This window comes from Schistocerca nitens, chromosome 3 (genome assembly GCF_023898315.1).
Source record: "Schistocerca nitens isolate TAMUIC-IGC-003100 chromosome 3, iqSchNite1.1, whole genome shotgun sequence".
NCBI lineage: Eukaryota > Metazoa > Arthropoda > Insecta > Orthoptera > Acrididae > Schistocerca > Schistocerca nitens.
This window is the reverse complement of record NC_064616.1, coordinates 119,785,340-119,929,518: the sequence shown is the minus strand read 5'-3', so window position 1 is coordinate 119,929,518 and position 144,179 is coordinate 119,785,340.

Genomic DNA, 144,179 nt, shown 5'->3' with positions numbered 1-144,179 from the left:
GTGGGGTGTCACTTGAGGCAGACTGGCCGAAGTATCGAAAAATGTGTATTTGGGTGAGCAACTAGCAGGAATCACTATGACACTCATAGGGTAGCCAATGCCTCGTCACCAGCATAATCACATCAGCAACTTCAAGAAACCCCTGGCAAAAGTTACAATGACTCTTAAGATACACAACTAGTGGCGTAGCTATCAGGCAGACTGGAAAGAGTATCTAAAAAATGTGTATTTGGGTGAAGAACTGGCAGGAATCTCTATGACTCTCTTGAGGTAGCCAATGCCTCGTCAACAGCAGAATCAAATCAGCAACTTCTAGAAACCCCTGGCAAAAGTAACGATGTTTCTCTTAAGATACACAACTAGTGGCGTATCGCTTCAGGCACACGAAACAGTATCTAAAAAATGTGTATTTGGGTGAGCAACTGGCACGAAACACTGTGACTCTCTTAGGGTAGCCAATATCTCGTCACCAGTATAATCACAGCTTCAAAGTCAAGAAACCGCTGGCAAGAGTAACGATGTTTCTCTTAAGATACACAACTAGTGGCGTATCGCTTCAGGCAGACTGGCCACAGTATCTCAAAATGTGTATTTGGGTGAGCAACTGGCAGGAAGCACTATGACTCTCTTAAGGTAGCCAATGCCACGTCACCAACATAATCCCATCACCAACTTCAAGAAACCGCTTGCAAAGGTAACGAAGCTTCTCATAAGATACACAGCTAGTGGGGTGTCACTTGAGGCAGACTGGCCAAAGTATCAAAAAAATGTGTATTTGGGTGAGCAACTAGCAGGAATCACTATGACACTCATAGGGTAGCCAATGCCTCGTCACCAGCATAATCACATCAGCAACTTCAAGAAACCCCTGGCAAAAGTTACAATGACTCTTAAGATACACAACTGGTGGCGTAGCTATCAGGCAGACTGGAAAGAGTATCTAAAAAATGTGTATTTGGGTGAAGAACTGGCAGGAATCTCTATGACTCTCTTGAGGTAGCCAATGCCTCGTCACCAGCTGAATCAAATCAGCAACTTCTAGAAAACCCTGGCAAAAGTAACGATGTTTCTCTTAAGATACACAACTAGTGGCGTATCGCTTCAGGCACACTGGAAACAGTATCTAAAAAATGTGTATTTGGGTGAGCAACTGGCACGAAACACTGTGACTCTCTTAGGGTAACCAATATCTCGTCACCAGTATAATCACAGCTTCAAAGTCAAGAAACCGCTGGCAAGAGTAACGATGTTTCTCTTATGATACACAACTAGTGGCGTATCGCTTCAGGCAGACTGGCCACAGTATCTCAAAATGTGTATTTGGGTGAGCAACTGGCAGGAAGCACTATGACTCTCTTAAGATAGCCAATGCCTCGTCACCAACATAATCCCATCACCAACTTCAAGAAACCGCTTGCAAAGGTAACGAAGCTTCTCATAAGATACACAGCTAATGGGGTGTCACTTGAGGCAGACTGGCCGAATTATCAAAAAATGTGTATTTGGGTGAGCAACTAGCAGGAATCACTATGACACTCATAGGGTAGCCAAAGCCTCGTCACCAGCATAATCACATCAGCAACTTCAAGAAACCCCTGGCAAAAGTTACAATGACTCTTAAGATACACAACTAGTGGCGTAGCTATCAGGCAGACTGGAAAGAGTATCTAAGAAATGTGTATTTGGGTGAAGAACTGGCAGGAATCTCTATGACTCTCTTGAGGTAGCCAATGCCTCGTCAACAGCAGAATCAAATCAGCAACTTCTAGAAACCCCTGGCAAAAGTAACGATGTTTCTATTAAGATACACAACTAGTGGCGTATAGCTTCAGGCACACGAAACAGTATCTAAAAAATGTGTATTTGTGTGAGCAACTGGCACGAAACACTGTGAATCTCTTAGGGTAGCCAATATCTCGTCACCAGTATAATCTCAGCTTCAAAGTCAAGAAACCGCTGGCAAGAGTAACGATGTTTCTCTTAAGATACACAACTAGTGGCGTATCGCTTCAGGCAGACTGGCCACAGTATCTAAAAATGTGTATTTGGGTGAGCAACTGGCAGGAAGCACTATGACTCTCTTAAGGTAGCCAATGCCTCGTCACCAACATAATCCCATCACCAACTTCAAGAAACCGCTTGCAAAGGTAACGAAGCTTCTCATAAGATACACAGCTAGTGGGGTGTCACTTGAGGCAGACTGGCCAAAGTATCAAAAAAATGTGTATTTGGGTGAGCAACTAGCAGGAATCACTATGACACTCATAGGGTAGCCAATGCCTCGTCACCAGCATAATCACATCAGCAACTTCAAGAAACCCCTGGCAAAAGTTACAATGACTCTTAAGATACACAACTAGTGGCGTAGCTATCAGGCAGACTGGAAAGAGTATCTAAAAAATGTGTATTTGGGTGAAGAACTGGCAGGAATCTCTATGACTCTCTTGAGGTAGCCAATGCCTCGTCACCAGCAGAATCAAATAAGCAACTTCTAGAAACCCCTGGCAAAAGTAACGATGTATCTCTTAAGATACACAACTAGTGGCGTATCGCTTCAGGCACACTGGAAACCGTATCTAAAAAATGTGTATTTGGGTGAGCAACTGGCACGAAACACTGTGACTCTCTTAGGGTAACCAATATCTCGTCACCAGTATAATCACAGCTTCAAAGTCAAGAAACCGCTGGCAAGAGTAACGATGTTTCTCTTAAGATACACAACTAGTGGCGTATCGCTTCAGGCAGACTGGCCACAGTATCTCAAAATGTGTATTTGGGTGACCAACTGGCAGAAAGCACTATGACTCTCTTAAGGTAGCCAATGCCTCGTCACCAACATAATCCCATCACCAACTTCAAGAAACCGCTTGCAAAGGTAACGAAGCTTCTCATAAGATACACAGCTAGTGGGGTGTCACTTGAGGCAGACTGGCCAAAGTATCAAAAAAATGTGTATTTGGGTGAGCAACTAGCAGGAATCACTATGACACTCATAGGGTAGCCAATGCCTCGTCACCAGCATAATCACATCAGCAACTTCAAGAAACCCCTGGCAAAAGTTACAATGACTCTTAAGATACACAACTAGTGGCGTAGCTATCAGGCAGACTGGAAAGAGTATCTAAAAAATGTGTATTTGGGTGAAGAACTGGCAGGAATCTCTATGACTCTCTTGAGGTAGCCAATGCCTCGTCACCAGCAGAATCAAATCAGCAACGTCTAGAAACCCCTGGCAAAAGTAACGATGTTTCACTTAAGATACACAACTAGTGGCGTATCGCTTCAGGCACACTGGAAACAGTATCTAAAAAATGTGTATTTGGGTGAGCAACTGGCACGTAACACTGTCTCTCCTTTAGGGTAGCCAATATCTCGTCACCAGTATAATCACAGCTTCAAAGTCAAGAAACCGCTGGCAAGAGTAACGATGTTTCTCTTAATATACACAACAAGTGGCGTATCGCTTCAGGCAGACTGGCCACAGTATCTCAAAATGTGTATTTGGGTGAGCAACTGGCAGGAAGCACTATGACTCTCTTAAGATAGCCAATGCCTCGTCACCAACATAATCCCATCACCAACTTCAAGAAACCGCTTGCAAAGGTAACGAAGCTTCTCATAAGATACACAGCTAGTGGGGTGTCACTTGAGGCAGACTGGCCAAAGTATCAAAAAAATGTGTATTTGGGTGAGCAACTAGCAGGAATCACTATGACACTCATAGGGTAGCCAATGCCTCGTCACCAGCATAATCACATCAGCAACTTCAAGAAACCCCTGGCAAAAGTTACAATGACTCTTAAGATACACAACTAGTGGCGTAGCTATCAGGCAGACTGGAAAGAGTATCTAAAAAATGTGTATTTGGGTGAAGAACTGGCAGGAATCTCTATGACTCTCTTGAGGTAGCCAATGCCTCGTCACCAGCAGAATCAAATCAGCAACGTCTAGAAACCCCTGGCAAAAGTAACGATGTTTCACTTAAGATACACAACTAGTGGCGTATCGCTTCAGGCACACTGGAAACAGTATCTAAAAAATGTGTATTTGGGTGAGCAACTGGCACGTAACACTGTCTCTCCTTTAGGGTAGCCAATATCTCGTCACCAGTATAATCACAGCTTCAAAGTCAAGAAACCGCTGGCAAGAGTAACGATGTTTCTCTTAAGATACACAAATAGTGGCGTATCGCTTCAGGCAGACTGGCCACAGTATCTCAAAATGTGTATTTGGGTGAGCAACTGGCAGGAAGCACTATGACTCTCTTAAGGTGGCCAATGCCTCGTCACCAACATAATCCCATCACCAACTTCAAGAAACCGCTTGCAAAGGTAACGAAGCTTCTCATAAGATACACAGCTAGTGGGGTGTCACTTGAGGCAGACTGGCCGAAGTATCAAAAAATGTGTATTTGGGTGAGCAACTAGCAGGAATCACTATGACACTCATAGGGTAGCCAATGCCTCGTCACCAGCATAATCACATCAGCAACTTCAAGAAACCCCTGGCAAAAGTTACAATGACTCTTAAGATACACAACTAGTGGCGTAGCTATCAGGCAGACTGGAAAGAGTATCTAAAAAATGTGTATTTGGGTGAAGAACTGGCAGGAATCTCTATGACTCTCTTGAGGTAGCCAATGCCTCGTCAACAGCAGAATCAAATCAGCAACTTCTAGAAACCCCTGGTAAAAGTAACGATGTTTCTCTTAAGATACACAACTAGTGGCGTATCGCTTCAGGCACACGAAACAGTATCTAAAAAATGTGTATTTGGGTGAGCAACTGGCACGAAACACTGTGACTCTCTTAGGGTAGCCAATATCTCGTCACCAGTATAATCACAGCTTCAAAGTCAAGAAACCGCTGGCAAGAGTAACGATGTTTCTCTTAAGATACACAACTAGTGGCGTATCGCTTCAGGCAGACTGGCCACAGTATCTCAAAATGTGTATTTGGGTGAGCAACTGGCAGGAAGCACTATGACTCTCTTAAGGTAGCCAATGCCACGTCACCAACATAATCCCATCACCAACTTCAAGAAACCGCTTGCAAAGGTAACGAAGCTTCTCATAAGATACACAGCTAGTGGGGTGTCACTTGAGGCAGACTGGCCAAAGTATCAAAAAAATGTGTATTTGGGTGAGCAACTAGCAGGAATCACTATGACACTCATAGGGTAGCCAATGCCTCGTCACCAGCATAATCACATCAGCAACTTCAAGAAACCCCTGGCAAAAGTTACAATGACTCTTAAGATACACAACTAGTGGCGTAGCTATCAGGCAGACTGGAAAGAGTATCTAAAAAATGTGTATTTGGGTGAAGAACTGGCAGGAATCTCTATGACTCTCTTGAGGTAGCCAATGCCTCGTCACCAGCTGAATCAAATCAGCAACTTCTAGAAACCCCTGGCAAAAGTAACGATGTTTCTCTTAAGATACACAACTAGTGGCGTATCGCTTCAGGCACACTGGAAACAGTATCTAAAAAATGTGTATTTGTGTGAGCAACTGGCACGAAACACTGTGAATCTCTTAGGGTAGCCAATATCTCGTCACCAGTATAATCTCAGCCTCAAAGTCAAGAAACCGCTGGCAAGAGTAACGATGTTTCTCTTAAGATACACAACTAGTGGCGTATCGCTTCAGGCAGACTGGCCACAGTATCTCAAAATGTGTATTTGGGTGAGCAACTGGCAGGAAGCACTATGACTCTCTTAAGGTAGCCAATGCCTCGTCACCAACATAATCCCATCACCAACTTCAAGAAACCGCTTGCAAAGGTAACGAAGCTTCTCATAAGATACACAGCTAGTGGGGTGTCACTTGAGGCAGACCGGCCAAAGTATCAAAAAAATGTGTATTTGGGTGAGCAACTAGCAGGAATCACTATGACACTCATAGGGTAGCCAATGCCTCGTCACCAGCATAATCACATCAGCAACTTCAAGAAACCCCTGGCAAAAGTTACAATGACTCTTAAGATACACAACTAGTGGCGTAGCTATCAGGCAGACTGGAAAGAGTATCTAAAAAATGTGTATTTGGGTGAAGAACTGGCAGGAATCTCTATGACTCTCTTGAGGTAGCCAATGCCTCGTCACCAGCAGAATCAAATCAGCAACTTCTAGAAACCCCTGGCAAAAGTAACGATGTTTCTCTTAAGATACACAAATAGTGGCGTATCGCTTCAGGCACACTGGAAACAGTATCTAAAAAATGTGTATTTGGGTGAGCAACTGGCACGAAACACTGTGACTCTCTTAGGGTAGCCAATATCTCGTCACCAGTATAATCACAGCTTCAAAGTCAAGAAACCGCTGGCAAGAGTAACGATGTTTCTCTTAAGATACACAACTAGTGGCGTATCGCTTCAGGCAGACTGGCCACAGTATCTCAAAATGTGTATTTGGGTGAGCAACTGGCAGGAAGCACTATGACTCTCTTAAGGTAGCCAATGCCTCTTCACCAACATTATCCCATCACCAACTTCAAGAAACCGCTTGCAAAGGTAACGAAGCTTCTCATAAGATACACAGCTAGTGGGGTGTCACTTGAGGCAGACTGGCCAAAGTATCAAAAAAATGTGTATTTGGGTGAGCAGCTAGCAGGAATCACTATGACACTCATAGGGTAGCCAATGCCTCGTCACCAGCATAATCACATCAGCAACTTCAAGAAACCCCTGGCAAAAGTTACAATGACTCTTAAGATACACAACTAGTGGCGTAGCTATCAGGCAGACTGGAAAGAGTATCTAAAAAATGTGTATTTGGGTGAAGAACTGGCAGGAATCTCTATGACTCTCTTGAGGTAGCCAATGCCTCGTCACCAGCAGAATCAAATAAGCAACTTCTAGAAACCCCTGGCAAAAGTAACGATGTATCTCTTAAGATACACAACTAGTGGCGTATCGCTTCAGGCACACACGAAACAGTATCTAAAAAATGTGTATTTGGGTGAGCAACTGGCACGTAACACTGTGACTCTCTTAGGGTAGCCAATATCTCGTCACCAGTATAATCACAGCTTCAAAGTCAAGAAACCGCTGGCAAGAGTAACGATGTTTCTCTTAAGATACACAACTAGTGGCGTATCGCTTCAGGCAGACTGGCCACAGTATCTCAAAATGTGTATTTGGGTGACCAACTGGCAGAAAGCACTATGACTCTCTTAAGGTAGCCAATGCCTCGTCACCAACATAATCCCATCACCAACTTCAAGAAACCGCTTGCAAAGGTAACGAAGCTTCTCATAAGATACACAGCTAGTGGGGTGTCACTTGAGGCAGACTGGCCAAAGTATCAAAAAAATGTGTATTTGGGTGAGCAACTAGCAGGAATCACTATGACACTCATAGGGTAGCCAATGCCTCGTCACCAGCATAATCACATCAGCAACTTCAAGAAACCCCTGGCAAAAGTTACAATGACTCCTAAGACACACAACTAGTGGCGTAGCTATCAGGCAGACTGGAAAGAGTATCTAAAAAATGTGTATTTGGGTGAAGAACTGGCAGGAATCTCTATGACTCTCTTGAGGTAGCCAATGCCTCGTCACCAGCAGAATCAAATCAGCAACGTCTAGAAACCCCTGGCAAAAGTAACGATGTTTCTCTTAAGATACACAACTAGTGGCGTATCGCTTCAGGCACACTGGAAACAGTATCTAAAAAATGTGTATTTGGGTGAGCAACTGGCACGTAACACTGTGACTCTCTTAGGGTAGCCAATATCTCGTCACCAGTATAATCACAGCTTCAAAGTCAAGAAACCGCTGGCAAGAGTAACGATGTTTCTCTTAATATACACAACTAGTGGCGTATCGCTTCAGGCAGACTGGCCACAGTATCTCAAAATGTGTATTTGGGTGAGCAACTGGCAGGAAGCACTATGACTCTCTTAAGATAGCCAATGCCTCGTCACCAACATAATCCCATCACCAACTTCAAGAAACCGCTTGCAAAGGTAACGAAGCTTCTCATAAGATACACAGCTAGTGGGGTGTCACTTGAGGCAGACTGGGCGAAGTATCAAAATATGTGTATTTGGGTGAGCAACTAGCAGGAATCACTATGACACTCATAGGGTAGCCAATGCCTCGTCACCAGCATAATCACATCAGCAACTTCAAGAAACCCCTGGCAAAAGTTACAATGACTCTTAAGATACACAACTAGTGGCGTAGCCATCAGGCAGACTGGAAAGAGTATCTAAAAAATGTGTATTTGGGTGAAGAACTGGCAGGAATCTCTATGACTCTCTTGAGGTAGCCAATGCCTCGTCACCAGCACAATCAAATCAGCAACTTCTAGAAACCCCTGGCAAAAGTAACGATGTTTCTCTTAAGATACACAACTAGTGGCGTATCGCTTCAGGCACACTGGAAACAGTATCTAAAAAATGTGTATTTGGGTGAGCAACTGGCACGAAACACTGTCTCTCCTTTAGGGTAGCCAATATCTCGTCACCAGTATAATCACAGCTTCAAAGTCAAGAAACCGCTGGCAAGAGTAACGATGTTTCTCTTAAGATACACAAATAGTGGCGTATCGCTTCAAGCAGACTGGCCACAGTATCTCAAAATGTGTATTTGGGTGAGCAACTGGCAGGAAGCACTATGACTCTCTTAAGATAGCCAATGCCTCGTCACCAACATAATCCCATCACCAACTTCAAGAAACCGCTTGCAAAGGTAACGAAGCTTCTCATAAGATACACAGCTAGTGGGGTGTCACTTGAGGCAGACTGGCCGAAGTATCGAAAAATGTGTATTTGGGTGAGCAACTAGCAGGAATCACTATGACACTCATAGGGTAGCCAATGCCTCGTCACCAGCATAATCACATCAGCAACTTCAAGAAACCCCTGGCAAAAGTTACAATGACTCTTAAGATACACAACTAGTGGCGTAGCTATCAGGCAGACTGGAAAGAGTATCTAAAAAATGTGTATTTGGGTGAAGAACTGGCAGGAATCTCTATGACTCTCTTGAGGTAGCCAATGCCTCGTCAACAGCAGAATCAAATCAGCAACTTCTAGAAACCCCTGGCAAAAGTAACGATGTTTCTCTTAAGATACACAACTAGTGGCGTATCGCTTCAGGCACACGAAACAGTATCTAAAAAATGTGTATTTGGGTGAGCAACTGGCACGAAACACTGTGACTCTCTTAGGGTAGCCAATATCTCGTCACCAGTATAATCACAGCTTCAAAGTCAAGAAACCGCTGGCAAGAGTAACGATGTTTCTCTTAAGATACACAACTAGTGGCGTATCGCTTCAGGCAGACTGGCCACAGTATCTCAAAATGTGTATTTGGGTGAGCAACTGGCAGGAAGCACTATGACTCTCTTAAGGTAGCCAATGCCACGTCACCAACATAATCCCATCACCAACTTCAAGAAACCGCTTGCAAAGGTAACGAAGCTTCTCATAAGATACACAGCTAGTGGGGTGTCACTTGAGGCAGACTGGCCAAAGTATCAAAAAAATGTGTATTTGGGTGAGCAACTAGCAGGAATCACTATGACACTCATAGGGTAGCCAATGCCTCGTCACCAGCATAATCACATCAGCAACTTCAAGAAACCCCTGGCAAAAGTTACAATGACTCTTAAGATACACAACTAGTGGCGTAGCTATCAGGCAGACTGGAAAGAGTATCTAAAAAATGTGTATTTGGGTGAAGAACTGGCAGGAATCTCTATGACTCTCTTGAGGTAGCCAATGCCTCGTCACCAGCTGAATCAAATCAGCAACTTCTAGAAACCCCTGGCAAAAGTAACGATGTTTCTCTTAAGATACACAACTAGTGGCGTATCGCTTCAGGCACACTGGAAACAGTATCTAAAAAATGTGTATTTGGGTGAGCAACTGGCACGAAACACTGTGACTCTCTTAGGGTAACCAATATCTCGTCACCAGTATAATCACAGCTTCAAAGTCAAGAAACCGCTGGCAAGAGTAACGATGTTTCTCTTATGATACACAACTAGTGGCGTATCGCTTCAGGCAGACTGGCCACAGTATCTCAAAATGTGTATTTGGGTGAGCAACTGGCAGGAAGCACTATGACTCTCTTAAGATAGCCAATGCCTCGTCACCAACATAATCCCATCACCAACTTCAAGAAACCGCTTGCAAAGGTAACGAAGCTTCTCATAAGATACACAGCTAGTGGGGTGTCACTTGAGGCAGACTGGCCGAATTATCAAAAAATGTGTATTTGGGTGAGCAACTAGCAGGAATCACTATGACACTCATAGGGTAGCCAAAGCCTCGTCACCAGCATAATCACATCAGCAACTTCAAGAAACCCCTGGCAAAAGTTACAATGACTCTTAAGATACACAACTAGTGGCGTAGCTATCAGGCAGACTGGAAAGAGTATCTAAGAAATGTGTATTTGGGTGAAGAACTGGCAGGAATCTCTATGACTCTCTTGAGGTAGCCAATGCCTCGTCAACAGCAGAATCAAATCAGCAACTTCTAGAAACCCCTGGCAAAAGTAACGATGTTTCTATTAAGATACACAACTAGTGGCGTATAGCTTCAGGCACACGAAACAGTATCTAAAAAATGTGTATTTGTGTGAGCAACTGGCACGAAACACTGTGAATCTCTTAGGGTAGCCAATATCTCGTCACCAGAATAATCTCAGCTTCAAAGTCAAGAAACCGCTGGCAAGAGTAACGATGTTTCTCTTAAGATACACAACTAGTGGCGTATCGCTTCAGGCAGACTGGCCACAGTATCTAAAAATGTGTATTTGGGTGAGCAACTGGCAGGAAGCACTATGACTCTCTTAAGGTAGCCAATGCCTCGTCACCAACATAATCCCATCACCAACTTCAAGAAACCGCTTGCAAAGGTAACGAAGCTTCTCATAAGATACACAGCTAGTGGGGTGTCACTTGAGGCAGACTGGCCAAAGTATCAAAAAAATGTGTATTTGGGTGAGCAACTAGCAGGAATCACTATGACACTCATAGGGTAGCCAATGCCTCGTCACCAGCATAATCACATCAGCAACTTCAAGAAACCCCTGGCAAAAGTTACAATGACTCTTAAGATACACAACTAGTGGCGTAGCTATCAGGCAGACTGGAAAGAGTATCTAAAAAATGTGTATTTGGGTGAAGAACTGGCAGGAATCTCTATGACTCTCTTGAGGTAGCCAATGCCTCGTCACCAGCAGAATCAAATCAGCAACGTCTAGAAACCCCTGGCAAAAGTAACGATGTTTCACTTAAGATACACAACTAGTGGCGTATCGCTTCAGGCACACTGGAAACAGTATCTAAAAAATGTGTATTTGGGTGAGCAACTGGCACGTAACACTGTCTCTCCTTTAGGGTAGCCAATATCTCGTCACCAGTATAATCACAGCTTCAAAGTCAAGAAACCGCTGGCAAGAGTAACGATGTTTCTCTTAATATACACAACAAGTGGCGTATCGCTTCAGGCAGACTGGCCACAGTATCTCAAAATGTGTATTTGGGTGAGCAACTGGCAGGAAGCACTATGACTCTCTTAAGGTAGCCAATGCCTCGTCACCAACATAATCCCATCACCAACTTCAAGAAACCGCTTGCAAAGGTAACGAAGCTTCTCATAAGATACACAGCTAGTGGGGTGTCACTTGAGGCAGACTGGCCAAAGTATCAAAAAAATGTGTATTTGGGTGAGCAACTAGCAGGAATCACTATGACACTCATAGGGTAGCCAATGCCTCGTCACCAGCATAATCACATCAGCAACTTCAAGAAACCCCTGGCAAAAGTTACAATGACTCTTAAGATACACAACTAGTGGCGTAGCTATCAGGCAGACTGGAAAGAGTATCTAAGAAATGTGTATTTGGGTGAAGAACTGGCAGGAATCTCTATGACTCTCTTGAGGTAGCCAATGCCTCGTCAACAGCAGAATCAAATCAGCAACTTCTAGAAACCCCTGGCAAAAGTAACGATGTTTCTATTAAGATACACAACTAGTGGCGTATAGCTTCAGGCACACGAAACAGTATCTAAAAAATGTGTATTTGTGTGAGCAACTGGCACGAAACACTGTGAATCTCTTAGGGTAGCCAATATCTCGTCACCAGTATAATCTCAGCTTCAAAGTCAAGAAACCGCTGGCAAGAGTAACGATGTTTCTCTTAAGATACACAACTAGTGGCGTATCGCTTCAGGCAGACTGGCCACAGTATCTAAAAATGTGTATTTGGGTGAGCAACTGGCAGGAAGCACTATGACTCTCTTAAGGTAGCCAATGCCTCGTCACCAACATAATCCCATCACCAACTTCAAGAAACCGCTTGCAAAGGTAACGAAGCTTCTCATAAGATACACAGCTAGTGGGGTGTCACTTGAGGCAGACTGGCCAAAGTATCAAAAAAATGTGTATTTGGGTGAGCAACTAGCAGGAATCACTATGACACTCATAGGGTAGCCAATGCCTCGTCACCAGCATAATCACATCAGCAACTTCAAGAAACCCCTGGCAAAAGTTACAATGACTCTTAAGATACACAACTAGTGGCGTAGCTATCAGGCAGACTGGAAAGAGTATCTAAAAAATGTGTATTTGGGTGAAGAACTGGCAGGAATCTCTATGACTCTCTTGAGGTAGCCAATGCCTCGTCACCAGCAGAATCAAATAAGCAACTTCTAGAAACCCCTGGCAAAAGTAACGATGTATCTCTTAAGATACACAACTAGTGGCGTATCGCTTCAGGCACACTGGAAACAGTATCTAAAAAATGTGTATTTGGGTGAGCAACTGGCACGAAACACTGTGACTCTCTTAGGGTAACCAATATCTCGTCACCAGTATAATCACAGCTTCAAAGTCAAGAAACCGCTGGCAAGAGTAACGATGTTTCTCTTAAGATACACAACTAGTGGCGTATCGCTTCAGGCAGACTGGCCACAGTATCTCAAAATGTGTATTTGGGTGACCAACTGGCAGAAAGCACTATGACTCTCTTAAGGTAGCCAATGCCTCGTCACCAACATAATCCCATCACCAACTTCAAGAAACCGCTTGCAAAGGTAACGAAGCCTCTCATAAGATACACAGCTAGTGGGGTGTCACTTGAGGCAGACTGGCCAAAGTATCAAAAAAATGTGTATTTGGGTGAGCAACTAGCAGGAATCACTATGACACTCATAGGGTAGCCAATGCCTCGTCACCAGCATAATCACATCAGCAACTTCAAGAAACCCCTGGCAAAAGTTACAATGACTCTTAAGATACACAACTAGTGGCGTAGCTATCAGGCAGACTGGAAAGAGTATCTAAAAAATGTGTATTTGGGTGAAGAACTGGCAGGAATCTCTATGACTCTCTTGAGGTAGCCAATGCCTCGTCACCAGCAGAATCAAATCAGCAACGTCTAGAAACCCCTGGCAAAAGTAACGATGTTTCACTTAAGATACACAACTAGTGGCGTATCGCTTCAGGCACACTGGAAACAGTATCTAAAAAATGTGTATTTGGGTGAGCAACTGGCACGTAACACTGTCTCTCCTTTAGGGTAGCCAATATCTCGTCACCAGTATAATCACAGCTTCAAAGTCAAGAAACCGCTGGCAAGAGTAACGATGTTTCTCTTAATATACACAACAAGTGGCGTATCGCTTCAGGCAGACTGGCCACAGTATCTCAAAATGTGTATTTGGGTGAGCAACTGGCAGGAAGCACTATGACTCTCTTAAGGTAGCCAATGCCTCGTCACCAACATAATCCCATCACCAACTTCAAGAAACCGCTTGCAAAGGTAACGAAGCTTCTCATAAGATACACAGCTAGTGGGGTGTCACTTGAGGCAGACTGGCCAAAGTATCAAAAAAATGTGTATTTGGGTGAGCAACTAGCAGGAATCACTATGACACTCATAGGGTAGCCAATGCCTCGTCACCAGCATAATCACATCAGCAACTTCAAGAAACCCCTGGCAAAAGTTACAATGACTCTTAAGATACACAACTAGTGGCGTAGCTATCAGGCAGACTGGAAAGAGTATCTAAAAAATGTGTATTTGGGTGAAGAACTGGCAGGAATCTCTATGACTCTCTTGAGGTAGGCAATGCCTCGTCACCAGCATAATCAAATCAGCAACTTCTAGAAACCCCTGGCAAAAGTAACGATGTTTCTCTTAAGATACACAACTAGTGGCGTATCGCTTCAGGCACACTGGAAACAGTATCTAAAAAATGTGTATTTGGGTGAGCAACTGGCACGTAACACTGTGACTCTCTTAGGGTAGCCAATATCTCGTCACCAGTATAATCACAGCTTCAAAGTCAAGAAACCGCTGGCAAGAGTAACGATGTTTCTCTTAAGATACACAACTAGTGGCGTATCGCTTCAGGCAGACTGGCCACAGTATCTCAAAATGTGTATTTGGGTGAGCAACTGGCAGGAAGCACTATGACTCTCTTAAGGTAGCCAATGCCTCTTCACCAACATAATCCCATCACCAACTTCAAGAAACCGCTTGCAAAGGTAACGAAGCTTCTCATAAGATACACAGCTAGTGGGGTGTCACTTGAGGCAGACTGGCCAAAGTATCAAAAAAATGTGTATTTGGGTGAGCAACTAGCAGGAATCACTATGACACTCATAGGGTAGCCAATGCCTCGTCACCAGCATAATGACATCAGCAACTTCAAGAAACCCCTGGCAAAAGTTACAATGACTCTTAAGATACACAACTAGTGGCGTAGCTATCAGGCAGACTGGAAAGAGTATCTAAAAAATGTGTATTTGGGTGAAGAACTGGCAGGAATCTCTATGACTCTCTTGAGGTAGCCAATGCCTCGTCACCAGCAGAATCAAATCAGCAACGTCTAGAAACCCCTGGCAAAAGTAACGATGTTTCTCTTAAGATACACAACTAGTGGCGTATCGCTTCAGGCACACTGGAAACAGTATCTAAAAAATGTGTATTTGGGTGAGCAACTGGCACGTAACACTGTGACTCTCTTAGGGTAGCCAATATCTCGTCACCAGTATAATCACAGCTTCAAAGTCAAGAAACCGCTGGCAAGAGTAACGATGTTTCTCTTAATATACACAACTAGTGGCGTATCGCTTCAGGCAGACTGGCCACAGTATCTCAAAATGTGTATTTGGGTGAGCAACTGGCAGGAAGCACTATGACTCTCTTAAGATAGCCAATGCCTCGTCACCAACATAATCCCATCACCAACTTCAAGAAACCGCTTGCAAAGGTAACGAAGCTTCTCATAAGATACACAGCTAGTGGGGTGTCACTTGAGGCAGACTGGCCGAAGTATCAAAATATGTGTATTTGGGTGAGCAACTAGCAGGAATCACTATGACACTCATAGGGTAGCCAATGCCTCGTCACCAGCATAATCACATCAGCAACTTCAAGAAACCCCTGGCAAAAGTTACAATGACTCTTAAGATACACAACTAGTGGCGTAGCTATCAGGCAGACTGGAAAGAGTATCTAAAAAACGTGTATTTGGGTGAAGAACTGGCAGGAATCTCTATGACTCTCTTGAGGTAGCCAATGCCTCGTCACCAGCACAATCAAATCAGCAACTTCTAGAAACCCCTGGCAAAAGTAACGATGTTTCTCTTAAGATACACAACTAGTGGCGTATCGCTTCAGGCACACTGGAAACAGTATCTAAAAAATGTGTATTTGGGTGAGCAACTGGCACGAAACACTGTCTCTCCTTTAGGGTAGCCAATATCTCGTCACCAGTATAATCACAGCTTCAAAGTCAAGAAACCGCTGGCAAGAGTAACGATGTTTCTCTTAAGATACACAAATAGTGGCGTATCGCTTCAAGCAGACTGGCCACAGTATCTCAAAATGTGTATTTGGGTGAGCAACTGGCAGGAAGCACTATGACTCTCTTAAGATAGCCAATGCCTCGTCACCAACATAATCCCATCACCAACTTCAAGAAACCGCTTGCAAAGGTAACGAAGCTTCACATAAGATACACAGCTAGTGGGGTGTCACTTGAGGCAGACTGGCCGAAGTATCAAAAAATGTGTATTTGGGTGAGCAACTAGCAGGAATCACTATGACACTCATAGGGTAGCCAATGCCTCGTCACCAGCATAATCACATCAGCAACTTCAAGAAACCCCTGGCAAAAGTTACAATGACTCTTAAGATACACAACTAGTGGCGTAGCTATCAGGCAGACTGGAAAGAGTATCTAAAAAATGTGTATTTGGGTGAAGAACTGGCAGGAATCTCTATGACTCTCTTGAGGTAGCCAATGCCTCGTCAACAGCAGAATCAAATCAGCAACTTCTAGAAACCCCTGGCAAAAGTAACGATGTTTCTCTTAAGATACACAACTAGTGGCGTATCGCTTCAGGCACACGAAACAGTATCTAAAAAATGTGTATTTGGGTGAGCAACTGGCACGAAACACTGTGAATCTCTTAGGGTAGCCAATATCTCGTCACCAGTATAATCTCAGCTTCAAAGTCAAGAAACCGCTGGCAAGAGTAACGATGTTTCTCTTAAGATACACAACTAGTGGCGTATCGCCTCAGGCAGACTGGCCACAGTATCTAAAAATGTGTATTTGGGTGAGCAACTGGCAGGAAGCACTATGACTCTCTTAAGGTAGCCAATGCCTCGTCACCAACATAATCCCATCACCAACTTCAAGAAACCGCTTGCAAAGGTAACGAAGCTTCTCATAAGATACACAGCTAGTGGGGTGTCACTTGAGGCAGACTGGCCAAAGTATCAAAAAAATGTGTATTTGGGTGAGCAACTAGCAGGAATCACTATGACACTCATAGGGTAGCCAATGCCTCGTCACCAGCATAATCACATCAGCAACTTCAAGAAACCCCTGGCAAAAGTTACAATGACTCTTAAGATACACAACTAGTGGCGTAGCTATCAGGCAGACTGGAAAGAGTATCTAAAAAATGTGTATTTGGGTGAAGAACTGGCAGGAATCTCTATGACTCTCTTGAGGTAGGCAATGCCTCGTCACCAGCAGAATCAAATCAGCAACTTCTAGAAACCCCTGGCAAAAGTAACGATGTATCTCTTAAGATACACAACTAGTGGCGTATCGCTTCAGGCACACGAAACAGTATCTAAAAAATGTGTATTTGGGTGAGCAACTGGCACGAAACACTGTGACTCTCTTAGGGTAACCAATATCTCGTCACCAGTATAATCACAGCTTCAAAGTCAAGAAACCGCTGGCAAGAGTAACGATGTTTCTCTTAAGATACACAACTAGTGGCGTATCGCTTCAGGCAGACTGGCCACAGTATCTCAAAATGTGTATTTGGGTGAGCAACTGGCAGGAAGCACTATGACTCTCTTAAGGTAGCCAATGCCTCGTCACCAACATAATCCCATCACCAACTTCAAGAAACCGCTTGCAAAGGTAACGAAGCTTCTCATAAGATACACAGCTAGTGGGGTGTCACTTGAGGCAGACTGGCCAAAGTATCAAAAAAATGTGTATTTGGGTGAGCAACTAGCAGGAATCACTATGACACTCATAGGGTAGCCAATGCCTCGTCACCAGCATAATCACATCAGCAACTTCAAGAAACCCCTGGCAAAAGTTACAATGACTCTTAAGATACACAACTAGTGGCGTAGCTATCAGGCAGACTGGAAAGAGTATCTAAAAAATGTGTATTTGGGTGAAGAACTGGCAGGAATCTCTATGACTCTCTTGAGGTAGCCAATGCCTCGTCACCAGCAGAATCAAATCAGCAACGTCTAGAAACCCCTGGCAAAAGTAACGATGTTTCACTTAAGATACACAACTAGTGGCGTATCGCTTCAGGCACACTGGAAACAGTATCTAAAAAATGTGTATTTGGGTGAGCAACTGGCACGTAACACTGTCTCTCCTTTAGGGTAGCCAATATCTCGTCACCAGTATAATCACAGCTTCAAAGTCAAGAAACCGCTGGCAAGAGTAACGATGTTTCTCTTAATATACACAACAAGTGGCGTATCGCTTCAGGCAGACTGGCCACAGTATCTCAAAATGTGTATTTGGGTGAGCAACTGGCAGGAAGCACTATGACTCTCTTAAGGTAGCCAATGCATCGTCACCAACATAATCCCATCACCAACTTCAAGAAACCGCTTGCAAAGGTAACGAAGCTTCTCATAAGATACACAGCTAGTGGGGTGTCACTTGAGGCAGACTGGCCAAAGTATCAAAAAAATGTGTATTTGGGTGAGCAACTAGCAGGAATCACTATGACACTCATAGGGTAGCCAATGCCTCGTCACCAGCATAATCACATCAGCAACTTCAAGAAACCCCTGGCAAAAGTTACAATGACTCTTAAGATACACAACTAGTGGCGTAGCTATCAGGCAGACTGGAAAGAGTATCTAAAAAATGTGTATTTGGGTGAAGAACTGGCAGGAATCTCTATGACTCTCTTGAGGTAGCCAATGCCTCGTCACCAGCAGAATCAAATAAGCAACTTCTAGAAACCCCTGGCAAAAGTAACGATGTATCTCTTAAGATACACAACTAGTGGCGTATCGCTTCAGGCACACTGGAAACAGTATCTAAAAAATGTGTATTTGGGTGAGCAACTGGCACGAAACACTGTGACTCTCTTAGGGTAACCAATATCTCGTCACCAGTATAATCACAGCTTCAAAGTCAAGAAACCGCTGGCAAGAGTAACGATGTTTCTCTTAAGATACACAACTAGTGGCGTATCGCTTCAGGCAGACTGGCCACAGTATCTCAAAATGTGTATTTGGGTGACCAACTGGCAGAAAGCACTATGACTCTCTTAAGGTAGCCAATGCCTCGTCACCAACATAATCCCATCACCAACTTCAAGAAACCGCTTGCAAAGGTAACGAAGCCTCTCATAAGATACACAGCTAGTGGGGTGTCACTTGAGGCAGACTGGCCAAAGTATCAAAAAAATGTGTATTTGGGTGAGCAACTAGCAGGAATCACTATGACACTCATAGGGTAGCCAATGCCTCGTCACCAGCATAATCACATCAGCAACTTCAAGAAACCCCTGGCAAAAGTTACAATGACTCTTAAGATACACAACTAGTGGCGTAGCTATCAGGCAGACTGGAAAGAGTATCTAAAAAATGTGTATTTGGGTGAAGAACTGGCAGGAATCTCTATGACTCTCTTGAGGTAGCCAATGCCTCGTCACCAGCAGAATCAAATCAGCAACGTCTAGAAACCCCTGGCAAAAGTAACGATGTTTCACTTAAGATACACAACTAGTGGCGTATCGCTTCAGGCACACTGGAAACAGTATCTAAAAAATGTGTATTTGGGTGAGCAACTGGCACGTAACACTGTCTCTCCTTTAGGGTAGCCAATATCTCGTCACCAGTATAATCACAGCTTCAAAGTCAAGAAACCGCTGGCAAGAGTAACGATGTTTCTCTTAATATACACAACAAGTGGCGTATCGCTTCAGGCAGACTGGCCACAGTATCTCAAAATGTGTATTTGGGTGAGCAACTGGCAGGAAGCACTATGACTCTCTTAAGGTAGCCAATGCCTCGTCACCAACATAATCCCATCACCAACTTCAAGAAACCGCTTGCAAAGGTAACGAAGCTTCTCATAAGATACACAGCTAGTGGGGTGTCACTTGAGGCAGACTGGCCAAAGTATCAAAAAAATGTGTATTTGGGTGAGCAACTAGCAGGAATCACTATGACACTCATAGGGTAGCCAATGCCTCGTCACCAGCATAATCACATCAGCAACTTCAAGAAACCCCTGGCAAAAGTTACAATGACTCTTAAGATACACAACTAGTGGCGTAGCTATCAGGCAGACTGGAAAGAGTATCTAAAAAATGTGTATTTGGGTGAAGAACTGGCAGGAATCTCTATGACTCTCTTGAGGTAGGCAATGCCTCGTCACCAGCATAATCAAATCAGCAACTTCTAGAAACCCCTGGCAAAAGTAACGATGTTTCTCTTAAGATACACAACTAGTGGCGTATCGCTTCAGGCACACTGGAAACAGTATCTAAAAAATGTGTATTTGGGTGAGCAACTGGCACGTAACACTGTGACTCTCTTAGGGTAGCCAATATCTCGTCACCAGTATAATCACAGCTTCAAAGTCAAGAAACCGCTGGCAAGAGTAACGATGTTTCTCTTAAGATACACAACTAGTGGCGTATCGCTTCAGGCAGACTGGCCACAGTATCTCAAAATGTGTATTTGGGTGAGCAACTGGCAGGAAGCACTATGACTCTCTTAAGGTAGCCAATGCCTCTTCACCAACATAATCCCATCACCAACTTCAAGAAACCGCTTGCAAAGGTAACGAAGCTTCTCATAAGATACACAGCTAGTGGGGTGTCACTTGAGGCAGACTGGCCAAAGTATCAAAAAAATGTGTATTTGGGTGAGCAACTAGCAGGAATCACTATGACACTCATAGGGTAGCCAATGCCTCGTCACCAGCATAATGACATCAGCAACTTCAAGAAACCCCTGGCAAAAGTTACAATGACTCTTAAGATACACAACTAGTGGCGTAGCTATCAGGCAGACTGGAAAGAGTATCTAAAAAATGTGTATTTGGGTGAAGAACTGGCAGGAATCTCTATGACTCTCTTGAGGTAGCCAATGCCTCGTCACCAGCAGAATCAAATCAGCAACGTCTAGAAACCCCTGGCAAAAGTAACGATGTTTCTCTTAAGATACACAACTAGTGGCGTATCGCTTCAGGCACACTGGAAACAGTATCTAAAAAATGTGTATTTGGGTGAGCAACTGGCACGTAACACTGTGACTCTCTTAGGGTAGCCAATATCTCGTCACCAGTATAATCACAGCTTCAAAGTCAAGAAACCGCTGGCAAGAGTAACGATGTTTCTCTTAATATACACAACTAGTGGCGTATCGCTTCAGGCAGACTGGCCACAGTATCTCAAAATGTGTATTTGGGTGAGCAACTGGCAGGAAGCACTATGACTCTCTTAAGATAGCCAATGCCTCGTCACCAACATAATCCCATCACCAACTTCAAGAAACCGCTTGCAAAGGTAACGAAGCTTCTCATAAGATACACAGCTAGTGGGGTGTCACTTGAGGCAGACTGGCCGAAGTATCAAAATATGTGTATTTGGGTGAGCAACTAGCAGGAATCACTATGACACTCATAGGGTAGCCAATGCCTCGTCACCAGCATAATCACATCAGCAACTTCAAGAAACCCCTGGCAAAAGTTACAATGACTCTTAAGATACACAACTAGTGGCGTAGCTATCAGGCAGACTGGAAAGAGTATCTAAAAAACGTGTATTTGGGTGAAGAACTGGCAGGAATCTCTATGACTCTCTTGAGGTAGCCAATGCCTCGTCACCAGCACAATCAAATCAGCAACTTCTAGAAACCCCTGGCAAAAGTAACGATGTTTCTCTTAAGATACACAACTAGTGGCGTATCGCTTCAGGCACACTGGAAACAGTATCTAAAAAATGTGTATTTGGGTGAGCAACTGGCACGAAACACTGTCTCTCCTTTAGGGTAGCCAATATCTCGTCACCAGTATAATCACAGCTTCAAAGTCAAGAAACCGCTGGCAAGAGTAACGATGTTTCTCTTAAGATACACAAATAGTGGCGTATCGCTTCAAGCAGACTGGCCACAGTATCTCAAAATGTGTATTTGGGTGAGCAACTGGCAGGAAGCACTATGACTCTCTTAAGATAGCCAATGCCTCGTCACCAACATAATCCCATCACCAACTTCAAGAAACCGCTTGCAAAGGTAACGAAGCTTCTCATAAGATACACAGCTAGTGGGGTGTCACTTGAGGCAGACTGGCCGAAGTATCAAAAAATGTGTATTTGGGTGAGCAACTAGCAGGAATCACTATGACACTCATAGGGTAGCCAATGCCTCGTCACCAGCATAATCACATCAGCAACTTCAAGAAACCCCTGGCAAAAGTTACAATGACTCTTAAGATACACAACTAGTGGCGTAGCTATCAGGCAGACTGGAAAGAGTATCTAAAAAATGTGTATTTGGGTGAAGAACTGGCAGGAATCTCTATGACTCTCTTGAGGTAGCCAATGCCTCGTCAACAGCAGAATCAAATCAGCAACTTCTAGAAACCCCTGGCAAAAGTAACGATGTTTCTCTTAAGATACACAACTAGTGGCGTATCGCTTCAGGCACACGAAACAGTATCTAAAAAATGTGTATTTGGGTGAGCAACTGGCACGAAACACTGTGAATCTCTTAGGGTAGCCAATATCTCGTCACCAGTATAATCTCAGCTTCAAAGTCAAGAAACCGCTGGCAAGAGTAACGATGTTTCTCTTAAGATACACAACTAGTGGCGTATCGCCTCAGGCAGACTGGCCACAGTATCTAAAAATGTGTATTTGGGTGAGCAACTGGCAGGAAGCACTATGACTCTCTTAAGGTAGCCAATGCCTCGTCACCAACATAATCCCATCACCAACTTCAAGAAACCGCTTGCAAAGGTAACGAAGCTTCTCATAAGATACACAGCTAGTGGGGTGTCACTTGAGGCAGACTGGCCAAAGTATCAAAAAAATGTGTATTTGGGTGAGCAACTAGCAGGAATCACTATGACACTCATAGGGTAGCCAATGCCTCGTCACCAGCATAATCACATCAGCAACTTCAAGAAACCCCTGGCAAAAGTTACAATGACTCTTAAGATACACAACTAGTGGCGTAGCTATCAGGCAGACTGGAAAGAGTATCTAAAAAATGTGTATTTGGGTGAAGAACTGGCAGGAATCTCTATGACTCTCTTGAGGTAGGCAATGCCTCGTCACCAGCAGAATCAAATCAGCAACTTCTAGAAACCCCTGGCAAAAGTAACGATGTATCTCTTAAGATACACAACTAGTGGCGTATCGCTTCAGGCACACGAAACAGTATCTAAAAAATGTGTATTTGGGTGAGCAACTGGCACGAAACACTGTGACTCTCTTAGGGTAACCAATATCTCGTCACCAGTATAATCACAGCTTCAAAGTCAAGAAACCGCTGGCAAGAGTAACGATGTTTCTCTTAAGATACACAACTAGTGGCGTATCGCTTCAGGCAGACTGGCCACAGTATCTCAAAATGTGTATTTGGGTGACCAACTGGCAGAAAGCACTATGACTCTCTTAAGGTAGCCAATGCCTCGTCACCAACATAATCCCATCACCAACTTCAAGAAACCGCTTGCAAAGGTAACGAAGCTTCTCATAAGATACACAGCTAGTGGGGTGTCACTTGAGGCAGACTGGCCAAAGTATCAAAAAAATGTGTATTTGGGTGAGCAACTAGCAGGAATCACTATGACACTCATAGGGTAGCCAATGCCTCGTCACCAGCATAATGACATCAGCAACTTCAAGAAACCCCTGGCAAAAGTTACAATGACTCTTAAGATACACAACTAGTGGCGTAGCTATCAGGCAGACTGGAAAGAGTATCTAAAAAATGTGTATTTGGGTGAAGAACTGGCAGGAATCTCTATGACTCTCTTGAGGTAGCCAATGCCTCGTCAACAGCAGAATCAAATCAGCAACTTCTAGAAACCCCTGGCAAAAGTAACGATGTTTCTCTTAAGATACACAACTAGTGGCGTATCGCTTCAGGCACACGAAACAGTATCTAAAAAATGTGTATTTGGGTGAGCAACTGGCACGAAACACTGTGAATCTCTTAGGGTAGCCAATATCTCGTCACCAGTATAATCTCAGCTTCAAAGTCAAGAAACCGCTGGCAAGAGTAACGATGTTTCTCTTAAGATACACAACTAGTGGCGTATCGCCTCAGGCAGACTGGCCACAGTATCTAAAAATGTGTATTTGGGTGAGCAACTGGCAGGAAGCACTATGACTCTCTTAAGGTAGCCAATGCCTCGTCACCAACATAATCCCATCACCAACTTCAAGAAACCGCTTGCAAAGGTAACGAAGCTTCTCATAAGATACACAGCTAGTGGGGTGTCACTTGAGGCAGACTGGCCGAAGTATCAAAAAAATGTGTATTTGGGTGAGCAACTAGCAGGAATCACTATGACACTCATAGGGTAGCCAATGCCTCGTCACCAGCATAATCACATCAGCAACTTCAAGAAACCCCTGGCAAAAGTTACAATGACTCTTAAGATACACAACTAGTGGCGTAGCTATCAGGCAGACTGGAAAGAGTATCTAAAAAATGTGTATTTGGGTGAAGAACTGGCAGGAATCTCTATGACTCTCTTGAGGTAGGCAATGCCTCGTCACCAGCAGAATCAAATCAGCAACTTCTAGAAACCCCTGGCAAAAGTAACGATGTATCTCTTAAGATACACAACTAGTGGCGTATCGCTTCAGGCACACGAAACAGTATCTAAAAAATGTGTATTTGGGTGAGCAACTGGCACGAAACACTGTGACTCTCTTAGGGTAACCAATATCTCGTCACCAGTATAATCACAGCTTCAAAGTCAAGAAACCGCTGGCAAGAGTAACGATGTTTCTCTTAAGATACACAACTAGTGGCGTATCGCTTCAGGCAGACTGGCCACAGTATCTCAAAATGTGTATTTGGGTGACCAACTGGCAGAAAGCACTATGACTCTCTTAAGGTAGTCAATGCCTCGTCACCAACATAATCCCATCACCAACTTCAAGAAACCGCTTGCAAAGGTAACGAAGCTTCTCATAAGATACACAGCTAGTGGGGTGTCACTTGAGGCAGACTGGCCAAAGTATCAAAAAAATGTGTATTTGGGTGAGCAACTAGCAGGAATCACTATGACACTCATAGGGTAGCCAATGCCTCGTCACCAGCATAATGACATCAGCAACTTCAAGAAACCCCTGGCAAAAGTTACAATGACTCTTAAGATACACAACTAGTGGCGTAGCTATCAGGCAGACTGGAAAGAGTATCTAAAAAATGTGTATTTGGGTGAAGAACTGGCAGGAATCTCTATGACTCTCTTGAGGTAGCCAATGCCTCGTCACCAGCAGAATCAAATCAGCAACGTCTAGAAACCCCTGGCAAATGTAACGATGTTTCTCTTAAGATACACAACTAGTGGCGTATCGCTTCAGGCACACTGGAAACAGCATCTAAAAAATGTGTATTTGGGTGAGCAACTGGCACGTAACACTGTGACTCTCTTAGGGTAGCCAATATCTCGTCACCAGTATAATCACAGCTTCAAAGTCAAGAAACCGCTGGCAAGAGTAACGATGTTTCTCTTAAGATACACAACTAGTGGCGTATCGCTTCAGGCAGACTGGCCACAGTATCTCAAAATGTGTATTTGGGTGAGCAACTGGCAGGAAGCACTATGACTCTCTTAAGATAGCCAATGCCTCGTCACCAACATAATCCCATCACCAACTTCAAGAAACCGCTTGCAAAGGTAACGAAGCTTCTCATAAGATACACAGCTAGTGGGGTGTCACTTGAGGCAGACTGGCCAAAGTATCAAAATATGTGTATTTGGGTGAGCAACTAGCAGGAATCACTATGACACTCATAGGGTAGCCAATGCCTCGTCACCAGCATAATCACATCAGCAACTTCAAGAAACCCCTGGCAAAAGTTACAATGACTCTTAAGATACACAACTAGTGGCGTAGCTATCAGGCAGACTGGAAAGAGTATCTAAAAAATGTGTATTTGGGTGAAGAACTGGCAGGAATCTCTATGACTCTCTTGAGGTAGCCAATGCCTCGTCACCAGCTGAATCAAATCAGCAACTTCTAGAAACCCCTGGCAAAAGTAACTATGTTTCTCTTAAGATACACAACTAGTGGCGTATCGCTTCAGGCACACTGGAAACAGTATCTAAAAAATGTGTATTTGGGTGAGCAACTGGCACGAAACACTGTGACTCTCTTAGGGTAACCAATATCTCGTCACCAGTATAATCACAGCTTCAAAGTCAAGAAACCGCTGGCAAGAGTAACGATGTTTCTCTTAAGATACACAAATAGTGGCGTATCGCTTCAAGCAGACTGGCCACAGTATCTCAAAATGTGTATTTGGGTGAGCAACTGGCAGGAAGCACTATGACTCTCTTAAGATAGCCAATGCCTCGTCACCAACATAATCCCATCACCAACTTCAAGAAACCGCTTGCAAAGGTAACGAAGCTTCTCATAAGATACACAGCTAGTGGGGTGTCACTTGAGGCAGACTGGCCGAAGTATCAAAAAATGTGTATTTGGGTGAGCAACTAGCAGGAATCACTATGACACTCATAGGGTAGCCAATGCCTCGTCACCAGCATAATCACATCAGCAACTTCAAGAAACCCCTGGCAAAAGTTACAATGACTCTTAAGATACACAACTAGTGGCGTAGCTATCAGGCAGACTGGAAAGAGTATCTAAAAAATGTGTATTTGGGTGAAGAACTGGCAGGAATCTCTATGACTCTCTTGAGGTAGCCAATGCCTCGTCAACAGCAGAATCAAATCAGCAACTTCTAGAAACCCCTGGCAAAAGTAACGATGTTTCTCTTAAGATACACAACTAGTGGCGTATCGCTTCAGGCACACGAAACAGTATCTAAAAAATGTGTATTTGGGTGAGCAACTGGCACGAAACACTGTGAATCTCTTAGGGTAGCCAATATCTCGTCACCAGTATAATCTCAGCTTCAAAGTCAAGAAACCGCTGGCAAGAGTAACGATGTTTCTCTTAAGATACACAACTAGTGGCGTATCGCCTCAGGCAGACTGGCCACAGTATCTAAAAATGTGTATTTGGGTGAGCAACTGGCAGGAAGCACTATGACTCTCTTAAGGTAGCCAATGCCTCGTCACCAACATAATCCCATCACCAACTTCAAGAAACCGCTTGCAAAGGTAACGAAGCTTCTCATAAGATACACAGCTAGTGGGGTGTCACTTGAGGCAGACTGGCCAAAGTATCAAAAAAATGTGTATTTGGGTGAGCAACTAGCAGGAATCACTATGACACTCATAGGGTAGCCAATGCCTCGTCACCAGCATAATCACATCAGCAACTTCAAGAAACCCCTGGCAAAAGTTACAATGACTCTTAAGATACACAACTAGTGGCGTAGCTATCAGGCAGACTGGAAAGAGTATCTAAAAAATGTGTATTTGGGTGAAGAACTGGCAGGAATCTCTATGACTCTCTTGAGGTAGGCAATGCCTCGTCACCAGCAGAATCAAATCAGCAACTTCTAGAAACCCCTGGCAAAAGTAACGATGTATCTCTTAAGATACACAACTAGTGGCGTATCGCTTCAGGCACACGAAACAGTATCTAAAAAATGTGTATTTGGGTGAGCAACTGGCACGAAACACTGTGACTCTCTTAGGGTAACCAATATCTCGTCACCAGTATAATCACAGCTTCAAAGTCAAGAAACCGCTGGCAAGAGTAACGATGTTTCTCTTAAGATACACAACTAGTGGCGTATCGCTTCAGGCAGACTGGCCACAGTATCTCAAAATGTGTATTTGGGTGACCAACTGGCAGAAAGCACTATGACTCTCTTAAGGTAGCCAATGCCTCGTCACCAACATAATCCCATCACCAACTTCAAGAAACCGCTTGCAAAGGTAACGAAGCTTCTCATAAGATACACAGCTAGTGGGGTGTCACTTGAGGCAGACTGGCCAAAGTATCAAAAAAATGTGTATTTGGGTGAGCAACTAGCAGGAATCACTATGACACTCATAGGGTAGCCAATGCCTCGTCACCAGCATAATGACATCAGCAACTTCAAGAAACCCCTGGCAAAAGTTACAATGACTCTTAAGATACACAACTAGTGGCGTAGCTATCAGGCAGACTGGAAAGAGTATCTAAAAAATGTGTATTTGGGTGAAGAACTGGCAGGAATCTCTATGACTCTCTTGAGGTAGCCAATGCCTCGTCAACAGCAGAATCAAATCAGCAACTTCTAGAAACCCCTGGCAAAAGTAACGATGTTTCTCTTAAGATACACAACTAGTGGCGTATCGCTTCAGGCACACGAAACAGTATCTAAAAAATGTGTATTTGGGTGAGCAACTGGCACGAAACACTGTGAATCTCTTAGGGTAGCCAATATCTCGTCACCAGTATAATCTCAGCTTCAAAGTCAAGAAACCGCTGGCAAGAGTAACGATGTTTCTCTTAAGATACACAACTAGTGGCGTATCGCCTCCGGCAGACTGGCCACAGTATCTAAAAATGTGTATTTGGGTGAGCAACTGGCAGGAAGCACTATGACTCTCTTAAGGTAGCCAATGCCTCGTCACCAACATAATCCCATCACCAACTTCAAGAAACCGCTTGCAAAGGTAACGAAGCTTCTCATAAGATACACAGCTAGTGGGGTGTCACTTGAGGCAGACTGGCCAAAGTATCAAAAAAATGTGTATTTGGGTGAGCAACTAGCAGGAATCACTATGACACTCATAGGGTAGCCAATGCCTCGTCACCAGCATAATCACATCAGCAACTTCAAGAAACCCCTGGCAAAAGTTACAATGACTCTTAAGATACACAACTAGTGGCGTAGCTATCAGGCAGACTGGAAAGAGTATCTAAAAAATGTGTATTTGGGTGAAGAACTGGCAGGAATCTCTATGACTCTCTTGAGGTAGGCAATGCCTCGTCACCAGCAGAATCAAATCAGCAACTTCTAGAAACCCCTGGCAAAAGTAACGATGTATCTCTTAAGATACACAACTAGTGGCGTATCGCTTCAGGCACACGAAACAGTATCTAAAAAATGTGTATTTGGGTGAGCAACTGGCACGAAACACTGTGACTCTCTTAGGGTAAGCAATATCTCGTCACCAGTATAATCACAGCTTCAAAGTCAAGAAACCGCTGGCAAGAGTAACGATGTTTCTCTTAAGATACACAACTAGTGGCGTATCGCTTCAGGCAGACTGGCCACAGTATCTCAAAATGTGTATTTGGGTGACCAACTGGCAGAAAGCACTATGACTCTCTTAAGGTAGTCAATGCCTCGTCACCAACATAATCCCATCACCAACTTCAAGAAACCGCTTGCAAAGGTAACGAAGCTTCTCATAAGATACACAGCTAGTGGGGTGTCACTTGAGGCAGACTGGCCAAAGTATCAAAAAAATGTGTATTTGGGTGAGCAACTAGCAGGAATCACTATGACACTCATAGGGTAGCCAATGCCTCGTCACCAGCATAATGACATCAGCAACTTCAAGAAACCCCTGGCAAAAGTTACAATGACTCTTAAGATACACAACTAGTGGCGTAGCTATCAGGCAGACTGGAAAGAGTATCTAAAAAATGTGTATTTGGGTGAAGAACTGGCAGGAATCTCTATGACTCTCTTGAGGTAGCCAATGCCTCGTCACCAGCAGAATCAAATCAGCAACGTCTAGAAACCCCTGGCAAATGTAACGATGTTTCTCTTAAGATACACAACTAGTGGCGTATCGCTTCAGGCACACTGGAAACAGCATCTAAAAAATGTGTATTTGGGTGAGCAACTGGCACGTAACACTGTGACTCTCTTAGGGTAGCCAATATCTCGTCACCAGTATAATCACAGCTTCAAAGTCAAGAAACCGCTGGCAAGAGTAACGATGTTTCTCTTAAGATACACAACTAGTGGCGTATCGCTTCAGGCAGACTGGCCACAGTATCTCAAAATGTGTATTTGGGTGAGCAACTGGCAGGAAGCACTATGACTCTCTTAAGATAGCCAATGCCTCGTCACCAACATAATCCCATCACCAACTTCAAGAAACCGCTTGCAAAGGTAACGAAGCTTCTCATAAGATACACAGCTAGTGGGGTGTCACTTGAGGCAGACTGGCCGAATTATCAAAAAATGTGTATTTGGGTGAGCAACTAGCAGGAATCACTATGACACTCATAGGGTAGCCAAAGCCTCGTCACCAGCATAATCACATCAGCAACTTCAAGAAACCCCTGGCAAAAGTTACAATGACTCTTAAGATACACAACTAGTGGCGTAGCTATCAGGCAGACTGGAAAGAGTATCTAAAAAATGTGTATTTGGGTGAAGAACTGGCAGGAATCTCTATGACTCTCTTGAGGTAGGCAATGCCTCGTCACCAGCAGAATCAAATCAGCAACTTCTAGAAACCCCTGGCAAAAGTAACGATGTATCTCTTAAGATACACAACTAGTGGCGTATCGCTTCAGGCACACGAAACAGTATCTAAAAAATGTGTATTTGGGTGAGCAACTGGCACGAAACACTGTGACTCTCTTAGGGTAACCAATATCTCGTCACCAGTATAATCACAGCTTCAAAGTCAAGAAACCGCTGGCAAGAGTAACGATGTTTCTCTTAAGATACACAACTAGTGGCGTATCGCTTCAGGCAGACTGGCCACAGTATCTCAAAATGTGTATTTGGGTGACCAACTGGCAGAAAGCACTATGACTCTCTTAAGGTAGCCAATGCCTCGTCACCAACATAATCCCATCACCAACTTCAAGAAACCGCTTGCAAAGGTAACGAAGCTTCTCATAAGATACACAGCTAGTGGGGTGTCACTTGAGGCAGACTGGCCAAAGTATCAAAAAAATGTGTATTTGGGTGAGCAACTAGCAGGAATCACTATGACACTCATAGGGTAGCCAATGCCTCGTCACCAGCATAATGACATCAGCAACTTCAAGAAACCCCTGGCAAAAGTTACAATGACTCTTAAGATACACAACTAGTGGCGTAGCTATCAGGCAGACTGGAAAGAGTATCTAAAAAATGTGTATTTGGGTGAAGAACTGGCAGGAATCTCTATGACTCTCTTGAGGTAGCCAATGCCTCGTCAACAGCAGAATCAAATCAGCAACTTCTAGAAACCCCTGGCAAAAGTAACGATGTTTCTCTTAAGATACACAACTAGTGGCGTATCGCTTCAGGCACACGAAACAGTATCTAAAAAATGTGTATTTGGGTGAGCAACTGGCACGAAACACTGTGAATCTCTTAGGGTAGCCAATATCTCGTCACCAGTATAATCTCAGCTTCAAAGTCAAGAAACCGCTGGCAAGAGTAACGATGTTTCTCTTAAGATACACAACTAGTGGCGTATCGCCTCAGGCAGACTGGCCACAGTATCTAAAAATGTGTATTTGGGTGAGCAACTGGCAGGAAGCACTATGACTCTCTTAAGGTAGCCAATGCCTCGTCACCAACATAATCCCATCACCAACTTCAAGAAACCGCTTGCAAAGGTAACGAAGCTTCTCATAAGATACACAGCTAGTGGGGTGTCACTTGAGGCAGACTGGCCAAAGTATCAAAAAAATGTGTATTTGGGTGAGCAACTAGCAGGAATCACTATGACACTCATAGGGTAGCCAATGCCTCGTCACCAGCATAATCACATCAGCAACTTCAAGAAACCCCTGGCAAAAGTTACAATGACTCTTAAGATACACAACTAGTGGCGTAGCTATCAGGCAGACTGGAAAGAGTATCTAAAAAATGTGTATTTGGGTGAAGAACTGGCAGGAATCTCTATGACTCTCTTGAGGTAGGCAATGCCTCGTCACCAGCAGAATCAAATCAGCAACTTCTAGAAACCCCTGGCAAAAGTAACGATGTATCTCTTAAGATACACAACTAGTGGCGTATCGCTTCAGGCACACGAAACAGTATCTAAAAAATGTGTATTTGGGTGAGCAACTGGCACGAAACACTGTGACTCTCTTAGGGTAACCAATATCTCGTCACCAGTATAATCACAGCTTCAAAGTCAAGAAACCGCTGGCAAGAGTAACGATGTTTCTCTTAAGATACACAACTAGTGGCGTATCGCTTCAGGCAGACTGGCCACAGTATCTCAAAATGTGTATTTGGGTGACCAACTGGCAGAAAGCACTATGACTCTCTTAAGGTAGTCAATGCCTCGTCACCAACATAATCCCATCACCAACTTCAAGAAACCGCTTGCAAAGGTAACGAAGCTTCTCATAAGATACACAGCTAGTGGGGTGTCACTTGAGGCAGACTGGCCAAAGTATCAAAAAAATGTGTATTTGGGTGAGCAACTAGCAGGAATCACTATGACACTCATAGGGTAGCCAATGCCTCGTCACCAGCATAATGACATCAGCAACTTCAAGAAACCCCTGGCAAAAGTTACAATGACTCTTAAGATACACAACTAGTGGCGTAGCTATCAGGCAGACTGGAAAGAGTATCTAAAAAATGTGTATTTGGGTGAAGAACTGGCAGGAATCTCTATGACTCTCTTGAGGTAGCCAATGCCTCGTCACCAGCAGAATCAAATCAGCAACGTCTAGAAACCCCTGGCAAATGTAACGATGTTTCTCTTAAGATACACAACTAGTGGCGTATCGCTTCAGGCACACTGGAAACAGCATCTAAAAAATGTGTATTTGGGTGAGCAACTGGCACGTAACACTGTGACTCTCTTAGGGTAGCCAATATCTCGTCACCAGTATAATCACAGCTTCAAAGTCAAGAAACCGCTGGCAAGAGTAACGATGTTTCTCTTAAGATACACAACTAGTGGCGTATCGCTTCAGGCAGACTGGCCACAGTATCTCAAAATGTGTATTTGGGTGAGCAACTGGCAGGAAGCACTATGACTCTCTTAAGATAGCCAATGCCTCGTCACCAACATAATCCCATCACCAACTTCAAGAAACCGCTTGCAAAGGTAACGAAGCTTCTCATAAGATACACAGCTAGTGGGGTGTCACTTGAGGCAGACTGGCCAAAGTATCAAAATATGTGTATTTGGGTGAGCAACTAGCAGGAATCACTATGACACTCATAGGGTAGCCAATGCCTCGTCACCAGCATAATCACATCAGCAACTTCAAGAAACCCCTGGCAAAAGTTACAATGACTCTTAAGATACACAACTAGTGGCGTAGCTATCAGGCAGACTGGAAAGAGTATCTAAAAAATGTGTATTTGGGTGAAGAACTGGCAGGAATCTCTATGACTCTCTTGAGGTAGCCAATGCCTCGTCACCAGCTGAATCAAATCAGCAACTTCTAGAAACCCCTGGCAAAAGTAACGATGTTTCTCTTAAGATACACAACTAGTGGCGTATCGCTTCAGGCACACTGGAAACAGTATCTAAAAAATGTGTATTTGGGTGAGCAACTGGCACGAAACACTGTGACTCTCTTAGGGTAACCAATATCTCGTCACCAGTATAATCACAGCTTCAAAGTCAAGAAACCGCTGGCAAGAGTAACGATGTTTCTCTAATGATACACAACTAGTGGCGTATCGCTTCAGGCAGACTGGCCACAGTATCTCAAAATGTGTATTTGGGTGAGCAACTGGCAGGAAGCACTATGACTCTCTTAAGATAGCCAATGCCTCGTCACCAACATAATCCCATCACCAACTTCAAGAAACCGCTTGCAAAGGTAACGAAGCTTCTCATAAGATACACAGCTAGTGGGGTGTCACTTGAGGCAGACTGGCCGAATTATCAAAAAATGTGTATTTGGGTGAGCAACTAGCAGGAATCACTATGACACTCATAGGGTAGCCAAAGCCTCGTCACCAGCATAATCACATCAGCAACTTCAAGAAACCCCTGGCAAAAGTTACAATGACTCTTAAGATACACAACTAGTGGCGTAGCTATCAGGCAGACTGGAAAGAGTATCTAAGAAATGTGTATTTGGGTGAAGAACTGGCAGGAATCTCTATGACTCTCTTGAGGTAGCCAATGCCTCGTCAACAGCAGAATCAAATCAGCAACTTCTAGAAACCCCTGGCAAAAGTAACGATGTTTCTCTTAAGATACACAACTAGTGGCGTATCGCTTCAGGCACACTGGAAACAGCATCTAAAAAATGTGTATTTGGGTGAGCAACTGGCACGTAACACTGTGACTCTCTTAGGGTAGCCAATATCTCGTCACCAGTATAATCACAGCTTCAAAGTCAAGAAACCGCTGGCAAGAGTAACGATGTTTCTCTTAATATACACAACTAGTGGCGTATCGCTTCAGGCAGACTGGCCACAGTATCTCAAAATGTGTATTTGGGTGAGCAACTGGCAGGAAGCACTATGACTCTCTTAAGGTAGCCAATGCCTCGTCACCAACATAATCCCATCACCAACTTCAAGAAACCGCTTGCAAAGGTAACGAAGCTTCTCATAAGATACACAGCTAGTGGGGTGTCACTTGAGGCAGACTGGCCAAAGTATCAAAAAAATGTGTATTTGGGTGAGCAACTAGCAGGAATCACTATGACACTCATAGGGTAGCCAATGCCTCGTCACCAGCATAATCACATCAGCAACTTCAAGAAACCCCTGGCAAAAGTTACAATGACTCTTAAGATACACAACTAGTGGCGTAGCTATCAGGCAGACTGGAAAGAGTATCTAAAAAATGTGTATTTGGGTGAAGAACTGGCAGGAATCTCTATGACTCTCTTGAGGTAGGCAATGCCTCGTCACCAGCAGAATCAAATCAGCAACTTCTAGAAACCCCTGGCAAAAGTAACGATGTTTCTCTTAAGATACACAACTAGTGGCGTATCGCTTCAGGCAGACTGGCCACAGTATCTCAAAATGTGTATTTGGGTGAGCAACTGGCAGGAAGCACTATGACTCTCTTAAGGTAGCCAATGCCTCGTCACCAACATAATCCCATCACCAACTTCAAGAAACCGCTTGCAAAGGTAACGAAGCTTCTCATAAGATACACAGCTAGTGGGGTGTCACTTGAGGCAGACTGGCCAAACTATCAAAAAAATGTGTATTTGGGTGAGCAACTAGCAGGAATCACTATGACACTCATAGGGTAGCCAATGCCTCGTCACCAGCATAATGACATTAGCAACTTCAAGAAACCCCTGGCAAAAGTTACAATGACTCTTAAGATACACAACTAGTGGCGTAACTATCAGGCAGACTGGAAAGAGTATCTAAAAAATGTGTATTTGGGTGAAGAACTGGCAGGAATCTCTATGACTCTCTTGAGGTAGCCAATGCCTCGTCACCAGCAGATCAAATCAGCAACTTCTAGAAACCCCTGGCAAAAGTAACGACGTTTCTCTTAAGATACACAACTAGTGGCGTATCGCTTCAGGCACACTGGAAACAGTATCTAAAAAATGTGTATTTGGGTGAGCAACTGGCACGAAACACTGTGACTCTCTTAGGGTAACCAATATCTCGTCACCAGTATAATCAGAGCTTCAAAGTCAAGAAACCGCTGGCAAGAGTAACGATGTTCCTCTTAAGATACACAACTAGTGGCGTATCGCTTCAGGCAGACTGGCCACAGTATCTCAAAATGTGTATTTGGGTGAGCAACTGGCAGGAAGCACTATGACTCTCTTAAGATAGCCAATGCCTCGTCACCAACATAATCCCATCACCAACTTTAAGAAACCGCTTGCAAAGGCAACGAAGCTTCTCATAAGATACACAGCTAGTGGGGTGTCACTTGAGACAGACTGGCCAAAGTATCAAAAAATGTGTATTTGGGTGAGCAACTAGCAGGAATCACTATGACACTCATAGGGTAGCCAATGCCTCGTCACCAGCATAATCACATCAGCAACTTCAAGAAACCCCTGGCAAAAGTTACAATGACTCTTAAGATACACAACTAGTGGCGTAGCTATCAGGCAGACTGGAAAGAGTATCTAAAAAATGTGTATTTGGGTGAGCAACTGACACGAAATACTGTGACTCTCTTAGGGTAACCAATATCTCGTCACCAGTATAATCACAGCTTCAAAGTCAAGAAACCGCTGGCAAGAGTAACGATGTTTCTCTTAAGATACACAACTAGTGGCGTATCGCTTCAGGCAGACTGGCCACAGTATCTCAAAATGTGTATTTGGGTGACCAACTGGCAGAAAGCACTATGACTCTCTTAAGGTAGCCAATGCCTCGTCACCAACATAATCCCATCACCAACTTCAAGAAACCGCTTGCAAAGGTAACGAAGCTTCTCATAAGATACACAGCTAGTGGGGTGTCACTTGAGGCAGACTGGCCAAAGTATCAAAAAAATGTGTATTTGGGTGAGCAACTAGCAGGAATCACTATGACACTCATAGGGTAGCCAATGCCTCGTCACCAGCATAATGACATCAGCAACTTCAAGAAACCCCTGGCAAAAGTTACAATGACTCTTAAGATACACAACTAGTGGCGTAGCTATCAGGCAGACTGGAAAGAGTATCAAAAAATGTGTATTTGGGTGAAGAACTGGCACGAATCTCTATGACTCTCTTGAGGTAGCCAATGCCTCGTCACCAGAAGAATCAAATCAGCAACTTCTAGAAACCCCTGGCAAAAGTAACGATGTTTCTCTTAAGATACACAACTAGTGGCGTATCGCTTCAGGCACACTGGAAACAGTATCTAAAAAATGTGTATTTGGGTGAGCAACTGGCACGTAACAATGTGACTCTCTTAGGGTAGCCAATATCTCGTCACCAGTATAATCACAGCTTCAAAGTCAAGAAACCGCTGGCAAGAGTAACGATGTTTCTCTTAATATACACAATTAGTGGCGTATCGCTTCAGGCAGACTGGCCACAGTATCTCAAAATGTGTATTTGGGTGAGCAACTGGCAGGAAGCACTATGACTCTCTTAAGGTAGCCAATGCCTCGTCACCAACATAATCCCATCACCAACTTCAAGAAACCGCTTGCAAAGGTAACGAAGCTTCTCATAAGATACACAGCTAGTGGGGTGTCACTTGAGGCAGACTGGCCAAACTATCAAAAAAATGTGTATTTGGGTGAGCAACTAGCAGGAATCACTATGACACTCATAGGGTAGCCAATGCCTCGTCACCAGCATAATGACATCAGCAACTTCAAGAAACCCCTGGCAAAAGTTACAATGACTCTTAAGATACACAACTAGTGGCGTAGCTATCAGGCACACTGGAAAGAGTATCTAAAAAATGTGTATTTGGGTGAAGAACTGGCAGGAATCTCTATGACTCTCTTGAGGTAGCCAATGCCTCGTCACCAGCAGAAACAAATCAGCAACTTCTAGAAACCCCTGGCAAAAGTAACGACGTTTCTCTTAAGATACACAACTAGTGGCGTATCGCTTCAGGCACACTGGAAACAGTATCTAAAAAATGTGTATTTGGGTGAGCAACTGGCACGAAACACTGTGACTCTCTTAGGGTGACCAATATCTCGTCACCAGTATAATCACAGCTTCAAAGTCAAGAAACCGCTGGCAAGAGTAACGATGTTTCTCTTAAGATACACAACTAGTGGCGTATCGCTTCAGGCAGACTGGCCACAGTATCTCAAAATGTGTATTTGGGTGAGCAACTGGCAGGAAGCACTATGACTCTCTTAAGATAGCCAATGCCTCGTCACCAACATAATCCCATCACCAACTTCAAGAAACCGCTTGCAAAGGCAACGAAGCTTCTCATAAGATACACTGCTAGTGGGGTGTCACTTGAGGCAGACTGGCCAAAGTATCAAAAAATGTGTATTTGGGTGAGCAACTAGCAGGAATCACTATGACACTCATAGGGTAGCCAATGCCTCGTCACCAGCATAATCACATCAGCAACTTCAAGAAACCCCTGGCAAAAGTTACAATGACTCTTAAGATACACAACTAGTGGCGTAGCTATCAGGCAGACTGGAAAGAGTATCTAAAAAATGTGTATCTGGGTGAAGAACTGGCAGGAATCTCTATGACTCTCTTGAGGTAGCCAATGCCTCGTCAACAGCAGAATCAAATCAGCAACTTCTAGAAACCCCTGGCAAAGGTAACGATGTTTCTCTTAAGATACACAACTAGTGGCGTATAGCTTCAGGCACACGAAACAGTATCTAAATAATGTGTATTTGCGTGAGCAACTGGCACGAAACACTGTGACTCTCTTAGGGTAGCCAATATCTCGTCGCCAGTATAATCTCAGCTTCAAAGTCAAGAAACCGCTGGCAAGAGTAACGATGTTTCTCTTAAGATACACAACTAGTGGCGTATCGCTTCAGGCAGACTGGCCACAGTATCTCAAAATGTGTATTTGGGTGACCAACTGGCATGAAGCACTATGACTCTCTTAAGGTAGCCAATGCCTCGTCACCAACATAATCCCATCACCAAGTTCAAGAAACCGCTTGCAAAGGTAACGAAGCTTCTCATAAGATACACAGCTAGTGGGGTGTCACTTGAGGCAGACTGGCCAAAGTATCAAAAAAATGTGTATTTGGGTGAGCAACTAGCAGGAATCACTATGACACTCATAGGGTAGCCAATGCCTCGTCACCAGCATAATGACATCAGCAACTTCAAGAAACCCCTGGCAAAAGTTACAATGACTCTTAAGATACACAACTAGTGGCGTAGCTATCAGGCAGACTGGAAAGAGTATCTAAAAAATGTGTATTTGGGTGAGCAACTGGCACGAAACACTGTGACTCTCTTAGGGTAATCAATATCTCGTCACCAGTATAATCACAGCTTCAAAGTCAAGAAACCGCTGGCAAGAGTAACGATGTTTCTCTTAAGATACACAACTAGTAGCGTATCGCTTCAGGCAGACTGGCCACAGTATCTCAAAATGTGTATTTGGGTGAGCAACTGGCAGAAAGCACTATGACTCTCTTCTTAAGGTAGCCAATGCCTCGTCACCAACATAATCCCATCACCAACTTCAAGAAACCGCTTGCAAAGGTAACGAAGCTTCTCATAAGATACACAGCTAGTGGGGTGTCACTTGAGGCAGACTGGCCAAAGGAGGAAAAAAATGTGTATTTGGGTGAGCAACTAGCAGGAATCACTATGACACTCATAGGGTAGCCAATGCCTCGTCACCAGCATAATCACATCAGCAACTTCAAGAAACCGCTGGCAAACGTTACAGTGACTGTTAAGATACACAACTAGTGGCGTAGCTATCAGGCAGACTGGAAAGAGTATCTAAAAAATCTGTATTTGGGTGAAGAACTGGCAGGAATCTCTATGACTCTCTTGAGGTAGCCAATGCCTCGTCACCAGCAGAATCAAATCAGCAACGTCTAGAAACCCCTGGCAAAAGTAACGATGTTTCTCTTAAGATACACAACTAGTGGCGTATCGCTTCAGGCACACTGGAAACAGTATCTAAAAAATGTGTATTTGGGTGAGCAACTGGCACGTAACACTGTGACTCTCTTAGGGTAGCCAATATCTCGTCACCAGTATAATCACATTTTCAAAGTCAAGAAACCGCTGGCAAGAGTAACGATGTTTCTCTTAATATACACAACTAGTGGCGTATCGCTTCAGGCAGACTGGCCACAGTATCTCAAAATGTGTATTTGGGTGAACAACTGGCAGGAAGCACTATGACTCTCTTAAGGTAGCCAATGCCTCGTCACCAACATAATCCCATCACCAACTTCAAGAAACCGCTTGCAAAGGTAACGAAGCTTCTCATAAGATACACAGCTAGTGGGGTGTCACTTGAGGCAGACTGGCCAAAGTATCAAAAAAATGTGTATTTGGGTGAGCAACTAGCAGGAATCACTATGACACTCATAGGGTAGCCAATGCCTCGTCACCAGCATAATGACATCAGCAACTTCAAGAAACCCCTGGCAAAAGTTACAATGACTCTTAAGATACACAACTAGTGGCGTAGCTATCAGGCAGACTGGAAAGAGTATCTAAAAAATGTGTATTTGGGTGAAGAACTGGCAGGAATCTCTATGACTCTCTTGAGGTAGCCAATGCCTCGTCAACAGCAGAATCAAATCAGCAACTTCTAGAAACCCCTGGCAAAAGTAACGATGTTTCTCTTAAGATACACAACTAGTGGCGTATCGCTTCAGGCACACACGAAACAGTATCTAAAAAATGTGTATTTGGGTGAGCAACTGGCACGAAACACTGTGACTCTCTTAGGGTAACCAATATCTCGTCACCAGTATAATCACAGCTTCAAAGTCAAGAAACCGCTGGCAAGAGTAACGATGTTTCTCTTAAGATACACAACTAGTGGCGTATCGCTTCAGGCAGACTGGCCACAGTATCTCAAAATGTGTATTTGGGTGACCAACTGGCAGAAAGCACTATGACTCTCTTAAGGTAGCCAATGCCTCGTCACCAACATAATCCCATCACCAACTTCAAGAAACCGCTTGCAAAGGTAACGAAGCTTCTCATAAGATACACAGCTAGTGGGGTGTCACTTGAGGCAGACTGGCCAAAGTATCAAAAAAATGTGTATTTGGGTGAGCAACTAGCAGGAATCACTATGACACTCATAGGGTAGCCAATGCCTCGTCACCAGCATAATGACATCAGCAACTTCAAGAAACCCCTGGCAAAAGTTACAATGACTCTTAAGATACACAACTAGTGGCGTAGCTATCAGGCAGACTGGAAAGAAAATCAAAAAATGTGTATTTGGGTGAAGAACTGGCACGAATCTCTATGACTCTCTTGAGGTAGCCAATGCCTCGTCACCAGAAGAATCAAATCAGCAACTTCTAGAAACCCCTGGCAAAAGTAACGATGTTTCTCTTAAGATACACAACTAGTGGCGTATCGCTTCAGGCACACTGGAAACAGTATCTAAAAAATGTGTATTTGGGTGAGCAACTGGCACGTAACAATGTGACTCTCTTAGGGTAGCCAATATCTCGTCACCAGTATAATCACAGCTTCAAAGTCAAGAAACCGCTGGCAAGAGTAACGATGTTTCTCTTAATATACACAACTAGTGGCGTATCGCTTCAGGCAGACTGGCCACAGTATCTCAAAATGTGTATTTGGGTGAGCAACTGGCAGGAAGCACTATGACTCTCTTAAGGTAGCCAATGCCTCGTCACCAACATAATCCCATCACCAACTTCAAGAAACCGCTTGCAAAGGTAACGAAGCTTCTCATAAGATACACAGCTAGTGGGGTGTCACTTGAGGCAGACTGGCCAAACTATCAAAAAAATGTGTATTTGGGTGAGCAACTAGCAGGAATCACTATGACACTCATAGGGTAGCCAATGCCTCGTCACCAGCATAATGACATCAGCAACTTCAAGAAACCCCTGGCAAAAGTTACAATGACTCTTAAGATACACAACTAGTGGCGTAGCTATCAGGCACACTGGAAAGAGTATCTAGAAAATGTGTATTTGGGTGAAGAACTGGCAGGAATTTCTATGACTCTCTTGAGGTAGCCAATGCCTCGTCACCAGCAGAAACAAATCAGCAACTTCTAGAAACCCCTGGCAAAAGTAACTACGTTTCTCGTAAGATACACAACTAGTGGTGTATCGCTTCAGGCACACTGGAAACAGTATCTAAAAAATGTGTATTTGGGTGAGCAACTGGCACGAAACACTGTGAATCTCTTAGGGTGACCAATATCTCGTCACCAGTATAATCACAGCTTCAAAGTCAAGAAACCGCTGGCAAGAGTAACGATGTTTCTCTTAAGATACACAACTAGTGGCGTATCGCTTCAGGCAGACTGGCCACAGTATCTCAAAATGTGTATTTGGGTGAGCAACTGGCAGGAAGCACTATGACTCTCTTAAGATAGCCAATGCCTCGTCACCAACATAATCCCATCACCAACTTCAAGAAACCGCTTGCAAAGGCAACGAAGCTTCTCATAAGATACACAGCTAGTGGGGTGTCACTTGAGGCAGACTGGCCAAAGTATCAAAAAATGTGTATTTGGGTGAGCAACTAGCAGGAATCACTATGACACTCATAGGGTAGCCAATGCCTCGTCACCAGCATAATCACATCAGCAACTTCAAGAAACCCCTGGCAAAAGTTACAATGACTCTTAAGATACACAACTAGTGGCGTAGCTATCAGGCAGACTGGAAAGAGTATCTAAAAAATTTGTATTTGGGTGAAGAACTGGCAGGAATCTCTATGACTCTTGAGGTAGCCAATGCCTCGTCAACAGCAGAATCAAATCAGCAACTTCTAGAAACCCCTGGCAAAAGTAACGATGTTTCTCTTAAGATACACAACTAGTGGCGTATAGCTTCAGGCACACGAAACAGTATCTAAAAAATGTGTATTTGTGTGAGCAACTGGCACGAAACACTGTGACTCTCTTAGGGTAGCCAATATCTCGTCGCCAGTATAATCCCAGCTTCAAAGTCAAGAAACCGCTGGCAAGAGTAACGATGTTTCTCTTAAGATACACAACTAGTGGCGTATCGCTTCAGGCAGACTGGCCACAGTATCTCAAAATGTGTATTTGGGTGAGCAACTGGCAGGAAGCACTATGACTCTCTTAAGGTAGCCAATGCCTCGTCACCAACATAATCCCATCACCAAGTTCAAGAAACCGCTTGCAAAGGTAACGAAGCTTCTCATAAGATACACAGCTAGTGGGGTGTCACTTGAGGCAGACTGGCCAAAGTATCAAAAAAATGTGTATTTGGGTGAGCAACTGGCACGAAACACTGTGACTCTCTTAGGGTAATCAATATCTCGTCACCAGTATAATCACAGCTTCAAAGTCAAGAAACCGCTGGCAAGAGTAACGATGTTTCTCTTAAGATACACAACTAGTAGCGTATCGCTTCAGGCAGACTGGCCACAGTATCTCAAAATGTGTATTTGGGTGAGCAACTGGCAGAAAGCACTATGACTCTCTTAAGGTAGCCAATGCCTCGTCACCAACATAATCCCATCACCAACTTCAAGAAACCGCTTGCAAAGGTAACGAAGCTTCTCATAAGATACACAGCTAGTGGGGTGTCACTTGAGGCAGACTGGCCAAAGGAGGAAAAAAATGTGTATTTGGGTGAGCAACTAGCAGGAATCACTATGACACTCATAGGGTAGCCAATGCCTCGTCACCAGCATAATCACATCAGCAACTTCAAGAAACCCCTGGCAAAAGTTACAATGACTCTTAAGATACACAACTAGTGGCGTAGCTATCAGGCAGACTGGAAAGAGTATCTAAAAAATGTGTATTTGGGTGAGCAACTGGCACGAAACACTGTGACTCTCTTAGGGTAATCAATATCTCGTCACCAGTATAATCACAGCTTCAAAGTCAAGAAACCGCTGGCAAGAGTAACGATGTTTCTCTTAAGATACACAACTAGTAGCGTATCGCTTCAGGCAGACTGGCCACAGTATCTCAAAATGTGTATTTGGGTGAGCAACTGGCAGAAAGCACTATGACTCTCTTCTTAAGGTAGCCAATGCCTCGTCACCAACATAATCCCATCACCAACTTCAAGAAACCGCTTGCAAAGGTAACGAAGCTTCTCATAAGATACACAGCTAGTGGGGTGTCACTTGAGGCAGACTGGCCAAAGGAGGAAAAAAATGTGTATTTGGGTGAGCAACTAGCAGGAATCACTATGACACTCATAGGGTAGCCAATGCCTCGTCACCAGCATAATCACATCAGCAACTTCAAGAAACCGCTGGCAAACGTTACAGTGACTGTTAAGATACACAACTAGTGGCGTAGCTATCAGGCAGACTGGAAAGAGTATCTAAAAAATCTGTATTTGGGTGAAGAACTGGCAGGAATCTCTATGACTCTCTTGAGGTAGCCAATGCCTCGTCACCAGCAGAATCAAATCAGCAACGTCTAGAAACCCCTGGCAAAAGTAACGATGTTTCTCTTAAGATACACAACTAGTGGCGTATCGCTTCAGGCACACTGGAAACAGTATCTAAAAAATGTGTATTTGGGTGAGCAACTGGCACGTAACACTGTGACTCTCTTAGGGTAGCCAATATCTCGTCACCAGTATAATCACATTTTCAAAGTCAAGAAACCGCTGGCAAGAGTAACGATGTTTCTCTTAATATACACAACTAGTGGCGTATCGCTTCAGGCAGACTGGCCACAGTATCTCAAAATGTGTATTTGGGTGAACAACTGGCAGGAAGCACTATGACTCTCTTAAGGTAGCCAATGCCTCGTCACCAACATAATCCCATCACCAACTTCAAGAAACCGCTTGCAAAGGTAACGAAGCTTCTCATAAGATACACAGCTAGTGGGGTGTCACTTGAGGCAGACTGGCCAAAGTATCAAAAAAATGTGTATTTGGGTGAGCAACTAGCAGGAATCACTATGACACTCATAGGGTAGCCAATGCCTCGTCACCAGCATAATGACATCAGCAACTTCAAGAAACCCCTGGCAAAAGTTACAATGACTCTTAAGATACACAACTAGTGGCGTAGCTATCAGGCAGACTGGAAAGAGTATCTAAAAAATGTGTATTTGGGTGAAGAACTGGCAGGAATCTCTATGACTCTCTTGAGGTAGCCAATGCCTCGTCAACAGCAGAATCAAATCAGCAACTTCTAGAAACCCCTGGCAAAAGTAACGATGTTTCTCTTAAGATACACAACTAGTGGCGTATCGCTTCAGGCACACACGAAACAGTATCTAAAAAATGTGTATTTGGGTGAGCAACTGGCACGAAACACTGTGACTCTCTTAGGGTAACCAATATCTCGTCACCAGTATAATCACAGCTTCAAAGTCAAGAAACCGCTGGCAAGAGTAACGATGTTTCTCTTAAGATACACAACTAGTGGCGTATCGCTTCAGGCAGACTGGCCACAGTATCTCAAAATGTGTATTTGGGTGACCAACTGGCAGAAAGCACTATGACTCTCTTAAGGTAGCGAATGCCTCGTCACCAACATAATCCCATCACCAACTTCAAGAAACCGCTTGCAAAGGTAACGAAGCTTCTCATAAGATACACAGCTAGTGGGGTGTCACTTGAGGCAGACTGGCCAAAGTATCAAAAAAATGTGTATTTGGGTGAGCAACTAGCAGGAATCACTATGACACTCATAGGGTAGCCAATGCCTCGTCACCAGCATAATGACATCAGCAACTTCAAGAAACCCCTGGCAAAAGTTACAATGACTCTTAAGATACACAACTAGTGGCGTAGCTATCAGGCAGACTGGAAAGAAAATCAAAAAATGTGTATTTGGGTGAAGAACTGGCACGAATCTCTATGACTCTCTTGAGGTAGCCAATGCCTCGTCACCAGAAGAATCAAATCAGCAACTTCTAGAAACCCCTGGCAAAAGTAACGATGTTTCTCTTAAGATACACAACTAGTGGCGTATCGCTTCAGGCACACTGGAAACAGTATCTAAAAAATGTGTATTTGGGTGAGCAACTGGCACGTAACAATGTGACTCTCTTAGGGTAGCCAATATCTCGTCACCAGTATAATCACAGCTTCAAAGTCAAGAAACCGCTGGCAAGAGTAACGATGTTTCTCTTAATATACACAACTAGTGGCGTATCGCTTCAGGCAGACTGGCCACAGTATCTCAAAATGTGTATTTGGGTGAGCAACTGGCAGGAAGCACTATGACTCTCTTAAGGTAGCCAATGCCTCGTCACCAACATAATCCCATCACCAACTTCAAGAAACCGCTTGCAAAGGTAACGAAGCTTCTCATAAGATACACAGCTAGTGGGGTGTCACTTGAGGCAGACTGGCCAAACTATCAAAAAAATGTGTATTTGGGTGAGCAACTAGCAGGAATCACTATGACACTCATAGGGTAGCCAATGCCTCGTCACCAGCATAATGACATCAGCAACTTCAAGAAACCCCTGGCAAAAGTTACAATGACTCTTAAGATACACAACTAGTGGCGTAGCTATCAGGCACACTGGAAAGAGTATCTAAAAAATGTGTATTTGGGTGAAGAACTGGCAGGAATCTCTATGACTCTCTTGAGGTAGCCAATGCCTCGTCACCAGCAGAAACAAATCAGCAACTTCTAGAAACCCCTGGCAAAAGTAACGACGTTTCTCGTAAGATACACAACTAGTGGTGTATCGCTTCAGGCACACTGGAAACAGTATCTAAAAAATGTGTATTTGGGTGAGCAACTGGCACGAAACACTGTGACTCTCTTAGGGTGACCAATATCTCGTCACCAGTATAATCACAGCTTCAAAGTCAAGAAACCGCTGGCAAGAGTAACGATGTTTCTCTTAAGATACACAACTAGTGGCGTATCGCTTCAGGCAGACTGGCCACAGTATCTCAAAATGTGTATTTGGGTGAGCAACTGGCAGGAAGCACTATGACTCTCTTAAGATAGCCAATGCCTCGTCACCAACATAATCCCATCACCAACTTCAAGAAACCGCTTGCAAAGGCAACGAAGCTTCTCATAAGATACACAGCTAGTGGGGTGTCACTTGAGGCAGACTGGCCAAAGTATCAAAAAATGTGTATTTGGGTGAGCAACTAGCAGGAATCACTATGACACTCATAGGGTAGCCAATGCCTCGTCACCAGCATAATCACATCAGCAACTTCAAGAAACCCCTGGCAAAAGTTACAATGACTCTTAAGATACACAACTAGTGGCGTAGCTATCAGGCAGACTGGAAAGAGTATCTAAAAAATTTGTATTTGGGTGAAGAACTGGCAGGAATCTCTATGACTCTTGAGGTAGCCAATGCCTCGTCAACAGCAGAATCAAATCAGCAACTTCTAGAAACCCCTGGCAAAAGTAACGATGTTTCTCTTAAGATACACAACTAGTGGCGTATAGCTTCAGGCACACGAAACAGTATCTAAAAAATGTGTATTTGTGTGAGCAACTGGCACGAAACACTGTGACTCTCTTAGGGTAGCCAATATCTCGTCGCCAGTATAATCCCAGCTTCAAAGTCAAGAAACCGCTGGCAAGAGTAACGATGTTTCTCTTAAGATACACAACTAGTGGCGTATCGCTTCAGGCAGACTGGCCACAGTATCTCAAAATGTGTATTTGGGTGAGCAACTGGCAGGAAGCACTATGACTCTCTTAAGGTAGCCAATGCCTCGTCACCAACATAATCCCATCACCAAGTTCAAGAAACCGCTTGCAAAGGTAACGAAGCTTCTCATAAGATACACAGCTAGTGGGGTGTCACTTGAGGCAGACTGGCCAAAGTATCAAAAAAATGTGTATTTGGGTGAGCAACTGGCACGAAACACTGTGACTCTCTTAGGGTAATCAATATCTCGTCACCAGTATAATCACAGCTTCAAAGTCAAGAAACCGCTGGCAAGAGTAACGATGTTTCTCTTAAGATACACAACTAGTAGCGTATCGCTTCAGGCAGACTGGCCACAGTATCTCAAAATGTGTATTTGGGTGAGCAACTGGCAGAAAGCACTATGACTCTCTTAAGGTAGCCAATGCCTCGTCACCAACATAATCCCATCACCAACTTCAAGAAACCGCTTGCAAAGGTAACGAAGCTTCTCATAAGATACACAGCTAGTGGGGTGTCACTTGAGGCAGACTGGCCAAAGGAGGAAAAAAATGTGTATTTGGGTGAGCAACTAGCAGGAATCACTATGACACTCATAGGGTAGCCAATGCCTCGTCACCAGCATAATCACATCAGCAACTTCAAGAAACCGCTGGCAAAAGTTACAGTGACTGTTAAGATACACAACTAGTGGCGTAGCTATCAGGCAGACTGGAAAGAGTATCTAAAAAATGTGTATTTGGGTGAAGAACTGGCAGGAATCTCTATGACTCTCTTGAGGTAGCCAATGCCTCGTCACCAGCAGAATCAAATCAGCAACGTCTAGAAACCCCTGGCAAAAGTAACGATGTTTCTCTTAAGATACACAATTAGTGGCGTATCGCTTCAGGCACACTGGAAACAGTATCTAAAAAATGTGTATTTGGGTGAGCAACTGGCACGTAACACTGTGACTCTCTTAGGGTAGCCAATATCTCGTCACCAGTATAATCACATTTTCAAAGTCAAGAAACCGCTGGCAAGAGTAACGATGTTTCTCTTAATATACACAACTAGTGGCGTATCGCTTCAGGCAGACTGGCCACAGTATCTCAAAATGTGTATTTGGGTGAGCAACTGGCAGGAAGCACTATGACTCTCTTAAGGTAGCCAATGCCTCGTCACCAACATAATCCCATCACCAACTTCAAGAAACCGCTTGCAAAGGTAACGAAGCTTCTCATAAGATACACAGCTAGTGGGGTGTCACTTGAGGCAGACTGGCCAAACTATCAAAAAAATGTGTATTTGGGTGAGCAACTAGCAGGAATCACTATGACACTCATAGGGTAGCCAATGCCTCGTCACCAGCATAATGACATCAGCAACTTCAAGAAACCCCTGGCAAAAGTTACAATGACTCTTAAGATACACAACTAGTGGCATAGCTAAATGGCAGACTGGAAAGAGTATCTAAAAAATGTGTATTTGGGTGAAGAACTGGCAGGAATCTCTATGACTCTCTTGAGGTAGCCAATGCCTCTTCAACAGCAGAATCAAATCAGCAACTTCTAGAAACCCCTGGCAAAAGTAACGATGTTTCTCTTAAGATACACAACTAGTGGCGTATCGCTTCAGGCACACACGAAACAGTATCTAAAAAATGTGTATTTGGGTGAGCAACTGGCACGAAACACTGTGACTCTCTTAGGGTAACCAATATCTCGTCACCAGTATAATCACAGCTTCAAAGTCAAGAAACCGCTGGCAAGAGTAACGATGTTTCTCTTAAGATACACAACTAGTGGCGTATCGCTTCAGGCAGACTGGCCACAGTATCTCAAAATGTGTATTTGGGTGACCAACTGGCAGAAAGCACTATGACTCTCTTAAGGTAGCCAATGCCTCGTCACCAACATAATCCCATCACCAACTTCAAGAAACCGCTTGCAAAGGTAACGAAGCTTCTCATAAGATACACAGCTAGTGGGGTGTCACTTGAGGCAGACTGGCCAAAGTATCAAAAAAATGTGTATTTGGGTGAGCAACTAGCAGGAATCACTATGACACTCATAGGGTAGCCAATGCCTCGTCACCAGCATAATCACATCAGCAACTTCAAGAAACCCCTGGCAAAAGTTACAATGACTCTTAAGATACACAACTAGTGGCGTAGCTATCAGGCAGACTGGAAAGAGTATCTAAAAAATGTGTATTTGGGTGAAGAACTGGCAGGAATCTCTATGACTCTCTTGAGGTAGCCAATGCCTCGTCACCAGCAGAATCAAATCAGCAACTTCTAGAAACCCCTGGCAAAGGTAACGATGTTTCTCTTAAGATACACAACTAGTGGCGTATCGCTTCAGGCACACTGGAAACAGTATCTAAAAAATGTGTATTTGGGTGAGCAACTGGCACGTAACACTGTGACTCTCTTAGGGTAGCCAATATCTCGTCACCAGTATAATCACAGCTTCAAAGTCAAGAAACCGCTGGCAAGAGTAACGATGTTTCTCTTAATATACACAACTAGTGGCGTATCGCTTCAGGCAGACTGGCCACAGTATCTCAAAATGTGTATTTGGGTGAGCAACTGGCAGGAAGCACTATGACTCTCTTAAGATAGCCAATGCCTCGTCACCAACATAATCCCATCACCAACTTCAAGAAACCGCTTGCAAAGGTAACGAAGCTTCTCATAAGATACACAGCTAGTGGGGTGTCACTTGAGGCAGACTGGCAAAACTATCAAAAAAATGTGTATTTGGGTGAGCAACTAGCAGGAATCACTATGACACTCATAGGGTAGCCAATGCCTCGTCACCAGCATAATGACATCAGCAACTTCAAGAAACCCCTGGCAAAAGTTACAATGACTCTTAAGATACACAACTAGTGGCGTAGCTATCAGGCAGACTGGAAAGAGTATCTAAAAAATGTGTATTTGGGTGAAGAACTGGCAGGAATCTCTATGACTCTCTTGAGGTAGCCAATGCCTCGTCACCAGCAGAATCAAATCAGCAACTTCTAGAAACCCCTGGCAAAAGTAACGACGTTTCTCTTAAGATACACAACTAGTGGCGTATCGCTTCAGGCACACTGGAAACAGTATCTAAAAAATGTGTATTTGGGTGAGCAACTGGCACGAAACACTGTGACTCTCTTAGGGTAACCAATATCTCGTCACCAGTATAATCACAGCTTCAAAGTCAAGAAACCGCTGGCAAGAGTAACGATGTTTCTCTTAAGATACACAACTAGTGGCGTATCGCTTCAGGCAGACTGGACACAGTATCTCAAAATGTGTATTTGGGTGAGCAACTGGCAGGAAGCACTATGACTCTCTTAAGATAGCCAATGCCTCGTCACCAACATAATCCCATCACCAACTTTAAGAAACCTTCTCATAAGATACACAGCTAGTGGGGTGTCACTTGAGACAGACTGGCCAAAGTATCAAAAAATGTGTATTTGGGTGAGCAACTAGCAGGAATCACTATGACACTCATAGGGTAGCCAAACCTCGTCACCAGCATAATCACATCAGCAACTTCCAGAAACCCCTGGCAAAAGTTACAATGACTATTAAGATACACAACTAGTGGCGTAACTATCAGGCAGACTGGAAAGAGTATCTAAAAAATGTGTATTTGGGTGAGCAACTGACACGAAACACTGTGACTCTCTTAGGGTAACCAATATCTCGTCACCAGTATAATCACAGCTTCAAAGTCAAGAAACCGCTGGCAAGAGTAACGATGTTTCTCTTAAGATACACAACTAGTGGCGTATCGCTTCAGGCAGACTGGCCACAGTATCTCAAAATGTGTATTTGGGTGACCAACTGGCAGAAAGCACTATGACTCTCTTAAGGTAGCCAATGCCTCGTCACCAACATAATCCCATCACCAACTTCAAGAAACCGCTTGCAAAGGTAACGAAGCTTCTCATAAGATACACAGCTAGTGGGGTGTCACTTGAGGCAGACTGGCCAAAGTATCAAAAAAATGTGTATTTGGGTGAGCAACTAGCAGGAATCACTATGACACTCATAGGGTAGCCAATGCCTCGTCACCAGCATAATCACATCAGCAACTTCAAGAAACCCCTGGCAAAAGTTACAATGACTCTTAAGATACACAACTAGTGGCGTAGCTATCAGGCAGACTGGAAAGAGTATCTAAAAAATGTGTATTTGGTTGAAGAACTGGCAGGAATCTCTATGACTCTCTTGAGGTAGCCAATGCCTCGTCACCAGCGGAATCAAATCAGCAACTTCTAGAAACCCCTGGCAAAAGTAACGATGTTTCTCTTAAGATACGCAACTAGTGGCGTATCGCTTCAGGCACACTGGAAACAGTATCTAAAAAATGTGTATTTGGGTGAGCAACTGGCACGTAACAATGTGACTCTCTTAGGGTAGCCAATATCTCGTCACCAGTATAATCACAGCTTCAAAGTCAAGAAACCGCTGGCAAGAGTAACGATGTTTCTCTTAATATACACAACTAGTGGCGTATCGCTTCAGGCAGACTGGCCACAGTATCTCAAAATGTGTATTTGGGTGAGCAACTGGCAGGAAGCACTATGACTCTCTTAAGGTAGCCAATGACTCGTCACCAACATAATCCCATCACCAACTTCAAGAAACCGCTTGCAAAGGTAACGAAGCTTCTCATAAGATACACAGCTAGTGGGGTGTCACTTGAGGCAGACTGGCCAAACTATCAAAAAAATGTGTATTTGGGTGAGCAACTAGCAGGAATCACTGTGACACTCATAGGGTAGCCAATGCCTCGTCACCAGCATAATGACATCAGCAACTTCTAGAAACCCCTGGCAAAAGTTACAATGACTCTTAAGATACACAACTAGTGGCGTAGCTATCAGGCAGACTGGAAAGAGTATCTAAAAAATGTGTATTTGGGTGAAGAACTGGCAGGAATCTCTATGACTCTCTTGAGGTAGCCAATGCCTCGTCAACAGCAGAATCAAATCAGCAACTTCTAGAACCCCTGGCAAAAGTAACGATGTTTCTCTTAAGATACACAACTAGTGGCGTATAGCTTCAGGCACACGAAACAGTATCTAAAAAATGTGTATTTGTGTGAGCAACTGGCACGAAACTCTGTGACTCTCTTAGGGTAGCCAATATCTCGTCACCAGTATAATCTCAGCTTCAAAGTCAAGAAACCGCTGGCAAGAGTAACGATGTTTCTCTTAAGATACACAACTAGTGGCGTATCGCTTCAGGCAGACTGGCCACAGTATCTCAAAATGTGTATTTGGGTGAGCAACTGGCAGGAAGCACTAAGACACTCTTAAGGTAGCCAATGCCTCGTCACCAACATAATCCCATCACCAACTTCAAGAAACCGCTTGCAAAGGTAACGAAGCTTCTCATAAGATACACAGCTAGTGGGGTGTCACTTGAGGCAGACTGGCCAAAGTATCAAAAAAATGTGTATTTGGGTGAGCAACTAGCAGGAATCACTATGACACTCATAGGGCAGCCAATGCCTCGTCACCAGCATAATCACATCAGCAACTTCAAGAAACCCCTGGCAAAAGTTACAATGACTCTTAAGATACACAACTAGTGGCGAAGCTATCAGGCAGACTGGAAAGAGTATCTAAAAAATGTGTATTTGGGTGAAGAACTGGCAGGAATCTCTATGACTCTCTTGAGGTAGCCAATGCCTCGTCACCAGCAGAATCAAATCAGCAACTTCTAGAAACCCCTGGCAAAAGTTACGATGTTTCTCTTAAGATACACAACTAGTGGCGTATCGCTTCAGGCACACTGGAAACAGTATCTAAAAAATGTGTATTGGGGTGAGCAACTGGCACGAAACACTGTGACTCTCATAGGGTAACCAATATCTCGTCACCAGTATAATCACAGCTTCAAAGTCAAGAAACCGCTGGCAAGAGTAACGATGTTTCTCTTAAGATACACAACTAGTGGCGTATCGCTTCAGGCAGACTGGCCACAGTATCTCAAAATGTGTAATTGGGTGAGCAACTGGCAGGAAGCACTATGACTCTCTTAAGATAGCCAATGCCTCGTCACCAACATAATCCCATCACCAACTTTAAGAAACCTTCTCATAAGATACACAGCTAGTGGGGTGTCACTTGAGACAGACTGGCCAAAGTATCAAAAAATGTGTATTTGGGTGAGCAACTAGCAGGAATCACTATGACACTCATAGGGTAGCCAATGCCTCGTCACCAGCATAATCACATCAGCAACTTCCAGAAACCCCTGGCAAAAGTTACAATGACTATTAAGATACACAACTAGTGGCGTAGCTATCAGGCAGACTGGAAAGAGTATCTAAAAAATGTGTATTTGGGTGAGCAACTGACACGAAACACTGTGACTCTCTTAGGGTAACCAATATCTCGTCACCAGTATAATCACAGCTTCAAAGTCAAGAAACCGCTGGCAAGAGTAACGATGTTTCTCTTAAGATACACAACTAGTGGCGTATCGCTTCAGGCAGACTGGCCACAGTATCTCAAAATGTGTATTTGGGTGACCAACTGGCAGAAAGCACTATGACTCTCTTAAGGTAGCCAATGCCTCGTCACCAACATAATCCCATCACCAACTTCAAGAAACCGCTTGCAAAGGTAACGAAGCTTCTCATAAGATACACAGCTAGTGGGGTGTCACTTGAGGCAGACTGGCCAAAGTAACAAAAAAATGTGTATTTGGGTGAGCAACTAGCAGGAATCACTATGACACTCATAGGGTAGCCAATGCCTCGTCACCAGCATAATGACATCAGCAACTTCAAGAAACCCCTGGCAAAAGTTACAATGACTCTTAAGATACACAACTAGTGGCGTAGCTATCAGGCAGACTGGAAAGAGTATCTAAAAAATGTGTATTTGGTTGAAGAACTGGCAGGAATCTCTATGACTCTCTTGAGGTAGCCAATGCCTCGTCACCAGCAGAATCAAATCAGCAACTTCTAGAAACCCCTGGCAAAAGTAACGATGTTTCTCTTAAGATACACAACTAGTGGCGTATCGCTTCAGGCACACTGGAAACAGTATCTAAAGAATGTGTATTTGGGTGAGCAACTGGCACGTAACAATGTGACTCTCTTAGGGTAGCCAATATCTCGTCACCAGTATAATCACAGCTTCAAAGTCAAGAAACCGCTGGCAAGAGTAACGATGTTTCTCTTAATATACACAACTAGTGGCGTATCGCTTCAGGCAGACTGGCCACAGTATCTCAAAATGTGTATTTGGGTGAGCAACTGGCAGGAAGCACTATGACTCTCTTAAGGTAGCCAATGACTCGTCACCAACATAATCCCATCACCAACTTCAAGAAACCGCTTGCAAAGGTAACGAAGCTTCTCATAAGATACACAGCTAGTGGGGTGTCACTTGAGGCAGACTGGCCAAAGTATCAAAAAAATGTGTATTTGGGTGAGCAACTAGCAGGAATCACTGTGACACTCATAGGGTAGCCAATGCCTCGTCACCAGCATAATGACATCAGCAACTTCAAGAAACCCCTGGCAAAAGTTACAATGACTCTTAAGATACACAACTAGTGGCGTAGCTATCAGGCACACTGGAAAGAGTATCTAAAAAATGTGTATTTGGGTGAAGAACTGGCAGGAATCTCTATGACTCTCTTGAGGTAGCCAATGCCTCGTCAACAGCAGAATCAAATCAGCAACTTCTAGAACCCCTGGCAAAAGTAACGATGTTTCTCTTAAGATACACAACTAGTGGCGTATAGCTTCAGGCACACGAAACAGTATCTAAAAAATGTGTATTTGTGTGAGCAACTGGCACGAAACTCTGTGACTCTCTTAGGGTAGCCAATATCTCGTCACCAGTATAATCTCAGCTTCAAAGTCAAGAAACCGCTGGCAAGAGTAACGATGTTTCTCTTAAGATACACAACTAGTGGCGTATCGCTTCAGGCAGACTGGCCACAGTATCTCAAAATGTGTATTTGGGTGAGCAACTGGCAGGAAGCACTATGACTCTCTTAAGGTAGCCAATGCCTCGTCACCAACATAATCCCATCACCAACTTCAAGAAACCGCTTGCAAAGGTAACGAAGCTTCTCATAAGATACACAGCTAGTGGGGTGTCACTTGAGGCAGACTGGCCAAACTATCAAAAAAATGTGTATTTGGGTGAGCAACTAGCAGGAATCACTATGACACTCATAGGGCAGCCAATGCCTTGTCACCAGCATAATCACATCAGCAACTTCAAGAAACCCCTGGCAAAAGTTACAATGACTCTTAAGATACACAACTAGTGGCGAAGCTATCAGGCAGACTGGAAAGAGTATCTAAAAAATGTGTATTTGGGTGAAGAACTGGCAGGAATCTCTATGACTCTCTTGAGGTAGCCAATGCCTCGTCACCAGCAGAATCAAATCAGCAACTTCTATAAACCCCTGGCAAAAGTTACGATGTTTCTCTTAAGATACACAACTAGTGGCGTATCGCTTCAGGCACACTGGAAACAGTATCTAAAAAATGTGTATTGGGGTGAGCAACTGGCACGAAACACTGTGACTCTCTTAGGGTAGCCAATATCTCGTCACCAGTATAATCACAGCTTCAAAGTCAAGAAACCGCTGGCAAGAGTAACGATGTTTCTCTTAAGATACACAACTAGTGGCGTATCGCTTCAGGCAGACTGGCCACAGTATCTCAAAATGTGTATTTGGGTGAGCAACTGGCAGGAAGCACTATGACTCTCTTAAGGTAGCCAATGCCTCGTCACCAACATAATCCCATCACCAACTTCAAGAAACCGCTTGCAAAGGTAACGAAGCTTCTCATAAGATACCCAGCTAGTGGGGTGTCACTTGAGGCAGACTGGCCAAAGTATCAAAAAAATGTGTATTTTGGTGAGCAACTAGCAGGAATCACTATGACACTCATAGGGTAGCCAATGCCTCGTCACCAGCATAATCACATCAGCAACTTCAAGAAACCCCTGGCAAAAGTTACAATGACTCTTAAGATACACAACTAGTGGCGTAGCTATCAGGCAGACTGGAAAGAGTATCTAAAAAGTGTGTATTTGGGTGAAGAACTGGCAGGAATCTCTATGACTCTCTTGAGGTAGCCAATGCCTCGTCAACAGCAGAATCAAATCAGCAACTTCTAGAAACCCCTGGCAAAAGTAACGATGTTTCTCTTAAGATACACAACTAGTGGCGTATAGCTTCAGGCACACGAAACAGTATCTAAAAATGTGTATTTGTGTGAGCAACTGGCACGAAACACTGTGACTCTCTTAGGGCAGCCAATATCTCGTCACCAGTATAATCTCAGCTTCAAAGTCAAGAAACCGCTGGCAAGAGTAACGATGTTTCTCTTAAGATACACAACTAGTGGCGTATCGCTTCAGGCAGACTGGCCACAGTATCTCAAAATGTGTATTTGGGTGAGCAACTGGCAGGAAGCACTATGACTCTCTTAAGGTAGCCAATGCCTCGTCACCAACATAATCCCATCACCAACTTCAAGAAACCGCTTGCAAAGGTAACGAAGCTTCTCATAAGATACACAGCTAGTGGGGTGTCACTTGAGGCAGACTGGCCAAAGTATCAAAAAAATGTGTATTTGTGTGAGAAACTGGCACGAAACACTGTGACTCTCTTAGGGTAGCCAATATCTCGTCACCAGTATGATCTCAGCTTCAAAGTCAAGAAACCGTTGGCAAGAGTAACGATGTTTCTCTTAAGATACACAACTAGTGGCGTATCGCTTCACGCAGACTGGCCACAGTATCTCAAAATGTGTATTTGGGTGAGCAACTGGCAGGAAGCAGTATGACACTCTTAAGGTAGCCAATGCATCGTCACCAACATAATCCCATCACCAACCTCAAGAAACCGCTTGCAAAGGTAACGAAGCTTCTCATAAGATACACAGCTAGTGGGGTGTCACTTGAGGCAGACTGGCCAAAGTATCAAAAAAATGTGTATTTGTGTGAGCAACTGGCACGAAACACTGTGACTCTCTTAGGGTAGCCAATATCTCGTCACAAGTATAACTCAGCTTCAAAGTCAAGAAACCGTTGGCAAGAGTAACGATGTTTCTCTTAAGATACACAACTAGTAGCGTATCGCTTCAGGCAGACTGGCCACAGTATCTCAAAATGTGTATTTGGGTGAGCAACTGGCAGGAAGCAGTATGACTCTCTTAAGGTAGCCAATGCATCGTCACCAACATAATCCCATCACCAACTTCAAGAAACCGCTTGCAAAGGTAACGAAGCTTCTCATAAGATACACAGCTAATGGGGTGTCACTTGAGGCAGACTGGCCAAAGTATCAAAAAAATGTGTATTTGGGTGAGCAACTAGCAGGAATCACTATGACACTCATAGGGTAGCCAATGCCTCGTCACCAGCATAATCACATCAGCAACTTCAAGAAACCCCTGGCATAAGTTACAATGACTCTTAAGATACACAACTAGTGGCGTAGCTATCAGGCAGACTGGAAAGAGTATCTAAAAAATGTGTATTTGGGTGAAGAACTGGCAGGAATCTCTATGACTCTCTTGAGGTAGCCAATGCCTCGTCACCAGCAGAAATAAATCAGCAACTTCCAGAAACCCCTGGCAAAAGTTACGATTTTTCTCTTAAGATACACAACTAGTGGCGTATCGCTTCAGGCAGACTGGCCACAGTATCTCAAAAAGTGTATTTGGGTGAGCAACTGGCAGGAAGCACTATGACTCTCGTAAGGTAGCCAATCCCTCGTCACCAACATAATCCCATCACCAACTTCAAGAAACCGCTTGCAAAGGTAACGAAGCTTTTCATAAGATACACAGCTAGTGGGGTGTCACTTGAGGCAGACTGGCCAAAGTATCAAAAAAATGTGTATTTGGGTGAGCAACTAGCAGGAATCACTATGCCACTCATAGGGTAGCCAATGCCTCGTCACCAGCATAATCACATCAGCAACTTCAAGAAACACCTGGCAAAAGTTACAATGACTCTTAAGATACACAACTAGTGGCGTAGCTATCAGGCAGACTGGAAAGAGTATCTAAAAAATGTGTATTTGGGTGAGCAACTGGCACGAAACACTGTGACTCTCTTAGGGTAGCCAATATCTCGTCACCAGTATAATCACAGCTTCAAAGTCAAGAAACCGCTGGCAAGAGTAACGATGTGTCTCTTAAGATACACAACTAGTAGCGTATCGCTTCAGGCAGACTGGCCACAGTATCTCAAAATGTGTATTTGGGTGACCAACTGGCAGAAAGCACTATGACTCTCTTAAGGTAGCCAATATCTCGTCACCAGTATAATCACAGCTTCAAAGTCAAGAAACCGCTGGCAAGAGTAACGATGTTTCTCTTAAGATACACAACTAGTGGCGTATCGCTTCAGGCAGACTGGCCACAGTATCTCAAAATGTGTATTTGGGTGAGCAACTGGCAGGAAGCACTATGACTCTCTTAAGGTAGCCAATGCCTCGTCACCAACATAATCCCATCACCAACTTCAAGAAACCGCTTGCAAAGGTAACGAAGTTTCTCATAAGATACACAGCTAGTGGGGTGTCACTTGAGGCAGACTGGCCAAACTATCAAAAAAATGTGTATTTGGGTGAGCAACTAGCAGGAATCACTATGACACTCATAGGGTAGCCAATGCCTCGTCACCAGCATAATCACATCAGCAACTTCAAGAAACCCCTGGCAAAAGTTACAATGACTCTTAAGATACACAACTAGTGGCGTAGCTATCAGGCAGACTGGAAAGAGTATCTAAAAAATGTGTATTAGGGTGACCAACTGGCAGAAAGCACTATGACTCTCTTAAGGTAGCCAATATCTCGTCACCAGTATAATCACAGCTTCAAAGTCAAGAAACCGCTGGCAAGAGTAACGATGTTTCTCTTAAGATACACAACTAGTGGCGTATCGCTTCAGGCAGACTGGCCACAGTATCTCAAAATGTGTATTTGGGTGAGCAACTGGCAGGAAGCACTATGACTCTCTTAAGCTAGCCAATGCCTTGTCACCAACATAATCCCATCACCAACTTCAAGAAACCGCTTGCAAAGGTAACGAAGCTTCTCATAAGATACACAGCTAGTGGGGTGTCACTTGAGGCAGACTGGCCAAACTATCAAAAAATGTGTATTTGGGTGAGCAACTAGCAGGAATCACTATGACACTCATAGGGTAGCCAATGACTCGTCACCAGCATAATCACATCAGCAACTTCAAGAAACCCCTGGCAAAAGTTACAATGACTCTTAAGATACACAACTAGTGGCGTAGCTATCAGGCAGACTGGAAAGAGTATCTAAAAAATGTGTATTTGGGTGAAGAACTGGCAGGAATCTCTATGACTCTCTTGAGGTAGCCAATGCCTCGTCACCAGCAGAATCAAATCAGCAACTTCTAGAAACCCCTGGCAAAAGTAACGATGTTTCTCTTAAGATACACAACTAGTGGCGTATCGCTTCAGGCACACTGGAAACAGTATCTAAAAAATGTGTATTTGGGTGAGCAACTGGCAAAAGCACTATGACTCTGTTAAGGTAGCCAATGCCTCGTCACCAACATAATCCCATCACCAACTTCAAGAAATTGCTTGCAAAGGTAACGAAGCTTCTCATAAGATACACAGCTAGTGGGGTGTCACTTGAGGCAGACTGGCCAAAGTATCAAAAAAATGTGTATTTGTGTGAGCAACTGGCACGAAACACTGTGACTCTCTTAGGGTAACCAATATCTCGTCACCAGTATAATCTCAGCTTCAAAGTCAAGAAACCGTTGGCAAGAGTAACGATGTTTCTCTTAAGATACACAACTAGTGGCGTATCGCTTCAGGCAGACTGGCCACAGTATCTCAATTTGTGTATTTGGGTGAGCAACTGGCAGGAAGCACTATGACTCTCTTAAGGTAGCCAATGCATCGTCACCAACATAATCCCATCACCAACTTCAAGAAACCGCTTGCAAAGGTAACGAAGCTTCTCATAAGATACACAGCTAGTGGGGTGTCACTTGAGGCAGACTGGCCAAACTATCAAAAAAATGTGTATTTGGGTGAGCAACTAGCAGGAATCACTATGACACTCATAGGGTAGCCAATGCCTCGTCACCAGCATAATCACATCAGCAACTTCAAGAAACCCCTGGCAAAAGTTACAATGACTCTTAAGATACACAACTAGTGGCGTAGCTATCAGGCAGACTGGAAAGAGTATCTAAAAAATGTGTATTTGGGTGAGCAACTGGCACGAAACACTGTGACTCTCTTAGGGTAACCATTATCTCGTCACCAGTATAATCACAGCTTCAAAGTCAAGAAACCGCTGGCAAGAGTAACGATGTTTCTCTTAAGATACACAACTAGTGGCGTATCGCTTCAGGCAGACTGGCCACAGTATCTCAAAAAGTGTATTTGGGTGACCAACTGGCAGAAAGCACTATGACTCTCTTAAGGTAGCCAATATCTCGTCACCAGTATAATCACAGCTTCAAAGTCAAGAAACCGCTGGCAAGAGTAACGATGTTTCTTTTAAGATACACAACTAGTGGCGTATCGCTTCAGGCAGACTGGCCACAGTATCTCAAAATGTGTATTTGGGTGAGCAACTGGCAGGAAGCACTATGACTCTCTTAAGGTAGCCAATGCCTCGTCACCAACATAATCCCATCACCAACTTCAAGAAACCGCTTGCAAAGGTAACGAAGCTTCTCATAAGATACACAGCTAGTGGGGTGTCACTTGAGGCAGACTGGCCAAACTATCAAAAAAATGTGTATTTGGGTGAGCAACTAGCAGGAATCACTATGACACTCATAGGGTAGCCAATGCCTCGTCACCAGCATAATCACATCAGCAACTTCAAGAAACCCCTGGCAAAAGTTACAATGACTCTTAAGATACTCAACTAGTGGCGTAGCTATCAGGCAGACTGGAAAGAGTATCTAAAAAATGTGTATTTGGGTGAAGAACTGGCAGGAATCTCTATGACTCTCTTGAGGTAGCCAATGCCTCGTCACCAGCAGAATCAAATCAGCAACTTCTAGAAACCCCTGGCAGAAGTAACGATGTTTCTCTTAAGATACACAACTAGTGGCGTATCGCTTCAGGCACACTGGAAACAGTATCTAAAAAATGTGTATTTGGGTGATCAACTGGCACGAAACACTGTGACTCTCTTAGGGTAACCAATATCTCGTCACCAGTATAATCACAGCTTCAAAGTCAAGAAACCGCTGGCAAGAGTAACGATGTTTCTCTTAAGATACACAACTAGTGGCGTATCGCTTCAGGCAGACTGGCCACAGTATCTCAAAATGTGTATTTGGGTGAGCAACTGGAAGGAAGCACTATGACTCTCTTAAGATAGCCAATGCCTCGTCACCAACATAATCCCATCACCAACTTCAAGAAACCGCTTGCAAAGGTAACGAAGCTTCTCATAAGATACACAGCTAGTGGGGTGTCACTTGAGGCAGACTGGCCGAAGTATCAAAAAATGTGTATTTGGGTGAGCAACTAGCAGGAATCACTATGACACTCATAGGGTAGCCAATGACTCGTCACCAGCATAATCACATCAGCAACTTCAAGAAACCCCTGGCAAAAGTTACAATGACTCTTAAGATACACAACTAGTGGCGTAGCTATCAGGCAGACTGGAAAGAGTATCTAAAAAATGTGTATTTGGGTGAAGAACTGGCAGGAATCGCTATGACTCTCTTGAGGTAGCCAATGCCTCGTCAACAGCAGAATCAAATCAGCAACTTCTAGAAACCCCTGGCAAAAGTAACGTTGTTTCTCTTAAGATACACAACTAGTGGCGTATAGCCTCAGGCACACGAAACAGTATCTAAAAAATGTGTATTTGGGTGAGCAACTGGCACGAAACACTGTGACTCTCTTAGGGCAGCCAATATCTCGTCACCAGTATAATCTCAGCTTAAAAGTCAAGAAACCGCTGGCAAGAGTAACGATGTTTCTCTTAAGATACACAACTAGTGGCGTATCGCTTCAGGCAGACTGGCCACAGTATCTCAAAATGTGTATTTGGGTGAGCAACTGGCAGGAAGCACTATGACTCTCTTAAGGTAGCCAATGCCTCGTCACCAACATAATCCCATCACCAACTTCAAGAAACCGCTTGCAAAGGTAACGAAGCTTCTCATAAGATACACAGCTAGTGGGGTGTCACTTGAGGCAGACTGGCCAAAGTATCAAAAAAATGTGTATTTGTGTGAGCAACTGGCACGAAGCACTGTGACTCTCTTAGGGTAGCCAATATCTCGTCACCAGCATAATCACATCAGCAACTTCAAGAAACACCTGGCAAAAGTTACAATGACTCTTAAGATACACAACTAGTGGCGTAGCTATCAGGCAGACTGGAAAGAGTATCTAAAAAATGTGTATTTGGGTGAGCAACTGGCACGAAAGACTGTGACTCTCTTAGGGTAACCAATATCTCGTCACCAGTATAATCACAGCTTCAAAGTCAATAAACCGCTGGCAAGAGTAACGATGTGTCTCTTAAGATACACAACTAGTGGCGTATCGCTTCAGGCAGACTGGCCACAGTATCTCAAAATGTGTATTTGGGTGACCAACTGGCAGAAAGCACTATGACTCTCTTAAGGTAGCCAATATCTCGTCACCAGTATAATCACAGCTTCAAAGTCAAGAAACCGCTGGCAAGAGTAACGATGTTTCTCTTAAGATACACAACTAGTGGCGTATCGCTTCAGGCAGACTGGCCACAGTATCTCAAAATGTGTATTTGGGTGAGCAACTGGCAGGAAGCACTATGACTCTCTTAAGGTAGCCAATGCCTCGTCACCAACATAATCCCATCACCAAGTTCAAGAAACCGCTTGCAAAGGTAACGAAGCTTCTCATAAGATACACAGCTAGTGGGGTGTCACTTGAGGCAGACTGGCCAAAGTATCAAAAAAATGTGTATTTGGGTGAGCAACTAGCAGGAATCACTATGACACTCATAGGGTAGCCAATGCCTCGTCACCAGCATAATCACATCAGCAACTTCAAGAAACCCCTGGCAAAAGTTACAATGACTCTTAAGATACACAACTAGTGGCGTAGCTATCAGGCAGACTGGAAAGAGTATCTAAAAAATGTGTATTTGGGTGAGCAACTGGCACGAAACACTGTGACTCTCTTAGGGTAACCAATATCTCGTCACCAGTATAATCACAGCTTCAAAGTCAAGAAACCGCTGGCAAGAGTAACGATGTTTCTCTTAAGATACACAATTAGTGGCGTATCGCTTCAGGCAGACTGGCCACAGTATCTCAAAATGTGTATTTGGGTGAACAACTGGCAGAAAGCACTATGACTCTCTTAAGGTAGCCAATATCTCGTCACCAGTATAATCACAGCTTCAAAGTCAAGAAACCGCTGGCAAGAGTAACGATGTTTCTCTTAAGATACACAACTAGTGGCGTATCGCTTCAGGCAGACTGGCCACAGTATCTCAAAATGTGTATTTGGGTGAGCAACTGGCAGGAAGCACTATGACTCTCTTAAGCTAGCCAATGCCTTGTCACCAACATAATCCCATCACCAACTTCAAGAAACCGCTTGCAAAGGTAACGAAGCTTCTCATAAGATACACAGCTAGTGGGGTGTCACTTGAGGCAGACTGGCCAAACTATCAAAAAATGTGTATTTGGGTGAGCAACTAGCAGGAATCACTATGACACTCATAGGGTAGCTAATGACTCGTCACCAGCATAATCACATCAGCAACTTCAAGAAACCCCTGGCAAAAGTTACAATGACTCTTAAGATACACAACTAGTGGCGTAGCTATCAGGCAGACTGGAAAGAGTATCTAAAAAATGTGTATTTGGGTGAAGAACTGGCAGGAATCTCTATGACTCTCTTGAGGTAGCCAATGCCTCGTCACCAGCAGAATCAAATCAGCAACTTCTAGAAACCCCTGGCAGAAGTAACGATGTTTCTCTTAAGATACACAACTAGTGGCGTATCGCTTCAGGCACACTGGAAACAGTATCTAAAAAATGTGTATTTGGGTGATCAACTGGCACGAAACACTGTGACTCTCTTAGGGTAACCAATATCTCGTCACCAGTATAATCACAGCTTCAAAGTCAAGAAACCGCTGGCAAGAGTAACGATGTTTCTCTTAAGATACACAACTAGTGGCGTATCGCTTCAGGCAGACTGGCCACAGTATCTCAAAATGTGTATTTGGGTGAGCAACTGGAAGGAAGCACTATGACTCTCTTAAGATAGCCAATGCCTCGTCACCAACATAATCCCATCACCAACTTCAAGAAACCGCTTGCAAAGGTAACGAAGCTTCTCATAAGATACACAGCTAGTGGGGTGTCACTTGAGGCAGACTGGCCGAAGTATCAAAAAATGTGTATTTGGGTGAGCAACTAGCAGGAATCACTATGACACTCATAGGGTAGCCAATGACTCGTCACCAGCATAATCACATCAGCAACTTCAAGAAACCCCTGGCAAAAGTTACAATGACTCTTAAGATACACAACTAGTGGCGTAGCTATCAGGCAGACTGGAAAGAGTATCTAAAAAATGTGTATTTGGGTGAAGAACTGGCAGGAATCGCTATGACTCTCTTGAGGTAGCCAATGCCTCGTCAACAGCAGAATCAAATCAGCAACTTCTAGAAACCCCTGGCAAAAGTAACGTTGTTTCTCTTAAGATACACAACTAGTGGCGTATAGCCTCAGGCACACGAAACAGTATCTAAAAAATGTGTATTTGGGTGAGCAACTGGCACGAAACACTGTGACTCTCTTAGGGCAGCCAATATCTCGTCACCAGTATAATCTCAGCTTAAAAGTCAAGAAACCGCTGGCAAGAGTAACGATGTTTCTCTTAAGATACACAACTAGTGGCGTATCGCTTCAGGCAGACTGGCCACAGTATCTCAAAATGTGTATTTGGGTGAGCAACTGGCAGGAAGCACTATGACTCTCTTAAGGTAGCCAATGCCTCGTCACCAACATAATCCCATTACCAACTTCAAGAAACCGCTTGCAAAGGTAACGAAGCTTCTCATAAGATACACAGCTAGTGGGGTGTCACTTGAGGCAGACTGGCCAAAGTATCAAAAAAATGTGTATTTGTGTGAGCAACTGGCACGAAGCACTGTGACTCTCTTAGGGTAGCCAATATCTCGTCACCAGCATAATCACATCAGCAACTTCAAGAAACACCTGGCAAAAGTTACAATGACTCTTAAGATACACAACTAGTGGCGTAGCTATCAGGCAGACTGGAAAGAGTATCTAAAAAATGTGTATTTGGGTGAGCAACTGGCACGAAACACTGTGACTCTCTTAGGGTAACCAATATCTCGTCACCAGTATAATCACAGCTTCAAAGTCAAGAAACCGCTGGCAAGAGTAACGATGTGTCTCTTAAGATACTCAACTAGTGGCGTATCGCTTCAGGCAGACTGGCCTCAGTATCTCAAAATGTGTATTTGGGTGACCAACTGGCAGAAAGCACTATGACTCTCTTAAGGTAGCCAATATCTCGTCACCAGTATAATCACAGCTTCAAAGTCAAGAAACCGCTGGCAAGAGTAACGATGTTTCTCTTAAGATACACAACTAGTGGCGTATCGCTTCAGGCAGACTGGCCACAGTATCTCAAAATGTGTATTTGGGTGAGCAACTGGCAGGAAGCACTATGACTCTCTTAAGGTAGCCAATGCCTCGTCACCAACATAATCCCATCACCAAGTTCAAGAAACCGCTTGCAAAGGTAACGAAGCTTCTCATAAGATACACAGCTAGTGGGGTGTCACTTGAGGCAGACTGGCCAAAGTATCAAAAAAATGTGTATTTGGGTGAGCAACTAGCAGGAATCACTATGACACTCATAGGGTAGCCAATGCCTCGTCACCAGCATAATCACATCAGCAACTTCAAGAAACCCCTGGCAAAAGTTACAATGACTCTTAAGATACACAACTAGTGGCGTAGCTATCAGGCAGACTGGAAAGAGTATCTAAAAAATGTGTATTTGGGTGAGCAACTGGCACGAAACACTGTGACTCTCTTAGGGTAACCAATATCTCGTCACCAGTATAATCACAGCTTCAAAGTCAAGAAACCGCTGGCAAGAGTAACGATGTTTCTCTTAAGATACACAATTAGTGGCGTATCGCTTCAGGCAGACTGGCCACAGTATCTCAAAATGTGTATTTGGGTGAACAACTGGCAGAAAGCACTATGACTCTCTTAAGGTAGCCAATATCTCGTCACCAGTATAATCACAGCTTCAAAGTCAAGAAACCGCTGGCAAGAGTAACGATGTTTCTCTTAAGATACACAACTAGTGGCGTATCGCTTCAGGCAGACTGGCCACAGTATCTCAAAATGTGTATTTGGGTGAGCAACTGGCAGGAAGCACTATGACTCTCTTAAGCTAGCCAATGCCTTGTCACCAACATAATCCCATCACCAACTTCAAGAAACCGCTTGCAAAGGTAACGAAGCTTCTCATAAGATACACAGCTAGTGGGGTGTCACTTGAGGCAGACTGGCCAAACTATCAAAAAATGTGTATTTGGGTGAGCAACTAGCAGGAATCACTATGACACTCATAGGGTAGCTAATGACTCGTCACCAGCATAATCACATCAGCAACTTCAAGAAACCCCTGGCAAAAGTTACAATGACTCTTAAGATACACAACTAGTGGCGTAGCTATCAGGCAGACTGGAAAGAGTATCTAAAAAATGTGTATTTGGGTGAAGAACTGGCAGGAATCTCTATGACTCTCTTGAGGTAGCCAATGCCTCGTCACCAGCAGAATCAAATCAGCAACTTCTAGAAACCCCTGGCAAAAGTAACGATGTTTCTCTTAAGATACACAACTAGTGGCGTATCGCTTCAGGCACACTGGAAACAGTATCTAAAAAATGTGTATTTGGGTGAGCAACTGGCAAAAGCACTATGACTCTGTTAAGGTAGCCAATGCCTCGTCACCAACGTAATCCCATCACCAACTTCAAGAAATTGCTTGCAAAGGTAACGAAGCTTCTCATAAGATACACAGCTAGTGGGGTGTCACTTGAGGCAGACTGGCCAAAGTATCAAAAAAATGTGTATTTGTGTGAGCAACTGGCACGAAACACTGTGACTCTCTTAGGGTAGCCAATATCTCGTCACCAGTATAATCTCAGCTTCAAAGTCAAGAAACCGTTGGCAAGAGTAACGATGTTTCTCTTAAGATACACAACTAGTGGCGTATCGCTTCAGGCAGACTGGCCACAGTATCTCAAAATGTGTATTTGGGTGAGCAACTGGCAGGAAGCACTATGACTCTCTTAAGGTAGCCAATGCATCGTCACCAACATAATCCTATCACCAACTTCAAGAAACCGCTTGCAAAGGTAACGAAGCTTCTCATAAGATACACAGCTAGTGGGGTGTCACTTGAGGCAGACTGGCCAAACTATCAAAAAAATGTGTATTTGGGTGAGCAACTAGCAGGAATCACTATGACACTCATAGGGTAGCCAATGCCTCGTCACCAGCATAATCACATCAGCAACTTCAAGAAACCCCTGGCAAAAGTTACAATGACTCTTAAGATACACAACTAGTGGCGTAGCTATCAGGCAGACTGGAAAGAGTATCTAAAAAATGTGTATTTGGGTGAGCAACTGGCACGAAACACTGTGACTCTCTTAGGGTAACCATTATCTCGTCACCAGTATAATCACAGCTTCAAAGTCAAGAAACCGCTGGCAAGAGTAACGATGTTTCTCTTAAGATACACAACTAGTGGCGTATCGCTTCAGGCAGACTGGCCACAGTATCTCAAAAAGTGTATTTGGGTGACCAACTGGCAGAAAGCACTATGACTCTCTTAAGGTAGCCAATATCTCGTCACCAGTATAATCACAGCTTCAAAGTCAAGAAACCGCTGGCAAGAGTAACGATGTTTCTTTTAAGATACACAACTAGTGGCGTATCGCTTCAGGCAGACTGGCCACAGTATCTCAAAATGTGTATTTGGGTGAGCAACTGGCAGGAAGCACTATGACTCTCTTAAGGTAGCCAATGCCTCGTCACCAACATAATCCCATCACCAACTTCAAGAAACCGCTTGCAAAGGTAACGAAGCTTCTCATAAGATACACAGCTAGTGGGGTGTCACTTGAGGCAGACTGGCCAAACTATCAAAAAAATGTGTATTTGGGTGAGCAACTAGCAGGAATCACTATGACACCCATAGGGTAGCCAATGCCTCGTCACCAGCATAATCACATCAGCAACTTCAAGAAACCCCTGGCAAAAGTTACAATGACTCTTAAGATACTCAACTAGTGGCGTAGCTATCAGGCAGACTGGAAAGAGTATCTAAAAAATGTGTATTTGGGTGAAGAACTGGCAGGAATCTCTATGACTCTCTTGAGGTAGCCAATGCCTCGTCACCAGCAGAATCAAATCAGCAACTTCTAGAAACCCCTGGCAAAAGTAACGATGTTTCTCTTAAGATACACAACTAGTGGCGTATCGCTTCAGGCACACTGGAAACAGTATCTAAAAAATGTGTATTTGGGTGATCAACTGGCACGAAACACTGTGACTCTCTTAGGGTAACCAATATCTCGTCACCAGTATAATCACAGCTTCAAAGTCAAGAAACCGCTGGCAAGAGTAACGATGATTCTCTTAAGATACACAACCAGTGGCGTATCGCTTCAGGCAGACTGGCCACAGTATCTCAAAATGTGTATTTGGGTGAGCAACTGGCAGGAAGCACTATGACTCTCTTAAGATAGCCAATGCCTCGTCACCAACATAATCCCATCACCAACTTCAAGAAACCGCTTGCAAAGGTAACGAAGCTTCTCATAAGATACACAGCAAGTGGGGTGTCACTTGAGGCAGACTGGCCGAAGTATCAAAAAATGTGTATTTGGGTGAGCAACTAGCAGGAATCACTATGACACTCATAGGGTAGCCAATGACTCGTCACCAGCATAATCACATCAGCAACTTCAAGAAACCCCTGGCAAAAGTTACAATGACTCTTAAGATACACAACTAGTGGCGTAGCTATCAGGCAGACTGGAAAGAGTATCTAAAAAATGTGTATTTGGGTGAGCAACTGGCACGAAACACTGTGACTCTCTTAGGGTAACCATTATCTCGTCACCAGTATAATCACAGCTTCAAAGTCAAGAAACCGCTGGCAAGAGTAACGATGTTTCTCTTAAGATACACAACTAGTGGCGTATCGCTTCAGGCAGACTGGCCACAGTATCTCAAAAAGTGTATTTGGGTGACCAACTGGCAGAAAGCACTATGACTCTCTTAAGGTAGCCAATATCTCGTCACCAGTATAATCACAGCTTCAAAGTCAAGAAACCGCTGGCAAGAGTAACGATGTTTCTTTTAAGATACACAACTAGTGGCGTATCGCTTCAGGCAGACTGGCCACAGTATCTCAAAATGTGTATTTGGGTGAGCAACTGGCAGGAAGCACTATGACTCTCTTAAGGTAGCCAATGCCTCGTCACCAACATAATCCCATCACCAACTTCAAGAAACCGCTTGCAAAGGTAACGAAGCTTCTCATAAGATACACAGCTAGTGGGGTGTCACTTGAGGCAGACTGGCCAAACTATCAAAAAAATGTGTATTTGGGTGAGCAACTAGCAGGAATCACTATGACACTCATAGGGTAGCCAATGCCTCGTCACCAGCATAATCACATCAGCAACTTCAAGAAACCCCTGGCAAAAGTTACAATGACTCTTAAGATACTCAACTAGTGGCGTAGCTATCAGGCAGACTGGAAAGAGTATCTAAAAAATGTGTATTTGGGTGAAGAACTGGCAGGAATCTCTATGACTCTCTTGAGGTAGCCAATGCCTCGTCACCAGCAGAATCAAATCAGCAACTTCTAGAAACCCCTGGCAAAAGTAACGATGTTTCTCTTAAGATACACAACTAGTGGCGTATCGCTTCAGGCACACTGGAAACAGTATCTAAAAAATGTGTATTTGGGTGATCAACTGGCACGAAACACTGTGACTCTCTTAGGGTAACCAATATCTCGTCACCAGTATAATCACAGCTTCAAAGTCAAGAAACCGCTGGCAAGAGTAACGATGATTCTCTTAAGATACACAACCAGTGGCGTATCGCTTCAGGCAGACTGGCCACAGTATCTCAAAATGTGTATTTGGGTGAGCAACTGGCAGGAAGCACTATGACTCTCTTAAGATAGCCAATGCCTCGTCACCAACATAATCCCATCACCAACTTCAAGAAACCGCTTGCAAAGGTAACGAAGCTTCTCATAAGATACACAGCAAGTGGGGTGTCACTTGAGGCAGACTGGCCGAAGTATCAAAAAATGTGTATTTGGGTGAGCAACTAGCAGGAATCACTATGACACTCATAGGGTAGCCAATGACTCGTCACCAGCATAATCACATCAGCAACTTCAAGAAACCCCTGGCAAAAGTTACAATGACTCTTAAGATACACAACTAGTGGCGTAGCTATCAGGCAGACTGGAAAGAGTATCTAAAAAATGTGTATTTGGGTGAAGAACTGGCAGGAATCTCTATGACTCTCTTGAGGTAGCCAATGCCTCGTCAACAGCAGAATCAAATCAGCAACTTCTAGAAACCCCTGGCAAAAGTAACGTTGTTTCTCTTAAGATACACAACTAGTGGCGTATAGCCTCAGGCACACGAAACAGTATCTAAAAAATGTGTATTTGGGTGAGCAACTGGCACGAAACACTGTAACTCTGTTAGGGCAGCCAATATCTCGTCACCAGTATAATCTCAGCTTCAAAGTCAAGAAACCGCTGGCAAGAGTAACGATGTTTCTCTTAAGATACACAACTAGTGGCGTATCGCTTCAGGCAGACTGGCCACAGTATCTCAAAATGTGTATTTGGGTGAGCAACTGGCAGGAAGCACTATGACTCTCTTAAGGTAGCCAATGCCTCGTCACCAACATAATCCCATCACCAACTTCAAGAAACCGCTTGCAAAGGTAACGAAGCTTCTCATAAGATACACAGCTAGTGGGGTGTCACTTGAGGCAGACTGGCCAAAGTATCAAAAAAATGTGTATTTGTGTGAGCAACTGGCACGAAGCACTGTGACTCTCTTAGGGTAGCCAATATCTCGTCACCAGTATAATCTCAGCTTCAAAGTCAAGAAACCGTTGGCAAGAGTAACGATGTTTCTCTTAAGATACACAACTAGTGGCGTATCGCTTCAGGCAGACTGGCCACAGTATCTCAAAATGTGTATTTAGGTGAGCAACTGGCAGGAAGCAGTATGACTCTCTTAAGGTAGCCAATGCATCGTCACCAACATAATCCCATCACCAACTTCAAGAAACCGCTTGCAAAGGTAACGAAGCTTCTCATAAGATACACAGCTAGTGGGGTGTCACTTGAGGCAGACTGGCCAAACTGTCAAAAAAATGTGTATATGGGTGTGCAACTAGCAGGAATCACTATGACACTCATAGGGTAGCCAGTGCCTCGTCACCAGCATAATCACATCAGCAACTTCAAGAAACCCCTGGCAAAAGTTACAATGACTCTTAACATACACAACTAGTGGCGTAGCTATCAGGCAGACTGGAAAGAGTATCTAAAAAATGTGTATTTGGGTGAGCAACTGGCACGAAACACTGTGACTCTCTTAGGGTAACCATTATCTCGTCACCAGTATAATCACAGCTTCAAAGTCAAGAAACCGCTGGCAAGAGTAACGATGTTTCTTTTAAGATACACAACTAGTGGCGTATCGCTTCAGGCAGACTGGCCACAGTATCTCAAAATGTGTATTTGGGTGAGCAACTGGCAGGAAGCACTATGACTCTCTTAAGGAAGCCAATGCCTCGTCACCAACATAATCCCATCACCAACTTCAAGAAACCGCTTGCAAAGGTAACGAAGCTTCTCATAAGATACACAGCTAGTGGGGTGTCACTTGAGGCAGACTGGCCAAACTATCAAAAAAATGTGTATTTGGGTGAGCAACTAGCAGGAATCACTATGACACTCATAGGGTAGCCAATGCCTCGTCACCAGCATAATCACATCAGCAACTTCAAGAAACCCCTGGCAAAAGTTACAATGACTCTTAAGATACTCAACTAGTGGCGTAGCTATCAGGCAGACTGGAAAGAGTATCTAAAAAATGTGTATTTGGGTGAAGAACTGGCAGGAATCTCTATGACTCTCTTGAGGTAGCCAATGCCTCGTCACCAGCAGAATCAAATCAGCAACTTCTAGAAACCCCTGGCAAAAGTAACGATGTTTCTCTTAAGATACACAACTAGTGGCGTATCGCTTCAGGCACACTGGAAACAGTATCTAAAAAATGTGTATTTGGGTGATCAACTGGCACGAAACACTGTGACTCTCTTAGGGTAACCAATATCTCGTCACCAGTATAATCACAGCTTCAAAGTCAAGAAACCGCTGGCAAGAGTAACGATGATTCTCTTAAGATACACAACCAGTGGCGTATCGCTTCAGGCAGACTGGCCACAGTATCTCAAAATGTGTATTTGGGTGAGCAACTGGCAGGAAGCACTATGACTCTCTTAAGATAGCCAATGCCTCGTCACCAACATAATCCCATCACCAACTTCAAGAAACCGCTTGCAAAGGTAACGAAGCTTCTCATAAGATACACAGCAAGTGGGGTGTCACTTGAGGCAGACTGGCCGAAGTATCAAAAAATGTGTATTTGGGTGAGCAACTAGCAGGAATCACTATGACACTCATAGGGTAGCCAATGACTCGTCACCAGCATAATCACATCAGCAACTTCAAGAAACCCCTGGCAAAAGTTACAATGACTCTTAAGGTACACAACTAGTGGCGTAGCTATCAGGCAGACTGGAAAGAGTATCTAAAAAATGTGTATTTGGGTGAAGAACTGGCAGGAATCTCTATGACTCTCTTGAGGTAGCCAATGCCTCGTCAACAGCAGAATCAAATCAGCAACTTCTAGAAACCCCTGGCAAAAGTAACGTTGTTTCTCTTAAGATACACAACTAGTGGCGTATAGCCTCAGGCACACGAAACAGTATCTAAAAAATGTGTATTTGGGTGAGCAACTGGCACGAAACACTGTGACTCTCTTAGGGCAGCCAATATCTCGTCACCAGTATAATCTCAGCTTCAAAGTCAAGAAACCGCTGGCAAGAGTAACGATGTTTCTCTTAAGATACACAACTAGTGGCGTATCGCTTCAGGCAGACTGGCCACAGTATCTCAAAATGTGTATTTGGGTGAGCAACTGGCAGGAAGCACTATGACTCTCTTAAGGTAGCCAATGCCTCGTCACCAACATAATCCCATCACCAACTTCAAGAAACCGCTTGCAAAGGTAACGAAGCTTCTCATAAGATACACAGCTAGTGGGGTGTCACTTGAGGCAGACTGGCCAAAGTATCAAAAAAATGTGTATTTGTGTGAGCAACTGGCACGAAGCACTGTGACTCTCTTAGGGTAGCCAATATCTCGTCACCAGTATAATCTCAGCTTCAAAGTCAAGAAACCGTTGGCAAGAGTAACGATGTTTCTCTTAAGATACACAACTAGTGGCGTATCGCTTCAGGCAGACTGGCCACAGTATCTCAAAAAGTGTATTTGGGTGACCAACTGGCAGAAAGCACTATGACTCTCTTAAGGTAGCCAATATCTCGTCACCAGTATAATCACAACTTCAAAGTCAAGAAACCGCTGGCAAGAGTAACGATGTTTCTTTTAAGATACACAACTAGTGGCGTATCGCTTCAGGCAGACTGGCCACAGTATCTCAAAATGTGTATTTGGGTGAGCAACTGGCAGGAAGCACTATGACTCTCTTAAGGTAGCCAATGCCTCGTCACCAACATAATCCCATCACCAACTTCAAGAAACCGCTTGCAAAGGTAACGAAGCTTCTCATAAGATACACAGCTAGTGGGGTGTCACTTGAGGCAGACTGGCCAAACTATCAAAAAAATGTGTATTTGGGTGAGCAACTAGCAGGAATCACTATGACACTCATAGGGTAGCCAATGCCTCGTCACCAGCATAATCACATCAGCAACTTCAAGAAACCCCTGGCAAAAGTTACAATGACTCTTAAGATACTCAACTAGTGGCGTAGCTATCAGGCAGACTGGAAAGAGTATCTAAAAAATGTGTATTTGGGTGAAGAACTGGCAGGAATCTCTATGACTCTCTTGAGGTAGCCAATGCTTCGTCACCAGCAGAATCAAATCAGCAACTTCTAGAAACCCCTGGCAAAAGTAACGATGTTTCTCTTAAGATACACAACTAGTGGCGTATCGCTTCAGGCACACTGGAAACAGTATCTAAAAAATGTGTATTTGGGTGATCAACTGGCACGAAACACTGTGACTCTCTTAGGGTAACCAATATCTCGTCACCAGTATAATCACAGCTTCAAAGTCAAGAAACCGCTGGCAAGAGTAACGATGATTCTCTTAAGATACACAACCAGTGGCGTATCGCTTCAGGCAGACTGGCCACAGTATCTCAAAATGTGTATTTGGGTGAGCAACTGGCAGGAAGCACTATGACTCTCTTAAGATAGCCAATGCCTCGTCACCAACATAATCCCATCACCAACTTCAAGAAACCGCTTGCAAAGGTAACGAAGCTTCTCATAAGATACACAGCAAGTGGGGTGTCACTTGAGGCAGACTGGCCGAAGTATCAAAAAATGTGTATTTGGGTGAGCAACTAGCAGGAATCACTATGACACTCATAGGGTAGCCAATGACTCGTCACCAGCATAATCACATCAGCAACTTCAAGAAACCCCTGGCAAAAGTTACAATGACTCTTAAGATACACAACTAGTGGCGTAGCTATCAGGCAGACTGGAAAGAGTATCTAAAAAATGCGTATTTGGGTGAAGAACTGGCAGGAATCTCTATGACTCTCTTGAGGTAGCCAATGCCTCGTCAACAGCAGAATCAAATCAGCAACTTCTAGAAACCCCTGGCAAAAGTAACGTTGTTTCTCTTAAGATACACAACTAGTGGCGTATAGCCTCAGGCACACGAAACAGTATCTAAAAAATGTGTATTTGGGTGAGCAACTGGCACGAAACACTGTGACTCTCTTAGGGCAGCCAATATCTCGTCACCAGTATAATCTCAGCTTCAAAGTCAAGAAACCGCTGGCAAGAGTAACGATGTTTCTCTTAAGATACACAACTAGTGGCGTATCGCTTCAGGCAGACTGGCCACAGTATCTCAAAATGTGTATTTGGGTGAGCAACTGGCAGGAAGCACTATGACTCTCTTAAGGTAGCCAATGCCTCGTCACCAACATAATCCCATCACCAACTTCAAGAAACCGCTTGCAAAGGTAACGAAGCTTCTCATAAGATACACAGCTAGTGGGGTGTCACTTGAGGCAGACTGGCCAAACTGTCAAAAAAATGTGTATATGGGTGTGCAACTAGCAGGAATCACTATGACACTCATAGGGTAGCCAGTGCCTCGTCACCAGCATAATCACATCAGCAACTTCAAGAAACCCCTGGCAAAAGTTACAATGACTCTTAACATACACAACTAGTGGCGTAGCTATCAGGCAGACTGGAAAGAGTATCTAAAAAATGTGTATTTGGGTGAGCAACTGGCACGAAACACTGTGACTCTCTTAGGGTAACCATTATCTCGTCACCAGTATAATCACAGCTTCAAAGTCAAGAAACCGCTGGCAAGAGTAACGATGTTTCTCTTAAGATACACAACTAGTGGCGTATCGCTTCAGGCAGACGCCACAGTATCTCAAAATGTGTATTTGGGTGAGCAACTGGCAGGAAGCACTATGACTCTCTTAAGATAGCCAATGCCTCGTCACCAACATAATCCCATCACCAACTTCAAGAAACCGCTTGCAAAGGTAACGAAGCTTCTCATAAGATACACAGCAAGTGGGGTGTCACTTGAGGCAGACTGGCCGAAGTATCAAAAAATGTGTATTTGGGTGAGCAACTAGCAGGAATCACTATGACACTCATAGGGTAGCCAATGCCTCGTCACCAGCATAATCACATCAGCAACTTCAAGAAACCCCTGGCAAAAGTTACAATGACTCTTAAGATACACAACTAGTGGCGTAGCTATCAGGCAGACTGGAAAGAGTATCTAAAAAATGTGTATTTGGGTGAAGAACTGGCAGGAATCTCTATGACTCTCTTGAGGTAGCCAATGCCTCGTCAACAGCAGAATCAAATCAGCAACTTCTAGAAACCCCTGGCAAAAGTAACGATGTTTCTCTTAAGATACACAACTAGTGGCGTATAGCCTCAGGCACACGAAACAGTATCTAAAAAATGTGTATTTGTGTGAGCAACTGGCACGAAACACTGTGACTCTCTTAGGGTAGCCAATATCTCGTCACCAGTATAATCTCAGCTTGAAAGTCAAGAAACCGTTGGCAAGAGTAACGATGTTTCTCTTAAGATACACAACTAGTGGCGTATCGCTTCAGGCAGACTGGCCACAGTATCTCAAAATGTGTATTTGGGTGAGCAACTGGCAGGAAGCACTATGACTCTCTTAAGATAGCCAATGCCTCGTCACCAACATAATCCCATCACCAACTTCAAGAAACCGCTTGCAAAGGTAACGAAGCTTCTCATAAGATACACAGCTAGTGGGGTGTCACTTGAGGCAGACTGTCCAAAGTATCAAAAAAATGTGTATTTGGGTGAGCAACTAGCAGGAATCACTATGACACTCATAGGGTAGCCAATGCCTCGTCACCAGCATAATGACATCAGCAACTTCAAGAAACCCCTGGCAAAAGTTACAATGACTCTTAAGATACACAACTAGTGGCGTAGCTATCAGGCAGACTGGAAAGAGTATCTAAAAAATGTGTATTTGGTTGAAGAACTGGCACGAATCTCTATGACTCTCTTGAGGTAGCCAATGCCTCGTCACCAGCAGAATCAAATCAGCAACTTCTAGAAACCCCTGGCAAAAGTAACGATGTTTCTCTTAAGATACACAACTAGTGGCGTATCGCTTCAGGCACACTGGAAACAGTATCTAAAAAATGTGTATTTGGGTGAGCAACTAGCACGTAACACTGTGACTCTCTTAGGGTAGCCAATATCTCGTCACCAGTATAATCACAGCTTCAAAGTCAAGAAACCGCTGGCAAGAGTAACGATGTTTCTCTTAATATACACAACTAGTGGCGTATCGCCTCAGGCAGACTGGCCACAGTATCTCAAAATGTGTATTTGGGTGAGCAACTGACAGGAAGCACTATGACTCTCTTAAGATAGCCAATGCCTCGTCACCAACATAATCCCATCACCTGCTTCAAGAAACCGCTTGCAAAGGTAACGAAGCTTCTCATAAGATACACAGCTAGTGGGGTGTCACTTGAGGCAGACTTGCCGAAGTATCAAAAAATGTGTATTTGGGTGAGCAACTAGCAGGAATCACTATGACACTCATAGGGTAGCCAATGCCTCGTCACCAGCATAATCACATCAGCAACTTCAAGAAACCCCTGGGAAAAGTTACAATGACTCTTAAGATACACAACTAGTGGCGTAGCTATCAGGCAGACTGGAAAGAGTATCTAAAAAATGCGTATTTGGGTGAAGAACTGGCAGGAATCTCTATGACTCTCTTGAGGTAGCCAATGCCTCGTCAACAGCAGAATCAAATCAGCAACTTCTAGAAACCCCTGGCAAAAGTAACGTTGTTTCTCTTAAGATACACAACTAGTGGCGTATAGCCTCAGGCACACGAAACAGTATCTAAAAAATGTGTATTTGGGTGAGCAACTGGCACGAAACACTGTGACTCTCTTAGGGCAGCCAATATCTCGTCACCAGTATAATCTCAGCTTCAAAGTCAAGAAACCGCTGGCAAGAGTAACGATGTTTCTCTTAAGATACACAACTAGTGGCGTATCGCTTCAGGCAGACTGGCCACAGTATCTCAAAATGTGTATTTGGGTGAGCAACTGGCAGGAAGCACTATGACTCTCTTAAGGTAGCCAATGCCTCGTCACCAACATAATCCCATCACCAACTTCAAGAAACCGCTTGCAAAGGTAACGAAGCTTCTCATAAGATACACAGCTAGTGGGGTGTCACTTGAGGCAGACTGGCCAAACTGTCAAAAAAATGTGTATATGGGTGTGCAACTAGCAGGAATCACTATGACACTCATAGGGTAGCCAGTGCCTCGTCACCAGCATAATCACATCAGCAACTTCAAGAAACCCCTGGCAAAAGTTACAATGACTCTTAACATACACAACTAGTGGCGTAGCTATCAGGCAGACTGGAAAGAGTATCTAAAAAATGTGTATTTGGGTGAGCAACTGGCACGAAACACTGTGACTCTCTTAGGGTAACCATTATCTCGTCACCAGTATAATCACAGCTTCAAAGTCAAGAAACCGCTGGCAAGAGTAACGATGTTTCTCTTAAGATACACAACTAGTGGCGTATCGCTTCAGGCAGACGCCACAGTATCTCAAAATGTGTATTTGGGTGAGCAACTGGCAGGAAGCACTATGACTCTCTTAAGATAGCCAATGCCTCGTCACCAACATAATCCCATCACCAACTTCAAGAAACCGCTTGCAAAGGTAACGAAGCTTCTCATAAGATACACAGCAAGTGGGGTGTCACTTGAGGCAGACTGGCCGAAGTATCAAAAAATGTGTATTTGGGTGAGCAACTAGCAGGAATCACTATGACACTCATAGGGTAGCCAATGCCTCGTCACCAGCATAATCACATCAGCAACTTCAAGAAACCCCTGGCAAAAGTTACAATGACTCTTAAGATACACAACTAGTGGCGTAGCTATCAGGCAGACTGGAAAGAGTATCTAAAAAATGTGTATTTGGGTGAAGAACTGGCAGGAATCTCTATGACTCTCTTGAGGTAGCCAATGCCTCGTCAACAGCAGAATCAAATCAGCAACTTCTAGAAACCCCTGGCAAAAGTAACGATGTTTCTCTTAAGATACACAACTAGTGGCGTATAGCCTCAGGCACACGAAACAGTATCTAAAAAATGTGTATTTGTGTGAGCAACTGGCACGAAACACTGTGACTCTCTTAGGGTAGCCAATATCTCGTCACCAGTATAATCTCAGCTTGAAAGTCAAGAAACCGTTGGCAAGAGTAACGATGTTTCTCTTAAGATACACAACTAGTGGCGTATCGCTTCAGGCAGACTGGCCACAGTATCTCAAAATGTGTATTTGGGTGAGCAACTGGCAGGAAGCACTATGACTCTCTTAAGATAGCCAATGCCTCGTCACCAACATAATCCCATCACCAACTTCAAGAAACCGCTTGCAAAGGTAACGAAGCTTCTCATAAGATACACAGCTAGTGGGGTGTCACTTGAGGCAGACTGTCCAAAGTATCAAAAAAATGTGTATTTGGGTGAGCAACTAGCAGGAATCACTATGACACTCATAGGGTAGCCAATGCCTCGTCACCAGCATAATGACATCAGCAACTTCAAGAAACCCCTGGCAAAAGTTACAATGACTCTTAAGATACACAACTAGTGGCGTAGCTATCAGGCAGACTGGAAAGAGTATCTAAAAAATGTGTATTTGGTTGAAGAACTGGCACGAATCTCTATGACTCTCTTGAGGTAGCCAATGCCTCGTCACCAGCAGAATCAAATCAGCAACTTCTAGAAACCCCTGGCAAAAGTAACGATGTTTCTCTTAAGATACACAACTAGTGGCGTATCGCTTCAGGCACACTGGAAACAGTATCTAAAAAATGTGTATTTGGGTGAGCAACTAGCACGTAACACTGTGACTCTCTTAGGGTAGCCAATATCTCGTCACCAGTATAATCACAGCTTCAAAGTCAAGAAACCGCTGGCAAGAGTAACGATGTTTCTCTTAATATACACAACTAGTGGCGTATCGCCTCAGGCAGACTGGCCACAGTATCTCAAAATGTGTATTTGGGTGAGCAACTGACAGGAAGCACTATGACTCTCTTAAGATAGCCAATGCCTCGTCACCAACATAATCCCATCACCTGCTTCAAGAAACCGCTTGCAAAGGTAACGAAGCTTCTCATAAGATACACAGCTAGTGGGGTGTCACTTGAGGCAGACTTGCCGAAGTATCAAAAAATGTGTATTTGGGTGAGCAACTAGCAGGAATCACTATGACACTCATAGGGTAGCCAATGCCTCGTCACCAGCATAATCACATCAGCAACTTCAAGAAACCCCTGGGAAAAGTTACAATGACTCTTAAGATACACAACTAGTGGCGTAGCTATCAGGCAGACTGGAAAGAGTATCTAAAAAATGTGTATTTGGGTGAAGAACTGGCAGGAATCTCTATGACTCTCTTGAGGTAGCCAATGCCTCGTCAACAGCAGAATCAAATCAGCAACTTCTAGAAACCCCTGGCAAAAGTAACGATGTTTCTCTTAAGATACACAACTAGTGGCGTATAGCCTCAGGCACACGAAACAGTATCTAAAAAATGTGTATTTGTGTGAGCAACTGGCACGAAACACTGTGACTCTCTTAGGGCAGCCAATATCTCGTCACCAGTATAATCACAGCTTCAAAGTCAAGAAACCGCAGGCAAGAGTAACGATGTTTCTCTTAAGATACACAACTAGTGGCGTATCGCTTCAGGCAGACTGGCCACAGTATCTCAAAATGTGTATTTGGGTGAGCAACTGGCAGGAAGCACTATGACTCTCTTAAGATAGCCAATGCCTCGTCACCAACATAATCCCATCACCAACTTCAAGAAACCGCTTGCAAAGGTAACGAATCTTCTCACAAGATACACAGCTAGTGGGGTGTCACTTGAGGCAGACTGGCCGAAGTATCAAAAAATGTGTATTTGGGTGAGCAACTAGCAGGAATCACTATGACACTCATAGGGTAGCCAATGCCTCGTCACCAGCATAATCACATCAGCAACTTCAAGAAACCCCTGGCAAAAGTTACAATGACTCTTAAGATACACAACTAGTGGCGTAGCTATCAGGCAGACTGAAAAGAGTATCTAAAAAATGTGTATTTGGGTGAAGAACTGGCACGAATCTCTATGACTCTCTTGAGGTAGCCAATGCCTCGTCACCAGCAGAATCAAATCAGCAACTTCTAGAAACCCCTGGCAAAAGTTACGATGTTTCTCTTAAGATACACAACTAGTGGCGTATCGCTTCAGGCACACTGAAAACAGTATCTAAAAAATGTGTATTTGGGTGAGCAACTGGCACGAAACACTGTGACTCTCTTAGGGTAGCCAATATCTCGTCACCAGTATAATCACAGCTTCAAAGTCAAGAAACCGCAGGCAAGAGTAACGATGTTTCTCTTAAGATACACAACTAGTGGCGTATCGCTTCAGGCAGACTGGCCACAGTATCTCAAAATGTGTATTTGGGTGAGCAACTGGCAGGAATCTCTATGACTCTCTTGAGGTAGCCAATGCCTCGTCACCAGCAGAATCAAATCAGCAACTTCTAGAAACCCCTGGCAAAAGTTACGATGTTTCTCTTAAGATACACAACTAGTGGCGTATCGCTTCAGGCACACTGGAAACAGTATCTAAAAAATGTGTATTTGGGTGAGCAACTGGTACGAAACACTGTGACTCTCTTAGGGTAACCAATATCTCGTCACCAGTATAATCACAGCTTCAAAGTCAAGAAACCGCTGGCAAGAGTAACGGTGTTTCTCTTAAGATACACAACTAGTGGCGTATCGCTTCAGGCAGACTGGCCACAGTATCTCAAAATGTGTATTTGGGTGAGCAACTGGCAGGAAGCACTATGACTCTCTTAAGATAGCCAATGCCTCGTCACCACCATAATCCCATCACCAACTTCAAGAAACCGCTTGCAAAGGTAACGAAGCTTCTCATAAGATACACAGCTAGTGGGGTGTCACTTGAGGCAGACTGGCCAAACTATCAAAAAAATGTGTATTTGGGTGAGCAACTAGCAGGAATCACTATGACACTCATAGGGTAGCCAATGCCTCGTCACCAGCATAATCACATCAGCAACTTCAAGAAACCCCTGGCAAAAGTTACAATGACTCTTAAGATACACAACTAGTGGCGTAGCTATCAGGCAGACTGGAAAGAGTATCTAAAAAATGTGTATTTGGGTGAAGAACTGGCAGGAATCTCTAGGACTCTCTTGAGGTAGCCAATGCCTCGTCACCAGCAGAATCAAATCAGCAACTTCTAGAAACCCCTGGAAAAAGTAACGATGTTTCTCTTAAGATACACAACTAGTGGCGTATAGCCTCAGGCACACGAAACAGTATCTAAAAAATGTGTATTTGTGTGAGCAACTGGCACGAGACACTGTGACTCACTTAGGGCAGCCAATATCTCGTCACCAGTATAATCTCAGCTTCAAAGTCAAGAAACCGCTGGCAAGAGTAACGATGTTTCTCTTAAGATACACAACTAGTGGCGTATCGCTTCAGGCAGACTGGCCACAGTATCTCAAAATGTGTATTTGGGTGAGCAACTGGCAGGAAGCACTATGACACTCTTAAGGAAGCCAATGCCTCGTCACCAACATAATCCCATCACCAACTTCAAGAAACCGCTTGCAAAGGTAACGAAGCTTCTCATAAGATACACAGCTAGTGGGGTGTCACTTGAGGCAGACTGGCCAAAGTATCAAAAAAATGTGTATTTGGGTGAGCAACTAGCAGGAATCACTATGACACTCATAGGGTAGCCAATGCCTCGTCACCAGCATAATCACATCAGCAACTTCAAGAAACCCCTGGCAAAAGTTACAATGACTCTTAAGATACACAACTAGTGGCGTAGCTATCAGGCAGACTGGAAAGAGTATCTAAAAAATGTGTATTTGGGTGAAGAACTGGCAGGAATCTCTATGACTCTCTTGAGGTAGCCAATGCCTAGTCACCAGCAGAAACAAATCAGCAACTTCTAGAAACCCCTGGCAAAAGTTACGATGTTTCTCTTAAGATACACAACTAGTGGCGTATCGCTTCAGGCACACTGAAAACAGTATCTAAAAAATGTGTATTTGGGTGAGCAACTGGCACGAAACACTGTGACTCTCTTAGGGTAGCCAATATCTCGTCACCAGTATAATCACAGCTTCAAAGTCAAGAAACCGCTGGCAAGAGTAACGATGTTTCTCTTAAGATACACAACTAGTGGCGTATCGCTTCAGGCAGACTGGCCACAGTATCTCAAAATGTGTATTTGGGTGAGCAACTGGCAGGAATCTCTATGACTCTCTTGAGGTAGCCAATGCTTCGTCACCAGCAGAATCAAATCAGCAACTTCTAGAAACCCCTGGCAAAAGTAACGATGTTTCTCTTAAGATACACAACTAGTGGCGTATCGCTTCAGGCACACTGGAAACAGTATCTAAAAAATGTGTATTTGGGTGAGCAACTGGCACGAAACACTGTGACTCTCTTAGGGTAACCAATATCTCGTCACCAGTATAATCACAGCTTCAAAGTCAAGAAACCGCTGGCAAGAGTAACGATGTTTCTCTTAAGATACACAACTTGTGGCGTATCGCTTCAGGCAGACTGGCCACAGTATCTCAAAATGTTTATTTGGGTGAGCAACTGGCAGGAAGCACTATGACTCTCTTAAGATAGCCAATGCCTCGTCACCAACATAATCTCATCACCAACTTCAAGAAACCGCTTGCAAAGGTAACGAAGCTTCTCATAAGATACACGGCTAGTGGGGTGTCACTTGAGGCAGACTGGCCGAAGTATCAAAAAATGTGTATTTGGGTGAGCAACTAGCAGGAATCACTATGACACTCATAGGGTAGCCAATGCCTCGTAACCAGCATAATCACATCAGCAACTTCAAGAAACCCCTGGCAAAAGTTACAATGACTCTTAAGATACACAACTAGTGGCGTAGCTATCAGGCAGACTGGAAAGAGTATCAAAAAAATGTGTATTTGGTTGAAGAACTGGCACGAATCTCTATGACTCTCTTGTGGTAGCCAATGCCTCGTCACCAGCAGAATCAAATCAGCAACTTCTAGAAACCCCTGGCAAAAGTAACGATGTTTCTCTTAAGATACACAACTAGTGGCGTATCGCTTCAGGCACACTGGAAACAGTATCTAAAAAATGTGTATTTGGGTGAGCAACTAGCACGTAACACTGTGACTCTCTTAGGGTAGCCAATATCTCGTCACCAGTATAATCACAGCTTCAAAGTCAAGAAACCGCTGGCAAGAGTAACGATGTTTCTCTTAATATACACAACTAGTGGCGTATCGCCTCAGGCAGACTGGCCACAGTATCTCAAAATGTGTATTTGGGTGAGCAACTGACAGGAAGCACTATGACTCTCTTAAGATAGCCAATGCCTCGTCACCAACATAATCCCATCACCAACTTCAAGAAACCGCTTGCAAAGGTAACGAAGCTTCTCATAAGATACACAGCTAGTGGGGTGTCACTTGAGGCAGACTTGCCGAAGTATCAAAAAATGTGTATTTGGGTGAGCAACTAGCAGGAATCACTATGACACTCATAGGGTAGCCAATGCCTCGTCACCAGCATAATCACATCAGCAACTTCAAGAAACCCCTGGGAAAAGTTACAATGACTCTTAAGATACACAACTAGTGGCGTAGCTATCAGGCAGACTGGAAAGAGTATCTAAAAAATGTGTATTTGGGTGAAGAACTGGCAGGAATCTCTATGACTCTCTTGAGGTAGCCAATGCCTCGTCAACAGCAGAATCAAATCAGCAACTTCTAGAAACCCCTGGCAAAAGTAACGATGTTTCTCTTAAGATACACAACTAGTGGCGTATAGCCTCAGGCACACGAAACAGTATCTAAAAAATGTGTATTTGTGTGAGCAACTGGCACGAAACACTGTGACTCTCTTAGGGCAGCCAATATCTCGTCACCAGTATAATCACAGCTTCAAAGTCAAGAAACCGCAGGCAAGAGTAACGATGTTTCTCTTAAGATACACAACTAGTGGCGTATCGCTTCAGGCAGACTGGCCACAGTATCTCAAAATGTGTATTTGGGTGAGCAACTGGCAGGAAGCACTATGACTCTCTTAAGATAGCCAATGCCTCGTCACCAACATAATCCCATCACCAACTTCAAGAAACCGCTTGCAAAGGTAACGAAGCTTCTCACAAGATACACAGCTAGTGGGGTGTCACTTGAGGCAGACTGGCCGAAGTATCAAAAAATGTGTATTTGGGTGAGCAACTAGCAGGAATCACTATGACACTCATAGGGTAGCCAATGCCTCGTCACCAGCATAATCACATCAGCAACTTCAAGAAACCCCTGGCAAAAGTTACAATGACTCTTAAGATACACAACTAGTGGCGTAGCTATCAGGCAGACTGAAAAGAGTATCTAAAAAATGTGTATTTGGGTGAAGAACTGGCACGAATCTCAATGACTCTCTTGAGGTAGCCAATGCCTCGTCACCAGCAGAATCAAATCAGCAACTTCTAGAAACCCCTGGCAAAAGTTACGATGTTTCTCTTAAGATACACAACTAGTGGCGTATCGCTTCAGGCACACTGAAAACAGTATCTAAAAAATGTGTATTTGGGTGAGCAACTGGCACGAAACACTGTGACTCTCTTAGGGTAGCCAATATCTCGTCACCAGTATAATCACAGCTTCAAAGTCAAGAAACCGCAGGCAAGAGTAACGATGTTTCTCTTAAGATACACAACTAGTGGCGTATCGCTTCAGGCAGACTGGCCACAGTATCTCAAAATGTGTATTTGGGTGAGCAACTGGCAGGAATCTCTATGACTCTCTTGAGGTAGCCAATGCCTCGTCACCAGCAGAATCAAATCAGCAACTTCTAGAAACCCCTGGCAAAAGTTACGATGTTTCTCTTAAGATACACAACTAGTGGCGTATCGCTTCAGGCACACTGGAAACAGTATCTAAAAAATGTGTATTTGGGTGAGCAACTGGTACGAAACACTGTGACTCTCTTAGGGTAACCAATATCTCGTCACCAGTATAATCACAGCTTCAAAGTCAAGAAACCGCTGGCAAGAGTAACGATGTTTCTCTTAAGATACACAACTAGTGGCGTATCGCTTCAGGCAGACTGGCCACAGTATCTCAAAATGTGTATTTGGGTGAGCAACTGGCAGGAAGCACTATGACTCTCTTAAGATAGCCAATGCCGCGTCACCACCATAATCCCATCACCAACTTCAAGAAACCGCTTGCAAAGGTAACGAAGCTTCTCATAAGATACACAGCTAGTGGGGTGTCACTTGAGGCAGACTGGCCAAACTATCAAAAAAATGTGTATTTGGGTGAGCAACTAGCAGGAATCACTATGACACTCATAGGGTAGCCAATGCCTCGTCACCAGCATAATCACATCAGCAACTTCAAGAAACCCCTGGCAAAAGTTACAATGACTCTTAAGATACACAACTAGTGGCGTAGCTATCAGGCAGACTGGAAAGAGTATCTAAAAAATGTGTATTTGGGTGAAGAACTGGCAGGAATCTCTAGGACTCTCTTGAGGTAGCCAATGCCTCGTCACCAGCAGAATCAAATCAGCAACTTCTAGAAACCCCTGGAAAAAGTAACGATGTTTCTCTTAAGATACACAACTAGTGGCGTATAGCCTCAGGCACACGAAACAGTATCTAAAAAATGTGTATTTGTGTGAGCAACTGGCACGAGACACTGTGACTCACTTAGGGCAGCCAATATCTCGTCACCAGTATAATCTCAGCTTCAAAGTCAAGAAACCGCTGGCAAGAGTAACGATGTTTCTCTTAAGATACACAACTAGTGGCGTATCGCTTCAGGCAGACTGGCCACAGTATCTCAAAATGTGTATTTGGGTGAGCAACTGGCAGGAATCTCTATGACTCTCTTGAGGTAGCCAATGCTTCGTCACCAGCAGAATCAAATCAGCAACTTCTAGAAACCCCTGGCAAAAGTAACGATGTTTCTCTTAAGATACACAACTAGTGGCGTATCGCTTCAGGCACACTGGAAACAGTATCTAAAAAATGTGTATTTGGGTGAGCAACTGGCACGAAACACTGTGACTCTCTTAGGGTAACCAATATCTCGTCACCAGTATAATCACAGCTTCAAAGTCAAGAAACCGCTGGCAAGAGTAACGATGTTTCTCTTAAGATACACAACTAGTGGCGTATCGCTTCAGGCAGACTGGCCACAGTATCTCAAAATGTTTATTTGGGTGAGCAACTGGCAGGAAGCACTATGACTCTCTTAAGATAGCCAATGCCTCGTCACCAACATAATCTCATCACCAACTTCAAGAAACCGCTTGCAAAGGTAACGAAGCTTCTCATAAGATACACGGCTAGTGGGGTGTCACTTGAGGCAGACTGGCCGAAGTATCAAAAAATGTGTATTTGGGTGAGCAACTAGCAGGAATCACTATGACACTCATAGGGTAGCCAATGCCTCGTAACCAGCATAATCACATCAGCAACTTCAAGAAACCCCTGGCAAAAGTTACAATGACTCTTAAGATACACAACTAGTGGCGTAGCTATCAGGCAGACTGGAAAGAGTATCAAAAAAATGTGTATTTGGTTGAAGAACTGGCACGAATCTCTATGACTCTCTTGAGGTAGCCAATGCCTCGTCACCAGCAGAATCAAATCAGCAACTTCTAGATACCCCTGGCAAAAGTAACGATGTTTCTCTTAAGATACACAACTAGTGGCGTATCGCTTCAGGCACACTGGAAACAGTATCTAAAAAATGTGTATTTGGGTGAGCAACTAGCACGTAACACTGTGACTCTCTTAGGGTAGCCAATATCTCGTCACCAGTATAATCACAGCTTCAAAGTCAAGAAACCGCTGGCAAGAGTAACGATGTTTCTCTTAATATACACAACTAGTGGCGTATCGCCTCAGGCAGACTGGCCACAGTATCTCAAAATGTGTATTTGGGTGAGCAACTGACAGGAAGCACTATGACTCTCTTAAGATAGCCAATGCCTCGTCACCAACATAATCCCATCACCAACTTCAAGAAACCGCTTGCAAAGGTAACGAAGCTTCTCATAAGATACACAGCTAGTGGGGTGTCACTTGAGGCAGACTTGCCGAAGTATCAAAAAATGTGTATTTGGGTGAGCAACTAGCAGGAATCACTATGACACTCATAGGGTAGCCAATGCCTCGTCACCAGCATAATCACATCAGCAACTTCAAGAAACCCCTGGGAAAAGTTACAATGACTCTTAAGATACACAACTAGTGGCGTAGCTATCAGGCAGACTGGAAAGAGTATCTAAAAAATGTGTATTTGGGTGAAGAACTGGCAGGAATCTCTATGACTCTCTTGAGGTAGCCAATGCCTCGTCAACAGCAGAATCAAATCAGCAACTTCTAGAAACCCCTGGCAAAAGTAACGATGTTTCTCTTAAGATACACAACTAGTGGCGTATAGCCTCAGGCACACGAAACAGTATCTAAAAAATGTGTATTTGTGTGAGCAACTGGCACGAAACACTGTGACTCTCTTAGGGCAGCCAATATCTCGTCACCAGTATAATCACAGCTTCAAAGTCAAGAAACCGCAGGCAAGAGTAACGATGTTTCTCTTAAGATACACAACTAGTGGCGTATCGCTTCAGGCAGACTGGCCACAGTATCTCAAAATGTGTATTTGGGTGAGCAACTGGCAGGAAGCACTATGACTCTCTTAAGATAGCCAATGCCTCGTCACCAACATAATCCCATCACCAACTTCAAGAAACCGCTTGCAAAGGTAACGAAGCTTCTCACAAGATACACAGCTAGTGGGGTGTCACTTGAGGCAGACTGGCCGAAGTATCAAAAAATGTGTATTTGGGTGAGCAACTAGCAGGAATCACTATGACACTCATAGGGTAGCCAATGCCTCGTCACCAGCATAATCACATCAGCAACTTCAAGAAACCCCTGGCAAAAGTTACAATGACTCTTAAGATACACAACTAGTGGCGTAGCTATCAGGCAGACTGAAAAGAGTATCTAAAAAATGTGTATTTGGGTGAAGAACTGGCACGAATCTCTATGACTCTCTTGAGGTAGCCAATGCCTCGTCACCAGCAGAATCAAATCAGCAACTTCTAGAAACCCCTGGCAAAAGTTACGATGTTTCTCTTAAGATACACAACTAGTGGCGTATCGCTTCAGGCACACTGAAAACAGTATCTAAAAAATGTGTATTTGGGTGAGCAACTGGCACGAAACACTGTGACTCTCTTAGGGTAGCCAATATCTCGTCACCAGTATAATCACAGCTTCAAAGTCAAGAAACCGCAGGCAAGAGTAACGATGTTTCTCTTAAGATACACAACTAGTGGCGTATCGCTTCAGGCAGACTGGCCACAGTATCTCAAAATGTGTATTTGGGTGAGCAACTGGCAGGAATCTCTATGACTCTCTTGAGGTAGCCAATGCCTCGTCACCAGCAGAATCAAATCAGCAACTTCTAGAAACCCCTGGCAAAAGTTACGATGTTTCTCTTAAGATACACAACTAGTGGCGTATCGCTTCAGGCACACTGGAAACAGTATCTAAAAAATGTGTATTTGGGTGAGCTACTGGTACGAAACACTGTGACTCTCTTAGGGTAACCAATATCTCGTCACCAGTATAATCACAGCTTCAAAGTCAAGAAACCGCTGGCAAGAGTAACGATGTTTCTCTTAAGATACACAACTAGTGGCGTATCGCTTCAGGCAGACTGGCCACAGTATCTCAAAATGTGTATTTGGGTGAGCAACTGGCAGGAAGCACTATGACTCTCTTAAGATAGCCAATGCCTCGTCACCACCATAATCCCATCACCAACTTCAAGAAACCGCTTGCAAAGGTAACGAAGCTTCTCATAAGATACACAGCTAGTGGGGTGTCACTTGAGGCAGACTGGCCAAACTATCAAAAAAATGTGTATTTGGGTGAGCAACTAGCAGGAATCACTATGACACTCATAGGGTAGCCAATGCCTCGTCACCAGCATAATCACATCAGCAACTTCAAGAAACCCCTGGCAAAAGTTACAATGACTCTTAAGATACACAACTAGTGGCGTAGCTATCAGGCAGACTGGAAAGAGTATCTAAAAAATGTGTATTTGGGTGAAGAACTGGCAGGAATCTCTAGGACTCTCTTGAGGTAGCCAATGCCTCGTCACCAGCAGAATCAAATCAGCAACTTCTAGAAACCCCTGGAAAAAGTAACGATGTTTCTCTTAAGATACACAACTAGTGGCGTATAGCCTCAGGCACACGAAACAGTATCTAAAAAATGTGTATTTGTGTGAGCAACTGGCACGAGACACTGTGACTCACTTAGGGCAGCCAATATCTCGTCACCAGTATAATCTCAGCTTCAAAGTCAAGAAACCGCTGGCAAGAGTAACGATGTTTCTCTTAAGATACACAACTAGTGGCGTATCGCTTCAGGCAGACTGGCCACAGTATCTCAAAATGTGTATTTGGGTGAGCAACTGGCAGGAAGCACTATGACACTCTTAAGGAAGCCAATGCCTCGTCACCAACATAATCCCATCACCAACTTCAAGAAACCGCTTGCAAAGGTAACGAAGCTTCTCATAAGATACACAGCTAGTGGGGTGTCACTTGAGGCAGACTGGCCAAAGTATCAAAAAAATGTGTATTTGGGTGAGCAACTAGCAGGAATCACTATGACACTCATAGGGTAGCCAATGCCTCGTCACCAGCATAATCACATCAGCAACTTCAAGAAACCCCTGGCAAAAGTTACAATGACTCTTAAGATACACAACTAGTGGCGTAGCTATCAGGCAGACTGGAAAGAGTATCTAAAAAATGTGTATTTGGGTGAAGAACTGGCAGGAATCTCTATGACTCTCTTGAGGTAGCCAATGCCTCGTCACCAGCAGAAACAAATCAGCAACTTCTAGAAACCCCTGGCAAAAGTTACGATGTTTCTCTTAAGATACACAACTAGTTGCGTATCGCTTCAGGCACACTGAAAACAGTATCTAAAAAATGTGTATTTGGGTGAGCAACTGGCACGAAACACTGTGACTCTCTTAGGGTAGCCAATATCTCGTCACCAGTATAATCACAGCTTCAAAGTCAAGAAACCGCAGGCAAGAGTAACGATGTTTCTCTTAAGATACACAACTAGTGGCGTATCGCTTCAGGCAGACTGGCCACAGTATCTCAAAATGTGTATTTGGGTGAGCAACTGGCAGGAATCTCTATGACTCTCTTGAGGTAGCCAATGCTTCGTCACCAGCAGAATCAAATCAGCAACTTCTAGAAACCCCTGGCAAAAGTAACGATGTTTCTCTTAAGATACACAACTAGTGGCGTATCGCTTCAGGCACACTGGAAACAGTATCTAAAAAATGTGTATTTGGGTGAGCAACTGGCACGAAACATTGTGACTCTCTTAGGGTAACCAATATCTCGTCACCAGTATAATCACAGCTTCAAAGTCAAGAAACCGCTGGCAAGAGTAACGATGTTTCTCTTAAGATACACAACTAGTGGCGTATCGCTTCAGGCAGACTGGCCACAGTATCTCAAAATGTTTATTTGGGTGAGCAACTGGCAGGAAGCACTATGACTCTCTTAAGATAGCCAATGCCTCGTCACCAACATAATCTCATCACCAACTTCAAGAAACCGCTTGCAAAGGTAACGAAGCTTCTCATAAGATACACGGCTAGTGGGGTGTCACTTGAGGCAGACTGGCCGAAGTATCAAAAAATGTGTATTTGGGTGAGCAACTAGCAGGAATCACTATGACACTCATAGGGTAGCCAATGCCTCGTAACCAGCATAATCACATCAGCAACTTCAAGAAACCCCTGGCAAAAGTTACAATGACTCTTAAGATACACAACTAGTGGCGTAGCTATCAGGCAGACTGGAAAGAGTATCTAAAAAATGTGTATTTGGGTGAAGAACTGGCAGGAATCTCTATGACTCTCTTGAGGTAGCCAATGCCTCGTCACCAGCAGAATCAAATCAGCAACTTCTAGAAACCCCTGGCAAAAGTAACGATGTTTCTCTTAAGATACACAACTAGTGGCGTATCGCTTCAGGCACACTGGAAACAGTATCTAAAAAATGTGTATTTGGGTGAGCAACTGGCACGTAACACTGTGACTCTCTTAGGGTAGCCAATATCTCGTCACCAGTATAATCACAGCTTCAAAGTCAAGAAACCGCTGGCAAGAGTAACGATGTTTCTCTTAATATACACAACTAGTGGCGTATCGCCTCAGGCAGACTGGCCACAGTATCTCAAAATGTGTATTTGGGTGAGCAACTGACAGGAAGCACTATGACTCTCTTAAGGTAGCCAATGCCTTGTCACCAACATAATCCCATCACCAACTTCAAGAAACCGCATGCAAAGGTAACGAAGCTTCTCATAAGATACACAGCTAGTGGGGTGTCACTTGAGGCAGACTGGCCAAAGTATCAAAAAAATGTGTATTTGTGTGAGCAACTGGCACGAAACACTGTGACTCTCTTAGGGTAGCCAATATCTCGTCACCAGTATAGTCTCAGCTTCAAAGTCAAGAAACCGTTGGCAAGAGTAACGATGTTTCTCTTAAGATACACAACTAGTGGCGTATCGCGTCAGGCAGACTGGCCACAGTATCTCAAAATGTGTATTTGGGTGAGCAACTGGCAGGAAGCACTATGACTCTCTTAAGATAGCCAATGCCTCGTCACCAACATAATCCCATCACCAACTTCAAGAAACCGCTTGCAAAGGTAACGAAGCTTCTCATAAGATACACAGCTAGTGGGGTGTCACTTGAGGCAGACTGGCCGAAGTATCAAAAAAATGTGTATTTGGGTGAGCAACTAGCAGGAATCACTATGACACTCATAGGGTAGCCAATGCCTCGTCACCAGCATAATCACATCAGCAACTTCAAGAAACCCCTGGCAAAAGTTACAATGACTCTTAAGATACACAACTAGTGGCGTAGCTATCAGGCAGACTGGAAAGAGTATCTAAAAAATGTGTATTTGGGTGAAGAACTGGCAGGAATCTCTATGACTCTCTTGAGGTAGCCAATGCCTCGTCACCAGCAGAATCAAATCAGCAACTTCTAGAAACCCCTGGCAAAAGTAACGATGTTTCTCTTAAGATACACAACTAGTGGCGTATCGCTTTAGGCACACTGGAAACAGTATCTAAAAAATGTGTATTTGGGTGAACAACTGGCACGAAACACTGTGACTCCCTTAGGGTAACCAATATCTCGTCACCAGTATAATCACAGCTTCAAAGTCAAGAAACCACTGGCAAGAGTAACGATGTTTCTCTTAAGATACACAACTAGTGGCGTATCGCTTCAGGCAGACTGGCCACAGTATCTCAAAATGTGTATTTGGGTGAGCAACTGGCAGGAAGCACTATGACTCTCTTAAGATAGCCAATGCCTCGTCACCAACATAATCCCATCACCAACTTCAAGAAACCGCTTGCAAAGGTAACGAAGCTTCTCATAAGATACACAGCTAGTGGGGTGTCACTTGAGGCAGACTGGCCGAAGTATCAAAAAAATGTGTATTTGGGTGAGCAACTAGCAGGAATCACTATGACACTCATAGGGTAGCCAATGCCTCGTCACCAGCATAATCACATCAGCAACTTCAAGAAACCCCTGGCAAAAGTTACAATGACTCTTAAGATACACAACTAGTGGCGTAGCTATCAGGCAGACTGGAAAGAGTATCTAAAAAATGTGTATTTGGGTGAAGAACTGGCAGGAATCTCTATGACTCTCTTGAGGTAGCCAATGCCTCGTCAACAGCAGAATCAAATCAGCAACTTCTAGAAAACCCTGGCAAAAGTAACGATGTTTCTCTTAAGATACACAACTAGTTGCGTATAGCCTCAGGCACACGAAACAGTATCTAAAAAATGTGTATTTGTGTGAGCAACTGTTACGAAACACTGTGACTCTCTTAGGGCAGCCAATATCTCGTCACCAGTATAATCTCAGCTTCAAAGTCAAGAAACCGCTGGCAAGAGTAACGATGTTTCTCTTAAGATACACAACTAGTGGCGTATCGCTTCAGGCAGACTGGCCACAGTATCTCAAAATGTGTATTTGGGTGAGCAACTGGCAGGAAGCACTATGACTCTCTTAAGGTAGCCAATGCCTCGTCACCAACATAATCCCATCACCAACTTCAAGAAACCGCTTGCAAAGGTAACGAAGCTTCTCATAAGATACACAGCTAGTGGGGTGTCACTTGAGGCAGACTGGGCAAAGTATCAAAAAAATGTGTATTTGGGTGAGCAACTAGCAGGAATCACTATGACACTCATAGGGTAGCCAATGCCTCGTCACCAGCATAATCACATCAGCAACTTCAAGAAACCCCTGGCAAAAGTTACAATGACTCTTAAGATACACAACTAGTGGCGTAGCTATCAGGCAGACTGGAAAGAGTATCTAAAAAATGTGTATTTGGGTGAAGAACTGGCACGAATCTCTATGACTCTCTTGAGGTAGCCAATGCCTCGTCACCAGCAGAATCAAATCAGCAACTTCTAGAAACCCCTGGCAAAAGTTACGATGTTTCTCTTAAGATACACAACTAGTGGCGTATCGCTTCAGGCACACTGAAAACAGTATCTAAAAAATGTGTATTTGGGTGAGCAACTGGCACGAAACACTGTGACTCTCTTAGGGTAGCCAATATCTCGTCACCAGTATAATCACAGCTTCAAAGTCAAGAAACTGCAGGCAAGAGTAACGATGTTTCTCTTAAGATACACAACTAGTGGCGTATCGCTTCAGGCAGACTGGCCACAGTATCTCAAAATGTGTATTTGGTTGAGCAACTGGCAGGAATCTCTATGACTCTCTTGAGGTAGCCAATGCCTCGTCACCAGCAGAATCAAATCAGCAACTTCTAGAAACCCCTGGCAAAAGTAACGATGTTTCTCTTAAGATACACAACTAGTGGCGTATCGCTTCAGGCACACACGAAACAGTATCTAAAAAATGTGTATTTGGGTGAGCAACTGGCACGAAACACTGTGACTCTCTTAGGGTAACCAATATCTCGTCACCAGTATAATCACAGCTTCAAAGTCAAGAAACCGCTGGCAAGAGTAACGATGTTTCTCTTAAGATACAAAACTAGTGGCGTATCGCTTCAGGCAGACTGGCCACAGTATCTCAAAATGTGTATTTGGGTGAGCAACTGGCAGGAAGCACTATGACTCTCTTAAGATAGCCAATGCCTCGTCACCAACATAATCCCATCACCAACTTCAAGAAACCGCTTGCAAAGGTAACGAAGCTTCTCATAAGATACGCAGCTAGTGGGGTGTCACTTGAGGCAGACTGGCCGAAGTATCAAAAAAATGTGTATTTGGGTGAGCAACTAGCAGGAATCACTATGACACTCATAGGGTAACCAATGCCTCGTCACCAGCATAATCACATCAGCAACTTCAAGAAACCCCTGGCAAAAGTTACAATGACTCTTAAGATACACAACTAGTGGCGTAGCTATCAGGCAGACTGGAAAGAGTATCTAAAAAATGTGTATTTGGGTGAAGAACTGGCAGGAATCTCTATGACTCTCTTGAGGTAGCCAATGCCTCGTCAACAGCAGAATCAAATCAGCAACTTCTAGAAAACCCTGGCAAAAGTAACGATGTTTCTCTTAAGATACACAACTAGTTGCGTATAGCCTCAGGCACACGAAACAGTATCTAAAAAATGTGTATTTGTGTGAGCAACTGTTACGAAACACTGTGACTCTCTTAGGGCAGCCAATATCTCGTCACCAGTATAATCTCAGCTTCAAAGTCAAGAAACCGCTGGCAAGAGTAACGATGTTTCTCTTAAGATACACAACTAGTGGCGTATCGCTTCAGGCAGACTGGCCACAGTATCTCAAAATGTGTATTTGGGTGAGCAACTGGCAGGAAGCACTATGACTCTCTTAAGGTAGCCAATGCCTCGTCACCAACATAATCCCATCACCAACTTCAAGAAACCGCTTGCAAAGGTAACGAAGCTTCTCATAAGATACACAGCTAGTGGGGTGTCACTTGAGGCAGACTGGGCAAAGTATCAAAAAAATGTGTATTTGGGTGAGCAACTAGCAGGAATCACTATGACACTCATAGGGTAGCCAATGCCTCGTCACCAGCATAATCACATCAGCAACTTCAAGAAACCCCTGGCAAAAGTTACAATGACTCTTAAGATACACAACTAGTGGCGTAGCTATCAGGCAGACTGGAAAGAGTATCTAAAAAATGTGTATTTGGGTGAAGAACTGGCACGAATCTCTATGACTCTCTTGAGGTAGCCAATGCCTCGTCACCAGCAGAATCAAATCAGCAACTTCTAGAAACCCCTGGCAAAAGTTACGATGTTTCTCTTAAGATACACAACTAGTGGCGTATCGCTTCAGGCACACTGAAAACAGTATCTAAAAAATGTGTATTTGGGTGAGCAACTGGCACGAAACACTGTGACTCTCTTAGGGTAGCCAATATCTCGTCACCAGTATAATCACAGCTTCAAAGTCAAGAAACCGCAGGCAAGAGTAACGATGTTTCTCTTAAGATACACAACTAGTGGCGTATCGCTTCAGGCAGACTGGCCACAGTATCTCAAAATGTGTATTTGGTTGAGCAACTGGCAGGAATCTCTATGACTCTCTTGAGGTAGCCAATGCCTCGTCACCAGCAGAATCAAATCAGCAACTTCTAGAAACCCCTGGCAAAAGTAACGATGTTTCTCTTAAGATACACAACTAGTGGTGTATCGCTTCAGGCACACACGAAACAGTATCTAAAAAATGTGTATTTGGGTGAGCAACTGGCACGAAACACTGTGACTCTCTTAGGGTAACCAATATCTCGTCACCAGTATAATCACAGCTTCAAAGTCAAGAAACCGCTGGCAAGAGTAACGATGTTTCTCTTAAGATACAAAACTAGTGGCGTATCGCTTCAGGCAGACTGGCCACAGTATCTCAAAATGTGTATTTGGGTGAGCAACTGGCAGGAAGCACTATGACTCTCTTAAGATAGCCAATGCCTCGTCACCAACATAATCCCATCACCAACTTCAAGAAACCGCTTGCAAAGGTAACGAAGCTTCTCATAAGATACACAGCTAGTGGGGTGTCACTTGAGGCAGACTGGCCGAAGTATCAAAAAAATGTGTATTTGGGTGAGCAACTAGCAGGAATCACTATGACACTCATAGGGTAACCAATGCCTCGTCACCTGCATAATCACATCAGCAACTTCAAGAAACCCCTGGCAAAAGTTACAATGACTCTTAAGATACACAACTAGTGGCGTAGCTATCAATCAGACTGGAAAGAGTATCTAAAAAATGTGTATTTGGGTGAAGAACTGGCACGAATCTCTATGACTCTCTTGAGGTAGCCAATGCCTCGTCAACAGCAGAATCAAATCAGCAACTTCTAGAAACCCCTAGCAAAAGTAACGATGTTTCTCTTAAGATACACAACTAGTTGCGTATAGCCTCAGGCACACGAAACAGTATCTAAAAAATGTGTATTTGTGTGAGCAACTGTTACGAAACACTGTGACTCTCTTAGGGCAGCCAATATCTCGTCACCAGTATAATCTCAGCTTCAAAGTCAAGAAACCGCTGGCAAGAGTAACGATGTTTCTCTTAAGATACACAACTAGTGGCGTATCGCTTCAGGCAGACTGGCCACAGTATCTCAAAATGTGTATTTGGGTGAGCAACTGGCAGGAAGCACTATGACTCTCTTAAGGTAGCCAATGCCTCGTCACCAACATAATCCCATCACCAACTTCAAGAAACCGCTTGCAAAGGTAACGAAGCTTCTCATAAGATACACAGCTAGTGGGGTGTCACTTGAGGCAGACTGGCCAAAGTATCAAAAAAATGTGTATTTGGGTGAGCAACTAGCAGGAATCACTATGACACTCATAGGGTAGCCAATGCCTCGTCACCAGCATAATCACATCAGCAACTTCAAGAAACCCCTGGCAAAAGTTACAATGACTCTTAAGATACACATCTAGTGGCGTAGCTATCAGGCAGACTGGAAAGAGTATCTAAAAAATGTGTATTTGGGTGAAGAACTGGCAGGAATCTCTATGACTCTCTTGAGGTAGCCAATGCCTCGTCACCAGCAGAATCAAATCAGCAACTTCTAGAAACCCCTGGCAAAAGTTACGATGTTTCTCTTAAGATACACAACTAGTGGCGTATCGCTTCAGGCACACTGAAAACAGTATCTAAAAAATGTGTATTTGGGTGAGCAACTGGCACGAAACACTGTGACTCTCTTAGGGTAGCCAATATCTCGTCACCAGTATAATCACAGCTTCAAAGTCAAGAAACCGCTGGCAAGAGTAACGATGTTTCTCTTAAGATACACAACTAGTGGCGTATCGCTTCAGGCAGACTGGCCACAGTATCTCAAAATGTGTATTTGGGTGAGCAACTGGCAGGAATCTCTATGACTCTCTTGAGGTAGCCAATGCCTCGTCACCAGCAGAATCAAATCAGCAACTTCTAGAAACCCCTGGCAAAAGTAACGATGTTTCTCTTAAGATACACAACTAGTGGCGTATCGCTTCAGGCACACTGGAAACAGTATCTAAAAAATGTGTATTTGGGTGAGCAACTGGCACGAAACACTGTGACTCTCTTAGCGTAACCAATATCTCGTCACCAGTATAATCACAGCTTCAAAGTCAAGAAACCGCTGGCAAGAGTAACGATGTTTCTCTTAAGATACACAACTAGTGGCGTATCGCTTCAGGCAGACTGGCCACAGTATCTCAAAATGTGTATTTGGGTGAGCAACTTGCAGAAAGCACTATGACTCTCTCAAGGTAGCCAATGCCTCGTCACCAACATAATCCCATCAACAACTTCAACAAACCGCTTGCAAAGGTAACGAAGCTTCTCATAAGATACACAGCTAGTGGGGTGTCACTTGAGGCAGACTCGCCAAAGTATCAAAAAAATGTGTATTTGGGTGAGCAACTAGTAGGAATCACTATGACACTCATAGGGTAGCCAATGCCTCGTCACCAGCATAATGACATCAGCATTTCAAGAAACCCCTGGCAAAAGTTACAATGACTCTTAAGATACACAACTAGTGGCGTAGCTATCAGGCAGACTGGAAAGAGTATCTAGAAAATGTGTATTTGGGTGAAGAACTGGCACGAATCTCTATGACTCTCTTGAGGTAGCCAATGCCTCGTCACCAGCAGAATCAAATCAGCAACTTCTAGAAACCCCTGGCAAAAGTAACGATGTTTCTCTTAAGATACACAACTAGTGGCGTATCGCTTCAGGCACACTGAAAACAGTATCTAAAAAATGTGTATTTGGGTGAGCAACTGGCACGAAACACTGTGACTCTCTTAGGGTAGCCAATATCTCGTCACCAGTATAATCACAGCTTCAAAGTCAAGAAACCGCAGGCAAGAGTAACGATGTTTCTCTTAAGATACACAACTAGTGGCGTATCGCTTCAGGCAGACTGGCCACAGTATCTCAAAATGTGTATTTGGGTGAGCAACTGGCAGGAATCTCTATGACTCTCTTGAGGTAGCCAATGCCTCGTCACCAGCAGAATCAAATCAGCAACTTCTAGAAACCCCTGGCAAAAGTAACGATGTTTCTCTTAAGATACACAACTAGTGGCGTATCGCTTCAGGCACACTGGAAACAGTATCTAAAAAATGTGTATTTGGGTGAGCAACTGGCACGTAACACTGTGACTCTCTTAGGGTAGCCAATATCTCGTCACCAGTATAATCACAGCTTCAAAGTCAAGAAACCGCTGGCAAGAGTAACGATGTTTCTCTTAAGATACACAACTAGTGGCGTATCGCTTCAGGCAGACTGGCCACAGTATCTCAAAATGTGTATTTGGGTGAGCAACTGGCAGGAAGCACTACCACTCTCTTAAGGTAGCCAATGCCTCGTCACCAACATAATCCCATCACCAACTTCAAGAAACCGCTTGCAAAGGTAACGAAGCTTCTCATAAGATACACAGCTAGTGGGGTGTCACTTGAGTCAGACTGGCCAAAGTATCAAAAAAATGTGTATTTGGGTGAGCAACTAGCAGGAATCACTATGACACTCATAGGGTAGCCAATGCCTCGTCACCAGCATAATCACATCAGCAACTTCAAGAAACCCCTGGCAAAAGTTACAATGACTCTTAAGATACACAACTAGTGGCGTAGCTATCAGGCAGACTGGAAAGAGTATCTACAAAATGTGTTTTTGTGTGAAATACTGGCAGGAATCTCTATAACTCTCTTGAGGTAGCCAATGCCTCGTCACCAGCAGAATCAAATCAGCAACTTCTAGAAACCCCTGGCAAAAGTTACAATGTTTCTCTTAAGATACACAACTAGTGGCGTATCGCTTCAGGCACACTGAAAACAGTATCTAAAAAATGTGTATTTGGGTGAGAAACTGGCACGAAACACTGTGACTCTCTTAGGGTAGCCAATATCTCGTCACCAGTATAATCACAGCTTCAAAGTCAAGAAACCGCAGGCAAGAGTAACGATGTTTCTCTTAAGATACACAACTAGTGGCGTATCACTTCAGGCAGACTGGCCACAGTATCTCAAAATGTGTATTTGGGTGAGCAACTGGCAGGAAGCTCTATGACTCTCTTGAGGTAGCCAATGCCTCGTCACCAGCAGAATCAAATCAGCAACTTCTAGAAACCACTGGCAAAAGTAACGATGTTTCTCTTAAGATACACAACTAGTGGCGTATCGCTTCAGGCACACTGGAAACAGTATCTAAAAAATGTGTATTTGGGTGAGCAACTGGCACGAAACACTGTGACTCTCTTAGGGTAACCAATATCTCGTCACCAGTATAATCACAGCTTCAAAGTCAAGAAACCGCTGGCAAGAGTAACGATGTTTCTCTTAAGATACACAACTAGTGGCGTATCGCTTCAGGCAGACTGGCCACAGTATCTCAAAATGTGTATTTGGGTGACCAACTGGCAGAAAGCACTATGACTCTCTTAAGGTAGCCAATGCCTCGTCACCAACATAATCCCATCACCAACTTCAAGAAACCGCTTGCAAAGGTAACGAAGCTTATCATAAGATACACAGCTAGTGGGGTGTCACTTGAGGCAGACTGGCCAAAGTATCAAAAAAATGTGTATTTGGGTGAGCAACTAGCAGGAATCACTATGACACTCATAGGGTAGCCAATGCCTCGTCACCAGCATAATCACATCAGCAACTTCAAGAATCCCCTGGCAAAAGTTACAATGACTCTTAAGATACACAACTAGTGGCGTAGCTATCAGGCAGACTGGAAAGAGTATCTAAAAAATGTGTATTTGGGTGAAGAACTGGCACGAATCTCTATGACTCTCTTGAGGTAGCCAATGCTTCGTCACCAGCAGAATCAAATCAGCAACTTCTAGAAACCCCTGGCAAAAGTAACGATGTTACTCTTAAGATACACAACTAGTGGCGTATCGCTTCAGGCACACTGGAAACAGTATCTAAAAAATGTGTATTTGGGTGAGCAACTGGCACGTAACACTGTGACTCTCTTAGGGTAGCCAATATATCGTCACCAGTATAATCACAGCTTCAAAGTCAAGAAACCGCTGGCAAGAGTAACGATGTTTCTCTTAAGATACACAACTAGTGGCGAATCGCCTCAGGCAGACTGGCCACAGTATCTCAAAATGTGTATTTGGGTGAGCAACTGGCAGGAAGCACTACGACTCTCTTAAGGTAGCCAATGCCTCGTCACCAACATAATCCCATCACCAACTTCAAGAAACCGCTTGCAAAGGTAACGAAGCTTCTCATAAGATACACAGCTAGTGGGGTGTCACTTGAGGCAGACTGGCCAAAGTATCAAAAAAATGTGTATTTGGGTGAGCAACTAGCAGGAATCACTATGACACTCATAGGGTAGCCAATGCCTCGTCACCAGCATAATCACATCAGCAACTTCAAGAAACCCCTGGCAAAAGTTACAATGACTCTTAAGATACACAACTAGTGGCGTAGCTATCAGGCAGACTGGAAAGAGTATCTAAAAAATGTGTATTTGGGTGATGAACTGGCAGGAATCTCTATAACTCTCTTGAGGTAGCCAATGCCTCGTCACCAGCAGAATCAAATCAGCAACTTCTAGAAACCCCTGGCAAAAGTTACGATGTTTCTCTTAAGATACACAACTAGTGGCGTATCGCTTCAGGCACACTGAAAACAGTATCTAAAAAATGTGTATTTGGGTGAGAAACTGGCACGAAACACTGTGACTCTCTTAGGGTAGCCAATATCTCGTCACCAGTATAATCACAGCTTCAAAGTCAAGAAACCGCAGGCAAGAGTAACGATGTTTCTCTTAAGATACACAACTAGTGGCGTATCGCTTCAGGCAGACTGGCCACAGTATCTCAAAATGTGTATTTGGGTGAGCAACTGGCAGGAAGCACTACGACTCTCTTAAGGTAGCCAATGCCTCGTCACCAACATAATCCCATCACCAACTTCAAGAAACCGCTTGCAAAGGTAACGAAGCTTCTCATAAGATACACAGCTAGTGGGGTGTCACTTGAGGCAGACTGGCCAAAGTATCAAAAAAATGTGTATTTGTGTGAGCAACTGGCACGAAACACTGTGACTCTCTTAGGGTAGCCAAATCTCGTCACCAGTATAATCACAGCTTCAAAGTCAAGAAACCGCTGGCAAGAGTAACGATGTTTCTCTTAAGATACACAACTAGTGGCGTAGCTATCAGGCAGACTGGAAAGAGTATCTAAAAAATGTGTATTTGGGTGAAGAACTGGCAGGAATCTCTATGACTCTCTTGAGGTAGCCAATGCCTCGTCAGCAGCAGAATCAAATCAGCAACTTCTAGAAACCCCTGGCAAAAGTAACGATGTTTCTCTTAAGATACACAACTAGTGGCGTATCGCTTCAGGCACACTGGAAACAGTATCTAAAAAATGTGTATTTGGGTGAGCAACTGGCACGAAACACTGTGACTCTCTTAGCGTAACCAATATCTCGTCACCAGTATAATCACAGCTTCAAAGTCAAGAAACCGCTGGCAAGAGTAACGATGTTTCTCTTAAGATACACAACTAGTGGCGTATCGCTTCAGGCAGACTGGCCACAGTATCTCAAAATGTGTATTTGGGTGAGCAACTGGCAGGAATCTCTATGACTCTCTTGAGGTAGCCAATGCCTCGTCACCAGCAGAATCAAATCAGCAACTTCTAGAAACCCCTGGCAAAAGTAACGATGTTTCTCTTAAGATACACAACTAGTGGCGTATCGCTTCAGGCACACTGGAAACAGTATCTAAAAAATGTGTATTTGGGTGAGCAACTGGCACGTAACACTGTGACTCTCTTAGGGTAGCCAATATCTCGTCACCAGTATAATCACAGCTTCAAAGTCAAGAAACCGCTGGCAAGAGTAACGATGTTTCTCTTAAGATACACAACTAGTGGCGTATCGCTTCAGGCAGACTGGCCACAGTATCTCAAAATGTGTATTTGGGTGAGCAACTGGCAGGAAGCACTACCACTCTCTTAAGGTAGCCAATGCCTCGTCACCAACATAATCCCATCACCAACTTCAAGAAACCGCTTGCAAAGGTAACGAAGCTTCTCATAAGATACACAGCTAGTGGGGTGTCACTTGAGTCAGACTGGCCAAAGTATCAAAAAAATGTGTATTTGGGTGAGCAACTAGCAGGAATCACTATGACACTCATAGGGTAGCCAATGCCTCGTCACCAGCATAATCACATCAGCAACTTCAAGAAACCCCTGGCAAAAGTTACAATGACTCTTAAGATACACAACTAGTGGCGTAGCTATCAGGCAGACTGGAAAGAGTATCTACAAAATGTGTTTTTGTGTGAAATACTGGCAGGAATCTCTATAACTCTCTTGAGGTAGCCAATGCCTCGTCACCAGCAGAATCAAATCAGCAACTTCTAGAAACCCCTGGCAAAAGTTACAATGTTTCTCTTAAGATACACAACTAGTGGCGTATCGCTTCAGGCACACTGAAAACAGTATCTAAAAAATGTGTATTTGGGTGAGAAACTGGCACGAAACACTGTGACTCTCTTAGGGTAGCCAATATCTCGTCACCAGTATAATCACAGCTTCAAAGTCAAGAAACCGCAGGCAAGAGTAACGATGTTTCTCTTAAGATACACAACTAGTGGCGTATCACTTCAGGCAGACTGGCCACAGTATCTCAAAATGTGTATTTGGGTGAGCAACTGGCAGGAAGCTCTATGACTCTCTTGAGGTAGCCAATGCCTCGTCACCAGCAGAATCAAATCAGCAACTTCTAGAAACCACTGGCAAAAGTAACGATGTTTCTCTTAAGATACACAACTAGTGGCGTATCGCTTCAGGCACACTGGAAACAGTATCTAAAAAATGTGTATTTGGGTGAGCAACTGGCACGAAACACTGTGACTCTCTTAGGGTAACCAATATCTCGTCACCAGTATAATCACAGCTTCAAAGTCAAGAAACCGCTGGCAAGAGTAACGATGTTTCTCTTAAGATACACAACTAGTGGCGTATCGCTTCAGGCAGACTGGCCACAGTATCTCAAAATGTGTATTTGGGTGACCAACTGGCAGAAAGCACTATGACTCTCTTAAGGTAGCCAATGCCTCGTCACCAACATAATCCCATCACCAACTTCAAGAAACCGCTTGCAAAGGTAACGAAGCTTCTCATAAGATACACAGCTAGTGGGGTGTCACTTGAGGCAGACTGGCCAAAGTATCAAAAAAATGTGTATTTGGGTGAGCAACTAGCAGGAATCACTATGACACTCATAGGGTAGCCAATGCCTCGTCACCAGCATAATCACATCAGCAACTTCAAGAATCCCCTGGCAAAAGTTACAATGACTCTTAAGATACACAACTAGTGGCGTAGCTATCAGGCAGACTGGAAAGAGTATCTAAAAAATGTGTATTTGGGTGAAGAACTGGCACGAATCTCTATGACTCTCTTGAGGTAGCCAATGCCTCGTCACCAGCAGAATCAAATCAGCAACTTCTAGAAACCCCTGGCAAAAGTAACGATGTTACTCTTAAGATACACAACTAGTGGCGTATCGCTTCAGGCACACTGGAAACAGTATCTAAAAAATGTGTATTTGGGTGAGCAACTGGCACGTAACACTGTGACTCTCTTAGGGTAGCCAATATATCGTCACCAGTATAATCACAGCTTCAAAGTCAAGAAACCGCTGGCAAGAGTAACGATGTTTCTCTTAAGATACACAACTAGTGGCGAATCGCCTCAGGCAGACTGGCCACAGTATCTCAAAATGTGTATTTGGGTGAGCAACTGGCAGGAAGCACTACGACTCTCTTAAGGTAGCCAATGCCTCGTCACCAACATAATCCCATCACCAACTTCAAGAAACCGCTTGCAAAGGTAACGAAGCTTCTCATAAGATACACAGCTAGTGGGGTGTCACTTGAGGCAGACTGGCCAAAGTATCAAAAAAATGTGTATTTGGGTGAGCAACTAGCAGGAATCACTATGACACTCATAGGGTAGCCAATGCCTCGTCACCAGCATAATCACATCAGCAACTTCAAGAAACCCCTGGCAAAAGTTACAATGACTCTTAAGATACACAACTAGTGGCGTAGCTATCAGGCAGACTGGAAAGAGTATCTAAAAAATGTGTATTTGGGTGATGAACTGGCAGGAATCTCTATAACTCTCTTGAGGTAGCCAATGCCTCGTCACCAGCAGAATCAAATCAGCAACTTCTAGAAACCCCTGGCAAAAGTTACGATGTTTCTCTTAAGATACACAACTAGTGGCGTATCGCTTCAGGCACACTGAAAACAGTATCTAAAAAATGTGTATTTGGGTGAGAAACTGGCACGAAACACTGTGACTCTCTTAGGGTAGCCAATATCTCGTCACCAGTATAATCACAGCTTCAAAGTCAAGAAACCGCAGGCAAGAGTAACGATGTTTCTCTTAAGATACACAACTAGTGGCGTATCGCTTCAGGCAGACTGGCCACAGTATCTCAAAATGTGTATTTGGGTGAGCAACTGGCAGGAAGCACTACGACTCTCTTAAGGTAGCCAATGCCTCGTCACCAACATAATCCCATCACCAACTTCAAGAAACCGCTTGCAAAGGTAACGAAGCTTCTCATAAGATACACAGCTAGTGGGGTGTCACTTGAGGCAGACTGGCCAAAGTATCAAAAAAATGTGTATTTGTGTGAGCAACTGGCACGAAACACTGTGACTCTCTTAGGGTAGCCAAATCTCGTCACCAGTATAATCACAGCTTCAAAGTCAAGAAACCGCTGGCAAGAGTAACGATGTTTCTCTTAAGATACACAACTAGTGGCGTATCGCTTCAGGCAGACTGGCCACAGTATCTCAAAATGTGTATTTGGGTGAGCAACTGGCAGGAATCTCTATAACTCTCTTGAGGTAGCCAATGCCTCGTCACCAGCAGAATCAAATCAGCAACTTCTAGAAACCCCTGGCAAAAGTTACAATGTTTCTCTTAAGATACACAACTAGTGGCGTATCGCTTCAGGCACACTGAAAACAGTATCTAAAAAATGTGTATTTGGGTGAGAAACTGGCACGAAACACTGTGACTCTCTTAGGGTAGCCAATATCTCGTCACCAGTATAATCACAGCTTCAAAGTCAAGAAACCGCAGGCAAGATTAACGATGTTTCTCTTAAGATACACAACTAGTGGCGTATCACTTCAGGCAGACTGGCCACAGTATCTCAAAATGTGTATTTGGGTGAGCAACTGGCAGGAAGCTCTATGACTCTCTTGAGGTAGCCAATGCCTCGTCACCAGCAGAATCAAATCAGCAACTTCTAGAAACCACTGGCAAAAGTAACGATGTTTCTCTTAAGATACACAACTAGTGGCGTATCGCTTCAGGCACACTGGAAACAGTATCTAAAAAATGTGTATTTGGGTGAGCAACTGGCACGAAACACTGTGACTCTCTTAGGGTAACCAATATCTCGTCACCAGTATAATCACAGCTTCAAAGTCAAGAAACCGCTGGCAAGAGTAACGATGTTTCTCTTAAGATACACAACTAGTGGCGTATCGCTTCAGGCAGACTGGCCACAGTATCTCAAAATGTGTATTTGGGTGACCAACTGGCAGAAAGCACTATGACTCTCTTAAGGTAGCCAATGCCTCGTCACCAACATAATCCCATCACCAACTTCAAGAAACCGCTTGCAAAGGTAACGAAGCTTCTCATAAGATACACAGCTAGTGGGGTGTCACTTGAGGCAGACTGGCCAAAGTATCAAAAAAATGTGTATTTGGGTGAGCAACTAGCAGGAATCACTATGACACTCATAGGGTAGCCAATGCCTCGTCACCAGCATAATCACATCAGCAACTTCAAGAATCCCCTGGCAAAAGTTACAATGACTCTTAAGATACACAACTAGTGGCGTAGCTATCAGGCAGACTGGAAAGAGTATCTAAAAAATGTGTATTTGGGTGAAGAACTGGCACGAATCTCTATGACTCTCTTGAGGTAGCCAATGCCTCGTCACCAGCAGAATCAAATCAGCAACTTCTAGAAACCCCTGGCAAAAGTAACGATGTTACTCTTAAGATACACAACTAGTGGCGTATCGCTTCAGGCACACTGGAAACAGTATCTAAAAAATGTGTATTTGGGTGAGCAACTGGCACGTAACACTGTGACTCTCTTAGGGTAGCCAATATATCGTCACCAGTATAATCACAGCTTCAAAGTCAAGAAACCGCTGGCAAGAGTAACGATGTTTCTCTTAAGATACACAACTAGTGGCGAATCGCCTCAGGCAGACTGGCCACAGTATCTCAAAATGTGTATTTGGGTGAGCAACTGGCAGGAAGCACTACGACTCTCTTAAGGTAGCCAATGCCTCGTCACCAACATAATCCCATCACCAACTTCAAGAAACCGCTTGCAAAGGTAACGAAGCTTCTCATAAGATACACAGCTAGTGGGGTGTCACTTGAGGCAGACTGGCCAAAGTATCAAAAAAATGTGTATTTGGGTGAGCAACTAGCAGGAATCACTATGACACTCATAGGGTAGCCAATGCCTCGTCACCAGCATAATCACATCAGCAACTTCAAGAAACCCCTGGCAAAAGTTACAATGACTCTTAAGATACACAACTAGTGGCGTAGCTATCAGGCAGACTGGAAAGAGTATCTAAAAAATGTGTATTTGGGTGATGAACTGGCAGGAATCTCTATAACTCTCTTGAGGTAGCCAATGCCTCGTCACCAGCAGAATCAAATCAGCAACTTCTAGAAACCCCTGGCAAAAGTTACGATGTTTCTCTTAAGATACACAACTAGTGGCGTATCGCTTCAGGCACACTGAAAACAGTATCTAAAAAATGTGTATTTGGGTGAGAAACTGGCACGAAACACTGTGACTCTCTTAGGGTAGCCAATATCTCGTCACCAGTATAATCACAGCTTCAAAGTCAAGAAACCGCAGGCAAGAGTAACGATGTTTCTCTTAAGATACACAACTAGTGGCGTATCGCTTCAGGCAGACTGGCCACAGTATCTCAAAATGTGTATTTGGGTGAGCAACTGGCAGGAAGCACTACGACTCTCTTAAGGTAGCCAATGCCTCGTCACCAACATAATCCCATCACCAACTTCAAGAAACCGCTTGCAAAGGTAACGAAGCTTCTCATAAGATACACAGCTAGTGGGGTGTCACTTGAGGCAGACTGGCCAAAGTATCAAAAAAATGTGTATTTGTGTGAGCAACTGGCACGAAACACTGTGACTCTCTTAGGGTAGCCAAATCTCGTCACCAGTATAATCACAGCTTCAAAGTCAAGAAACCGCTGGCAAGAGTAACGATGTTTCTCTTAAGATACACAACTAGTGGCGTATCGCTTCAGGCAGACTGGCCACAGTATCTCAAAATGTGTATTTGGGTGAGCAACTGGCAGGAAGCACTATGACTCTCTTAAGGTAGCCAATGCCTCGTCACCAACATAATCCCATCGCCAACTTCAAGAAACCGCTTGCAAAGGTAACGAAGCTTCTCATAAGATACACAGCTAGTGGGGTGTCACTTGAGGCAGACTGGCCAAAGTATCAAAAAAATGTGTATTTGGGTGAGCAACTAGCAGGAATCACTATGACACTCAAAGGGTAGCCAATGCCTCGTCACCAGCATAATCACATCAGCAACTTCAAGAAACCCCTGGCAAAAGTTACAATGACTCTTAAGATACACAACTAGTGGCGTAGCTATCAGGCAGACTGGAAAGAGTATCTAAAAAATGTGTATTTGGGTGAAGAACTGGCAGGAATCTCTATGACTCTCTTGAGGTAGCCAATGCCTCGTCACCAGCAGAATCAAATCAGCAACTTCTAGAAACCCCTGGCAAAAGTAACGATGTTTCTCTTAAGATACACAACTAGTGGCGTATCGCTTCAGGCACACTGGAAACAGTATCTAAAAAATGTGTATTTGGGTGAGCAAGTGGCACGAAACACTGTGACTCTCTTAGGGTAACCAATATCTCGTCACCAGTATAATCACAGCTTCAAAGTCAAGAAACCGCTGGCAAGAGTAACGATGTTTCTCTTAAGATACACAACTAGTGGCGTATCGCTTCAGGCAGACTGGCCACAGTATCTCAAAATGTGTATTTGGGTGAGCAACTGGCAGGAAGCACTATGACTCTCTTAAGATAGCCAATGCCTCGTCACCAACATAATCCCATCACCAACTTCAAGAAACCGCTTGCAAAGGTAACGAAGCTTCTCATAAGATACACAGCTAGTGGGGTGACACTTGAGGCAGACTGGCCGAAGTATCAAAAAATGTGTATTTGGGTGAGCAACTAGCAGGAATCACTATGACACTCATAGGGTAGCTAATGCCTCGTCACCAGCATAATCACATCAGCAACTTCAAGAAACCCCTGGCAAAAGTTACAATGACTCTTAAGATACACAACCAGTGGCGTAGCTATCAGGCAGACTGGAAAGAGTATCTAAAAAATGTGTATTTGGGTGAAGAACTGGCAGGAATCTCTATGACTCTCTTGAGGAAGCCAATGCCTCGTCAACAGCAGAATCAAATCAGCAACTTCTAGAAACCCCTGGAAAAGTAACGATGTTTCTCTTAAGATACACAACTAGTGGCGTATAGCCTCAGGCACACGAAACAGTATAAAAAAATGTGTATTTGTGTGAGCAACTGGCACGAAACACTGTGACTCTCTTAGGGCAGCCAATATCTCGTCACCAGTATAATCTCAGCTTCAAAGTCGAGAAACCGCTGGCAAGAGTAACGATGTTTCTCTTAAGATACACAACTAGTGGCGTATCGCTTCAGGCAGACTGGCCACAGTATCTCAAAATGTGTATTTGGGTGAGCAACTGGCAGGAAGCACTATGACTCTCTTAAGGTAGCCAATGCCTCGTCACCAACATAATCCCATCACCAACTTCAAGAAACCGCTTGCAAAGGTAACGAAGCTTCTCATAAGATACACAGCTAGTGGGGTTTCACTTGAGGCAGACTGGCCAAAGTATCAAAAAAATGTGTATTTGTGTGAGCAACTGGCACGAAACACTGTGACTCTCTTAGGGTAGCCAATATCTCGTCACCAGTATAATCACATCAGCAACTTCAAGAAACCCCTGGCAAAAGTTACAATGACTCTTAAGATACACAACTAGTGGCGTAGCTATCAGGCAGACTGGAAAGAGTATCTAAAAAATGTGTATTTGGGTGAAGAACTGGCAGGAATCTCTATGACTCTCTTGAGGTAGCCAATGCCTCGTCAACAGCAGAATCAAATCAGCAACTTCTAGAAACCCCTGGTAAAAGTAACGATGATTCTCTTAAGATACACAACTAGTGTCGTATAGCTTCAGGCACACGAAACAGTATCTAAAAAATGTGTATTTGTGTGAGCAACTGGCACGAAACACTGTGACTCTCTTAGGGTAGCCAATATCTCGTCACCAGTATAATCACAGCTTCAAAGTCAAGAAACCGCTGGCAAGAGTAACGATGTTTCTCTTAATATACACAACTAGTGGCGTATCGCTTCAGGCAGACTGGCCACAGTATCTCAAAATGTGTATTTGGGTGAGCAACTGGCAGGAAGCACTATGACTCTCTTAAGGTAGCCAATGCCTCGTCACCAACATAATCCCATCACCAACTTCAAGAAACCGCTTCCAAAGGTAACGAAGCTTCTCATAAGATACACAGCTAGTGGGGTGTCACTTGAGGCAGACTGGCCAAACTATCAAAAAAATGTGTATTTGGGTGAGCAACTAGCAGGAATCACTGTGACACTCATAGGGTAGCCAATGCCTCGTCACAAACATAATCCCATCGCCAACTTCAAGAAACCGCTTGCAAAGGTAACGAAGCTTCTCATAAGATACACAGCTAGTGGGGTGTCACTTTAGGCAGACTGGCCAAAGTATCAAAAAAATGTGTATTTGGGTGAGCAACTAGCAGGAATCACTATGACACTCAAAGGGTAGCCAATGCCTCGTCACCAGCATAATCACATCAGCAACTTCAAGAAACCCCTGGCAAAAGTTACAATGACTCTTAAGATACACAACTAGTGGCGTAGCTATCAGGCAGACTGGAAAGAGTATCTAAAAAATGTGTATTTGGGTGAAGAACTGGCAGGAATCTCTATGACTCTCTTGAGGTAGCCAATGCCTCGTCACCAGCAGAATCAAATCAGCAACTTCTAGAAACCCCTGGCAAAAGTAACGATGTTTCTCTTAAGATACACAACTAGTGGCGTATCGCTTCAGGCACACTGGAAACAGTATCTAAAAAATGTGTATTTGGGTGAGCAAGAGGCACGAAACACTGTGACTCTCTTAGGGTAACCAATATCTCGTCACCAGTATAATCACAGCTTCAAAGTCAAGAAACCGCTGGCAAGAGTAACGATGTTTCTCTTAAGATACACAACTAGTGGCGTATCGCTTCAGGCAGACTGGCCACAGTATCTCAAAATGTGTATTTGGGTGAGCAACTGGCAGGAAGCACTATGACTCTCTTAAGATAGCCAATGCCTCGTCACCAACATAATCCCATCACCAACTTCAAGAAACCGCTTGCAAAGGTAACGAAGCTTCTCATAAGATACACAGCTAGTGGGGTGTCACTTGAGGCAGACTGGCCGAAGTATCAAAAAATGTGTATGTGGGTGAGCAACTAGCAGGAATCACTATGACACTCATAGGGTAGCTAATGCCTCGTCACCAGCATAATCACATCAGCAACTTCAAGAAACCCCTGGCAAAAGTTACAATGACTCTTAAGATACACAACTAGTGGCGTAGCTATCAGGCAGACTGGAAAGAGTATCTAAAAAATGTGTATTTGGGTGAAGAACTGGCAGGAATCTCTATGACTCTCTTGAGGAAGCCAATGCCTCGTCAACAGCAGAATCAAATCAGCAACTTCTAGAAACCCCTGGCAAAAGTAACGATGTTTCTCTTAAGATACACAACTAGTGGCGTATAGCCTCAGGCACACGAAACAGTATAAAAAAATGTGTATTTGTGTGAGCAACTGGCACGAAACACTGTGACTCTCTTAGGGCATCCAATATCTCGTCACCAGTATAATCTCAGCTTCAAAGTCAAGAAACCGCTGGCAAGAGTAACGATGTTTCTCTTAAGATACACAACTAGTGGCGTATCGCTTCAGGCAGACTGGCCACAGTATCTCAAAATGTGTATTTGGGTGAGCAACTGGCAGGAAGCACTATGACTCTCTTAAGGTAGCCAATGCCTCGTCACCAACATAATCCCATCACCAACTTCAAGAAACCGCTTGCAAAGGTAACGAAGCTTCTCATAAGATACACAGCTAGTGGGGTTTCACTTGAGGCAGACTGGCCAAAGTATCAAAAAAATGTGTATTTGTGTGAGCAACTGGCACGAAACACTGTGACTCTCTTAGGGTAGCCAATATCTCGTCACCAGTATAATCACATCAGCAACTTCAAGAAACCCCTGGCAAAAGTTACAATGACTCTTAAGATACACAACTAGTGGCGTAGCTATCAGGCAGACTGGAAAGAGTATCTAAAAAATGTGTATTTGGGTGAAGAACTGGCAGGAATCTCTATGACTCTCTTGAGGTAGCCAATGCCTCGTCAACAGCAGAATCAAATCAGCAACTTCTAGAAACCCCTGGTAAAAGTAACGATGTTTCTCTTAAGATACACAACTAGTGTCGTATAGCTTCAGGCACACGAAACAGTATCTAAAAAATGTGTATTTGTGTGAGCAACTGGCACGAAACACTGTGACTCTCTTAGGGTAGCCAATATCTCGTCACCAGTATAATCACAGCTTCAAAGTCAAGAAACCGCTGGCAAGAGTAACGATGTTTCTCTTAATATACACAACTAGTGGCGTATCGCTTCAGGCAGACTGGCCACAGTATCTCAAAATGTGTATTTGGGTGAGCAACTGGCAGGAAGCACTATGACTCTCTTAAGGTAGCCAATGCCTCGTCACCAACATAATCCCATCACCAACTTCAAGAAACCGCTTCCAAAGGTAACGAAGCTTCTCATAAGATACACAGCTAGTGGGGTGTCACTTGAGGCAGACTGGCCAAAGTATCAAAAAAATGTGTATTTGGGTGAGCAACTAGCAGGAATCACTGTGACACTCATAGGGTAGCCAATGCCTCGTCACCAGCATAATCACATCAGCAACTTCAAGAAACCCCTGGCAAAAGTTACAATGACTCTTAAGATACACAACTAGTGGCGTAGCTATCAGGCAGACTGGAAAGAGTATCTAAAAAATGTGTATTTGGGTGAAGAACTGGCAGGAATCTCTATGACTCTCTTGAGGTAGCCAATGCCTCGTCAACAGCAGAATCAAATCAGCAACTTCTTGAAACCCCTGGTAGAAGTAACGATGTTTCTCTTAAGATACACAACTAGTGGCGTATAGCTTCAGGCACACGAAACAGTATCTAAAAAATGTGTATTTGAGTGAGCAACTGGCACGAAACACTGTGACTCTCTTAGGGTAGCCAATATCTCGTCACCAGTATAATCTCAGCTTCAAAGTCAAGAAACCGCTGGCAAGAGTAACGATGTTTCTCTTAAGATACACAACTAGTGGCGTATCGCTTCAGGCAGACTGGCCACAGTATCTCAAAATGTGTATTTGGGTGAGCAACTGGCAGGAAGCACTATGAATCTCTTAAGGTAGCCAATGCCTCGTCACCAACATAATCCCATCACCAACTTCAAGAAACCGCTTGCAAAGGTAACGAAGCTTCTCATAAGATACACAGCTAGTGGGGTGTCACTTGAGGCAGACTGGCCGAAGTATCAAAAAATGTGTATTTGGGTGAGCAACTAGCAGGAATCACTATGACACTCATAGGGTAGCTAATGCCTCGTCACCAGCATAATCACATCAGCAACTTCAAGAAACCCCTGGCAAAAGTTACCATGACTCTTAAGATACACAACTAGTGGCGTAGCTATCAGGCAGACTGGAAAGAGTATCTAAAAAATGTGTATTTGGGTGAAGAACTGGCAGGAATCTCTATGACTCTCTTGAGGAAGCCAATGCCTCGTCAACAGCAGAATCAAATCAGCAACTTCTAGAAACCCCTGGCAAAAGTAACGATGTTTCTCTTAAGATACACAACTAGTGGCGTATAGCCTCAGGCACACGAAACAGTATAAAAAAATGTGTATTTGTGTGAGCAACTGGCACGAAACACTGTGACTCTCTTAGGGCAGCCAATATCTCGTCACCAGTATAATCTCAGCTTCAAAGTCAAGAAACCGCTGGCAAGAGTAACGATGTTTCTCTTAAGATACACAACTAGTGGCGTATCGCTTCAGGCAGACTGGCCACAGTATCTCAAAATGTGTATTTGGGTGAGCAACTGGCAGGAAGCACTATGACTCTCTTAAGGTAGCCAATGCCTCGTCACCAACATAATCCCATCACCAACTTCAAGAAACCGCTTGCAAAGGTAACGAAGCTTCTCATAAGATACATAGCTAGTGGGGTTTCACTTGAGGCAGACTGGCCAAAGTATCAAAAAAATGTGTATTTGTGTGAGCAACTGGCACGAAACACTGTGACTCTCTTAGGGTAGCCAATATCTCGTCACCAGTATAATCACATAAGCAACTTCAAGAAACCCCTGGCAAAAGTTACAATGACTCTTAAGATACACAACTAGTGGCGTAGCTATCAGGCAGACTGGAAAGAGTATCTAAAAAATGTGTATTTGGGTGAAGAACTGGCAGGAATCTCTATGACTCTCTTGAGGTAGCCAATGCCTCGTCAACAGCAGAATCAAATCAGCAACTTCTAGAAACCCCTGGTAAAAGTAACGATGTTTCTCTTAAGATACACAACTAGTGTCGTATAGCTTCAGGCACACGAAACAGTATCTAAAAAATGTGTATTTGTGTGAGCAACTGGCACGAAACACTGTGACTCTCTTAGGGTAGCCAATATCTCGTCACCAGTATAATCACAGCTTCAAAGTCAAGAAACCGCTGGCAAGAGTAACGATGTTTCTCTTAATATACACAACTAGTGGCGTATCGCTTCAGGCAGACTGGCCACAGTATCTTAAAATGTGTATTTGGGTGAGCAACTGGCAGGAAGCACTATGACTCTCTTAAGGTAGCCAATGCCTCGTCACCAACATAATCCCATCACCAACTTCAAGAAACCGCTTCCAAAGGTAACGAAGCTTCTCATAAGATACACAGCTAGTTGGGTGTCACTTGAGGCAGACTGGCCAAACTATCAAAAAAATGTGTATTTGGGTGAGCAACTAGCAGGAATCACTGTGACACTCATAGGGTAGCCAATGCCTCGTCACCAGCATAATCACATCAGCAACTTCAAGAAACCCCTGGCAAAAGTTACAATGACTCTTAAGATACACAACTAGTGGCGTAGCTATCAGGCAGACTGGAAAGAGTATCTAAAAAATGTGTATTTGGGTGAAGAACTGGCAGGAATCTCAATGACTCTCTTGAGGTAGCCAATGCCTCGTCAACAGCAGAATCAAATCAGCAACTTCTTGAAACCCCTGGTAGAAGTAACGATGTTTCTCTTAAGATACACAACTAGTGGCGTATAGCTTCAGGCACACGAAACAGTATCTAAAAAATGTGTATTTGTGTGAGCAACTGGCACGAAACACTGTGACTCTCTTAGGGTAGCCAATATCTCGTCACCAGTATAATCACAGCTTCAAAGTCAAGAAACCGCTGGCAAGAGTAACGATGTTTCTCTTAAGATACACAACTAGTGGCGTATCGCTTCAGGCAGACTGGCCACAGTATCTCAAAATGTGTATTTGGGTGAGCAACTGCCAGGAAGCACTATGAATCTCTTAAGGTAGCCAATGCCTCGTCACCAACATAATCCCATCACCAACTTCAAGAAACCGCTTCCAAAGGTAACGAAGCTTCTCATAAGATACACAGCTAGTGGGGTGTCACTTGAGGCAGACTGGCCAAACTATCAAAAAAATGTGTATTTGGGTGAGCAACTAGCAGGAATCACTGTGACACTCATAGGGTAGCCAATGCCTCGTCACCAGCATAATCACATCAGCAACCTCAAGAAACCCCTGGCAAAAGTTACAATGACTCTTAAGATACACAACTAGTGGCGTAGCTATCAGGCAGACTGGAAAGAGTATCTAAAAAATGTGTATTTGGGTGAAGAACTGGCAGGAATCTCTATGACTCTCTTGAGGTAGCCAATGCCTCGTCAACAGCAGAATCAAATCAGCAACTTCTAGAAACCCCTGGTAGAAGTAACGATGTTTCTCTTAAGATACACAACTAGTGGCGTATAGCTTCAGGCACACGAAACAGTATCTAAAAAATGTGTATTTGTGTGAGCAACTGGCACGAAACACTGTGACTCTCTTAGGGTAGCCAATATCTCGTCACCAGTATAATCTCAGCTTCAAAGTCAAGAAACCGCTGGCAAGAGTAACGATGTTTCTCTTAAGATACACAACTAGTGGCGTATCGCTTCAGGCAGACTGGCCACAGTATCTCAAAATGTGTATTTGGGTGAGCAACTGGCAGGAAGCACTATGACTCTCTTAAGGTAGCCAATGCCTCGTCACCAACATAATCCCATCACCAACTTCAAGAAACCGCTTGCAAAGGTAATGAAGCTTCTCATAAGATACACAGCTAGTGGGGTGTCACTTGAGGCAGACTGGCCAAAGTATCAAAATAATGTGTATTTGTGTGAGCAACTGGCACGAAACACTGTGACTGTCTTAGGGTAGCCAAATCTCGTCACCAGTATAATCTCAGCTTCAAAGTCAAGAAACCGCTGGCAAGAGTAACGATGTTTCTCTTAAGATACACAACTAGTGGCGTATCGCTTCAGGCAGACTGGCCACAGTATCTCAAAATGTGTATTTGGGTGTGCAACTGGCAGGAAGCACTATGACTCTCTTAAGGTAGCCAATGCCTCGTCACCAACATAATCCCATCACCAACTTCAAGAAACCGCTTGCAAAGGTAACGAAGCTTCTCATAAGATACACAGCTAGTGGGGTGTCACTTGAGGCAGACTGGCCAAAGTATCAAAAAAATATGTATTTGTGTGAGCAACTGGCACGAAACACTGTGACTCTCTTAGGGTAGCCAATATCTCGTCACCAGTATAATCACATCAGCAACTTCAAGAAACCCCTGGCAAAAGTTACAATGACTCTTAAGATACACAACTAGTGGCGTAGCTATCAGGCAGACTGGAAAGAGTATCTAAAAAATGTGTATTTGGGTGAAGAACTGGCAGGAATCTCTATGACTCTCTTGAGGTAGCCAATGCCTCGTCAACAGCAGAATCAAATCAGCAACTTCTAGAAACCCCTGGTAAAAGTAACGATGTTTCTCTTAAGATACACAACTAGTGCCGTATAGCTTCAGGCACACGAAACAGTATCTAAAAAATGTGTATTTGTGTGAGCAACTGGCACGAAACACTGTGACTCTCTTAGGGTAGCCAATATCTCGTCACCAGTATAATCTCAGCTTCAAAGTCAAGAAACCGCTGGCAAGAGTAAAGATGTTTCTCTTAAGATACACAACTAGTGGCGTATCGCTTCAGGCAGACTGGCCACAGTATCTCAAAATGTGTATTTGGTTGAGCAACTGGCAGGAAGCCCTATGACTCTCTTAAGATAGCCAATGCCTCGTCACCAACATAATCCCATCACCAACTTCAAGAAACCGCTTGCAAAGGTAACGAAGCTTCTCATAAGAGACACAGCTAGTGGGGTGTCACTTGAGGCAGACTGGCCAAAGTATCAAAAAAATGTGTATTTGTGTGAGCAACTGGCACGAAACACTGTGACTGTCTTAGGGTAGCCAAATCTCGTCACCAGTATAATCTCAGCTTCAAAGTCAAGAAACCGCTGGCAAGAGTAACGGTGTTTCTCTTAAGATACACAACTATTGGCGTATCGCTTCAGGCAGACTGGCCACAGTATCTCAAAATGTGTATTTGGGTGAGCAACTGGCAGGAAGCACTATGACTCTCTTAAGGTAGCCAATGCCTCGTCACCAACATAATCCCATCACCAACTTCAAGAAACCGCTTGCAAAGGTAACGAAGCTTCTCATAAGATACACAGCTAGTGGGGTGTCACTTGAGGCAGACTGGCCAAAGTATCAAAAAAATGTGTATTTGGGTGAGCAACTAGCAGGAAACACTATGACACCCATAGGGTAGCCAATGTCTCGTCACCAGCATAAGCACATCAGCAACTTCAAGAAACCCCTGGCAAAAGTTACAATGACTCTTAAGATACACAACTAGTGGCGTAGCTATCAGGCAGACTGGAAAGAGTATCTAAAAAATGTGTATTTGGGTGAAGAACTGGCAGGAATCTCTATGACTCTCTTGAGGTAGCCAATGCCTCGTCACCAGCAGAATCAAATCAGCAACTTCTAGAAACCCCTGGCAAAAGTAACGATGTTTCTCTTAAGATACACAACTAGTGGCGTATCGCTTCAGGCACACTGGAAACAGTATCTAAAAAATGTGTATTTGGGTGAGCAACTGGCACGTAACACTGTGACTCTCTTAGGGTAGCCAATATCTCGTCACCAGTATAATCACAGCTTCAAAGTCAAGAAACCGCTGGCAAGAGTAACGATGTTTCTCTTAATATACACAACTAGTGGCGTATCGCTTCAGGCAGACTGGCCACAGTATCTCAAAATGTGTATTTGGGTGAGCAACTGGCAGGAAGCACTATGACTCTCTTAAGGTAGCCAATGCCTCGTCACCAACATAATCCCATCACCAACTTCAAGAAACCGCTTCCAAAGGTAACGAAGCTTCTCATAAGATACACAGCTAGTGGGGTGTCACTTGAGGCAGACTGGCCAAACTATCAAAAAAATGTGTATTTGGGTGAGCAACTAGCAGGAATCACTGTGACACTCATAGGGTAGCCAATGCCTCGTCACCAGCATAATGACATCAGCAACTTCAAGAAACCCCTGGCAAAAGTTACAATGACTCTTAAGATACACAACTAGTGGCGTAGCTATCAGGCAGACTGGAAAGAGTATCTAAAAAATGTGTATTTGGGTGAAGAACTGGCAGGAATCTCTATGACTCTCTTGAGGTAGCCAATGCCTCGTCAACAGCAGAATCAAATCAGCAACTTCTAGAAACCCCTGGTAAAAGTAACGATGTTTCTCTTAAGATACACAACTAGTGGCGTATAGCTTCAGGCACACGAAACAGTATCTAAAAAATGTGTATTTGTGTGAGCAACTGGCACGAAACACTGTGACTCTCTTAGGGTAGCCAATATCTCGTCACCAGTATAATCTCAGCTTCAAAGTCAAGAAACCGCTGGCAAGAGTAACGATGTTTCTCTTAAGATACGCAACTAGTGGCGTATCGCTTCAGGCAGACTGGCCACAGTATCTCAAAATGTGTATTTGGGTGAGCAACTGGCAGGAAGCACTATGACTCTCTTAAGGTAGCCAATGCCTCGTCACCAACATAATCCCATCACCAACTTCAAGAAACCGCTTGCAAAGGTAACGAAGCTTCTCATAAGATACACAGCTAGTGGGGTGTCACTTGAGGCAGACTGGCCAAAGTATCAAAAAAATGTGTATTTGTGTGAGCAACTGGCACGAAACACTGTGACTGTCTTAGGGTAGCCAAATCTCGTCACCAGTATAATCTCAGCTTCAAAGTCAAGAAACCGCTGGCAAGAGTAACGATGTTTCTCTTAAGATACACAACTAGTGGCGTATCGCTTCAGGCAGACTGGCCACAGTATCTCAAAATGTGTATTTGGGTGAGCAACTGGCAGGAAGCACTATGACTCTCTTAAGGTAGCCAATGCCTCGTCACCAACATAATCCCATCACCAACTTCAAGAAACCGCTTGCAAAGGTAACGAAGCTTCTCATAAGATACACAGCTAGTGGGGTGACACTTGAGGCAGACTGGCCAAACTATCAAAAAAATGTGTATTTGGGTGAGCAACTAGCAGGAATCACTATGACACTCATAGGGTAGCCAATGCCTCGTCACCAGCATAATCACATCAGCAACTTCAAGAATCCCCTGGCAAGAGTTACAATGACTCTTAAGATACACAACTAGTGGCGTAGCTATCAGGCAGACTGGAAAGAGTATCTACAAAATGTGTATTTGGTTGAAGAACTGGCAGGAATCTCTATGACTCTCTTGAGGTAGCCAATGCCTCGTCACCAGCAGAATCAAATCAGCAACTTCTAGAAACCCCTGGCAAAAGTAACGATGTTTCTCTTAAGATACACAACTAGTGGCGTATCGCTTCAGGCACACTGGAAACAGTATCTAAAAAATGTGTATTTGGGTGAGCAACTGGCACGAAACACTGTGACTGTCTTAGGGTAGCCAAATCTCGTCACCAGTATAATCTCAGCTTCAAAGTCAAGAAACCGCTGGCAAGAGTAACGATGTTTCTCTTAAGATACACAACTAGTGGCGTATCGCTTCAGGCAGACTGGCCACAGTATCTCAAAATGTGTATTTGGGTGAGCAACTGGCAGGAAGCACTATGAATCTCTTAAGGTAGCCAATGCCTCGTCACCAACATAATCCCATCACCAACTTCAAGAAACCGCTTGCAAAGGTAACGAAGCTTCTCATAAGATACACAGCTAGTGGGGTGTCACTTGAGGCAGACTGGCCAAAGTATCAAAAAAATGTGTATTTGGGTGAGCAACTAGCAGGAATCACTATGACACTCAAAGGGTAGCCAATGCGTCGTCACCAGCATAATCACATCAGCAACTTCAAGAAACCCCTGGCAAAAGTTACAATGACTCTTAAGATACACAACTAGTGGCGTAGCTATCAGGCAGACTGGAAAGAGTATCTAAAAAATGTGTATTTGGGTGAAGAACTGGCAGGAATCTCTATGACTCTCTTGAGGTAGCCAATGCCTCGTCACCAGCAGAATCAAATCAGCAACTTCTAGAAACCCCTGGCAAAAGTAACGATGTTTCTCTTAAGATACACAACTAGTGGCGTATCGCTTCAGGCACACTGGAAACAGTATCTAAAAATGTGTATTTGGGTGAGCAAGTGGCACGAAACACTGTGACTCTCTTAGGGTAACCAATATCTCGTCACCAGTATAATCACAGCTTCAAAGTCAAGAAACCGCTGGCAAGAGTAACGATGTTTCTCTTAAGATTCACAACTAGTGGCGTATCGCCTCAGGCAGACTGGCCACAGTATCTCAAAATGTGTATTTGGGTGAGCAACTGGCAGGAAGCACTATGACTCTCTTAAGATAGCCAATGCCTCGTCACCAACATAATCCCATCACCAACTTCAAGAAACCGCTTGCAAAGGTAACGAAGCTTCTCATAAGATACACAGCTAGTGGGGTGTCACTTGAGGCAGACTGGCCGAAGTATCAAAAAATGTGTATTTGGGTGAGCAACTAGCAGGAATCACTATGACACTCATAGGGTAGCTAATGCCTCGTCACCAGCATAATCACATCAGCAACTTCAAGAAACCCCTGGCAAAAGTTACAATGACTCTTAAGATACACAACTAGTGGCGTAGCTATCAGGCAGACTGGAAAGAGTATCTAAAAAATGTGTATTTGGGTGAAGAACTGGCAGGAATCTCTATGACTCTCTTGAGGAAGCCAATGCCTCGTCAACAGCAGAATCAAATCAGCAACTTCTAGAAACCCCTGGCAAAAGTAACGATGTTTCTCTTAAGATACACAACTAGTGGCGTATAGCCTCAGGCACACGAAACAGTATAAAAAAATGTGTATTTGTGTGAGCTACTGGCACGAAACACTGTGACTCTCTTAGGGCAGCCAATATCTCGTCACCAGTATAATCTCAGCTTCAAAGTCAAGAAACCGCTGGCAAGAGTAACGATGTTTCTCTTAAGATACGCAACTAGTGGCGTATCGCTTCAGGCAGACTGGCCACAGTATCTCAAAATGTGTATTTGGGTGAGCAACTGGCAGGAAGCACTATGACTCTCTTAAGGTAGCCAATGCCTCGTCACCAACATAATCCCATCACCAACTTCAAGAAACCGCTTGCAAAGGTAACGAAGCTTCTCATAAGATACACAGCTAGTGGGGTGTCACTTGAGGCAGACTGGCCAAAGTATCAAAAAAATGTGTATTTGTGTGAGCAACTGGCACGAAACACTGTGACTGTCTTAGGGTAGCCAAATCTCGTCACCAGTATAATCTCAGCTTCAAAGTCAAGAAACCGCTGGCAAGAGTAACGATGTTTCTCTTAAGATACACAACTAGTGGCGTATCGCTTCAGGCAGACTGGCCACAGTATCTCAAAATGTGTATTTGGGTGAGCAACTGGCAGGAAGCACTATGACTCTCTTAAGGTAGCCAATGCCTCGTCACCAACATAATCCCATCACCAACTTCAAGAAACCGCTTGCAAAGGTAACGAAGCTTCTCATAAGATACACAGCTAGTGGGGTGACACTTGAGGCAGACTGGCCAAACTATCAAAAAAATGTGTATTTGGGTGAGCAACTAGCAGGAATCACTATGACACTCATAGGGTAGCCAATGCCTCGTCACCAGCATAATCACATCAGCAACTTCAAGAAACCCCTGGCAAAAGTTACAATGACTCTTAAGATACACAACTAGTGGCGTAGCTATCAGGCAGACTGGAAAGAGTATCTACAAAATGTGTATTTGGGTGAAGAACTGGCAGGAATCTCTATGACTCTCTTGAGGTAGCCAATGCCTCGTCACCAGCAGAATCAAATCAGCAACTTCTAGAAACCCCTGGCAAAAGTAACGATGTTTCTCTTAAGATACACAACTAGTGGCGTATCGCTTCAGGCACACTGGAAACAGTATCTAAAAAATGTGTATTTGGGTGAGCAACTGGCACGAAACACTGTGACTGTCTTAGGGTAGCCAAATCTCGTCACCAGTATAATCTCAGCTTCAAAGTCAAGAAACCGCTGGCAAGAGTAACGATGTTTCTCTTAAGATACACAACTAGTGGCGTATCGCTTCAGGCAGACTGGCCACAGTATCTCAAAATGTGTATTTGGGTGAGCAACTGGCAGGAAGCATTATGACTCTCTTAAGGTAGCCAATGCCTCGTCACCAACATAATCCCATCACCAACTTCAAGAAACCGCTTGCAAAGGTAACGAAGCTTCTCATAAGATACACAGCTAGTGGGGTGACACTTGAGGCAGACTGGCCAAACTATCAAAAAAATGTGTATTTGGGTGAGCAACTAGCAGGAATCACTATGACACTCATAGGGTAGCCAATGCCTCGTCACCAGCATAATCACATCAGCAACTTCAAGAAACCCCTGGCAAAAGTTACAATGACTCTTAAGATACACAACTAGTGGCGTAGCTATCAGGCAGACTGGAAAGAGTATCTACAAAATGTGTATTTGGGTGAAGAACTGGCAGGAATCTCTATGACTCTCTTGAGGTAGCCAATGCCTCGTCACCAGCAGAATCAAATCAGCAACTTCTAGAAACCCCTGGCAAAAGTAACGATGTTTCTCTTAAGATACACAACTAGTGGCGTATCGCTTCAGGCACACTGGAAACAGTATCTAAAAAATGTGTATTTGGGTGAGCAACTGGCACGAAACACTGTGACTGTCTTAGGGTAGCCAAATCTCGTCACCAGTATAATCTCAGCTTCAAAGTCAAGAAACCGCTGGCAAGAGTAACGATGTTTCTCTTAAGATACACAACTAGTGGCGTATCGCTTCAGGCAGACTGGCCACAGTATCTCAAAATGTGTATTTGGGTGAGCAACTGGCAGGAAGCACTATGACTCTCTTAAGGTAGCCAATGCCTCGTCACCAACATAATCCCATCACCAACTTCAAGAAACCGCTTGCAAAGGTAACGAAGCTTCTCATAAGATACACAGCTAGTGGGGTGTCACTTGAGGCAGACTGGCCAAAGTATCAAAAAAATGTGTATTTGTGTGAGCAACTGGCACGAAACACTGTGACTGTCTTAGGGTAGCCAAATCTCGTCACCAGTATAATCTCAGCTTCAAAGTCAAGAAACCGCTGGCAAGAGTAACGATGTTTCTCTTAAGATACACAACTAGTGGCGTATCGCTTCAGGCAGACTGGCCACAGTATCTCAAAATGTGTATTTGGGTGAGCAACTGGCAGGAAGCACTATGACTCTCTTAAGGTAGCCAATGCCTCGTCACCAACATAATCCCATCACCAACTTCAAGAAACCGCTTGCAAAGGTAACGAAGCTTCTCATAAGATACACAGCTAGTGGGGTGACACTTGAGGCAGACTGGCCAAACTATCAAAAAAATGTGTATTTGGGTGAGCAACTAGCAGGAATCACTATGACACTCATAGGGTAGCCAATGCCTCGTCACCAGCATAATCACATCAGCAACTTCAAGAAACCCCTGGCAAAAGTTACAATGACTCTTAAGATACACAACTAGTGGCGTAGCTATCAGGCAGACTGGAAAGAGTATCTACAAAATGTGTATTTGGGTGAAGAACTGGCAGGAATCTCTATGACTCTCTTGAGGTAGCCAATGCCTCGTCACCAGCAGAATCAAATCAGCAACTTCTAGAAACCCCTGGCAAAAGTAACGATGTTTCTCTTAAGATACACAACTAGTGGCGTATCGCTTCAGGCACACTGGAAACAGTATCTAAAAAATGTGTATTTGGGTGAGCAACTGGCACGAAACACTGTGACTGTCTTAGGGTAGCCAAATCTCGTCACCAGTATAATCTCAGCTTCAAAGTCAAGAAACCGCTGGCAAGAGTAACGATGTTTCTCTTAAGATACACAACTAGTGGCGTATCGCTTCAGGCAGACTGGCCACAGTATCTCAAAATGTGTATTTGGGTGAGCAACTGGCAGGAAGCACTATGACTCTCTTAAGGTAGCCAATGCCTCGTCACCAACATAATCCCATCACCAACTTCAAGAAACCGCTTGCAAAGGTAACGAAGCTTCTCATAAGATACACAGCTAGTGGGGTGTCACTTGAGGCAGACTGGCCAAACTATCAAAAAAATGTGTATTTGGGTGAGCAACTAGCAGGAATCACTATGACACTCATAGGGTAGCCAATGCCTCGTCACCAGCATAATCACATCAGCAACTTCAAGAAACCCCTGGCAAAAGTTACAATGACTCTTAAGATACACAACTAGTGGCGTAGCTATCAGGCAGACTGGAAAGAGTATCTACAAAATGTGTATTTGGGTGAAGAACTGGCAGGAATCTCTATGACTCTCTTGAGGTAGCCAATGCCTCGTCACCAGCAGAATCAAATCAGCAACTTCTAGAAACCCCTGGCAAAAGTAACGATGTTTCTCTTAAGATACACAACTAGTGGCGTATCGCTTCAGGCACACTGGAAACAGTATCTAAAAAATGTGTATTTGGGTGAGCAACTGGCACGAAACACTGTGACTGTCTTAGGGTAGCCAAATCTCGTCACCAGTATAATCTCAGCTTCAAAGTCAAGAAACCGCTGGCAAGAGTAACGATGTTTCTCTTAAGATACACAACTAGTGGCGTATCGCTTCAGGCAGACTGGCCACAGTATCTCAAAATGTGTATTTGGGTGAGCAACTGGCAGGAAGCACTATGAATCTCTTAAGGTAGCCAATGCCTCGTCACCAACATAATCCCATCACCAACTTCAAGAAACCGCTTGCAAAGGTAACGAAGCTTCTCATAAGATACACAGCTAGTGGGGTGTCACTTGAGGCAGACTGGCCAAAGTATCAAAAAAATGTGTATTTGGGTGAGCAACTAGCAGGAATCACTATGACACTCAAAGGGTAGCCAATGCCTCGTCACCAGCATAATCACATCAGCAACTTCAAGAAACCCCTGGCAAAAGTTACAATGACTCTTAAGATACACAACTAGTGGCGTAGCTATCAGGCAGACTGGAAAGAGTATCTAAAAAATGTGTATTTGGGTGAAGAACTGGCAGGAATCTCTATGACTCTCTTGAGGTAGCCAATGCCTCGTCACCAGCAGAATCAAATCAGCAACTTCTAGAAACCCCTGGCAAAAGTAACGATGTTTCTCTTAAGATACACAACTAGTGGCGTATCGCTTCAGGCACACTGGAAACAGTATCTAAAAAATGTGTATTTGTGTGAGCAAGTGGCACGAAACACTGTGACTCTCTTAGCGTAACCAATATCTCGTCACCAGTATAATCACAGCTTCAAAGTCAAGAAACCGCTGGCAAGAGTAACGATGTTTCTCTTAAGATACACAACTAGTGGCGTATCGCCTCAGGCAGACTGGCCACAGTATCTCAAAATGTGTATTTGGGTGAGCAACTGGCAGGAAGCACTATGACTCTCTTAAGGTAGCCAATGCCTCGTCACCAACATAATCCCATCACCAACTTCAAGAAACCGCTTCCAAAGGTAACGAAGCTTCTCATAAGATACACAGCTAGTTGGGTGTCACTTGAGGCAGACTGGCCAAACTATCAAAAAAATGTGTATTTGGGTGAGCAACTAGCAGGAATCACTGTGACACTCATAGGGTAGCCAATGCCTCGTCACCAGCATAATCACATCAGCAACTTCAAGAAACCCCTGGCAAAAGTTACAATGACTCTTAAGATACACAACTAGTGGCGTAGCTATCAGGCAGACTGGAAAGAGTATCTAAAAAATGTGTATTTGGGTGAAGAACTGGCAGGAATCTCTATGACTCTCTTGAGGAAGCCAATGCCTCGTCAACAGCAGAATCAAATCAGCAACTTCTAGAAACCCCTGGCAAAAGTAACGATGTTTCTCTTAAGATACACAACTAGTGGCGTATAGCCTCAGGCACACGAAACAGTATAAAAAAATGTGTATTTGTGTGAGCTACTGGCACGAAACACTGTGACTCTCTTAGGGCAGCCAATATCTCGTCACCAGTATAATCTCAGCTTCAAAGTCAAGAAACCGCTGGCAAGAGTAACGATGTTTCTCTTAAGATACGCAACTAGTGGCGTATCGCTTCAGGCAGACTGGCCACAGTATCTCAAAATGTGTATTTGGGTGAGCAACTGGCAGGAAGCACTATGACTCTCTTAAGGTAGCCAATGCCTCGTCACCAACATAATCCCATCACCAACTTCAAGAAACCGCTTGCAAAGGTAACGAAGCTTCTCATAAGATACACAGCTAGTGGGGTGTCACTTGAGGCAGACTGGCCAAAGTATCAAAAAAATGTGTATTTGTGTGAGCAACTGGCACGAAACACTGTGACTGTCTTAGGGTAGCCAAATCTCGTCACCAGTATAATCTCAGCTTCAAAGTCAAGAAACCGCTGGCAAGAGTAACGATGTTTCTCTTAAGATACACAACTAGTGGCGTATCGCTTCAGGCAGACTGGCCACAGTATCTCAAAATGTGTATTTGGGTGAGCAACTGGCAGGAAGCACTATGACTCTCTTAAGGTAGCCAATGCCTCGTCACCAACATAATCCCATCACCAACTTCAAGAAACCGCTTGCAAAGGTAACGAAGCTTCTCATAAGATACACAGCTAGTGGGGTGACACTTGAGGCAGACTGGCCAAACTATCAAAAAAATGTGTATTTGGGTGAGCAACTAGCAGGAATCACTATGACACTCATAGGGTAGCCAATGCCTCGTCACCAGCATAATCACATCAGCAACTTCAAGAAACCCCTGGCAAAAGTTACAATGACTCTTAAGATACACAACTAGTGGCGTAGCTATCAGGCAGACTGGAAAGAGTATCTACAAAATGTGTATTTGGGTGAAGAACTGGCAGGAATCTCTATGACTCTCTTGAGGTAGCCAATGCCTCGTCACCAGCAGAATCAAATCAGCAACTTCTAGAAACCCCTGGCAAAAGTAACGATGTTTCTCTTAAGATACACAACTAGTGGCGTATCGCTTCAGGCACACTGGAAACAGTATCTAAAAAATGGGTATTTGGGTGAGCAACTGGCACGAAACACTGTGACTGTCTTAGGGTAGCCAAATCTCGTCACCAGTATAATCTCAGCTTCAAAGTCAAGAAACCGCTGGCAAGAGTAACGATGTTTCTCTTAAGATACACAACTAGTGGCGTATCGCTTCAGGCAGACTGGCCACAGTATCTCAAAATGTGTATTTGGGTGAGCAACTGGCAGGAAGCACTATGACTCTCTTAAGGTAGCCAATGCCTCGTCACCAACATAATCCCATCACCAACTTCAAGAAACCGCTTGCAAAGGTAACGAAGCTTCTCATAAGATACACAGCTAGTGGGGTGTCACTTGAGGCAGACTGGCCAAAGTATCAAAAAAATGTGTATTTGTGTGAGCAACTGGCACGAAACACTGTGACTGTCTTAGGGTAGCCAAATCTCGTCACCAGTATAATCTCAGCTTCAAAGTCAAGAAACCGCTGGCAAGAGTAACGATGTTTCTCTTAAGATACACAACTAGTGGCGTATCGCTTCAGGCAGACTGGCCACAGTATCTCAAAATGTGTATTTGGGTGAGCAACTGGCAGGAAGCACTATGACTCTCTTAAGGTAGCCAATGCCTCGTCACCAACATAATCCCATCACCAACTTCAAGAAACCGCTTGCAAAGGTAACGAAGCTTCTCATAAGATACACAGCTAGTGGGGTGACACTTGAGGCAGACTGGCCAAACTATCAAAAAAATGTGTATTTGGGTGAGCAACTAGCAGGAATCACTATGACACTCATAGGGTAGCCAATGCCTCGTCACCAGCATAATCACATCAGCAACTTCAAGAAACCCCTGGCAAAAGTTACAATGACTCTTAAGATACACAACTAGTGGCGTAGCTATCAGGCAGACTGGAAAGAGTATCTACAAAATGTGTATTTGGGTGAAGAACTGGCAGGAATCTCTATGACTCTCTTGAGGTAGCCAATGCCTCGTCACCAGCAGAATCAAATCAGCAACTTCTAGAAACCCCTGGCAAAAGTAACGATGTTTCTCTTAAGATACACAACTAGTGGCGTATCGCTTCAGGCACACTGGAAACAGTATCTAAAAAATGTGTATTTGGGTGAGCAACTGGCACGAAACACTGTGACTGTCTTAGGGTAGCCAAATCTCGTCACCAGTATAATCTCAGCTTCAAAGTCAAGAAACCGCTGGCAAGAGTAACGATGTTTCTCTTAAGATACACAACTAGTGGCGTATCGCTTCAGGCAGACTGGCCACAGTATCTCAAAATGTGTATTTGGGTGAGCAACTGGCAGGAAGCACTATGACTCTCTTAAGGTAGCCAATGCCTCGTCACCAACATAATCCCATCACCAACTTCAAGAAACCGCTTGCAAAGGTAACGAAGCTTCTCATAAGATACACAGCTAGTGGGGTGTCACTTGAGGCAGACTGGCCAAACTATCAAAAAAATGTGTATTTGGGTGAGCAACTAGCAGGAATCACTATGACACTCATAGGGTAGCCAATGCCTCGTCACCAGCATAATCACATCAGCAACTTCAAGAAACCCCTGGCAAAAGTTACAATGACTCTTAAGATACACAACTAGTGGCGTAGCTATCAGGCAGACTGGAAAGAGTATCTACAAAATGTGTATTTGGGTGAAGAACTGGCAGGAATCTCTATGACTCTCTTGAGGTAGCCAATGCCTCGTCACCAGCAGAATCAAATCAGCAACTTCTAGAAACCCCTGGCAAAAGTAACGATGTTTCTCTTAAGATACACAACTAGTGGCGTATCGCTTCAGGCACACTGGAAACAGTATCTAAAAAATGTGTATTTGGGTGAGCAACTGGCACGAAACACTGTGACTGTCTTAGGGTAGCCAAATCTCGTCACCAGTATAATCTCAGCTTCAAAGTCAAGAAACCGCTGGCAAGAGTAACGATGTTTCTCTTAAGATACACAACTAGTGGCGTATCGCTTCAGGCAGACTGGCCACAGTATCTCAAAATGTGTATTTGGGTGAGCAACTGGCAGGAAGCACTATGAATCTCTTAAGGTAGCCAATGCCTCGTCACCAACATAATCCCATCACCAACTTCAAGAAACCGCTTGCAAAGGTAACGAAGCTTCTCATAAGATACACAGCTAGTGGGGTGTCACTTGAGGCAGACTGGCCAAAGTATCAAAAAAATGTGTATTTGGGTGAGCAACTAGCAGGAATCACTATGACACTCAAAGGGTAGCCAATGCCTCGTCACCAGCATAATCACATCAGCAACTTCAAGAAACCCCTGGCAAAAGTTACAATGACTCTTAAGATACACAACTAGTGGTGTAGCTATCAGGCAGACTGGAAAGAGTATCTAAAAAATGTGTATTTGGGTGAAGAACTGGCAGGAATCTCTATGACTCTCTTGAGGTAGCCAATGCCTCGTCACCAGCAGAATCAAATCAGCAACTTCTAGAAACCCCTGGCAAAAGTAACGATGTTTCTCTTAAGATACACAACTAGTGGCGTATCGCTTCAGGCACACTGGAAACAGTATCTAAAAAATGTGTATTTGTGTGAGCAAGTGGCACGAAACACTGTGACTCTCTTAGCGTAACCAATATCTCGTCACCAGTATAATCACAGCTTCAAAGTCAAGAAACCGCTGGCAAGAGTAACGATGTTTCTCTTAAGATACACAACTAGTGGCGTATCGCCTCAGGCAGACTGGCCACAGTATCTCAAAATGTGTATTTGGGTGAGCAACTGGCAGGAAGCACTATGACTCTCTTAAGATAGCCAATGCCTCGTCACCAACATAATCCCATCACCAACTTCAAGAAACCGCTTGCAAAGGTAACGAAGCTTCTCATAAGATACACAGCTAGTGGGGTGTCACTTGAGGCAGACTGGCCGAAGTATCAAAAAATGTGTATTTGGGTGAGCAACTAGCAGGAATCACTATGACACTCATAGGGTAGCTAATGCCTCGTCACCAGCATAATCACATCAGCAACTTCAAGAAACCCCTGGCAAAAGTTACAATGACTCTTAAGATACACAACTAGTGGCGTAGCTATCAGGCAGACTGGAAAGAGTATCTAAAAAATGTGTATTTGGGTGAAGAACTGGCAGGAATCTCTATGACTCTCTTGAGGAAGCCAATGCCTCGTCAACAGCAGAATCAAATCAGCAACTTCTAGAAACCCCTGGCAAAAGTAACGATGTTTCTCTTAAGATACACAACTAGTGGCGTATAGCCTCAGGCACACGAAACAGTATAAAAAAATGTGTATTTGTGTGAGCAACTGGCACGAAACACTGTGACTCTCTTAGGGCAGCCAATATCTCGTCACCAGTATAATCTCAGCTTCAAAGTCAAGAAACCGCTGGCAAGAGTAACGATGTTTCTCTTAAGATACACAACTAGTGTCGTATAGCTTCAGGCACACGAAACAGTATCTAAAAAATGTGTATTTGTGTGAGCAACTGGCACGAAACACTGTGACTCTCTTAGGGTAGCCAATATCTCGTCACCAGTATAATCACAGCTTCAAAGTCAAGAAACCGCTGGCAAGAGTAACGATGTTTCTCTTAATATACACAACTAGTGGCGTATCGCTTCAGGCAGACTGGCCACAGTATCTTAAAATGTGAATTTTGGGTGAGCAACTGGCAGGAAGCACTATGACTCTCTTAAGGTAGCCAATGCCTCGTCACCAACATAATCCCATCACCAACTTCAAGAAACCGCTTCCAAAGGTAACGAAGCTTCTCATAAGATACACAGCTAGTTGGGTGTCACTTGAGGCAGACTGGCCAAACTATCAAAAAAATGTGTATTTGGGTGAGCAACTAGCAGGAATCACTGTGACACTCATAGGGTAGCCAATGCCTCGTCACCAGCATAATCACATCAGCAACTTCAAGAAACCCCTGGCAAAAGTTACAATGACTCTTAAGATACACAACTAGTGGCGTAGCTATCAGGCAGACTGGAAAGAGTATCTAAAAAATGTGTATTTGGGTGAAGAACTGGCAGGAATCTCTATGACTCTCTTGAGGTAGCCAATGCCTCGTCAACAGCAGAATCAAATCAGCAACTTCTTGAAACTCCTGGTAGAAGTAACGATGTTTCTCTTAAGATACACAACTAGTGGCGTATAGCTTCAGGCACACGAAACAGTATCTAAAAAATGTGTATTTGTGTGAGCAACTGGCACGAAACACTGTGACTCTCTTAGGGTAGCCAATATCTCGTCACCAGTATAATCTCAGCTTCAAAGACAAGAAACCGCTGGCAAGAGTAACGATGTTTCTCTTAAGATACACAACTAGTGGCGTATCGCTTCAGGCAGACTGGCCACAGTATCTCAAAATGTGTATTTGGGTGAGCAACTGCCAGGAAGCACTATGAATCTCTTAAGGTAGCCAATGCCTCGTCACCAACATAATCCCATCACCAACTTCAAGAAACCGCTTCCAAAGGTAACGAAGCTTCTCATAAGATACACAGCTAGTGGGGTGTCACTTGAGGCAGACTGGCCAAACTATCAAAAAAATGTGTATTTGGGTGAGCAACTAGCAGGAATCACTGTGACACTCATAGGGTAGCCAATGCCTCGTCACCAGCATAATCACATCAGCAACTTCAAGAAACCCCTGGCAAAAGTTACAATGACTCTTAAGATACACAACTAGTGGCGTAGCTATCAGGCAGACTGGAAAGAGTATCTAAAAAATGTGTATTTGGGTGAAGAACTGGCAGGAATCTCTATGACTCTCTTGAGGTAGCCAATGCCTCGTCAACAGCAGAATCAAATCAGCAACTTCTAGAAACCCCTGGTAGAAGTAACGATGTTTCTCTTAAGATACACAACTAGTGGCGTATAGCTTCAGGCACACGAAACAGTATCTAAAAAATGTGTATTTGTGTGAGCAACTGGCACGAAACACTGTGACTCTCTTAGGGTAGCCAATATCTCGTCACCAGTATAATCTCAGCTTCAAAGTCAAGAAACCGCTGGCAAGAGTAACGATGTTTCTCTTAAGATACACAACTAGTGGCGTATCGCTTCAGGCAGACTGGCCACAGTATCTCAAAATGTGTATTTGGGTGAGCAACTGGCAGGAAGCACTATGACTCTCTTAAGGTAGCCAATGCCTCGTCACCAACATAATCCCATCACCAACTTCAAGAAACCGCTTGCAAAGGTAATGAAGCTTCTCATAAGATACACAGCTAGTGGGGTGTCACTTGAGGCAGACTGGCCAAAGTATCAAAATAATGTGTATTTGAGTGAGCAACTGGCACGAAACACTGTGACTGTCTTAGGGTAGCCAAATCTCGTCACCAGTATAATCTCAGCTTCAAAGTCAAGAAACCGCTGGCAAGAGTAACCATGTTTCTCTTAAGATACACAACTAGTTGCGTATCGCTTCAGGCAGACTGGCCACAGTATCTCAAAATGTGTATTTGGGTGTGCAACTGGCAGGAAGCACTATGACTCTCTTAAGGTAGCCAATGCCTCGTCACCAACATAATCCCATCACCAACTTCAAGAAACCGCTTGCAAAGGTAACGAAGCTTCTCATAAGATACACAGCTAGTGGGGTGTCACTTGAGGCAGACTGGCCAAAGTATCAAAAAAATATGTATTTGTGTGAGCAACTGGCACGAAACACTGTGACTCTCTTAGGGTAGCCAATATCTCGTCACCAGTATAATCACATCAGCAACTTCAAGAAACCCCTGGCAAAAGTTACAATGACTCTTAAGATACACAACTAGTGGCGTAGCTATCAGGCAGACTGGAAAGAGTATCTAAAAAATGTGTATTTGGGTGAAGAACTGGCAGGAATCTCTATGACTCTCTTGAGGTAGCCAATGCCTCGTCAACAGCAGAATCAAATCAGCAACTTCTAGAAACCCCTGGTAAAAGTAACGATGTTTCTCTTAAGATACACAACTAGTGGCGTATAGCTTCAGGCACACGAAACAGTATCTAAAAAATGTGTATTTGTGTGAGCAACTGGCACGAAACACTGTGACTCTCTTAGGGTAGCCAATATCTCGTCACCAGTATAATCTCAGCTTCAAAGTCAAGAAACCGCTGGCAAGAGTAAAGATGTTTCTCTTAAGATACACAACTAGTGGCGTATCGCTTCAGGCAGACTGGCCACAGTATCTCAAAATGTGTATTTGGTTGAGCAACTGGCAGGAAGCCCTATGACTCTCTTAAGATAGCCAATGCCTCGTCACCAACATAATCCCATCACCAACTTCAAGAAACCGCTTGCAAAGGTAACGAAGCTTCTCATAAGAGACACAGCTAGTGGGGTGTCACTTGAGGCAGACTGGCCAAAGTATCAAAAAAATGTGTATTTGTGTGAGCAACTGGCACGAAACACCGTGACTGTCTTAGGGTAGCCAAATCTCGTCACCAGTATAATCTCAGCTTCAAAGTCAAGAAACCGCTGGCAAGAGTAACGATGTTTCTCTTAAGATACACAACTAGTGGCGTATCGCTTCAGGCAGACTGGCCACAGTATCTCAAAATGTGTATTTGGGTGAGCAACTGGCAGGAAGCACTATGACTCTCTTAAGGTAGCCAATGCCTCGTCACCAACATAATCCCATCACCAACTTCAAGAAACCGCTTGCAAAGGTAACGAAGCTTCTCATAAGATACACAGCTAGTGGGGTGTCACTTGAGGCAGACTGGCCAAAGTATCAAAAAAATGTGTATTTGGGTGAGCAACTAGCAGGAAACACTATGACACCCATAGGGTAGCCAATGTCTCGTCACCAGCATAATCACATCAGCAACTTCAAGAAACCCCTGGCAAAAGTTACAATGACTCTTAAGATACACAACTAGTGGCGTAGCTATCAGGCAGACTGGAAAGAGTATCTAAAAAATGTGTATTTGGGTGAAGAACTGGCACGAATCTCTATGACTCTCTTGAGGTAGCCAATGCCTCGTCACCAGCAGAATCAAATCAGCAACTTCTAGAAACCCCTGGCAAAAGTAACGATGTTTCTCTTAAGATACACAACTAGTGGCGTATCGCTTCAGGCACACTGGAAACAGTATCTAAAAAATGTGTATTTGTGTGAGCAACTGGCACGAAACACTGTGACTCTCTTAGGGTAGCCAATATCTCGTCACCAGTATAATCTCAGCTTCAAAGTCAAGAAACCGCTGGCAAGAGTAACGATGTTTCTCTTAAGATACGCAACTAGTGGCGTATCGCTTCAGGCAGACTGGCCACAGTATCTCAAAATGTGTATTTGGGTGAGCAACTGGCAGGAAGCACTATGACTCTCTTAAGGTAGCCAATGCCTCGTCACCAACATAATCCCATCACCAACTTCAAGAAACCGCTTGCAAAGGTAACGAAGCTTCTCATAAGATACACAGCTAGTGGGGTGTCACTTGAGGCAGACTGGCCAAAGTATCAAAAAAATGTGTATTTGTGTGAGCAACTGGCACGAAACACTGTGACTGTCTTAGGGTAGCCAAATCTCGTCACCAGTATAATCTCAGCTTCAAAGTCAAGAAACCGCTGGCAAGAGTAACGATGTTTCTCTTAAGATACACAACTAGTGGCGTATCGCTTCAGGCAGACTGGCCACAGTATCTCAAAATGTGTATTTGGGTGAGCAACTGGCAGGAAGCACTATGACTCTCTTAAGGTAGCCAATGCCTCGTCACCAACATAATCCCATCACCAACTTCAAGAAACCGCTTGCAAAGGTAACGAAGCTTCTCATAAGATACACAGCTAGTGGGGTGTCACTTGAGGCAGACTGGCCAAACTATCAAAAAAATGTGTATTTGGGTGAGCAACTAGCAGGGATCACTATGACACTCATAGGGTAGCCAATGCCTCGTCACCAGCATAATCACATCAGCAACTTCAAGAAACCCCTGGCAAAAGTTACAATGACTCTTAAGATACACAACTAGTGGCGTAGCTATCAGGCAGACTGGAAAGAGTATCTACAAAATGTGTATTTGGGTGAAGAACTGGCAGGAATCTCTATGACTCTCTTGAGGTAGCCAATGCCTCGTCACCAGCAGAATCAAATCAGCAACTTCTAGAAACCCCTGGCAAAAGTAACGATGTTTCTCTTAAGATACACAACTAGTGGCGTATCGCTTCAGGCACACTGGAAACAGTATCTAAAAAATGTGTATTTGGGTGAGCAACTGGCACGAAACACTGTGACTGTCTTAGGGTAGCCAAATCTCGTCACCAGTATAATCTCAGCTTCAAAGTCAAGAAACCGCTGGCAAGAGTAACGATGTTTCTCTTAAGATACACAACTAGTGGCGTATCGCTTCAGGCAGACTGGCCACAGTATCTCAAAATGTGTATTTGGGTGAGCAACTGGCAGGAAGCACTATGACTCTCTTAAGGTAGCCAATGCCTCGTCACCAACATAATCCCATCACCAACTTCAAGAAACCGCTTGCAAAGGTAACGAAGCTTCTCATAAGATACACAGCTAGTGGGGTGTCACTTGAGGCAGACTGGCCAAACTATCAAAAAAATGTGTATTTGGGTGAGCAACTAGCAGGAATCACTATGACACTCATAGGGTAGCCAATGCCTCGTCACCAGCATAATCACATCAGCAACTTCAAGAAACCCCTGGCAAAAGTTACAATGACTCTTAAGATACACAACTAGTGGCGTAGCTATCAGGCAGACTGGAAAGAGTATCTAAAAAATGTGTATTTGGGTGAGCAACTGGCACATAACACTGTGACTCACTTAGGGTAGCCAATATCTCGTCACCAGTATAATCACAGCTTCAAAGTCAAGAAACCGCTGGCAAGAGTAACGATGTTTCTCTTAATATACACAACTAGTGGCGTATCGCTTCAGGCAGACTGGCCACAGTACCTCAAAATGTGTATTTGGGTGAGCAACTGGCAGGAAGCACTATGACTCTCTTAAGGAAGCCAATGCCTCGTCACCAACATAATCCCATCACCAACTTCAAGAAACCGCTTCCAAAGGTAACGAAGCTTCTCATAAGATACACAGCTAGTGGGGTGTCACTTGAGGCAGACTGGCCAAACTATCAAAAAAATGTGTATTTGGGTGAGCAACTAGCAGGAATCACTATGACACTCATAGGGTAGCCAATGCCTCGTCACCAGCATAATCACATCAGCAACTTCAAGAAACCCCTGGCAAAAGTTACAATGACTCTTAAGATACACAACTAGTGGCGTAGCTATCAGGCAGACTGGAAAGAGTATCTAAAAAATGTGTATTTGGGTGAAGAACTGGCAGGAATCTCTATGACTCTCTTGAGGTAGCCAATGCCTCGTCAACAGCAGAATCAAATCAGCAACTTCTAGAAACCCCTGGTAAAAGTGACGATGTTTCTCTTAAGATACACAACTAGTGGCGTATAGCTTCAGGCACACGAAACAGTATCTAAAAAATGTGTATTTGTGTGAGCAACTGGCACGAAACACTGTGACTCTCTTAGGGTAGCCAATATCTCGTCACCAGTATAATCTCAGCTTCAAAGTCAAGAAACCGCTGGCAAGAGTAAAGATGTTTCTCTTAAGATACACAACTAGTGGCGTATCGCTTCAGGCAGACTGGCCACAGTATCTCAAAATGTGTATTTGGTTGAGCAACTGGCAGGAAGCCCTATGACTCTCTTAAGATAGCCAATGCCTCGTCACCAACATAATCCCATCACCAACTTCAAGAAACCGCTTGCAAAGGTAACGAAGCTTCTCATAAGAGACACAGCTAGTGGGGTGTCACTTGAGGCAGACTGGCCAAAGTATCAAAAAAATGTGTATTTGTGTGAGCAACTGGCACGAAACACCGTGACTGTCTTAGGGTAGCCAAATCTCGTCACCAGTATAATCTCAGCTTCAAAGTCAAGAAACCGCTGGCAAGAGTAACGATGTTTCTCTTAAGATACACAACTAGTGGCGTATCGCTTCAGGCAGACTGGCCACAGTATCTCAAAATGTGTATTTGGGTGAGCAACTGGCAGGAAGCACTATGACTCTCTTAAGGTAGCCAATGCCTCGTCACCAACATAATCCCATCACCAACTTCAAGAAACCGCTTGCAAAGGTAACGAAGCTTCTCATAAGATACACAGCTAGTGGGGTGTCACTTGAGGCAGACTGGCCAAAGTATCAAAAAAATGTGTATTTGGGTGAGCAACTAGCAGGAAACACTATGACACCCATAGGGTAGCCAATGTCTCGTCACCAGCATAATCACATCAGCAACTTCAAGAAACCCCTGGCAAAAGTTACAATGACTCTTAAGATACACAACTAGTGGCGTAGCTATCAGGCAGACTGGAAAGAGTATCTAAAAAATGTGTATTTGGGTGAAGAACTGGCACGAATCTCTATGACTCTCTTGAGGTAGCCAATGCCTCGTCACCAGCAGAATCAAATCAGCAACTTCTAGAAACCCCTGGCAAAAGTAACGATGTTTCTCTTAAGATACACAACTAGTGGCGTATCGCTTCAGGCACACTGGAAACAGTATCTAAAAAATGTGTATTTGGGTGAGCAACTGGCACGTAACACTGTGACTCTCTTAGGGTAGCCAATATCTCGTCACCAGTATAATCACAGCTTCAAAGTCAAGAAACCGCTGGCAAGAGTAACGATGTTTCTCTTAATATACACAACTAGTGGCGTATCGCTTCAGGCAGACTGGCCACAGTATCTCAATATGTGTATTTGGGTGAGCAACTGGCAGGAAGCACTATGACTCTCTTAAGGTAGCCAATGCCTCGTCACCAACATAATCCCATCACCAACTTCAAGAAACCTCTTCCAAAGGTAACGAAGCTTCTCATAAGATACACAGCTAGTGGGGTGTCACTTGAGGCAGACTGGCCAAACTATCAAAAAAATGTGTATTTGGGTGAGCAACTAGCAGGAATCACTGTGACACTCATAGGGTAGCCAATGCCTCGTCACCAGCATAATGACATCAGCAACTTCAAGAAACCCCTGGCAAAAGTTACAATGACTCTTAAGATACACAACTAGTGGCGTAGCTATCAGGCAGACTGGAAAGAGTATCTAAAAAATGTGTATTTGGGTGAAGAACTGGCAGGAATCTCTATGACTCTCTTGAGGTAGCCAATGCCTCGTCAACAGCAGAATCAAATCAGCAACTTCTAGAAACCCCTGGTAAAAGTAACGATGTTTCTCTTAAGATACACAACTAGTGGCGTATAGCTTCAGGCACACGAAACAGTATCTAAAAAATGTGTATTTGTGTGAGCAACTGGCACGAAACACTGTGACTCTCTTAGGGTAGCCAATATCTCGTCACCAGTATAATCTCAGCTTCAAAGTCAAGAAACCGCTGGCAAGAGTAACGATGTTTCTCTTAAGATACGCAACTAGTGGCGTATCGCTTCCGGCAGACTGGCCACAGTATCTCAAAATGTGTATTTGGGTGAGCAACTGGCAGGAAGCACTATGACTCTCTTAAGGTAGCCAATGCCTCGTCACCAACATAATCCCATCACCAACTTCAAGAAACCGCTTGCAAAGGTAACGAAGCTTCTCATAAGATACACAGCTAGTGGGGTGTCACTTGAGGCAGACTGGCCAAAGTATCAAAAAAATGTGTATTTGTGTGAGCAACTGGCACGAAACACTGTGACTGTCTTAGGGTAGCCAAATCTCGTCACCAGTATAATCTCAGCTTCAAAGTCAAGAAACCGCTGGCAAGAGTAACGATGTTTCTCTTAAGATACACAACTAGTGGCGTATCGCTTCAGGCAGACTGGCCACAGTATCTCAAAATGTGTATTTGGGTGAGCAACTGGCAGGAAGCACTATGACTCTCTTAAGGTAGCCAATGCCTCGTCACCAACATAATCCCATCACCAACTTCAAGAAACCGCTTGCAAAGGTAACGAAGCTTCTCATAAGATACACAGCTAGTGGGGTGTCACTTGAGGCAGACTGGCCAAACTATCAAAAAAATGTGTATTTGGGTGAGCAACTAGCAGGAATCACTATGACACTCATAGGGTAGCCAATGCCTCGTCACCAGCATAATCACATCAGAAACTTCAAGAAACCCCTGGCAAAAGTTACAATGACTCTTAAGATACACAACTAGTGGCGTAGCTATCAGGCAGACTGGAAAGAGTATCTACAAAATGTGTATTTGGGTGAAGAACTGGCAGGAATCTCTATGACTCTCTTGAGGTAGCCAATGCCTCGTCACCAGCAGAATCAAATCAGCAACTTCTAGAAACCCCTGGCAAAAGTAACGATGTTTCTCTTAAGATACACAACTAGTGGCGTATCGCTTCAGGCACACTGGAAACAGTATCTAAAAAATGTGTATTTGGGTGAGCAACTGGCACGAAACACTGTGACTGTCTTAGGGTAGCCAAATCTCGTCACCAGTATAATCTCAGCTTCAAAGTCAAGAAACCGCTGGCAAGAGTAACGATGTTTCTCTTAAGATACACAACTAGTGGCGTATCGCTTCAGGCAGACTGGCCACAGTATCTCAAAATGTGTATTTGGGTGAGCAACTGGCAGGAAGCACTATGACTCTCTTAAGGTAGCCAATGCCTCGTCACCAACATAATCCCATCACCAACTTCAAGAAACCGCTTGCAAAGGTAACGAAGCTTCTCATAAGATACACAGCTAGTGGGGTGTCACTTGAGGCAGACTGGCCAAACTATCAAAAAAATGTGTATTTGGGTGAGCAACTAGCAGGAATCACTATGACACTCATAGGGTAGCCAATGCCTCGTCACCAGCATAATCACATCAGCAACTTCAAGAAACCCCTGGCAAAAGTTACAATGACTCTTAAGATACACAACTAGTGGCGTAGCTATCAGGCAGACTGGAAAGAGTATCTAAAAAATGTGTATTTGGGTGAGCAACTGGCACGTAACACTGTGATTCACTTAGGGTAGCCAATATCTCGTCACCAGTATAATCACAGCTTCAAAGTCAAGAAACCGCTGGCAAGAGTAACGATGTTTCTCTTAATATACACAACTAGTGGCGTATCGCTTCAGGCAGACTGGCCACAGTACCTCAAAATGTGTATTTGGGTGAGCAACTGGCAGGAAGCACTATGACTCTCTTAAGGAAGCCAATGCCTCGTCACCAACATAATCCCATCACCAACTTCAAGAAACCGCTTCCAAAGGTAACGAAGCTTCTCATAAGATACACAGCTAGTGGGGTGTCACTTGAGGCAGACTGGCCAAACTATCAAAAAAATGTGTATTTGGGTGAGCAACTAGCAGGAATCACTATGACACTCATAGGGTAGCCAATGCCTCGTCACCAGCATAATCACATCAGCAACTTCAAGAAACCCCTGGCAAAAGTTACAATGACTCTTAAGATACACAACTAGTGGCGTAGCTATCAGGCAGACTGGAAAGAGTATCTAAAAAATGTGTATTTGGGTGAAGAACTGGCAGGAATCTCTATGACTCTCTTGAGGTAGCCAATGCCTCGTCAACAGCAGAATCAAATCAGCAACTTCTAGAAACCCCTGGTAAAAGTGACGATGTTTCTCTTAAGATACACAACTAGTGGCGTATAGCTTCAGGCACACGAAACAGTATCTAAAAAATGTGTATTTGTGTGAGCAACTGGCACGAAACACTGTGACTCTCTTAGGGTAGCCAATATCTCGTCACCAGTATAATCACATCAGCAACTTCAAGAAACCCCTGGCAAAAGTTACAATGACTCTTAAGATACACAACTAGTGGCGTAGCTATCAGGCAGACTGGAAAGAGTATCTAAAAAATGTGTATTTGGGTGAAGAACTGGCAGGAATCTCTATGACTCTCTTGAGGTACCCAATGCCTCGTCAACAGCAGAATCAAATCAGCAAGTTCTAGAAACCCCTGGTAAAAGTGACGATGTTTCTCTTAAGATACACAACTAGTGGCGTATAGCTTCAGGCACACGAAACAGTATCTAAAAAATGTGTATTTGTGTGAGCAACTGGCACGAAACACTGTGACTCTCTTAGGGTAGCCAATATCTCGTCACCAGTATAACCTCAGCTTCAAAGTCAAGAAACCGCTGGCAAGAGTAACGATGTTTCTCTTAAGATACACAACTAGTGGCGTATCGCTTCAGGCAGACTGGCCACAGTATCTCAAAATGTGTATTTGGGTGAGCAACTGGCAGGAAGCACTATGACTCTCTTAAGGTAGCCAATACCTCGTAACCAACATAATCCCATCACCAACTTCAAGAAACCGCTTGCAAAGGTAACGAAGCTTCTCATAAGATACACAGCTTGCGGGGTGTCACTTGAGGCAGACTGGCCAAACTATCAAAAAAATGTGTATTTGGGTGAGCAACTAGCAGGAATCACTATGACACTCATAGGGTAGCCAATGTCTCGTCACCAGCATAATCACATCAGCAACTTCAAGAAACCCCTGGCAAAAGTTACAATGACTCTTAAGATACACAACTAGTGGCGTAGCTAGCAGGCAGACTGGAAAGAGTATCTAAAAAATGTGTATTTGGGTGAAGAACTGGCAGGAATCTCTATGACTCTCTTGAGGTAGCCAATGCCTCGTCACCAGCAGAATCAAATCAGCAACTTCTAGAAACCCCTGGCAAAAGTAACGATGTTTCTCTTAAGATACACAACTTGTGGCGTATCGCTTCAGGCACACTGGAAACAGTATCTAAAAAATGTGTATTTAAGTGAGCAACTGGCACGTAACACTGTGACTCTCTTAGGGTAGCCAATATCTCGTCACCAGTATAATCACAGCTTCAAAGTCAAGAAACCGCTGGCAAGAGTAACGATGTTTCTCTTAAGATACACAACTAGTGGCGTATCGCTTCAGGCAGACTGGCCACAGTATCTCAAAATGTGTATTTGGGTGAGCAACTGGCAGGAAGCACTATGACTCTCTTAAGGTAGCCAATGCCTCGTCACCAACATAATCCCATCACCAACTTCAAGAAACCGCTTGCAAAGGTAACGAAGCTTCTCATAAGATACACAGCTAGTGGGGTGTCACTTGAGGCAGACTGGCCAAAGTATCAAAAAAATGTGTATTTGTGTGAGCAACTGGCACGAAACACTGTGACTCTCTTAGGGTAGCCAAATCTCGTCACCAGTATAATCTCAGCTTCAAAGTCAAGAAACCGCTGGCAAGAGTAACGATGTTTCTCTTAAGATACACAACTAGTAGCGTATCGCTTCAGGCAGACTGGCCACAGTATCTCAAAATGTGTATTTGGGTGAGCAACTGGCAGAAAGCACTATGACTCTCTTAAGGTAGCCAATGCCTCGTCACCAACATAATCCCATCACCAACTTCAAGAAACCGCTTGCAAAGGTAACGAAGCTTCTCATAAGATACACAGCTAGTGGGGTGTCACTTGAGGCAGACTGGCCAAACTATCAAAAAAATGTGTATTTGGGTGAGCAACTAGCAGGAATCACTATGACACTGATAGGGTAGCCAATGCCTCGTCACCAGCATAATCACATCAGCAACTTCAAGAAACCCCTGGCAAAAGTTACAATGACTCTTAAGATACACAACTAGTGGCGTAGCTATCAGGCAGACTGGAAAGAGTATCTAAAAAATGTGTATTTGGGTGAAGAACTGGCAGGAATCTCTATGACTCTCTTGAGGTAGC